General features: G+C 28.4%; 2 protein-coding genes and 1 long non-coding RNA gene across 6 annotated transcripts; all 3 read left to right on the forward strand.

Moving 5' to 3' along the window:
• The first annotated feature begins 2,143 nt into the window (after positions 1-2,143).
• On the forward strand, positions 2,144-72,076 carry LOC101237435 (ribosomal protein S6 kinase delta-1). The gene is made up of 11 exons (XM_065806233.1): positions 2,144-2,586; positions 11,492-11,530; positions 27,940-28,051; positions 37,208-37,323; positions 37,992-38,073; positions 42,978-44,160; positions 44,243-44,370; positions 44,956-45,038; positions 58,077-58,172; positions 59,423-59,453; positions 71,842-72,076. The coding sequence occupies exons 1-11, from the start codon at positions 2,479-2,481 to the stop codon at positions 71,922-71,924; spliced, it is 2,061 nt and encodes a 686-aa protein (XP_065662305.1). The 5' UTR covers positions 2,144-2,478; the 3' UTR covers positions 71,925-72,076.
• A 14,698-nt stretch (positions 72,077-86,774) lies between these two features.
• Positions 86,775-87,340, forward strand: LOC136085146 (uncharacterized). The gene is made up of 2 exons (XR_010641119.1): positions 86,775-87,202; positions 87,272-87,340. It is a non-coding gene; the product is annotated as an uncharacterized LOC136085146 (long non-coding RNA).
• Positions 87,341-101,442: 14,102 nt separating this feature from the next.
• Positions 101,443-118,665, forward strand: LOC100201133 (uncharacterized). Of its 4 annotated transcripts, none has more exons than XM_065806237.1 (10): positions 101,443-101,717; positions 106,440-106,506; positions 113,338-113,474; positions 115,837-115,975; positions 116,094-116,305; positions 116,833-117,190; positions 117,327-117,445; positions 117,564-117,722; positions 117,806-118,129; positions 118,260-118,665. In XM_065806237.1, exons 1-10 carry the CDS (start codon positions 101,553-101,555, stop codon positions 118,299-118,301), a joined length of 1,722 nt encoding a protein of 573 aa, XP_065662309.1. In that variant the 5' UTR covers positions 101,443-101,552; the 3' UTR covers positions 118,302-118,665. The 4 variants fall into 4 exon arrangements, with proteins under 4 accessions (XP_065662309.1, XP_065662308.1, XP_065662311.1 ...); XM_065806236.1 differs by having other exon boundaries at positions 118,368-118,665; XM_065806239.1 differs by lacking the exon at positions 106,440-106,506 and having other exon boundaries at positions 101,467-101,717; positions 118,368-118,665.
• The last annotated feature ends 20,608 nt before the right edge of the window (positions 118,666-139,273 follow it).

The following is a 139,273-nucleotide window of genomic DNA, read 5'->3' on the forward strand; positions in this document are numbered from 1 at the left end:
ATACGAAAGAACCGATAATTAAAAAAATCTCATTGTTTAATTTTTTAGTTGTGCTAAAACAATTCATCAAACATATTTTTTTTATTAAAACGCAAGATTCGTGTATTTTCCAGAACGTGCATTACAACTGCGTTGAGTAACCATTAAACTCATGCTGATAGCTGGAAAGAGACTCTCAGCATTTTTCATAAGGAAGTATAAGAAATTTATATAAATATGTAAACATGTAGCTAAGGGGTCGTAATAAACAACGTCACTCAACTTTTGACCGTTTGTGACCCCTATTCCTTGTTACAACTCCTGTACAAGTCGTCACAAAACCACTGACTCTTTTGCCTCCCTTAAGCATGACGTAATTTATGGACGACCCCTTATGTAAATTTATAATAATAAGTCATTTACATTTTAAAAATTAAATTGATAAAATTCCATTTGTATAGCGTTACGTACAAACGTCTTTTAGCTTAAACGTCAGTAGGTCAAATTTAGTTTGCGGGTCGTATACAGAACGGTTGTGTATAACATTTGTATTAATGTGTGGTATCAACTATACTGTATAAAAATTTATAAAGAAATATTTAAAAAATGCAACACTTTCTCAAAAAAAAAGTGCAGATATAAAAATTGTTAATACTGTTAATAGAGATGTAATATGCAAATGTAAAAAGCAGTATGTATTATTTAAATGTAAAAAAAGTTACTTTTTTAACGTTATATACAAACATCAGTTAGTGTAAACGTCAGTACAACTAACAGCATGTAAATCAGGTTGGCGGAGCGTATATATAAGGATGCAAAGCGAAAACTTTTAAAACTTTTCCAATCGTGAAAAGTCTTTTTGCTTCAACTGTTATGTTCATAATTTTTTTTTTTGGTTACTACATAATCACGTATTTGATAAAATAAAACCCTGACCCTGAAAAGAAATCTATGACGTTTTGATAAGAAAAAGTTAAACTAAAAAAAAACTTACCAAATATCTAAACGCGGCCTATCCCCCTTTAGCGCGTTTACATGATGAATCGCGCATCTAACGCAGTAAAGTTTTCTTTCTTATAGTAGAAAGATCTTAAATTCAAACTTTTTTTCAAAATAAATAAATGGGGCACAGCGTTCGAATAAGATCTTAAAATACGGAAAAAGTGCGCATATTAATTTTTTTGCTATAAAACAGTGTGCAAAGGCTTTAAAAAAAACGTCTTTTGAACTTCAAAAGAAGTCCAAAACGTTCAAATAACGTTCAAAACGTTTAAAAGCAGTCTTTTTTTACGTTCTTTTTTACGCTCTTTCCCCACTGAGAAGAGCAATTTTTAAATGAATTTGTTTATGAGCAATGTTTAAATGAATTGTAATGAGCAATGTTTAAATGAAAAATATTGAAGTGAATAAAGAGTAAGTTTAGAAATGGACGGACTTACTTAGACAAGTACTTTACGTGAAAGCGTGAAGTAAATGATAACAAACTAGCATATAAATAAATGATAACAAACTAGCAACTATTTATTACAATTTTTTAATAATTTACTTCTATAAAAATCATTATCATTAAATCCTGAATATCAAATTTAAATTTTACGCTTTTGATTAAATGAATTAAAATATTTTGAACCGCTGCAGCGGTTCAAAATATTTTAATTCATTTAAATTTGAATTTTAAATTTGAATTTTAATTTATTTAAATTTGATAGTCAGGATTTAATAAAAACTCTGTTTTGATGTCATTCTTGCAGAGTGCAAGAAAGACATCAAAACTGAGTTTTTCCGCGTAAAATAAAAAGGTTTTAGTGACGCAAATACTTCACGTATTAAAACTTAAAACTATTTAAAATATGGCAATATAAATAAATATAAAAAGTGTAAGTAAAATTTTGAACTAAAACACTTCCTTATTTGAATGACTAAATAAGTACACAAATGTAATAAAATGCCTGCCTCCCCCCCTCCCCCGGAGCTAGACGTATACTTTATGGACGGACATAATACAATAAAAAAATTAGGACGGTTAAATTTAAACAAAATATGTTCATCTAAGTTGGCTGAGCTTCTATGCTGATGCTAATTCGACCTATTTTCTTTAATTTAACCATAATCATAACAAATAGATAAATGTATTTCATATGATAATGATTAACCAACTCAATTTAATTCGTGTAGTAATTCTACTCAATCGGTCGGGTTGAATTTAAGACGGTTACGAGTTATAAAAAATAACAGACTGAGTTTTCATTCTACTATTACTACGATTCTACTATTATATTCTAATCTTAGTACTGTTACCTTTTAAGTTTTCATTTTTCTTCAATCAAAATAATTTTTGCTTTTAGTTGAATTTTAAGAATTACATTACGTTTTTCATGGGCAGTTTAAAGTTCAATTAGTAGAATCTACAGCGAATCTTGTATACTACTAATCAAGAGTATGTCAAAAGTAATAGTTAAGATAAATCCGTAGCAACTGAAATAATAAGGTACATGGTTGATGGATTTAATCAACGATGCACTTGAACTTGGTTTGAACGTTTCATTTGACGTAACTTCACCAAGCAAAGCATATGCTGGTCATACAGTTTATAGATTAACTCTTAAGGTTTGTTTACATAAGTATTATTCAAATTTTTGTATTGAAGATTTTTTGAACATTATTTAAAAATCATGTAAAAACAACCAAATTTTTACCAGCTATATGGACGTATATTAATTTCAAAATTAACAAGTTAAAATCTTTTTATTGGGGATCTACTCTAGTATAGCATGGCTAATAAAATGAATACAAATAAGCTAACAAACAAACAAACAAAAAATACACACACACAAACTGATAATATTTATAGGTAATAAAGTAAGAACAGGTGCTAAAGGAGAAACCATAGCACACCATTAATTTGACCTAAAATTTGACTTTTGAATAATAAAAGTGTTAAAGATGTTGGGAAGTTGAAATTTTTTTTATTTTCTTAACTTTAAATTGGCTTTACCATTCAAAATAAAGTTTACACCAATACCTATTATAGTGGATATTTAGTATATGCTTATAAGCATATAAATATAAACTCTGTCATATAATTTCCTTTAAAATGTTTATGAAGGTCAGCTTGGTTTACTTCTTTATCAAAAGTAAAAAAGTCTTTAGGAAAAAACTAAGAAATTGAGATTATAAAGAAAATTTCCAAGAAATATAGCTAACAGATTATTATTGGTACCATTTGAAGGTATGATAAGACTGAAACTAGAATCATTAAAGAAACTTTTATCCGTTTAAAATTTTGAAGTTGTGTTTCCCTGTAAAGTTTTCTTATAAAGCTTTTAGATTCAAGATATAAATTGAAGAAAAAATTTTTTGTAAATAGTTCAGCTTTATCTTTGAGAGAGGTAATAAGGTCAGTTACATGTATGATAAATGGAATTTTAGACTTCACTTTTTAAAGATATTGTTAGAGATTTTTTAATAGTACAGGAATATGGTGAGGAAACTTTGAACTTTGCACTTACAAAATAAGTTCTCTATGACTAATGCATTAGGTCTAATAAATTTTTCAAAAAGTAAGACTCAGTCAATTATTATTATTATTAGACTGTAAACAAACAAACAAAAAAAATACAAACATATATAAATTACTAAGTGCAAATTTTATTTTGTTTTATAGGAAGACAACTGTAAAAGTCTTCCATTAAACAGCACTCGTTTCAGTCATAGTATCGTATTTTTATTTTTTAACCTTTTCATTGTTTGTCATCATATACTTTCCTGTTTTCTCTTAAAATCAATAACACTTTTGGTTGATACAACTGAATTATGGAGTTTGTTCTATTTTGATGCTAATCTATTTGTAAAGAAATTACTTTGCAATTCATAGTTCCTGACAAATTTTTTGTCAATTCCTTATTTATGTCCACAAATACCGGATGCTAGTTCTAATACATTGATCAATTGAGCTTGATTAAGGTTATTAAATGTTACTAAATCTAGTTCACTAACTATTTTAAAACACTGGATAGCATCTGTTCTGCTTCTGTCTTCTTATGTTGTGTTATTGTATTCATTATTTTGAAAACTCGAAATGTGTTGGTAATTGGCACCCATCACTCATCTACTCTAGATGGCCAGAAAAGTTTATTAAAAGGACCATGCGGGTGCATAAACGTTACCATAACATCTTGCTCTATATTATCAATTTCATTGATCATACCAATCCAATCAAACGCATCATATTTACACATAATGAATTCACCCAATTTCAAGGCATCAATGTTAATTTGCTGATCATTTTGAGAACTTTGAATACCAGAAAAAGAAAAAATGCCTGTTATATGAACATCTTCACTTGTTCGTTTATTAAGCTAATAGTATCTATAGATTCTGGTTTAAATTGATGATAGCTCCTAGTTCCAGGAATTGTTCTACTTAGCTCAAAACGTGTTTTCAAAGTGATGCGCAATTCTGTCAGTCTTTCTTTTTCAATCTTGAAAAAAATAATCCCTTTAATATTGTTAGTACAGTAGTCAAACATTTTGTTACAATTCAATATCGGGTCATTTATGGGCCTTTGTAGACATGCATTTGTAGTTAATCGTTTTACAGCGCCACCAATACCATCACATGGTGACTTACCATGACTTGTAACAAAAAATGTCCACTCTGCATCAATGTTAAAATCATTTTTGCGGAGACAGATATTGTAAAGGTTTTTGTGATTTTTATACTGTGCAGCACAACCATCAGAAAAATAAAGAATCTTTGAAATTTTAGGATGATATTCTTTTAAATAGTTAACTATTTGTGTTTGAACTTCATACAAAAAACCAGTGTCATGCTCATAAGTCATCATGATTATCATTAGTCATCATTAGTCATCATGCTCATTAGTCATCAGTGACATGCTCATTCTGACATGAAGCAAAACAATTTTCCTTCAAGTTGGTCATTTTCGTTTAATAAATAGAGGGCAACGGGGTGCAATGTGGATTGACTTTTGCACCAATGGTAACTTTGGATTTCATCTTGAATCACAAAAGTGAAGTTTTCTGCAAAGTCACCTAAGACAATACAGGAGTCTTTTGCTAAATTTTCTTTTTGTTGCTTTAGGTATCTTGCTTGACATTTTGCAATGTAGGAATGGGTTGTTAACTTGTTTATTGCCTCTGATAACATCAATTTGTATTCTTCCATTGTTGTTGTCTGATAGATCAATGTTGTTCTGTCTGTTTTCTGCCACTGATTGAATGACACCTCCTTGTCATTGTCAATTAGTTGTGCATCCAGAAACTTCTTTAAAGAAACTATACCTGGACAGTTTGGACATCGATGAACCATGCACTCGTTACTTGTCACATCACAAACAACTATTGTCATCAGATCTTTGTAAGTACATTTTATTTGTATAGCATTGGTCAAGAGTATTGCATTTTGATGGAGGGTACATACACAAACAGAATGAGTGCCTGATGCTCCAACAGTTATACACCATTTTGGTTTTAAACTGCAAAACTTAGAAAATCCAATAACTTTTTGAGGATATTTAGCTTTAAAAGAAACATCAAGTTCTTTAAGATTACATGTAATAAGGTGCTTTTACATGTGTTGTTTTCTACCAATACTTACGTAATCTTTTTTACCAGGCATTTGTTGACTCTATTTAATGTTATTTCTGAAAATATTTTTCCTTTCTTAGTGCCTAGAACTGAAAAAATCCCACTTATTTTCCTTAGTTTGCGCGCTTCTTTAATTTGGTATATAGCGACATTGAAATATCTTGCAGCAAAATTTCTTGACCGAGACTCGGGTGTAAATGTTAACAACTGAATTTTAGTTTTTTTGGTCAGAAACAATTAACTTATTTTTAATTTCTGCTGTTAGTTTGTCTAGGTCATCGCATTTACTTTTGTCAATAATTTTCGTATGAAGAATTTTATGTTTCAGTTCATCTTCCCTAACATTATCTACTTTTGAAATATGCCCTTCATACTTTGACATTTGTTTTTATAACTTTACTTTTAACAACAGATAACCGTTGATGCTTTGGAATGCCATGAAGTTTTATGGGGGAAGTACCACATGTAATAGATTCTTCAAGTTCACAATTATCTTGTTCATGAAATTTACTGATTAAAGCATCAAAGCAGCTCCAACAAAGTTGATATCCAGGCACAACATTTGGAAAATTAATTCTCAATTGTTTTGCCATGTCTAATGTTATTACATGACTCCCTGAAATGAAAATAGCAATTTGATTTTAGTAATTACCTATCAATATGAAAATTATTTGTACTTATTTCAATATATAATGCATAACCAGATCAGCTTTTTTTCAAACTTTTATAAACTAGTAGATTTTAATTTCATTATTCAAAAAAGATTTTACAATAACTTTTTATCAACAATATTTACCTTTGATTGCTTTTCTTTTTGATTTATGCTTGTCCAATAAATTACAACATTTTGTGTGCTTCTTTTCAAAGTATGTACCAAAAATCTTTGCATGATAAAGGCAGATTGTTAAAATTTTATCATCTGTTATTCCAGATCTCCAAATAAATTCTTCTCTGGCATTTCTATAGTAATCAAATTTCTTTAAATCAATCTTTCTACAATAACTTAGTTTATGAGAAGTATCATTTAACTTTTTTCCAAAATCACATGAATCCATTCTTACTGTAACACTAAAAACAAAAGCTTCAACCGCCACAGTTGGTGTTAAGTCAGGCTGTGTTTCAGCATTGTTCTGTTCGCTATCGCTTCTACTTTTGTCACTTGTGCCATCAGTTTCATTTCCATTTTCGTCTTCTAATAAGTAACAATCGTCCTCAATATAATCCAACAATTCCAAACCCTCGTGGTTTCTCCGAACAACTTTCGGTGGAATCAGGTTCTTGATAACCGACTGCAGGTTTACTGACACAGGTGATTCTGTTAGCTTCTTTCGAAATGTCTGCAAGTCACTGTCGATCAGCGCAAACAGTTTGTCTGAGACCAGGTGATCTTCCGATCCATCCAATGAACTGGTAACAAACAGTTTTTTGAATACCTCAGCAAAGTCATCTGGAACGTCTCTCCAAGCAGACAAAAGCATTTTTACCATATCTTTGCGTTTCGGTGAAGGGACTTTGTTTTTATCCACTTCCAGCATTTTCAACATCAAATCGATTTCTTCGTGTCTGTATAATGCCTTAAGACGGCGATGTAGATCGGTATCATTTGCTTGAATGAAACCAGCGATACCTCCGCCCATCACAATTATAAATGTAGCCGCGTTGATAAAGAGCTTTTCTAACTTCTGGCATTAGGTGGACAACGTAATCATCCAGGACGTAAATTGCAAAATTCTTTTGTGTGAAGGGATTGAAACGATTTGGGAGATTATTTATCGTTTTGATCATGTGCTCTAATCAATAAGATCCACTTGGGGACCACTGGTAATTGACATTATCGACTTCTACCTTTGCTATAACACCTTTACCTTTGAAGACGAATTCAGGCTGCAATTTAATGTTTGAAACGCTTGAAACCTGTGTGAATACAGTAACGCGCTCCCTGGAAAGATTATGATTTTCCTTAACAAATGTCTCTTCACCTTTAAACGACATTGTCTTCTTCTGTGAATTTTAATTTCTGTGGAGGGGCATTTGGTCCCCATTTATAATAGGAGGATCAGCCCCATATTTCTCGATAAAGAACTTTCAAACTGCCCAGACATTTTGGAGATAATCACGAAGTCTTATCAGAAGATCTTCTTTCTTGATTGAATAGCGTTTGTTTGGCTTTCTTAAGCTGACTTCGTATTCATTTTCCTAGGATTTAATCCATTTATTACTAAATTTGAGTTTCTCTTGTTCAGGAACTGAGTTTTGAATGAGCCGTTCGCCATAAGGTTGCTGTGCTTTCAGCTTGAGCAAACGTCATGGCAAACGTCCATTCAACGATACTCTCACGTCTACGAACCAGTGGAATAATGCTACTCTTACTTCTGGGGCCTTCACTTTACGACCAGCACCAGCTCCTCGCAATTTTTTCAGTAGACAAGAGGAAGGATCTTGCAAACGCTCTAGGTCGTTGTATGAACGGGATGCAAGTTTAACTGCTTTTACGAATTCAGGGTCGTCACCTTTTGCATCGACCAAATCAGTATAAAAGAATCGAACAGACTTTGCAACATATCCAGTTGTCGGTTTTATTGGCACGTGTCGTTTTCTTTTTGCATCGTATTTCGTCTTTCCTTTGTTTTTTATCACTTCGGCATCGTACATTTCTTTGAACTTTTCCACAATTTTTCCAAGCTCCATTTTTTCTACGTTACTATATTGGCTATCTTTCTGTCTTTTAAAAAATTCTTTTCGTAGTCGCCATTTCGTTTTTACACTCTGAGATTACAACGTCTACAAGTAAATGAGTACTGTAAATGATATGACGTGACGATAGAAAGAAGAAAATTTCTTTTTTAATGAATAATGACGTAACGATAGAACGAAGAAAATAGAACTTTTTTTCTTTCAAAACAAAGTTTTTTGAATGAATGATATTATGTAACGTAAGTAAGTAGTGAAAAAGAAAATTTTTATAAAAAATTGTCTTGTCTTGGATGGAATTTTTTCTAAAATTTAATAGCCGGGAGGTTGGAATAAGAATGTCCTGGGTGGAAAATTTTTGAAAAATTAATTAGCGGGGGACGGGGGGGGGGACCTATATTAGGCACCAAAGAGTAGTTAAATGCATAAAATTAAACAAATAAATATTATAAAATTATATCAAATAAATTAAGTTAAGACACTGATAATGTCAATTTAAAGAAAACTGATTATATTTATTCAGGGAAAAATTAAAAATATACACTCAAGTTATTGGGATGCAGTGGTGTTATAATATAGAGTATAGGTCTTTAAATTTTTTTGCTGATTGTCTATATATAGAACCTTGCCAGTAAAAAGCTTCATAATTTATTTTACCTATCTACGCTACTTTCTATGCCTACAATAGAGCGGTTCAGCTTCTGTAGACAAAAAATTAAAGTCAACCAATTACAGAGGCACTTTGATTTTTATGTTTTTTTTTGACCTATAAAACAAAACTATGAAATATTATTGTAATCAGAAAATATTTAGAACTGCCTCATGGGACTTAAAGTTTGCAGATTTTTCATTTTCGGGCTTAATTTTAAAAATATTTAAAACAAATGAAATAATGCAAAACATTTTTTATTTACTTACTTATAATTACCAAAGATTAGATTATAGAACTAATGTAAACCAAGTGGTGGTTGGTTGACAGCATGATAACTGAAACAAGATCAAAAATGTACATTTATTTGATTAGGGAACCAGAACTACATTTTAGTGGCAGAGTTTTGCCCACTAGTTTAGAAGTTTTAAGAATATATTTTTTCCATCATAAAAAGAACAGTCAAACTCTATAAGATGCCATAAAAACTGTAGTCCAGCAGTTGTGTGAGATGTGGGCCAAAGCTAGAATTCCAACTGCTAGACATAGAAGTATTGTTCTTAAAAATGAAGCTTTATTGGAAAGATACAGAAATAAGAACAAGAGTCGTGGTGGGCCAGCACAGCAGGTAAAAGAAGAAGATTTTTTAAACTCTCTTAAAATTGCCTTTTTGATATTGCTCACCACGATGCATTGAAACTGATAAAAATAGAAGAAGATCAAATATTTCTTGCAGACCAACGTTCAGAAAGAAAAATATGCCATGGGAGGTGCAGATAGAATTTTGGCAAAAAAAGAAGAAAGTAAAGAATTAAGAATGCAAACTGAAGTTCAAAGTGGTATCAAAGAAGAGGAGAGAAAGCAAAAATCCAAAGAATGTCTGGAAATAGAAAAAGAATTATTGTCATCATCAGATAGTTCAAACGAAGCAGACAATGCTATATCTAGCAATGAAGACTATATGGCTCAATAGCATAACAATTTTGTTGAGGAATGTTGTCAGGAGAAATCTCCATCAACTTCTTAACGTGCAAAGGTATCTGATTTAGATGTTATTCCTTCAGCACTTACATCTGCACTTGATTGTACAAATGTAAGTGATAGAAAAGCAGCATATATCTTATAACAGCAGCCATCCAAACATATGGTGACAGTGATATATCAAAACTACCAATATCTTATAGTAGCATTAGAAGAAGCCAAATGAAGCATCGTTTTCAACATTATGCTAATGTTAAAGCAGCCTTTTGTTTGGAGGGACCTTTGGTTATTCATATTGATGAAAAACTTTTGCCAGCACTTTCAGGGCTCGAATGCACCAAGCATTTTAAAACAATTGCCAACCTCAATTGAACATAGATCATCTTCCAATTCTTTAAGCGTAAAAATTTTCCAAAAGACTGTTTCTATTTATAAAGACGCATTAGAAAAGTCTGGATTTTACTCCAATATCTTTCAAATCTAAGTCCTTCTAATACTAATAAATGAAAAAGAAATGTTATATGGTTTAATCCTCCTTTCGGTAAAAATGTGGTAACAAAAGTCAATTAAGTTTAAGAAAAGGACACCTTTTCTTAAACTTAATTGACTTGCATTTTCCATTACATCATAAGCTCCACAAAATTTTCAACAGAAACACAATAAAAATTAGTTACAGCTGCATGCCAAATATTTGATCAAATATTAATTTACACAACCAACAAATTTTGCGCAACAATCTCACCGCTAATGATATAAATTGCAACTGCATTAAGAAAACTGCATGCCCGTTAAATAACCAATGTCTATCAAAAAATATTATATATAAAGACTTTAGCATCACCTAACCTTAGTCTTACGGAAAAATCTTACATAATTGAACAAAATTGAAATATGTGGAAAAATGTGAAGTGGAACATAATTAAAAGATGCCAATCTTATAATCCATCTACAAAAAAGTGTAACCTTTACATTAATGAGAAATATTTTATTATGACTTTTGATAGTTGATAACTTCTTAACAAAAAAAGTGAATTGGTTTCTGCTTGAAGGCATAGGAAAAGAAATTTATTATCTAACTTTGATTCCGGCGATTAGTAAGTATTGGATCATGTATACTTGACGTCAGATGCCGTTGCAACATAAATTTGTATTTTTTATAACGGTTTTTATTTTATATTTGAATAATATGGCTGATGATTGCCGAATGGCATGAAAACTTCAAGTTCCATTATAAAGTTGTATTTTTTAATTTAAAATATTTTAATATTATTTGATCTATTTTTTTTTAGAAAAAGATATTGATCACTCTTAAACAGACAAGAGTTGTATTTCCAGCATTATACAACATTTATCAATATATATATATATATATATATATATATATATATATATATATATATATATATATATATATATATATATATATATATATATATATATATATATATATATATATATATATATATATATATATATATATATATACTTACATATGTACACATGCATATAAAAATATTTACTAAATTTACTAAATATTTATTTAATTGTTTCTAAATGTATATTACTTATAAATTTTTTTCAGACACAAAGTTCCAATCATGAAGATACAGTGAAAAATGAGGTATAACCTGTTCATGTTTTTAGAACTGATATTACGGTTATATTATGTATCTGTTGCAATTAATTTTATATAATGATTTGTTTTTATTAAATATTTTAATTTATATTTGCATATATCATCTCAATCTAAAAACAAATATTTAGTAAACTTTATTTGTTAAAAAGAATTAACATTAATTGTTGAAAAAATATGGTTGCCGCATAATGATTATCTTAAAGAGACTTATTTGCTTCACAACAAGGAAAAAGTCAAGTTTCAAAATTGAAATTGATTGATTTAAATAGTTCAAATTTTAAATTACAAAAATAAATTATAATGTAAAAAAAAAAAATTGAAATCAATGCACAAACAAAAATCAGTGTTATTTTTGTAACTTTGTATGTTTGTATGTATTTTTGTAACTTTGTACGGTGTAACTTTTTGATCTAATCTTAAATATAGTGTCTCAAAAAATTATCTGACCAAACATTTAAAAAATTTTTTTTCCCAAACAATGTGCTGTATTTTCATAAATTTAGACTTTTTTGGTAAACTCAAAATTAATAAAAATAAAAGAACATGTTTTTAAATAGATTTTATTTATTTTGATGTAAAATATGAATCACAAAGTTTTCAGTTTTAAAATATAGGAACTTAGGTTGTTTTTTTATTGTCAAAAAAATATTCGACCAAACACATTATTTGTTTCATAATAAATTATCATATAACAAAACAATTATTTTAATACTTTGTTGGGCCTCCCTTTGCTTGGATTACAGCTTCTAGACGTCTAGGCATTGATTCGACTAAAGATTGTTTCTTCTGGTTGAATCTTTTCCCAGGCTTCTTCAATTGCCACTTTGAGGTTGTCTTTTTTGGAAAATGACCGATCTGAATTTTTCGGTCTAAAATTTCCCACAAATGTTCAATGGGATTAAGGTCCGGTGATTGTGTGGGCCATTCCAAGACCTCAACATTATTTTCAGCAAACCACTCCTTGGTTTTAGTGGCACTATGCTTGGGATCATTATCTTGCTGAAATGTAAAATCAGATCCTAGCCAAAGTTTTCAAGCAGATGACTTCAAATTTTGCTTTAATATGTTTCTGTATTGCACCTGATCCATTATAGTATCAAAAAATTGGAGTTTTCAGACACCCTTCCAAGCCATTGAACCCCATACCATCACATTTCCACCACCATACTTAACAGTTTTTCTTATGCAGCTTAATTTGTAGGCTTCTCTGGCTTTTCTTCAAACTTTTTGGGCTCCATCAGATGACTTTAAGTTAAATTTCGATTAGTCGCTCCACAGGATCTGTTTCCAGAAACTTAACAGCATGTTTTTGAACTTCTTAGCAAACTCCAATCTTCTTTTCATGTGTTTCTTACTCAAATATGGTTTATTACACACAATTCGTCTTTGAAATCCCTGGTTTCAGATACGATTTCTGATAGTCTGATGAGATAATTTTATTCCATAATTCTCTTCAGCCTGCTCAGCCAGTTTTTGAGCATAAATGAAGTGATTTTTTTTGACTTGTATAATCAAGTTTCTATCAAGATTCTTTTTTTTGTGACCTTGCCCTTCTTTTGTGGCTGTTGTTCCAATCAAGTTATACTTCTTCATTATGTCGGGTACTGTATTATAAGGAATTCCAGTCTCTTGCTGCACCTGACAATAGGTTTTACCCTGATTGACTAGATCGACAGCTAAATTTCTCTGAGAAACAGTCCAGTGACGTTTACTTCCAACCATTTTACTTAAAAAAACATGAAACCTTTTTTTTATACAAAACTTTTTTTACTACAAAAAAACAGTTTTTTGTTATGCAATTTCATTAATTGTATAAAAATTTGCTAAAATATTTCAAAAAATTTTACATAAAATTAATTAAACTTACCTAAATATCGCTTGGTCAGGTAATTTTTTTACAAGCCTATCCAATACTAAGTTCCTTTTAGAACATATAATAAGCCAACTGAAGCATGAATCAAAAAATATGAATGCTAAATGACATACTATTCCCAATAGAATTAAAATGACAAAGTAAGTATCGCTATTTATTGTTTTTAGCATAATTTAGAGCGTAAACATTTTTTTTTGGGAAAAACTTGTTTGGTTGGATAATTTTTTGAGACACTGTAACTTTGTCCAATTAACAAGATCTTTTACAAAGCTTTCAAACCATACTTCAACTTTAGAATCATGGAATTACTGGGAATCAAGTTAGAGACAAGATTATCTTATTTCAATTTTTGGTTATCCTCAGAGTAAACAAAGTTTATGCTATTCTATAAGTTAAGTGAAAGTTTAAAAAGTTAAAGCAAAAAGTTGTAACAATACAAGCATTCATTTAGGACATAAAAAAATATTCCTTTATGTCACAAAGGTTTGATATAAACTACAGAATCATATAAGCAATGTGTAGGTGCAGTCTAAGTTTTGCTGGTATTGATCATTTTAAAGTGTGAATTTATAACTGCCATTCACACTTTTGTTTACTTTTATATCATTTACCATTTACATTAAAGAACTATAGCAAAATTGTTTATTCAAAAGTTCACCACTAAATGGTTTTTTTGATGCATCTGAGTCAGGTGAAAGCACCTGTCAACAAAGGGGTTTTTACCTTAAGGTAAGGTAATGATACAGTTACTTGCTTTTCTATGGACACAGATTCTAATAAAAATTCAAAAAAAAAAAAAAAAATCCTCCTAACTAGCTTTTACTTTTTTAATTTTTATTTTTTATAATTTAACTTTTATTCTTTTTTTACAATATTATATATGGCCGAACTTCAAATTAGTATTGTGTAATTTAGATTTAAGTAATAGTATTATATAATAGATTAATAGAATTTAGAATTGCATAAATAATTTTTAAATATCTTTAATTTTGAAAAATGATTTTTCCGATGTAGACACAGTGACAGGTAGTGTCATAACAACATCAGTTCGGCGATGGCGTCTGCAAAACTTACAGATATTATAGCATATTTAATCACTAATAACTCTGCAAATTCTTTCATGCTTGTAATTTTAATTCTCTAAGCATTGCAGATACTTTTACAGTTTGTAAAAAAAGGAAATGGCTCTTTAATTTCTGTTGATTTAATTTGGTTGATAGCATGAAAGCAATTGAATTTGAAAATTCCTTCATTTAAATCTGTTGTCTATTTAACTTATAACAAAATCTAAAATTTACTGAATACATTGATGCAAAAGATGCTTCATTACCGAAACTATGATTGCTCGAAAGTTTATCAAAATGTTTTTTAACAACTTTTTGTCTTCCACAAAAAAAGTTTGAATAATATCCCATTTGGCACCATTTGAATAGCTGTGTCTTTTGCTGAATAAAACAAATTTCTGCATAATTTTAAATGTTTGCTTGCAGTTCGGAATGGTTTGATCGCAGTCATGAAATCTAAATTTTTTTTTGTAACAAAAAATCTTTTGCTTCAAACAAAAAATTTCATTTCAAAATCTTGCTCATTGTTTTCTGAAGCCTAGACACTTCTGTGTTTCTTTTTCTTACCCCTTAAGTATAGTTCAGCAAGCGATTTCATTATATCTGCAAAGCGAAGTTTAACTGCCAAAAGTGAAGTGCACCTTTCAGCCCAGCCAGTTGGATTCAATCTTTTAAATGTAATCTGAGACAATATGCTATTGCCAAAAAGTGCATAAATACTTTCTTGAATCAAGTTTAACAAATGTTCTCTATACACACTGTAATAGAGAATGAACAAAAAAAAAAGATTAAATTAATTTTTTAAAATTAAATTTAGTAAACAGTCAAACAAATAGACAACAAAATAAAAAACTGCTTCGCTTATCCTCTGAAGAATACTATTAGGAACATTTTTAAAAATATTCAAGTAAATTGATGAATTTTTGGCCGAGTTATGATGTACATCATAACTTGGTAAATAAAAATTCATCAATTTACTTGAAAATTTTAAAAAATATTTATTTTAAAATGATTTTTATGACACTTAAAATTTTCCAATTTTATCACTTCAAACATGTTTTTTCAAGCGTATGTTTTTTCAAACATGTTTTTTCAAATATATGTTTGAAGTAATAAAAAAGAAGGAAAATTCCAAGTGTCATAAAAACCATTTTAAAAATGAGGTATTGTTAAAAAGTTATGTATTCCCTTCTAGTTGAAAGGTAGTCAACCAAGCTAACATCATTTGAGCTTCATTCTAGATAACAGAAGCAGTCATTAAAAAAAAACTTTTTTTAATGATTGCTTCTGTTATCAAGAAACTTTAAGAGTTTAAAGTACATTATTATTCTCAATATAATTGGAAAAACTTGATTGTAACTGAGACGTTGCTAAGGACTCATTATTGTAACCAAGGCGTTGTTAAGACTAAAAACTTAAATATCACAAAAAATATAAAACAAAAGTAAAAACATAACATAAAATTTTCTATTAGATAAGATATTAAAAATTTTTTTATTCACTTTTTTTTGGTAACCACCTTAATGTTTCTTTATCCATAAGCTGTGCTGTTCCATATGTGCTGTGCTTATCCATAATTCATAAGCTGTGCTGTTGTGCACTTCTGTAAAACTCAAAAAAATTTCTCTAATTTCAATTATTTTTGGTTCCTCTTTTTCATTTTTCATTATTTCTACATATCTAAATACTTGACCTAATTGGTCTTTTTTTGCTATGTCTTGTTTGCTACCCATGATAATTGTACAAAAAGGAACAATGCTAATATTGTTTATTAATGTTGTTTTTAATGTGTAGCAAGGCTTAACTATTTGGTAGTTCTATGGGGCATGTTCAAAACTTGTTTCATAGCGTGTCATGTTTTGATGAAAGATGTACTTGGATTAAAAAATTGCCATTGTATCCATCCTCAAATAATTCACAGTGATCATGGAAACCTAAACATTTTTCAGAAAGTACTAACGTTATATTAACAAGTCAATTGTAACACTTGTAGCTAAAATTTTGATTCATATCAAATTTTCTCTTCTAAGCTTTTATCAATTGTTTTATTTTGCTTACACTTTTCATATAATATGATTGCATAGGATGCTGACTTTTTTCATTTCCTTTTAACTTTTTTAAAAGGCCTTGCCAGTCTCTAATTCATGGAGTATATAGTCTCATATCATGGTGTTTTGAAAATAATCTCCAAGGTTTGCAAAATACTGCATCTAGTTTAGGAGAATAACATAGTCACAACCTCTCAACCGTTCCATACTTTGTTGAAGTTTTATAAAATAAGATTCATTTTGAATATTATCTTTGATGTGATTGCTTTGATTTTTCTCTCTTGGGATTCACTTTTTGACATACTTTTACCATCTGATTTCTTTCTAATTTGTTCAAGAAAATTTGGGAATTTCGGAATTTTAGCAATATTCTTCTTGTCATTTAAGCTTCCTTTTTTTCTGTTTACCCTTTTAAAATGTATATAAATTAACAACAGGTACATAATGTTTGAAATTAATAAGTATGTAATAAATAAAATAATGAGTATATCCAATAATATATTATAATAATCAATAATATCCAATAAAGTAGTACAGTATATTTTGCTCTGCTTTTCAAAACTTTGGAGAGGAAAATTTTAGAGAAAAAGAAAAGGAGCAGTTAATAACAGTTTTTGAAATGGAAAAAAGAAAAAATCATAAATAAATTTAAAGAAAAGAAAAGTACACAGAAAGAGAAAATAAATAAGAACAAATTAAAAAGACTTAAAAAAAAGTAAAAAAGTAATAAATAAACAACAACACATTTTCAGCTTTCCATTGCACACAGAACAGAAACAATGACCAAAAACATTTTTTAAAATGGCCTATTTTTGTTGGTTCAAGGCAAAGTTTGAATCATCATATCTTTGAAACCAGTTGGAATTAGATGATAAAATTTTGGGAATGTTTATAACTTATTGAAATCTTTGAGTGGTGTAAAAATCAGCAAAATCTGAGACTTAGTGTTGCATGCCCTTGATGTTTTCACATCGAATTCCTCTATAGCATGTTGCAAAAATTGGCTAAAATGTAAAGAATGAACATAAATATAAAAGCTTCAATGTTTTTCAATGTCACCCATAAAATATGGGTCTAAAAGAACCATATTTTATGGGTGGGCACTAAAAGGCTCTAACTTTCAGATCAATGCATGGTAAAAATGTGTAAACTTTATGGAATTTATGGCATTGATAGAATAAAAACAAAACATCAATTTAAGAACTTTTTAATTATCAATCAATTTATCATTTGCTTGGGATAAAATAATTGAGTTTGTTAACATTTCTGTGATTTTCTTTTTTATTCTAACCTTTAGTAAGAATAAAGCTGTGCCCTTTTTTTGAGTCCATAATAATCTTATATGCTTATGTTACAGACTTAATGTTCAATTGATTGAGAGTTGTTTGGAAGATATGTAAGGGGCAAAACCTCTCCAGATTCTTTTGTGTTGATTATTGATTATTCCCTGATTTTTTTACAGATATCTAAATTTCCTGACTTTTCCCTAATTTCCCTGATCTGGCAGACACCCTGGTATTGTTTATTGAAACTTTGCTCACAAACAAAAAAACCTGTGCTTACAAACAACAACAAAAAAATTAATGTAACGTCACTAGTTTCATGTCTTCATGACAAGGTTTTTACTGATGTAACAAACGCATTTCTACAAATATGTGTCAATATATAAGTTATTAATATACTATATTTGTATAAGTATATATATTACAAATGAATATACTTACATGATATATATATATATATTATAAGTGTGTATATATATATATATATATATATATATATATATATATATATATATATATATATATATATATATATATATATATATATATATATATATATATATATATTATTTTATTTTATTTTGATTCACTCCCAACAAGGCTACAAGCAACCACTCTTGAGTTAGGAGTTATTAGAAAAAAAAGAGTAGAGTTATAGAGCAAGGAAAGGGTTGACAAAAGACTTTAAAAGTTAAAGGTTGTATGAGTCAGGAAAACATGAAGACAGGAGAGAGTTCCAAAGGGTTGAGGTGTGGGGAAAAAAACTAGACAAATAAAAGTTTTTAGAGCATGCAGGAACAGATACAGTAAAAGAATGAGACTTTGCTGAATGATGAGTCAAGAAAGAATGAGTTTTAGTTGATGGAACTAGAGATAATAGCTCCTTTGAGCAGCGTCTATGATAAAATCAACTTTATGACGATGGGAAAGAGGCTTAAGCTTAGCAGATAGAGCAGGTCCAACTACGTTTACAATGCGTTTTTGGACCTTGTCTAGAAGAGAAAGAGCATCATTAAAAGAATCAGCCCAAATATGACAACAGTATTCCATACAGGGACAAATAAGAGATTTGTAGAGGTAGAGAATGAAATCAGGAGAGAGAAAATGGCAAGTATGATAAAGAGAAGCAACCTTAGCAGTTGCTAATTTAGCAATCAATTGTATTTTTGGCTTCCATAAAATGTCAGTCGTAATCGATAATCCAAGAAGATATAAAGAAGAGGATTCATTGAGAGGATTGCCATTTATTAATAAAGGAATGTTGACAGTACTGTTATAGTTGTTAGCTGTAAATAATTGAGTTTTGTTAGAGTCAAAATTTATAAGTGACTGTGAGCCCCAATCTGTTACAGAAATGAAATCAGATTCAAGATGGGCTGTCTGTTCTAAGAGATTGACAAAAGAAGACTTTTTATCAGGAGTATAAAGTTAAGTATTCAGCAAAAAGAGCTGCTTTAGATGTATGATTGTCAGGAAGATCATTAATGTAGGTAAGAAATAAAACAGGATAGAACCTTGAGGTATCCCAGAAGTTACTGGAAATATAGAAGATTTGGTCTTCAAGGATGACTTTAATGAAGTGGTTAGAAACAAAAGATTTGATTATCTCAAAAGCTTTCCCAGATACACCATATGAAACATGAAAGATATGTCAGGAGCAATAACCCTAACTTCTCCGCCTCCAATTAATGCACGATAAAATCTTTCAGTCACAGCGGTTAGCAAATCAGCTGTAGAGCAAGAGGATCAAAAACTGTATTGATTGTCTGACAGTAAGTTATTTAACTCAAGAAGGGATGAGAGAAATTTGTTTGTCAAAGACTCAAAGGCATTGCTAATAAAAGAAAGAAGACTGATGGGATGATAATTGAAGGGGTCAGAGTTTTTGAAAATTGGAACAACAGATGCCATTTTCTATGTGACTAAAGGATAGTACCTATCAAAACTGATATCTGAAGAAGGAATAGCAGAATTTAAATTAGTCTCATTAAGAGCAAGCAAGTCTAGTGAATTTTGTAAGAGGTAAGATTCAACTGATGGAAGGTTGCTTTGCAGGCCATGAATATTCATGGATGGTTTAATATGTTTGATACTTTGGGTTACTTTTGACATGTTTTAAGTTTAAAGAGAAATTGACTCATTCATAGATAGAGCACGACCTCCTAAGTAATGAGCTATGCAATTTTCTTAGTCCTGTTAATTAATCCTAAGTCATAACATAGGCCTTCTTATGTGGCCTCGACAATCCACACCAAAAGCATTAACAGGGATACCATCCATGCGCAACATGGCACTATTATTATTTTGATATTTTGCCCTCATTTTAGAGTTTTACCCTCATTAGGAGATAACAGATAAAGTTGCATAGCCACTATCAAGGAGGCACAAGCAAAAATCCCAGCATTCATTATCCTAGGAAGGAAACAATGTAACATAGGTTTACATCTATGCCAGCCTAATAGATAAAAAAGGGTTCGAGGCTGGTCAACAGAATTATTCTGCTTACCCCTAAAGTCTTTGCCTAGGAGGCCTCCTACAAGACAGTAGTTGGGTGCAGTTAACATCTGCGCAAAATAAGTGTTTTTTTTGAGACACCATCTCTAATCATTACTCAACCAAGAGCCCCAAGGCAGGGAAATTTTAGCTGGATGCAATTAACATCTGCCCAAGATGAGTATTTTTATCGAGACATCATTTCTAGTCTTTACTCAACCAAGAGCCCCAAGGCAGAGGAATTTTTAGGATGATGCAGTTAACATCTACCCAAAATGAGTATTTTTATCGAGAGACCATCTTTAGCCTTTACTTAACCAAGAGCCCCAAGGTAGGGGATTTTTACACAAAAATACTTGAGATAAAGGTGAGCGTAGATTTTATAGTTTAAATGTCTAGTTAGTTAATGAGACCACACTGCATCAAAACAGGTTTAAACATTTAAACAGGACATTCTAGCATTTAAACAGAACACATACATAAAGGAGCTTACAGGTGAATGAACACCGCGCCAGAGGTTCAGACAGAACACAAGCATACATATAAACATAAACAGATAGAACACAAACACACAGATAGCAACTTACAGGTGATCTACACCACGCCAGTGGTTTAGACAGAGGACAAACATAAATATAAAGTAGATTACAGGTCAGCTAAAACAGTAACTAAGGCACCTCCAACTATATAAAAAGCACACAAAAAATTATATAAATAAATATATATGCATATATTACTATAGGCATGGCCGATTTTAAATAATACTGATGACAGGAAGCCAACTCCTTTCAGCCTTTGCTTAGAAAGCGAATCCCTCACAAGGCAGAAGGACATGGAACAGGTTGCACTGGGTTACATGTTACCAGTAGCAGATGGTCATGAAGACCATACACCTGACCTGACATTGGTTAATTATTAACAATAATTTATAATTACAAACTTATATTTATAAATATAAATAATTATACTATTTAAATGTATTATAAAAAATAAAATTAATTTATATAATTTTTTCTTTTTTAAAAGTTTTAATGTCATTCAATGATTATGATTGCTACAATATGGAATGAATAGGATCAAATAATATAAACTAAAAAGTACTGGTTTGTTATATGGCACAAAATACATTTAAATAGAGATGTTACATAAATATATATTTTTTCTGTTATTCACCTCCTCAAGGTCGAGAAGGCCACTACAGATGAGGAGGCTACTTAATAGTGGTTATAACCCTCTCTCAACTCTATTACTCGAAAACAAGAACCTTGGCAAACAAGACTGCTGCGCGGAGAAACAAGTTGAGCGCGGTGCTACCAGGGATGTGGTGGGGATCGAACTCGGAACCTCTTACTTATGAAGCGAGCGCTTTACCACTGCACCACTACCGCATTGTGTTATTGTGTAACTCTATACCTGCTTCTTTCTTTTTTTTTTTTATTTTTTATTTTTTTTATTTGCTAGTTATAGTTTTGAAAACAATTGTTTATTCAATTCCAATAAACAGTTTTCTTAAAATAATTTTATTACTTGATTAGAAAGAAACCAACTTATATAATAATATATATAATTATATAATAATATTATATATTTATCAAGTATATAGTCAAGTATATAAAATATAATTCACTTGATAATAATTTTTGATAATAAACTTGTGCATTCAGTTTAAATTAGAAAACAGTTTACTGTTTTGTCCAAACAATGCATGGAAAGTTATGAAGTCATTACTGCTTACAAAATGTGTTCATTCAAACGAGAATAGAAAATTTAAACTATGAACTTAAAACTTAATATAATTTTGAAAAATCAAAAGTTTTAAACCGCAAGATTTTATAGAAATATTAGACTCCTTTGCTTTATTGTTTTTAATAATAAATAATTTTTTTTTAAATTTTATTTCTAAGATGAATACTTTTTTAAAATAATAATTCAACTGTGAATACTTGATTTGAAATAAGTTTAAATTTTTTGAGAACAGCCATAAAATTAATAATACTATGCCATATTTCATTGTTTTTATTTGATATCAAAGCCGCAGTAACATATTTCTTCCGTTAGGTAGACAAATGCAATGATGAAAAAACCAAAGCTCTTTCATCTGATTTCCGGGACTTCACATGAAAAAAGTTCAAACAAAAAATTGTACGCTGGTATGCTTTTGGGTGAGCCTCTCCCCATACCTGCGTGTGTAGTTTATGGATGACCCAATGGGAGCCAATTTCCAACCCTGAATATCGCTCTCGAAGACTTGATACCGAGCATGCGTAATTGCGCTCATTTGAAATAACAACTCGAAATAATGAAAATAAAATTCCCCCCCCCCTCCCATTTATTACATTTGGATAAAAATTCTCATCCATCTTTTTATTTCCACCCCACATTGTATTAAGCACCTGACAGTATCTTGACAGTAATGAAACTGAAACAGCTTTTTTTGGTGAGTTGAATTATAAAAATTCAGATGTATTGACTTGTTTTTTTTTAAAGTTATCTTGAATAATTTAGTCTCAATGAATTGGATTGTGGTCTTTACTAAAACAAAAATAAAAAACATTGTCTAATTTAATGACAATATTTAGAATCATAATCTGACTTTTTTTATTTAATGTTTCTAAATATTTTATTAAATTTTTATTATCATACTAAACAAGTTTTGACTTACTAAATTAATTTTAATGAATAATAAACATTTGTTTTTTATTGACCAGTGAGGCCAACAATAGGTTGGAATAATTATTGGTAAAAAACATCAAATATTAAGTTTACCATCACTTTCTGCATTTCATTACTTTATCACTTTCAACATTATATTTGACACAACATGTTTTATATGATGGAGCATTTATTATTTAATTTAATTTGACATTTAATAGTTTATAAAATTAAGCCTAAAAAGGTAATTCATAGTCAGAATGTAATAATCATTAGAATATCATAACAGATATAAACAACCTACCTCAGTTTTTTTTTTTACCTAAAAATATTTTAAAGAAAATAGTTCTCACAGCAATAGTCAAGGGACTTCCAGTTAGGAAACATACTGCAATAGTGGTATGTGTTATTGGTAATTCGGGAGGTGATGTTGCTAATTTTGTGCTATCTTTTTCAATTGTTTTTAAAGTTGTGGAAGATATTGTAAATTAAGAAAGAGAAATGATTATAAAACATACTGGTCAATTGCACTCAAAATAAACTTGTTAAACTTGTTCAATCAAAAAATAAATCAAGTTTTTGTCCAGATGGAATAAATGAGTGGAAATAAGAAAGGAAGGGGGAGGGGGAGAAAAGGGGTATTAATAAACAGGAGGGTAGCAATTTTTATTTTTATTTCTATAAGTGAGTTTATATTTTTTAATTTTTAAACCAGTCTCAAAAATTAGCAAATAATAACTATAAAATTATTATTTTTAGTTTTGAGATACAGCTTCTTTGTTCATAACAAGTAAAATAAGAGTTGCAGAGTCGCAAATGGACTCCTGCTTTATATCTCTATTTTTTCCTGTTCTCTAGTATCCAGAGGCTCTAAACATCTTGTTCGACTTATGATCTGCAAAAAGAAAAAATTTCATATGACTTAATGACTTGGAACTTATTCCTTTTAAGTCTGGAGTCTGGAGTCTTTGCCACCATACCGAAGGACTCCGGGTTCAAGTCACAAAAGAAAGTAATCTTTTTGGGACTTTCAAACCGAAGTCCTTTTTGGGACTCCACATCCCTGAGTAAAATTTAATAAACGGGGGAAAGGGGTTTTAATAAGCTTATCAAACATGAACTTCTGTTTATTAAGCACTTAAGAGTACCACCTTTTTTTTCCTTCGATTTTTCATAAGGGTTGTTTTACAAGACCATTCTCCAATTCTTAGTAACAACTCTACCTAAACTATTCAGGGCGGTTTCTAAAAGAAAAAAAAAATCAAGCTACATTAGGATTTTTGTAATTAAAATTGCCCCAGTATAGTTGCAGCAAAGGTCAAAATTACAGGTGTGATTTGTTGGATTCCTTGCTTCAAAATATGCAAGTGACCAAAACCATTTATTAAAATGGTTGATTTTTATTGGTTCAAGGCAAAGTTTAAATAGTCATATCTTTGAAACCATATGGAGTTAGATGATAAAATTTTGGAAATGCTCATAACTTATTAAAATCTTTTAGTGGTGTAAAAATTTTTTTAAAAAATTAGAATATTTTCACATGGTATTACCCTTTTGTAAAGAGTGACTCGCACTCCAGTTCATAAAGTCTGTTTTTAAATGATGAGTGACCTGCATAGCGGTTCATCAACATTTTTGAGTATTCCAAAAAATCCATGACAAATGGGGAAAACTTTAAACATATTTCTGAAATGAAAATCATATCTTAAGTTGATTCTTTAAACTGTTTGTTAATTACATTTATTTTTAGATTGCTCAAAAATCAATTTTGAAAAGTGGCTAATAATTAGGGTTTGGGAGAACCAGGCATTTTTAGACCCAACCAGTCCAAGTCGAGTCTAAGAATATTTATTGGGTTCGGTTGCGGGTCCAATACGTCTTTTTAACTTGCAGTTTTAACTATAGCATGAAAGGATTTTTTGTTCTCACGCCGATTTTTAAAAACGGATTTCGTATACGTTAAGGAAAATAAAACAACTTTTAGCCAGTTCAACGTCTAACGTAGATTAGTATATTATAGTAGATTACTATATTATTCTATACTTTTATTATACCAAATAAACTTGACATTACCTTTTTAAAAATATCCCATTTTATAAAATGCATGTAAATATACTAGCAAAAATAAACTCAACTTAATTAAAATACTTGCAAGTGTTTAATACAAAACAAAGCTATTATCTTTACTTAAAAAATAAAACTTTAAAAAAACTAATGCACTTAATGAATTGTCCGATAATCTAGAACGAATTCTTGTACAGAAGTTGGATGCTACAGAGAATGTTTGTTCGGAATTTGTTGATGTTGGTTTTATCGTCATTAACGCTTGATACAATTTTTCTGAATATGCAGTACTTTTTTCAGTTTTTGAAAATAATAAAAATTATTTTTTAATATCAGCTAATTTATCTCTGCAACTTGGCAAAATTGGACATTTCGCACTTTTTAAAATCTTATGTAGTTCTTCCTCCAATGTTAATGGTAGTGTGTTTCCTGTAGTATTTTCGTTATTTTCAGCTGAATACCCCTGTTTATGTGTGTTTTGCTGTTCTTCATCCTCACCAAATAATCTCTTTAGTAAATCTGTTGTAAATTATCGTATTCTCTTTGAAAGCATAGTACCATTTACAAGAGAATCTAATAGCTCTTCTATTTCTTGGTTTTTATGACTATTTATTCGAGTTTTCATCGCTCTCTACTTAAATTACCATTGGATTCTTTTAATTTTCTTAACATAAAATCAATTGCTAATCGGGCTGTTGCAAGATTAGCATCGTCTCTGCTAAGAGCTTCAACAGTTAATAGGCTTTAGAGTATTTTCCAATTCATTTAATAATTCAATATTAATATTTTCTATTAAATGTACACTTCCAATATCTTGCAGAGCTTCTTTAATGATATAAAATAATTTTAAAAATCTAGATATCATTTCGATCATTGAGTTCCAACGAGTTCTTATGTCTAACACTAGCTGAAGTTCATTACCTAAAACTATTTTGATCTTCTCTTGCAAAATATTATTTCTCACAGAAGAACTTTTAAAAAATTTAACAATTATACGAACACTTTCTATATTTTCTTCTACATTGCCTAAATTTGTTAATTCAACTTGTCCGTACTTTTCAACATCACCGTCGCTCTCGTCAGAATAATAATTTTTATCTTGATCATCATTAATATCATCTTGACCATAGTCATTTCAATCTCCATCAACGTCATCTTAATCTTGCAAGACGGTAATACTTTTCTTTTTATATAGCACATCACAAACAGCTAAGCGTATAGTGTGATTCAAACACAAATTATAGAGACTAGGAGATTCTCGCCCAAATTTTATCATTACACTTGCACCGTCGCTGGTTGAACCAGCTATATGTCTTTTAAAATTAATATTACATGTGTTTAAATGTTGTTCTACTTTTTTCAACTAACTGTACAGCTGTACACGAGTTAAAAATTCTCACTAAACCCAGATTATAAGCTTCAGAGTCAATTCCATGCAAATTGGTATTTAGATATTTCCGAATTTTCATACTCGTCCATTCATCAAGTGTAATGCTAAATTGTCAGCCTTCTTTAATTTTTCTTGTAACAATTCTAATATTTCCAACTTCTTTTTTTCATAAAACTTATGAATTAAATTCATAACATATCTTTGGACTTTAGGAAGATTATAACTTGATTTTACTAAACTTTCACAAATAAAACTAGACTTTGTAATCGCCCTAACTGATATACGTACTAGAAGAATTAACTTATTAACTTCAATCTTTCTAATCAAAAGTTTTTATATTAGCAAATGCTTTTTAAACATTTTCTTATATAGAAACATAATGTATTAGCAAATCCTTTAAAGCATTCGCTTATATATATAGAAACATTTGATTAGAAAAAATTTAAATTATTAAGTTAATTCTTTTAGTGTGTATTTGGACATATATGGAAACATAGATAAACTTGAATTTTAATTAAAATATCTAAAAAGCCGTGGCCAAGTTCAACTTCAAGTTAGATTCACAAACCCTACTATATTTTTCTAGAAAAGGTAGGGATCCAGCTCGACAACGCACCGCTGCCTACGAAACAAGGCAAAACATTCAAATCATGAGACTCGCTGAGCCTTAAACCGGGTATCGGATTCGGGTATTTACCCACAGACTCGCTGAGTCTGAGTTCCCGGAACCGAAAAACCCTATTAATAATAGAAAAACCATATTGATATATTAAGGTTACATAAGGAAATTTATATATTTTTGTTGCTTCAACATGATATAAATTTGATCACATAACCAAGATAATTTTTTTTTGTTTTGATATTCTAAAAGCCAACTCTTTGACAAAAAAAAGCAAAAAAAAAAAAAAAAGCAAGATCTTATTTGTAAAATTCTGACAAGTAATTTTTGTTTTTGTTTTGATTATGCCTTTTGATTATTGCCTTTCATTTGATTTCCAAATTTGTTATTTTGCATGCAATTATATAGCAGTTTTTAACTCGAATGGTTTAAGTTTCAAATGGATTAATTTTACATACAACATAAATAGCAAATAACAAAAATTAAAAGAAAAAACTAAATAAATTCTGAAATATAAATTTAGAATAATAATAATTAATTGTAACATTTGAAAATAAATGATAAAAATCTTGCTCATAATTATTTTTTTAATTTATTGTTACTTAGTTACAAACTTATTTATGTTATATGTTTATTACAAACTTATTACATGTGAGAGTTGTGACTAATTGTTACATCTCTTGCAACCCTATGACTCTGAAACTTACAGGTTGCTGCACTGTGAAGCATGTTGAACAAAGTTCAATTAGGGTTGTGATAGGGTTTAAACTTTGTATTCCTTACTTACAAAGCGCGGGCTACTAAAGCAACTAAAAAAGGTAGATTATTATATAAACAGGTAGTTAGAAATAACAGACTGATTATTATTTTTCAAATTTTACTTTAGTTTTTTTTTATTTATTTTTTAGTTTATTTCATGGAAAAGATTTAGCGAATTCAAAAAACTCCATAAGACATTGAAAGCTGATTTTGAAACAATTTTTTTAAGTTATCCTGAGTTTGCAAAAAGTAAAGTATTTGGTGAGAATATTCAACTTTTTAGTAGGACTAAAGTATTAAGTTTTTGGAAAAAAATGTATTTATATTTATTACATATTATGTATTATAATATACTAGCAAAAGAGGGTCCATAAAATGGGTCGTGGGAACTAGGTATTTTAAATATGTTAACTCTTTCTGTTAGACTTTTCATGTAGCAACTTTTTTATTATTTGCAAAAAAAATAAGCAACATATCTATAGATAAAAAAAGTATTCTACAATAAATTCATTTAAAAAAATTCATATATGTGAAATTCTATATTTGAGTATGATAATAATGGGTTTAGGTTAGTCTCCCCTTTTATTTTTAAATAGTTTGATGTATTTAATTATATGAGTTATGACTATGCAAAAATTATTAAAAGTACTAAAAAAAATACTAACAAGTTGAACTACAACATTGCAACAATATTTACTCTCACCTAATTGTAAGGGAGGAGCCTAAATAGTTTGGGGTAGTAAATATAACAGTTAAAATTGATTGATTGTGGTGTTGTAATTGTTGGGGTGGTTGGAGATACCTTTGAGTTATTGTTGATTGGGAGCATGGTCAAAATATATGGGGAGGGGGAGGTTATATATTTAAATTGATTCAACTCTTACTCATAAGCGCATATTTTATTTTCATTTGTTCATTCTGGCGAATACAAATTTTTCTATTGTGTTAAGTGTTAGGAATCAAAAGTAGCAAATTTGAACATGGTTTTAATACTAAACTTTGTATAAAACTGAATTTTAGTATTGCAATAACAACTGTTGTTTTAGATGGTTTTTTAGCATCAAGTATAACAAATATCTTTAATTTAAATAAATTGCAAGTAAAAATTTTTTATATTTTAGGCATAAAAATAAAATAGTATGCTAACATGAAGTGTAAATATAATTTAGCCGAGCAAAAAGTAATGGTAATTCGTTGAAGTATGAAGCTGACAAAAAAAACCTTTAAATTAACAAAGCAGTTTGGAATACAAACAAAAGGAAGTGGGCAAATCGGCTATATACAAATATTTGTTTGCAAATTTTTTACTGGAATGAAAAATGTAATTGTAAGGAATTCAAATCTGCGACAAAATTTGTTATACACTGTCAAGAAAAACTTGATAAAAGCTAATTTTCAATAGAAGACATGACAGTAAAAGCCAGTTTGAAGCCAGAATGGCAGTAAAAGCCAGTTTAGATTATTGGGAACTGTCCCACTAAAAAGAGCCATTGGAGTAAGATCAGTTTTATTTGATTTTTTTTCAACAACTTCACTTCCAACAAGGCTGCAAGCAACTGCTATAAGAGTTAGAAGTTACTGGAAGAAAAAAATGAAGTTTATAGAACAAGATAACGGTTAGCAGACTTAGGAACAGTCACAGAAAAAGGATGAGACTTAATTGAATGACGAGTAACACGAGAATAAATTTTAGTAGATGGCACAAGAGACGCTAGCTCTTTAGAGCAGTGCCCATTATGGTATTTATAGAAAAGAGAAATAGAAACAACATTATGACGGTGTGATAATGATTGGCTGCAAGGTCTAACTATATTTACAATGCGTTTTTGCACCTTGTCTAAAAGAGAAAGGGTATCATTGGAAGATCTGCCCCAGATATGGCAGGAGTATTCCATACAAGGACAGATTTGAGATTTGTAGAGATAAATAATAGAATCCTGAGTAAGAAAGTGTCGAGCACAATAAAGAGATACAACTTTAGCAGATGGATTTGATATATGGTTTCCAAGAAAGATCGGAAGTAAGAATTAATCCTTGAAAATGAAAGGTAGATGACTCATCTAGTACATTTCCATTTATAAGTATAGGAAGATCTAAATTTTTACGATAACGATTTGCTGAAAAAAATTGAGTTTATCTGAATAAAAGTTCACCAGCCACTGTGAGCCCCATGCTGAAGCAGAAGTGAGATCCTTTTCAAGCTCAAACGCCCTCACTAAGCAATCAGAGAGTGTTGGCTTCTTACCATGACAAGAATAAATGGTAGTATCATCAGCAAACAATACCACTTTAGATGTGAGAATATCTGAAAGATCTTTAATGTAAATTAAAACGAGTACAGGGCCAAAGATAGAACCTTGAGGAACCTCTGAAGTTACAGGATATGAAGAAGAGTGCTGCCCATTGATGACAACTTTTATATTTCAATTGGAAAGGAAGGTTTCAATAATCTTAAAGATGTTACCAGATACAACGTAAGAAGAAATCTTATGGAGAAGACTAGCATGCCAAACTTTATCAAAAGCTTTAGAAATGTGAAAAGCGATGGTGTTAACCTCTTCACCTTTATCTAATGCACGGTAAAACCTATCGGTTATTTCTGTTAGCAAATCAGCTGTAGAACAAGAAGATCGAAATTTATATTGATGATCAAGTAAGTTATTAAATTTGAGTTGAGAGATTAAGTGTTTGTTAATAAAAGATTCAAAAACCTTGCTTATGATAGGAAGAAAACTAATAGAACGGTAGTTAGATGAATCAGATTGCTCTCTAGAATTTAAAAAAAAAGGGATAACAGATGCCCCTTTCCAGCAGGCTGGAAAACAAGACTCTGATAAGCACTTCTTAAATAGTTTTGAAAGTATAGACGATAGTACACTTCTGAGTACACTTCTGCAAGACTATAACAGGTATGTTGTCCGAACCAGAAGCTGTAAAAGAGTCTAAGCAGGAAATCACTTAAGATACAGAAGCTAGAGTAATACAAATGTCAAGCAATGAATCAACCTGTTTGTCAGATATATCAAGTAGAATGCAACTAGTGAATCATATATAATATCATAATCATTATATTGATGAAAAGTTCTTAGCAAACAATTCAGCTTTGTCTTTAGATGAGATGACAAAATCTAAACCATACAAGAGAGGTGGAACAACAGATTTGCCCTTATTATTGATACTGTTAAAGATTCTTCAGAAGTCATGAGAGCCTAACTTTTGAGATGAAATACAAGATTTTGTGACCTGAGAATAGCAGATTTTAGCGTTAGACAAAGCCTTTTTACAATGGTTTCTAGCAGTAATAAACAAACATCTGTTTTCTGTAGAATTGTTTTGCTGATAGATATGAAGGTAATGGTTTTAATTGGAAATTGCAGCAGCACAATATGAGGAAAACCATGGCGAAGAGTGAGGCTTGACTTAAAATTGTCAAGAGGGAATAAAAGATTTTATGCCAGCCTGAATCCAAGAAGTAAATGTAAGAAGCACATTTATCAGCAGGAAGACGAAAGATTTTTACTCAAGGGCTGTCACAAAGAAAATCATAGAAGGAGTCCCAGTCAGCTTTAAGGTAGTTGTAAGAGTTACAATTATAGGGGGATTCAGATTAGGAGATAATAGTTTCAGAGAGATCAAACTGTGATCGGAAGCACCTAAAGATGAATGTGGAGAACCTGAGCACTGACTAGGATCAGAAACAAGACACAAGTCAAGTTAGAAGGTAAATGGTTTGGTGTCTGAAAAGCGAGTTGGAAAGTTGACTATTTGAGTTAGGGATTGAGAAAGTTAAAAGTTGTGGGCTTTAATGTGATGATCATTAAAGTCATCAGTGTGATAAGCATTAAAGTCACAGACAACAACAATATTGGCTGGTTGATAAAGAGAAAGGGCTTGGTCAATATGATCAGAAATAACATCAAAAAGAGTGCAGTCCTGCGATGAAGGAGAGTGTTATAGAACAAAGAGAAAGGTGATAGAGTGAAGTGGTGCTAAGCAAAAACATATAAAAGAATCTTATGATTCTTACGATTGTAAATGCCTAGGCCAAGTATGTGTCTATTAAAATCTTTATGAATTAAAGGAAGATAACCATCAACACTAAGATCACAAGATGAGACAGCTGAACTCAAATTAGTCTCACAAAGAGCAAGTAGGTCTGGTGAACTTTGCAAGAGATAAGACTAACAGTAGAAAAGTTTCTTTGAAGACCACGAATATTAGTGACTGATAAGTTTAGGGAACTTGGTGATGACGATGGTTTTTTGTGTTTTATAGTTTTTGATACTTTATTTATTTTTAAATTTGTTAAAGAACTTGACTCAAAGCATAGACAGTACTCAGTACACTATTTAATAGCCCAAGCAATTGCCTTGTTACTATGAATAAACTCTAAGCCGTAACAAAGGGCTCCAAATGTGGTCTTGGCAATGCACACCAAAAGTACAAACAAGGACACCATTCATGCGCAGCATGGTACTGTTAATACTTTGATATTTTTCAGCTGTTGATGGAATCAGCCTCTCTGAGAGCTACCACAGAGTTCGGGAAACATGACTACCAGCCGGCCTCAGAACCATAAAACTGAGTTTTAGAGCTGTACCCTCATTAGGAGATAATAGAATGAGTTGCCTAGTCATAAAAACAGAAACCCAAGCAAAACTCGTGCATTGAGTGAAGAAGATCCAGCATTCAACAATCTAAACTGCAAACAACTTATTAATAATACATCTGTGCCAGCCTAATAGATGAAGAAGGAGTGCGAGGCTGGTCAACAGATAGAATCTGTTTACCCATTAAGTCTTTGCCTAGGAAGCCTTCTACAAGACAATAGCCGGATACAATTAATCTGGCAAAGATAAGTATTTTTATTGAGACACCATCTCTCACCTTTACTCAACCAAGAGCCCCAAGGCAGGGGGTGTTTTAAGTCAGAGTTGGCATCTTCCAGCCTTTGCTAGGCAAGCAGCAGGATATGAAGCAGATTGTACTGGGTTACATGTTACCAGTAGCTAGATAACCTGACCTGGCAAAATATATATATATATATATATATATATATATATATATATATATATATATATATATATATATATGTATATATATGTATACATATATATATGTATATATATATTTATATATTTATATATATGTATATATATGTATATATATATATACATATATATTTAAATATATATATGTTGTGCAAGATCTTTAATCATCAGGCAAGTCGTTAATTTTTTGTCAAATGTATATCATTCTGGGTCTCAAAAGTAGCGAAATTTTTTTATTTAAAGTATAAATAAAAAAAATATTTTTTCTATAAAATTGTTTTTTTTCAATTTAAAAAAAACAATTTCATAGAAAAAAACAATTTAAAAAAATGTTTTTAAAAAACTTATTTTTTGTTAAAAACAATAGTTTTTAAAGTATAAAATATAAACCAATATTCTATACATTCAATAATTTTTTTACATTTAATAATTTATTTCTAAGAAAACACATAGTTTTCTTAGATGATGATCCAAAGATAGAGAACAGTATTACTTTGTGAAAGAAAATCATTATTTATTATGTAAATGATGCACAGTAATGACTGTTGCATATTTTATAAAAGAACTCTAACCATCTTCATTAGAATTTGTCTTCAAAGGTAAATGGATAAGGATCTTTTTAACCCGCTAGGAAACTAGGAAAAGTTATAGTGGTTTTTTATCATACAATTACAAGGTTTTCATCAACAAATTACCAACTATTCAAGTGGTATTTTTACCTTCAAAGCGAGTTATGTTTCATGACTATTCTGCTTATCTGCCTCCAGAAAATCCAGAAAAGTCTGTATTTTTCAAAAAAGTTTTTTTTATTATATATTAGTGGTGGCATAACTCGGGATGTACAAGAAAATGGTACCGCATATCATAGAAAAAGCAAAGCTGCTTACAGAAAAAAACAAATGTCACTCATGTTGGACCTTCTTACTGAACATCTAGAAAAAATACCATTGCCATCTTGGGATCAGATGATGCAAATGCTCGACTATGCTATGCATGGGATGAAGTTTATAATAAAATTGGTTGATAAGATGGGGCGACTGAATAAGTGCGAATTTCATAACTGCGAATCTGCATAAGTGCGACTGGCATAAGTGCGAACTGGCATAAGTGCGAACTGGCACAAGCGCGAACTGGCATAAGTGCGAATCACTTGCAAAAACTGGCATAAGTGCAAACTAGCACAAGCGCGAACTGGCATAAGTGCGCCAAAAGAATTTGCAAACATTGGCATAAGTGCGAACTGGCATAAGTGCGAACTGGCATAAGTGCGAAACAATTGCAAAAACTGGCATAAGTGCGAACTGGCACAAGCGCGAACTGGCATAAGTGCGCCAAAAGAATTTGCAAACATTGGCATAAGTGCGAACTGGCATAAGTGCAAACTGGCATAAGTGCGAAACAATTGCAAAAACTGGCATAAGTGCGAACTGGCACAAGCGCGAACTGGCATAAGTGCGCCGAAAGAATTTGCAAACATTGGCATAAGTGCAAATTGGCATAAGTGGCGAATTGGCAAGTTCGCACTTATGCCAATTTGCAAGTAACGTTAGAACAGGTGCGCTAAAGCAAAATATTTTTCTTATTTATTTAATTTATTTATTTATTTCGTCGTTAAAAAAAATAATACAACGCTGTGTTATATAAATAGAATCTACATGACCGGGGCTAAAAGAATACAATATTTGCCTTATCACGACGCCCCGACTTGTAGGGTTACTTTAAAAAGGTGCATTGTGTAAACCTAAATATGAGATTCCAGGTCAGGAACTCAGTTTAAGCTGTACTCAGTTTGAACTGCATGTGAATCATTTCAATCAGTCCAAATCTCTGTAGAGATTTTTGCCTACATAATAACACACATACGGGTCTATATAAAACTAAGCATTTGAAGCTTATATAGCATGTGATGCAGTGTAATTATGAATCTGATATAGCATGTGATACAGCATAATGATAAAGCTGATATAGCATGTGATACAGCATAATGATGAAGCTGATAAAGCATTTGATACAGCATAATGATGAAGCTGATAAAGCATGTGATACAGCATAATGATGAAGCTGATAAAGCATGTGATACAGCATAATGATGAAGTTGATATAGCATGTGATACAGCATAATGATGAAGCTGATAAAGCATGTGATACAGCATAATGATGAAGTTGATATAGCATGTGATACAGCATAATGATGAAGCTGATAAAGCATGTTATACAGCATAATGATGAAGCTGATAAAGCATGTTATACAGCATAATGATGAAGCTGATAAAGCATGTTATACAGCATAATGATGAAGTTGATAAAGCATGTGATACAGCATAATGATGAAGTTGATAAAGCATGTGATACAGCATAATGATGAAGTTGATAAAGCATGTGATACAGCATAATGATGAAGTTGATATAGCATGTGATACAGCATAATGATGAAGCTGATAAAGCATGTTATACAGCATAATGATGAAGCTGATAAAGCATGTTATACAGCATAATGATGAAGCTGATAAAGCATGTTATACAGCATAATGATGAAGTTGATAAAGCATGTGATACAGCATAATGATGAAGTTGATAAAGCATGTGATACAGCATAATGATGAAGTTGATAAAGCATGTGATACAGCATAATGATGAAGTTGATAAAGCATGTGATACAGCATAATGATGAAGTTGATATAGCATGTGATACAGCATAATGATGAAGCTGATAAAGCATGTTATACAGCATAATGATGAAGCTGATAAAGCATGTTATACAGCATAATGATGAAGCTGATAAAGCATGTTATACAGCATAATGATGAAGTTGATAAAGCATGTGATACAGCATAATGATGAAGTTGATAAAGCATGTGATACAGCATAATGATGAAGTTGATAAAGCATGTGATACAGCATAATGATGAAGTTGATAAAGCATGTGATACAGCATAATGATGAAGTTGATAAAGCATGTTATACAGCATAATGATGAAGCTGATAAAGCATGTTATACAGCATAATGATGAAGCTGATAAAGCATGTTATACAGCATAATGATGAAGTTGATAAAGCATGTGATACAGCATAATGATGAAGTTGATAAAGCATGTGATACAGCATAATGATGAAGTTGATAAAGCATGTGATACAGCATAATGATGAAGTTGATAAAGCATGTGATACAGCATAATGATGAAGTTGATATAGCATGTGATACAGCATAATGATGAAGTTGATAAAGCATGTGATACAGCATAATGATGAAGTTGATATAGCATGTGATACAGCATAATGATGAAGTTGATATAGCATGTGATACAGCATAATGATGAAGTTGATATAGCATGTGATACAGCATAATGATGAAGTTGATAAAGCATGTGATACAGCATAATGATGAAGTTGATATAGCATGTGATACAGCATAATGATGAAGTTGATATAGCATGTGATACAGCATAATGATGAAGTTGATATAGCATGTGATACAGCATAATGATGAAGTTGATATAGCATGTGATACAGCATAATGATGAAGTTGATAAAGCATGTGATACAGCATAATGATGAAGTTGATAAAGCATGTGATACAGCATAATGATGAAGTTGATAAAGCATGTTATACAGCATAATGATGAAGCTGATAAAGCATGTTATACAGCATAATGATGAAGCTGATAAAGCATGTTATACAGCATAATGATGAAGTTGATAAAGCATGTGATACAGCATAATGATGAAGTTGATAAAGCATGTGATACAGCATAATGATGAAGTTGATAAAGCATGTGATACAGCATAATGATGAAGTTGATAAAGCATGTGATACAGCATAATGATGAAGTTGATATAGCATGTGATACAGCATAATGATGAAGTTGATAAAGCATGTGATACAGCATAATGATGAAGTTGATATAGCATGTGATACAGCATAATGATGAAGTTGATAAAGCATGTGATACAGCATAATGATGAAGTTGATATAGCATGTGATACAGCATAATGATGAAGTTGATATAGCATGTGATACAGCATAATGATGAAGTTGATATAGCATGTGATACAGCATAATGATGAAGTTGATAAAGCATGTGATACAGCATAATGATGAAGTTGATATAGCATGTGATACAGCATAATGATGAAGTTGATAAAGCATGTGATACAGCATAATGATGAAGTTGATAAAGCATGTGATACAGCATAATGATGAAGTTGATATAGCATGATGCAGTATAAAAACAAGCATCCGATGCTAAATTGAAAAACCTTAAACTGATTAAAAAAAAAAATTTTACCTTTTAAAATTAACTATTTAGAAAATGTTTTTGTTGTTGTTGCTATATTTATTTATCAAAATTTAAAAATAATTCAATAGGTCGATTCGATAAAGATGTCATTGAAGAAAGGCGTCTTTCATCAATACAGTTGATGAACTTCATTATCAAGTTTCCTGTAATGGTTCAACATCCTGCTTTTCAAGTGTTTATTAAGGTACTTATTTTTTTTGAATGTTTTTTTGTGGTTTATAATTTAACTTATTTTTCTACTAAGATTTAATTAAAAAACATTTTCATACCAATGACCTGTTTTCTTTATGTTTGAAAATTTTGAAAATCATTTTTCCTCATGTTTAAAAATCAAATTGAAGAAGTAAATTTTGTTTTGCATAAAAATTTACTTCTTCAATTTGATTTTTAAACATGAGGAAAAATGATTTTCAAAATTTTCTAATGATTAGATATTGATCTGAAATTTTCAGTGCTTGCTTTTCTCATATACTTGTGCCAAGTTATACAATACTTTACTGGAGTTGTATGATACTACACTCATTATTTATTCATCCACTTTAAATTTGTCTTAAATTTTTAGTAAAACTATTTTTAAATTCTTTGCATTTTTAGCGGCCATTTAAGAATGGAAAGCGCAAACAAAGTCTGAAATTTTATCAATTATTTCATGAAATAATTTAATTGAACTAACTTTTTTGTCATACTTTAAAATAAAAGAGAATATTTATTTAAATATTAAAAATATTTATTTCTAATAGTTTACGTTAAACTTAATTTTTGATGTTCCATTTAATGTAAGAAAGTTTTTATTTCAATTTCAATATTATTATAATGTCAAATAATTAGTTGTCAATTTTCTTTTATAAAAAGAAAAGACCTTCAACTTCAAAATCAACATCATCAGTTTCTTTACCTCTTACAAACAACCAACAAGTACCTCAACTTCTACCAGGTAATAATTTAGTTGTTTGTATAAATATACACACACATTTACTTTGTTGGGTTTAGACCTGGACTGTCATAGTATGTTTTGCACTGTTGACTTAGTTTGAAATGTTGTTTATTATTGTCTTTTTAAAACAAATTAACTAGCAAAAAGGGTGCAAGCAACCAAAAAGGGTGCAAGCAACCAAAAAGCAAAAAAAGCGAAGAGAATTAAAGAGTGAATGATAAAAGACTTAGAAAATTGTAAATTGTATAAGTCAGGAAAACTTTTAGACTAGAGAAAATTCTAAAGCATTAATGTGCATAGAAATAAAATCTAGATGAATAAAAGTTTTTTTGAGCATAAAGGAACACTTCAATAAAAAGGTGCAGCTTAGCTGAGTGAGTAGTCACATGAGATTGAGTTTTGGTTGATAGAGATGATAGCTTACTTGATCAACAACCAAGATAGTATTAGTAGAAAAGAGAAAGAGGCGCAACCCTATGACAAAGATTTACCGCACAGAGAAAATTTTTAATTATCTCCTTATGGTAATGAATTTTTTTTTTAAATACAAAACTCTCAAATACAAAAAAGGTAAAATATATATAAAGGGAATATATATCAAATTAATCAATCAAGTTTCTCAGGTTTCTTAACATTTTTAACATACTTTATTGGAAAGCAGCTCAGATTTTGTAACTAGAGCAGATCCAACAACATTTACAATGCGTTTTTGGACCTTATCTAAAAATGAAAAAACATCATTAGAAAAATCACCCCAAATATGACAACAATATTTGTATATATGATTTTTATGTAAGATTTATAGTGAGAAATAATCCCATATCATGTTGATTAGAGGACTGTGTAAGTATGTTACCATCAATATAGATTATAAACAATGTTGCAATAATTTTTAACAGTAAACAACTTTTTTTTTTTTTTTTAAACAAAGTTTTGTTTGAGTTGAAATTACCCAACCACTGCAAGTCCCATGCTTTCATCAAAGAGAGATCAGATTCAAGATCAACTGTTTAGTATTCAAATAGTGATGATTCTCTTCTGTGACAGCTTTGGGCTTGCATAGGCTGAAGAAAATTATTCCCAACAAAACTCAGTTGTTTACTGTTTGTACTTTGTTTCACTGTTTGTAGCCATTTCAGTATTATTGATATTCCTGTATTGAAGACATGCAACACTTTTACTGTGTGTTTATTTTACATTTGAAGAAGGACAACACTCTTACGGTGCGTTTATTTTACATTTGTTGTCATATTTGGGGTAGTTTTAATAATACTCTTTCTTTTATAGACAATGTCCAAAAATGGTTGCTGCTTAAGCAAGTTATCACTAGTTCCATCAACCAAAATGCTTGCAGTCTTGTTGGAAATCAATTTTTTAGGAAAAAAATAAATTAACAGTGTACTAGCTAAACGTTTAATAAACATAAGTTAAGTTTAAAAATGATTAAATTCACTATGCTATGGATAATATATGACATCTTAGATCTCTTTTATGGCATCAACATTTTAATTAGTCGAGAAATTACAAAAAGTACCATAACCAACTTTTAAAAATTTGCTTAGAATAGTAAATGGAACGATAAGGATTGCATAAACAAAGAAATAAGTTGTTCAAATAAATAAATAAAGTTTTCAATTTATTTTCTTCCATTTTACTATTTTAATTATGTTTTTTATTATGTTTAAGTTAAATTTATTATTAAATATTAATAAGTTTAAATTTATTTTATTAAATTTAATTTAAGTTTTTAAACTTAAAAATAATTTTTTTTCATCTTGTTAGGAAAGTTCTAATATAGAAGTGCTTAATGCTGTATGTCTATGTAAACAGTATATAAATTTATTGCCAGATAAACCATAATCAAGCCTGAAATTAAAATTAGTTTAGAGAATTTTTTTAGTAAACTTTATATAACAAGTTTAAGAAATTATGATTTTTTTTAGTTTTAAAATTGCCTTTTAACAAAAGCTTTTTAAAATAATTTTTTTTTTAGTAAACTTTTAATAACATATTTAATTTTTTTCAGATTTAAAATTAAATTTTAATTTTAAAATTTTTAACAAAAGTTTTTTATATTAATAATTTTTTAGATTGATCATAATATTAACGTCGATTAGAAATGATTAACTAGTTTATGAGTAGTAGTCAAACGTTTGTTAAAAAATGTTAAAAAAAAATGTTGAAAGTTTTTATTTCTTTTTTGATCGTTAAGAATTTTCACCCATAAACAGTTGTGCCCTCATTTAAAAAAAATTTAATTGTGAGAAAGTAAACATAAGACAATAATGTTGTGTTATGAATGTTTTAAAAAATATATAAGAAATATAAGTTTTTTCAAAAAAAGGTTTTTTTTTCAAACATATGTAGATTTAATTTTTTTTTTTTTTTGATAACAATATTGTTTAGTTTAAAAATATTATGACTTCAAATTAATTTTAATGTGGTTTCAAATTAAATTTAATTGCAATTGGTACTTTAAAATACGTAATTGATGTATAAATTTAATTGCAATTGGTACTTTAAAATACGTAATTGATGTAATTTAACTTTAAACAATGTGAGTATGTGTGTAAAGTATATAAGTATGAGTAAAGTCACATTTGCTTACGTTATGCTTGCGTTATACTTTTCCGTTACGCAATAAAATTTCATAACAAGGCCTAATATCAAGGTTGATAAAAATCGAAATTTTTTTGATTTAAATTGGATTTTTTTGATTTTTATGATTTTTTTGAAAAAAAAAACTTTTAATCACATGTTGTTAGTTTTTCTAAATATTATAAAATCTAAAACTAAATCAATTTGTTGATGATTTGCAAATTTTCAAAGTTTCAATCAATTAAATTCATTGATTCCAATGCTTTTTGATTAAATATTATAAATAGCATTCTCAATTCCAAGTCTACTTCTAATTTTTGAGTGAACAAGACTAAATGATGAAAATGTTTATTCAACTCCTGCAGATCATGCACGATCATTATGAGGTTTCCACCTGGCTTTATAGTTTGAAGCATGTAATGGAAACATAAGCTTTTAAAATGAATTTTGAAATATGTATATATATATATATATATATATATATATGTATGTATATATATATATATATACATATATATATATATGTATATATATATATATATATATATATATATATATATATATATATGTATATATATATATATATATATATATATATATATATATATATATATATATATATACATATACATATATATATATATATATATATATATATATATATACATATTTTGAAATATGTATATATATATATATGTATATATATATGTATACATATACATATATATATATATATATATATATATATATATATATATATATATATATATATATATATATATATATATATATATATATATATATATATATATATATATATATGAAATGGAATTAAGTTTTAAAAATGAGAAAATTTTATGTAAAGTGTAGTAAATAAAAATGTTATTTATGAAATATGCTAGTGTTGAAATTTAACTCATAAAACAGACATCAAATATTTAAGTTTTTTTGTTCATACTGCAAAACTATGTTTTACTTGTTTCTTTATTTTCTTTATTTAAATTATATATTTAGCATTTAAACTCTAAACCTAATCTTTAACAACATTATTTATTAGTAACAATAAACCTTATCTCTAATAACATTTATTATTAACAACAATAAACCTTATCTCTAACAACATTATTTATTAGTAACAATAAACCTTATCTCTAACAACATTTATTATTAACAACAATAAATCTTTTAAAAAATAAAATTAATATATAGTAGTAAAAAATAAAAGTTGTAAAACAGTTGTAAAAGTTTGGTTATTTTTTTGTTAAAATACTTTGCCACTCTCTTGCTTGGAGTTACTTATTCAATAAGTAATTAATAAGTCACAATATTTATGATCTATTGATTATTCTTTTTAATTGATGCCTTGTATGAGACATGAATTACTTTAATTTATAGATATCAATTAATACTCATTCTCTCAATACTAATTTTTTAGTATTTTTTGAAAATTTTTGTTAATTTTTTGATACTAATATCATTCATTTTTCCTGAATACTTGTTAATTCTACTTTTTTATATATGTTGAAAATAATTGATATATTCCACAATTCTTCTTTTTCATAAATATTAAAAATATTAATTATTATTATTATTTTTTAATGTTAACTCACCTCCCCAAGACCGAGAAGGCCACTACAGTCGAGGAGGCTACTATAATTAATAATATAATTGTGGTTACAACCCTCTCTCAATTCTATAACTCCAGAACTCAAACCTTAACGAACAATGCAGCTACACAGAGAAACAAGTTGAGCATGGTACTACCAGGGGTGTGGTGGGGATCGGACTCAGACTTCTTTCTTATGAAACAAGCACTTTCCCACTACACTACTACCACTGATATATTCCATAATTCTTCTTTTTCATATACGTTGAAAATAATCAATATATTCCTTAATTGTTCTAGTAAAGTTAAAAATAGTCTAAAAAATAAGAAGTTTAATATCTATAATTAAATACTTCTTTAGTAATTATATTTTATTTATTAATATATTTCGTTTATATTAGAATCACAATCCAAAAGTCTTAGCATATTTAAAGGTTTTAAATATGTTTTCTAATTCTGTTTAAATATGATATCTATATTGGATCCCAATATTATCTCCAAAACTTTGAAAAATCTTTAGGAAAGTAGTTTATGAGACTGTTTTTAAATCAAATGCTTTAATCTTAAATCTATGTCAACATCAGGCTACAAAACGAAGCTTCAATCAAATATCATGATCATCATTGCTAATACAGTACTGAGTGAATGAGTATTGAGAAATCAAATTTAATGATGTTTATAAGTTTATATATTTTTTTAGGTTTAGGTTCTACTATTGAATCTATTGACATGCCTGAAACTCAAAGCATTGAATCTGGAGATGGATGTGTTAATTCCAATGTTATTTTGGATGCAGATGATTTAGATGATGTTTTTCTTGCTAACTATGATGATAATCCAAGAAGACTATGGTTAAGGGAAGCTCGTTCAATATGTGGAGATGATTTAGAATCTCTGGCAGAAGCACCTTGTGATCTTCCTGATGCAGATCTTTTTGATAGTACATATATACTTTTGGATGAACCATCTAATGACACTGTGTTATTAAGCAATAACTCTATTTTATCTGACTTAACAAGTACCAGCCATAGTTTACAGTTTCAATCAAAGTTTAAATTTCAAGTTAATGATAAAATGTCAAGAATCATTAGCAAAACAATTGCAGAAGATGACTATATTTTTCAAGCAAGTGTATCCATGAGTAATGCTATTGAACAAGAAGAACTTGGAAATTTTGATGATGCTTTTGAAATGTATAAATTTGGGATTGGTTTGTTACTACGAGGTGTTCAGGTTGACGATAATGCTGATAGGCAAGAAGCTGTTAGAAGAAAAACAGCTCAATACTTGTTGCGTGCTGAACAATTGTATAACACAAAGCTCCACCCAAGTGGTAGTATAGAAGAGACCATTGTTTTAGATGATAATAAGTGGAGGTTCAGATTAAGTGATGTAAGAGTATTTGGTGTTATTAATAATGTAATGTTAGTTCAAAAGATATATGTAGATGAAGTGTTTGTTATGAAAGTACTTCACAAGCAAGGTGGTGTTTACAAACATAAAGTTCGACAAAAAAATCAGAGAAATCTTTACAATAGCAACTTTATGGTTAAACTTATCAATTGTGTCGAAACTCAGACAGGAATTTATCTATTATTACAGTATGTTCAAGTTCGTCTTTGGGACTTTTTAAATTTGCCTATTCTTTTTTCTAACTATTTACAGATTAATTCAGTTAATGAGTATTGGAATTGTGAAAATGGGGTGAATACCTGTGAAAATAAGGTGGATAGTTCTGATATTAAGTCTAATAGTATTAGTTGTGATTTTTCAGGGTTTATAAAAAAGCTAAGCCTAAAAAGCTATCAAGATAAGATTAAAATTTGGGCTGCACAAATTGTATTTGGTGTTTCTGAACTTCATTCTAAAGGGATTATATGCAGGTTTTTACTTTTCCTGTTTTTTTTAATAACTTTTTTCTTGAATAAAACAAATTTTAATTCGAAAACAAAAATTTATTTTCAGGGACTTAAATCCTCTTAATATTTTGTTGGATTCAAATGGTGTTGTAAAGCTAACATACTTCTCAAATGTTGAAGGCATTGATTATAACATTAATTTAGATGCTATTCGATATCTGTACACATCACCAGGTTATTTTTTATTTAAGATAAATCTACATATTTCAAATATATTTAATCTTTTTTTATTTATTATTTGGGTTTGGTCTGATCAAAGTTTGGTTTGTGTGTTTATGGTTTGTGACTTTATTGTTACCAACAGGTTGTTGACTTTTTCTTGATCACTTTGTTTCTGTATCACAATTAGTTGAATTATACTCTGGGATAATGAGAAAAGCTTCTTTTTTTATTTTCCAAAATAGTCACCACAATATTAATTCCTTGCAGAGTTCCATATATTTTTTATAATAGTTCTATATATCTTTTAAAATATTTCTTTTAGGTATATCAGCTTTTGAAAAGAATAAAATTTAGTTTTGTTTCTGTTGATTGATCTATATCAACCTTGGAAATATTTAACTGATATATGGGGCCCACAAAAAAGGATCTTGCATTTATTCAACCTTTTTTTCAAAAAAACAAAAATTATAGCTGTATTTTTTTGTATTCATTTGCATTAACATAACAAGAATTTTTTTATTTGTGATACAGAAATATGAGTTTAAGAAAAAACCTCAGTAAACAGAAATTATTATATTTAAAATTAAATTGTCTCAGAGGTCAATGGAGTATTTGATAATGTAACTTCAACCGATTGGTGGAGTGTTGGAGCTCTTTTGTTTGAACTAATCACTGGCAAGGTATTTATACTCTCTTTAACTCTCTCTCTCTCTTTATATATATATATATATATATATATATATATATATATATATATATATATATATGTATATATGTATGTATATATATATATAATATATATAACATATATAACATATATATATATATATATATAATATATATAACCTATATATATAAAAATATATATATATATATATATATATATAATATATATAACATATAACATATATATATATATATATATTTATATATATATATATATATATATATATATATATATATATAATAGTAATAATAATAATATATATATATATATGTATGTATATTAAAAATTAATTTTTGAATAACAAATAATTTTTAGGGGTTGCTCAAGACCCTTAAAAATTATTTAAATATTTTAATAGTTTAAAAATGATCCTAATCACTTTTGTATTTTTTTCTCTGACTGATTTTTGATTGCTAAAAACTTGCGAAAGCTTTTTTTAGCTGTACTAAGTAATATAACATGGAAATATTTGCCATGAATATGTTCGCCACAAGTTTTAAAAAATCAGCTTAAAAGTTTTCTTTTCAATATTTTCAAAGATATTTGTTGAAAAACAGCTAACTTTTTAAAATAGAAAGTAGTAGGAGTTTGGACAAAGATACACCTAGTTTTCTGAAGGATAAAATTATAATATTTAAATAATCAGGGAATAAATGTTATTTGTTACCTTAAATATCTAAAGAAAAACCTTTAAAATTTAAAGAACACAAATGCTGATTAGGTATTTCAGGCTTGGTCTGGAAGTAGGAGCGATTGCTCTCGATTACTGACCACGGAAATAATATTTAGTTGCGAAAATCTGGACGGATTTTTTAATTGTTTTGAGAACATTTCAAAAAACAAAACAAAAAAAGCGCAAAAAAAATTATTTGGACCGATAAGAGACAATTACAAAAAAAATTATAATAATAAACTAGGAAAAGAAAATAACTTTTAACGAGAAAAAACTTTAAGTAAAATAAATTATGTTCAGAACAAATATTTTCCAAACATCGCTCTTTTATAATTTTTTTATAAAATTAAGCAACATTTTTTTTATAAAGTAACATCTTACGATTGCTTAATAAGGAAACAAATGTTCTTTTATTTATTAAAGAGTATAATATAATTTTTATTTATATACTCGTGTCTTATTTTCAGTGCTGATTTAAGGAGGGTTGGGGTTAGAGGGGGCTATAGCCCGGGCCTCGCAATGTTAGATTCCCCGAAATAGTTAAGATGACCTTTTTTTTAGTCATTTTTAGGCTGTGACACATAAAAAAGGCCCCCAAAATAAAGTCTAGAGGCTCCGAAAAGTCCAACAAGATTCTAATAAAACTAACGCTAGTTTTAGTTTTATTTAAGCTAAATTATTTTATAAATAAAAAAGTTAATTTTTTTAATAACTATTTAATGCTTCACACAGGTTGAAAAGTTTAACATATTTGAAACAATTCTTCTTAGTAAGATGAACAAATGAAATAATTAAATCATTGAGTTACTGTAGAAATAAAATTAACTAGATAGAAATCAACTAAAATGGTTAAAAATACTTTATGAAGAGGAAGTGAAACTGCTTCACAATACCGCTGATGATGTTTAATGAGTGGGCTTTTTAATTTTATTTAGTATTTAAAACAGAAAAAAGTATATAAGTAGATAAGGGGTCCGATTTTACACTGAAAGTTTCAATATTTATTAGTTACTAGTATGTTTTTTAATTCTTATGGCCAATTTTCACTTAAATTTTTTTTAGTTTTGAGAAATAATTTTTTTGTTGATAACAAATAAAAATTAATAAACAGGAGGGGGGGGGCTTAATGAGCTTAGTGTGCCTGGGAAAATTTTCTAAAATTTAATTAATAAACATCCGCCCCACCCACTTCTATTAAGTACTCGAGATATATATATATTTATTTGTGTTCTGTTGTGAGCTCAGGAGCGGTGCTTGTTCATCCCTGTGTTACTTTGTATGCATGTCTGTGTTTAGTAACCAGAAACTTCTTGTATGTTTGTTTCATAATTAGTTTTTATTAACTTTGATGATTATTAATAATTTCATTGAAAACGCAATTATTGTTAAAAGTCTTTTTGTTTACAAAATAAATCGTAAAAATTGCTTTAAAAGATTACATTAGAATAAAAAACAGATACACAAAATTACATTTACATAAAAAATACATACTTTTAAAATAAAAAATAACAGTATACTAATAAAATCTATAATATATAATAAACTTTCAAAATTTTAACAATTTTAAGAATATATATATGTAAACATTTATTTTTTTAAACAAATAATAATAGTTTAAAAGATTTACGGCTTTGCAGATGTGGCTTTGAGAATGAGCCATAGTATTAAAGTAATTGTTGGTTTGATAATATATTTACAAAACAATTTATGCTAGAAATTTCAAAACTTAACAAATATACTAAGCAAAATAAAGTTCTAGAGTATTCTATTGAAATATTTTAAAAATTGTATTACTTGAGATTTGTTAGGTTCTGAGATATCTAGCATAAATTGTTTTATAAATATATTATCAAACCAACTATTACTTTAACACTATGGCTCATTCTCGTAGTTTTTCCTAGTTTATTTATTTATTTTTTTGCAAATATCTCTCATTGGTCCAATTAATCTTTTTGCGCTTTTTTTTTTTTTTTTGAAATGTTCTCAAAACGACTAAAAATCTGGCCAGACTTTCGCAACTAAATATTATTTCCGTGGTCAGTAATCAAGAGCGATCGCTCCTGATTCCCAACCAAGCCTGGTATTTTCCAAATTATCTTATCCATGCTATTATAACATTTATACATTAGTATGAAATTTCCTTGTATTCTTCATTGTTTTAAAGATGTTAGTTTCATTTTTTTAAGCCTATCATATGATAAATGATGTAACTCAGGTACAGATTTTGCTACTCATTTTCGAGTATTTTCAAATATGTTAATGTTTTTTTCAAAAGAAGGACAACATACCTGTATTGCAAAATCTAAATGCGGGCATATATAACTACAATAAAGCAATTATTAGTTAATAGTGTATTAGTTTTTTAGTCCAGTGTTGCCCTTGCCTTATTACTGCCCTCGTGCAAAATTTTCCGGGCTGTCTCTGACAATTTTATAAATTTGTCGGTTAATTACCCGGAAAAGAAAACTAATCAAATTTTTGCAATGAAATGTTTATTTTACATATAACATAAAAATGATTTAAATTAATTTTTTTTTTAAGATTTACAATTACAAAATTCAATTAGATGAACTAACAAAATTTTTTGCCCCAATTTACTTGCCACCCTCATACAGCGCACAACCTTGCATCCCTCAAAAGCCCCTGCTGTTACTATAGATGATTTCGCAGTTAAGCGGCTATTATGAACCACGTGGCGAAATGTTATTCTCGGGAGGGCAAAAATGTAAACAAATCTTTTATAAACATAAAAACAAACAAGTAAATAATAAAATGAACTAGGTATAAAATTTAAAAAGTTATATGCATTTACTCACATTAATACAATTTAAATATAAGTTAAGAGAAATTTAGATTTATTATTTAAATAAAATCTTCTCTGTAAATCTTTAAGTAAAATAGAAAAGATGTGAGCATACAATTAAATTGTACTGATTAAGCAGGTGTTTTTGCAATAAGTTTATTTGATTGTTTATTTTCTTGTTGTTTAAATAACAATTTTGTATAATTTAACTTTGGTTACTCTTATGTAGCTCTTAAGTGGGTATTAATTTTTTTTTAATATTTTTTATATGTTGAGTTTATCTTGCATTTAAATGGTGTACATTTTGTATACCTCCAAGTGCTTCTAAAGGAATACAAATGTAAAGAAAAATTTCAAGAAACATCAAACATTGCTAATGTACGCATTTACATAGAGCAGGCAATAAAAAGGATAAAACACTTCCATATTTTAAAAATAAAAAACACTGCCATTATTAATCTACCAATCATGAATAATATACTGTGTGTATGTGCTGCTATATCAAACTTTAGAAAACCTCTAGTTTCTAAATAGTCTTTTATAAAAAAATTTTGTTTGCTAAATATTTTTTTTTTTTATAATATAATATAACGTTTTTATAAAACAATATAATGTTCCTCAATGATTATAAAAAATTTAAATTTTTTTGTTTAAACTACTGTTTACTTACTGTTTAAACTTTAGGTTATTATTATTAAAAATGAATTTATATCAATAAGAGCTGAAAGATATGTAAAAAAAATTAGTAGTTGCTTTTTTTAAAATCATATCTATTTACTTTAAATTGAAAATTTCAACCCAGTTTTTTTTTATTGTAAAATCTTTTAAAAATACAACTTTTTGTCAAAAAAAAAAAAAAGGTTATATTAATTTAATATATGTTTTAGATAAAGGTATTAAATGTAATGACTGATAAGAAAGAATTCAATGTACTGATTGATTTCATATAACACATATAAAGACATACTTTTAAAGTTTAAAACTTAACACAAAGTAGACATGGAGCACATGTAACAAATCCAGTCTTGATCTGCTAATAATTCATAATCATCTTTTTTTAAATTTTGCCAAGAATAGTGGAGCTAAGCGCAACATATTTCACACTGAATACTGCTATATTGTTTAAATTCATTAGCACTGATTTCTGGCTCTTTAAGTATTAACTTTTCCAGAGAATGTTATAGGCTCTAATAGTAATAATGCTGAAGAAACATATGTTTTGAAAAAAATATCTAAATTTTTTTTTACCTTATCCCAGAGCTCTTGATCAAATTTGACTAATTCAACATATAAGTCCTTAAGTGTCCAAACAATAAAATATGCTAACTTGCAATTTGTGATTTGCCATTTGGGAACTGATTTGAGTGTAATATTTATGACTTTTATATAATGCTATTTCATCATTTATTATTGTAAAAAAGTTACAATCACTAGCTCCCTCTTATTAAAAATTATAAAAGGACATTTCACTTCCAAACACACCCCTTTCATGGCATTTGCATACTATAAATCCGTCTAGTGAACAAGCGAGATATGGTCTTTCATAAAAAATAAAGAGAAAAATATTTTTCAACTTTCAAATCAGTGTGTTTTGATACATCCTCTGTAAAGAATTTTTTTTATAGCATCTTGCTTGTGTTCCATTCCCCATTTGATAGAAGGCTTGATCTCTTGTGTTATATTCTATTTTTAATTGTTTTATCTGTCAATACCATTTTTTCTAAAAATATTTTGCATAAAGTTGTTTTATCAGTCACAATGACTTTCAATTCTTGGACCTTCAATGCTTTCATTTGTGTTTTTTCCTTATTATTTATACCATTTGTTTCATTATTTGCTATTCTTTTCTAACTAGGTCAGTTATTAAACATGGTTTGACATCTTTTTGAGAGGATTTATTCCAGGCACATGCTTGTTCAGTACATGTTGGATTACACCAACCTTTGTTGTTAGCATACTCCACTTTATAAAGGGTGGCATATGATATGGTTACAAACTTTGAAAGCTCCAGTCATGCAGGAACACCAAGCATAAAGTCATGTCAGACTTGCTAAAGGCAACCCAAAGTTTTCTTTTTTCCTTGATTTTTTGCAAACCACAAACTTCAGAATATACAAACAAAATATCTTTTTTAAAACTAAAGCGCATAATAGGGCCTACAAAACCACTATCAAAAATTGAAAATGCTTCTTGGTCCTTGTACTTGCCAATATATTCTGAATTAAAGTTTTTTTTTTCAGGATATACGAAAAAATGTTTCCCATAGTTATACTAGGCCACTCAGTGACTGAGTCTTTTCTGTTTTCCGTAGGTACAGAGTTTGGGTCAATTAAATCTGAAGCTTTAAGTTTTTTCTCCTTCTGTCTCAATAACATCTTTATTTAATTCCATTGCAGTAAATGCTCTGGCAACAAACTTGACTTTACGTCCACTTGTACTTAATCCACGAACAGTTAAAAACTAACAACCTGCCTGATAGGTAAATTTAAAGAATCTTCATAATTTTTAAGTGGCATGTTAAAACATAATATATTTTCAAATAAACTATTTGATAAATAAACAATAAACAATCAATCAAGCTTTCTCAAAATGTTTTGTGTACAATTTTGCCCTCCCATTAAAAACATTATACCACGTGATTCATAATTGCCGCTTAATTACGAAAAAGTCTATTTTTACACTTAAATGATTTGCATATAAAACCATTTTTGTAGTTTGCAATAGATGATATAATTTTGTTTTACTGTTTCTATCTTAAATCATTTGAAATTAATACACCAAGACCTTTTTCTATTTTTGTAGGAATCAACTCTTGCTTTACATTTTTGTCATGAAATGTTTATAAATAACATTTTTAATACTGGTATGCATGATTGTATGTTCCACTTTATTGCCCATTTTCCTAATATAACTGTTATTTTGTAAAGCAATTGCATCCGTTTCATTATTAACCTCAGCTATTACTTTACAAAGATTTGCATATAACATTATTTGATCTGTAAGTTGACTTAGAAGATCATTGATGTATATTGAAAAAAAACTTGAACCAAGCACAGATTCTTGTGGTACACCACTTACTATATTCACCCATTATAATACATATCTCCAAGTACAACCCTTTGACCTATCTCTTTCTCTATCTTTCTATCTTTAAAAACAACCTATGGAGTGGAAAGTAGTAAAAATTATTCCAATATAAAAATCAGGAACATCCAATGATCCAAACCACTGCCGGTTGATTTCTATTTTACCTATTTTGTCTAAAATTTTAGCACAATTGGTGTACTCTCAACTAGAGGTATACTTTGAATTTAATTATTTGTTTAAAAATACCCAGTTTGGTTTTTGTGAAAAAAGATCATCTGAATTAGCTGCAACCTTTTTATTAATTCAATCAGGAAAGAAGTTGATTAAAATAAAGTATATCTGTCTTCATTGCATATTGAGCTAAGACAAATGAAACAGTTTCAACTTTACCTATTATAACAATCTGTAAAAATCAATCGATAACTGTCAGATAAGATTTTTTATTAAAATCTGTTTAAATGTATGCACTATTTTAAATCAAAAATTTACTTAAGAATTTGCTTAGTAGGCTGATAGTTAAGAGGCTTTAACCACTTATAACATAACAAACGCCTATAACATCTATAACAAAAAAAAACTACTTGAAGCATTTCTTCTGGAAAACCAATAAATGTTGATTAGACCTGAAACATGTGGTCGAAAGAAAAAAATGTCTAGAAGAGATGATGAAAATTTTGTTCTTTATTCTAAAAGAAATCCTTTTGCAATATCAAAAAAAAAAACTACTCTTGGCCTGTAAATCAACAATTAAAAAAAGATTTACTCAACAACCAAGGTACCAAAGATATGTCCTTTTCATCACCAAATAATATTAAAAATAGGAAAGATTTTGTTAGGGAGCACATGGGCTGGCCATCTTTAAATTGGTGAAATATTCTTTGGACTGATTAGACCAAAATTACCTTGTTTGTGTCACATAACAATAACATACATGAGTTACTTTTGAACAATAGTTAAACTTATAAAGCGGTGGTTCATATTTCAGCATAATGCTTTGTGAAATTGCAATTTATCGCAAAATATTATTTAAACCGTGCAACAAAAAATATTCAAAAACTTGTTTTAAAAAGTTGAATATCTTAAATTATAAATCAAAAATCATTACGTGCACAAATCTAAAATTTTAAAAAATAAATTTTGACAAGGTTTATCTGTGAATTGGTTGCATATTGAAAAAGTGAAATGTGCAGCTTGTTATTAAAGATGCCGCTTAACAAAACCATAAAGTGGATTTGGGAAAAAGATTTTAATAGCAGATTAAATTAACAATCTGTCATCGTTGCATGTGTTACCAGTCTTGTTACATTCATTACCATGTGCAAAACAATTGATAAAAGCAATCATTTCACAACTATAATAGCAAAAGCGTAGTGATTACTAATGTGAAATATGAGTTGTTAAAGAGTTTGGACGTTCATGGTAATAAAAATTTAAATGTTGAGTGAAACACCATATATGTTCAGGTTTTTGAACCAGCAAGTGACGGGGAATCAATTTTTCTAAGAACTTGACTTTTATCGTAAAGCATCACATCAGGTTTAGTTGGCCAAACCCATGAATTCCCAAACAAATGTTTTTCAACTGTGGATACTAAAACTTGATTTGACATTCTTTTACTTGTCCAGGAAATTCTGATGCATTGTAATTAACAACACACCAATCACCCACGGAAAGTGTCAAAACTGAACTGTGACCATTTTCATCTATTTGACGTAGGTAATCTGAAAATAAAATGATGCACTTTATTTCGTCCAAAGCTGTTTCCCGCAGCATGATTTCGCTGCGTTGATTTGCTGTGACACAATGAATTGTTTTTATGCCTTCAACATCTTTTACATTACTCCATGGGTTGAATTCGCTGGTTAGCTTATCAATCTCTTCTTGCTGAACATGAAAAATTATTGTTTTAGGCATTAACATGGTTGCCAATTCAGTATAATCTTTAGATGATTGAACATTGGTGTTAGCTCCCTTTGACATTATTTTTTGACGTACGAGATATTTTGCTTTCCCACCAAATGCGTCAATTACCCCCTTTCCATGGAATGTGGCGAAATACTTCCACTGAAAATTTTTGTGATATCGACAGACCAGAAGTTGCAACAAATGCAACATGTATTTATTTTTAAATTCAGACAATGGTCCATCCGACCAAATGATTTCTTCATCGTAATAATTTGAATCAGGCAATTTCATAATATAATCGTATACTTTGAAAAGAAATGCAAAAATAGTATCCTTGTTTTTCTTCAGAGTATCGGAGCAAATAATAAAACCTTGTTGTGTACCCCTTACAAACTAGCTGCTGTAAAAAGAGTAACGCTAGATCTGCTCCACATAGCTGACTGGATTTCAGATTGATATTCGCATGAATATGACATTGCAAAATCTATTTGCAGGATTCTGGAGGCACATTTTGTTTTGTCTTCAGAAAATTCTCTAGCTTGGATTCTTTTCACCCGCACATGCTTTACAACCTTTTCAAAACCCTCCTGAATGACACCAATAAGTTCTCCAACAGTACCCTGCTGAATCTTGTGCAGTCGCATCTTGGATTCAGCAATGTCATCACGTTTGACGTACTCATTAATCCATTCGTACCAAATTGCTATGTCTTCCACGTTCTTGTTAGATTTAATATTAAAGTCGTTTTTACATAATTTACACTCGTTTTTCCAACAGGACTTGGACATATCGAATGTACTAGAAGAACACAAAATATCATCCCACCAATTATTTTTATACACAATGCCCAATCTGCTCAAACGTAGTATTAAATTTTCATGCATCACACATTTACACTGATCAGCTGGTGTATTTTTTAAAAGCAGTACATTAGGTGGACGGAGAGCACAAAATTTGGAAAAACAAATTTCTAATTGTCTCATGATTCTCAAGAAATAACGTATATGCCTCACGGAGGAACATGGTCAAGTAATACTTCCTTAAAGTTTCCTTTCTTCCATTTTTCCAAACAGCCATTGTATCTGACATGCCTGCCATAGTGTAAACAATGTCTGGTTGAAAGTAAAAGTCTTTTACTAGTAATTCATTATCATTTTCCAAACCTTCCACATTGCGTTTTTTAAACAAACATGCTGCATCAATTTTAAGGCCGACATTTTCAGCAACCTTGTTAAGTACTGCAAATCTTTTATTGGGAAACAGCGGTAAAGCTTTGAAACAACGTTTTACAGCTTTCCCAAGCGTTTAAACGTTTTGCCTATGTTTAGTTAACTGTTTCTTTGTCATTTTAGCAAATTTCACAGCATGAACTTGTGCAATTCTTTTATTTTCTTGAAATTGTGGATCTTCCTTTTTCTTTTTCATTCTAAACTTTTTAATTCTTTCTGAAGAAATCAAGGCCCGCAGTTTCACTGCTTCCATCAAAATTAAAAAAGAAAACAAATTAACATGACAAAATAAGAAACTGAACTGGGTTGAGAATTGCGCTTCCAACTGTAAGTTGAATGATTGTAAATCAGTGAACATACGTCAGTTAAAATAATTGCAAATGCAACTTGAAAGTAAATAAATGCTTGTGTAATTAAGGAATGTCTTTATGAATACATTGCCTACATGCTCGTTTAATTCAAATGCTAAGAAAATTTGCAAATCATGTGAAGTTGCATTTAAATGCACCACTTTAAGGAATCCTATAAATAGATTCATAGTATTTGCACATACTATTTGTACATATTTATTTATAGATATCCATATTTATAGATACGTGGTAGTAATTATTGTTACGTGGATTATCCAATTATATTATCATAAATTTAAAAGGCAATTAAAATCAAAGCCACATGATATCAAGTATAAATGAAGCATCTAGTTGAACTTATTTATAATATTAAGTCATGATATTAAACTTGTTTATAATATTAAGTCATGATATTAAAAACAATGTGCTTGTTGTGCAGCATTAAAAAAACTTGCGCTTTCGTTACATGTGTTACCACTTATTGACTTAGTTGGAATCACGTTAATATTTTAAAGTTGAAACATCGGACCGTCGTCTTATTTTACTTAAATGCTATCACATGTGTGTTGGTAAATATTTCTTGAGAAAATAATCACTCAACATATCTAACACTTTTATTAACACAAGTCGAAAAGATTAGTGTTCATTTAAGTAAAACTTATATTTTCCCACACTTGCAGGTCTTCTGTATTAAAAAAAACATCAGGGAAATCATAATACGTTAGCACCTATATTTTATGACAACTTAGTATGTTTTGTACAAAAAATAAAATAATATATTTCATTTTCTGTGCATTATAAAAAATGTGAATTTGGTTCACCTTTCGTGGAATCAGTCAGTGTTGTTTTGAAATAAAGCTACAATATAAAACTTTCATTTGAAGAAAAATGCTCAATGTTTATGTTAATAAAACTTTATTATTGTTATGTAACTTTCAAAAAAAAGTGATATATTAAAAATGAAAGAAGAAAAAAACTTATATAAAGGAACTTTAAGTTTCATGCCCAATGGCAATCATCAGCCATAAATTACAAAATTAAAAATTAAATTTTAATATTACAATTAGAATTACAGTGACGTGAACTCTAATAAATCCATGGGAACAAAGTTTGATGTAAAATAATCTACGTTTAATTTCCAGTATCGAATGAGGAAAGGAGAAATTTGTTTTTGTGCCTACACTTTAAAATTACTTCGCTCCTTGTATTTAGTAAGTTTTCTCCTTCATATAATAAAATTTGGTACTTCTCGTTCAAACAGAGATTTCAAATTTTAGTATCAAATATCCAGTATCAAATAAAAAAAAGAGTATATATATATACATATATATATATATATATATACATATATATATATATATATATATATATATATATATATATATATATATATATATATATATATATATATATATATATATATATATATATATGTATATACACACACACACACGCACGCACACACAATGTGTTTTTAGATATCATCTCTGATGTAACCATAAAATAGCCTGCTTCTGGGGGCTTCAGTACATACATTGACTATTGTACAGCCTACTACCACAAAGGAGTGCCACTACATCAAATGAGAGTTTGACATGGGGCAGCAATCTTTGCTTTCATTAATCTTTGTTTTGTTCTTCTTTTTCTGAAAATGCTGTATGCTATAAAGGTAAATATATGAATATATATATATATATATATATATATATATATATATATATATATATATATACATATATATATATATATACATATATATATATATATATATATATATATATATATATATATATATATATATACATATATATATACATATATATATATATATATATATATACATATATATATATACATATATATATATACATATATATATATATATATATACATATATATATATATATATATAAATATATATATATATATATATATATATATATACATATACATGTACATATTTATATATAAATTAGGTTTAATGCCCATGGTTTCACTTTTGTGTGTTTTGAATGGTTTTCCTTAGTGCTATTTTTTATTTTTATCTGACATAGTAAAGTTTAAGAAGTTTTTACAGTTGGATTTTTGGTGTTAACCTATTTTGTAGATCAGCAATGAGTATTTTTTGTTGTGATATTACCACTACAAATGCTATTTAAGGTTTACAAGCTACTCCTATCCTTATCTACAATTAAATTTGAGGGTTTGCTATCAGTCTATACGAGTAGTTGACTAGTTAAGATTAGTTATAGAATAATTAATTTAAGAGTCTTTAAGTTATTGAAAGAACATGAGTTTTTATTTTTTTTCGAACTGAAAAATGTTTTTTTATTGTAAAAAGATTTCATTAGAAAAAGGTTGTTGCTTATGGATGATTTATTTGACATACATTTGGCTAAAAAGTATTTATTATCATATATTTAATGGATTTCTTTTATAATTTTCTTAACTAGCATTGGTAGTTATTTTAAATAATTTTTTAAACCCTAAAATTGTTTGTAAGCATTAACATTTTTACAGTTTTTAGAGTTACACAAAAAAAAATAATTAATACATTTATAACAAAATATTTATGATATAAATGGATAAATTTAAATTTATGATTATATTTATGCAAAAAAGTTTTTAGAATTATTAAAGACTGCAATAATAAGAGTTCGTTAAAAAATATGGCTTACAGATTTACGATATAATTAAAAAACAACGCTAGTAAATATTGTATAAAACTGCATACCTTGAATGAATGAAATTGTAAGGCTGGTATTTCTTAAAAAATAGGTGAAGTTCTAAGAGAGACATAAGTGAATCTGAGTAGGAGAGACTAATAAACTTCATTCTTATTTAATTTACTTATACTCATTAATTATTTATGCTTTACTTTTTAAGAAAAATATAATGAATAAAGTAATAAAATTTTAAAATTTGAGATTTTTATTTTTATTAGTCACTATATAGCTGTCATCCAGACGGTATAACTAATCGGTCTGTTATTGTCTTACCAAAGATGATTTCTACTGAAGCTCATTCTTTATTAGCTGGAGTAAGTTTTTTTTAATTTTAAGTATTATATTATGTTTACCATCATCATCATCATCATCATCACCATAACTCTAAGTTTTCCTACTTCCACCTCTTTCAATCTTTTTTTTCCCAAAACTGCTGAAACCCAACATTTTTTATCTTTATACTATTCATGCTCAAACCACCTTAATTTTCTCTGATGCATTTTATCAGATACACTCACCATCCTAATCTCTGTCTAAGATCTTTTTTTCTCATCTTTTCATACTACTCTTGTATTATCATATTCTCTGTTTTTTAATAAAATGTAGTAATTATATAGTGTTTTTACTAAAGTATAGTAATTATATAATGTTTTTACTAAAGTGTAGTAATTATATAGTGTTTTTACTAAATTGTAGTAATTATATAATGTTTTTACTAAAGTATAGTAATTATATAGTGTTTTTACTAAATTATAGTAATTATATAATGTTTTTACTAAAGTGTAGTAATTATATAGTGTTTTTACTAAAGTATAGCAATTATATAGTGTTTTTACTAAATTATAGTAATTATATAATGTTTTTACTAAAGTATAGTAATTATATAGTGTTTTTACTAAATTATAGTAATTATATAATGTTTTTACTAAAGTATAGTAATTATATAGTGTTTTTACTAAATTATAGTAATTATATAATGTTTTTACTAAAGTGTAGTAATTATATAGTGTTTTTACTAAAGTATAGCAATTATATAGTGTTTTTACTAAATTATAGTAATTATATAGTGTTTTTACTAAATTATAGTAATTATATAGTGTTTTTACTAAATTATAGTAATTATATAGTGTTTTTACTAAATTATAGTAATTATATAGTGTTTTTACTAAATTATAGTAATTATATAATGTTTTTACTAAAGTGTAGTAATTATATAGTGTTTTTACTAAAGTATAGCAATTATATAGTGTTTTTACTAAATTATAGTAATTATATAGTGTTTTTACTAAATTATAGTAATTATATAGTGTTTTTACTAAATTATAGTAATTATATAGTGTTTTTACTAAATTATAGTAATTATATAATGTTTTTACTAAAGTGTAGTAATTATATAGTGTTTTTACTAAAGTATAGCAATTATATAGTGTTTTTACTAAATTATAGTAATTATATAATGTTTTTAATAAAGTATAGTAATTATATAGTGTTTTAAGAGTTATAAGATAGTAGCAATTGTTAAAGTAATTTTTGTTTTCTTTTTACTTACTTTTTTTTTTTAAAGCTTTTGAAGTTTTCTCCAGAAGAAAGGCTTGGTAAATTTTTTTAATTTATTTTTTATTAGCTTCTAAAATAGTTTTATAACAATTATGAATTAAAAGTGATAGAATTAGAAAGTATAAAATGTTATTTGAGAAACTTAGAAATATATATATATATATATATATATATATATATATATATATATATATATATATATATATATATATATATATATATATATATAATAAATATAATATTATTTATATTTGTGAATTTATTGTTATAAAAACACCTATAAATAATTTAAAGCAAAAAACCTTTTTTCTTATTTGTAAAAGCAAAAACTTATGCATTTTTTATCTTTTGAGATAGCAAACATTTTTTTGTTTGGTTTTTATGCAAGCTTATAAGTATACTCCAATTTTTTGATATTATGCAGAAGGTTAGGTGAATGGGTGGAGTTAGTGTGTATTATCATTTATTATTGGTTCTACATTAAGATCTAAATGAATTGACAAATTTCAAGTAAGATCTGAGTGAATGACAAAAAATTTAGAGTTAACATAATTAACAATGTTAACGCAGCAATTAATTGAGAAATTGAGATTGCTTTTAAAATATTCTTAAAAATAGCTGCCATTTACAGTAAGATCGGTTAGAGCGCTAGTCTCAGAATTAGGAGGTTCAAGGTTCAATTCCAGCTTTAATTCAAGATTCAATTCCTGTTTAAGTGCTCTTCAGAGGTGCTCTGTAATAAGACTGTAAAACTTCTTGAATCATAGTAATCTCAACAACAACAAAAATCTCTTATATTGAATACTAAACATGTGCAATAGTATTTTTCATCAATGTCACAGAATTTATTTATTCTGAGTATTTTGACATTGGTTTAAGTTTGTTTCTTAATTATCCTTCTTACCTCATGTTTTGCAGAATTTAGTAGGCAAACGGTAAGTTCGTTTAGAAAAATTTAATTTTTGAAAATTATAAAGCAATCAAAAGTCATGTTTATTTTCATTTAAAAATTATGATATTACAAACGTAATAATCAAAGTGTTTACTTTCTACTTGGTCTTTTGGTTTTAGATCTTTAATTTTATAAAATAAAAAAATTACATTTATTAGTAGGTGGTTGTGTTTATCTTAGCATCCATAAACAGGGTGGCCAGCCAACTGCAAATCAGGGAAAAGTCAGGGGAATTGCTTCTGGTTAGGGAAATCAGGGAAAGGTCAGGGATTTTCAGTTTGTTTTTTTTCAAAAGTCAGTGAAAAAAATTTTTTTTAAATTTTTTTTACAAACTCCCACACAACCATTAATCAAATGAAAAATTTATATTCATTTTGCCATACATTTATAAAATCGCATGGAAAAAGAAAATATAATTAGCTAAAGATATCTTTAAAATATAAGTCTATTTAAACATGGTTTTATTTAGCTACGTTAATTTTTTTCAGGTAAATATTAAAGTAGTAATAAAAATGTCCAAAATAACTTACTTTGATAATGATTGGACCAATCTTGAATGTCATCCATCATGGGGTTGGTTTAAGAGAGCTGATGATAAAACAAAGGGTATGTGTAGTGTATGTGGAAAGACATTTTAAGTAATATGGGTATAATGGTAGTTAAAAGTCATGAAAAAAGTGCAAAGCATTTAAAAAATATATCTTTAGAAAGCCAACCAACCGTATTTGATTATTTTACTAATAAGTCCCTGAAAAATCCAGTATCACTTGCAACTTATGCGGTAGTGGTGTAGTGGTAGAGCGCTCCCTTCATAAGCGAGAGGTTCCAAGTTCGATTCCCACCATGTCCCTGGTAGTACCGTGCTCAACTTGTTTCTCCATGCAGCCACCTTGTTCGTTAAGGTTCCTGTTTTGGAGTTATAGAGTTGGGAGAGGGTTATAACCACAAGCAGTCTCCTCATTTGTAGTGGCCTTCTTGGCCTTGGGAAGGTGAATTGCAAAAAAAAAAACTGTTTTATCAACATCAACTTTAATAGCTTCTGAATCATTGCTATTAGCTCTCTGTGTAGCCGAATCTTCTCAACAAATGCTAATCATTTCAACAAATTCTTCCAGGACTATAATACCAGGACTCTTCCAGGACTATAATACCAGGACTCTTCCAGGACCACCTTTTTCTTTATTTATAGCTCAAAATGATATAACACGTTTTGAAATACTTGTGTATACGTTCTGAAATACTTTAGCCACTATATGTTACACAGCAGCATTTCTCTTACTGATCATGTTCGAAAATAGAACAACTGTTTTGGTCTATGTTTCCTGACAGTTTTATAGCTAAAATAATGGCTATTGGGAAAACTTAAGTAGCTTATAACATTGCACATGTTCTTGCCCAATATTTCCATGATCTAGTTTTAAAGGCGGTGTTAAGCTTTACTAGTGTTTTAAATGAAAAGAAAAATTTTAAAAATTTCTATGGATGGGCCATAATGAAGTGGAAGTTTTTTGATATTCTCAATAATAATTTTTGGTAAAAGGTTTGAAACATCTATTTTTAAAATTGGATCATGCGGCCTAGATTTTGTACATAGTGCATTTCAAGCAGGTCATAAAAAAGTGAAATGGAATATTAATGCAGTACTCAGAAGTTTTTATTAACTTTTTCATGATACTCCCGCTCGTAAGGAAAATTATCAAACCTCTAGAATTTTGTTCAACAAGATGGGTTGAAAATGTATCTGTATGAGCTTTATCTATAATAATGTGAAGTTGTATGTCACGCAATCTAAACTACCCAATAATTATACTGTAAACATTTTATACTATTTTACTGTTACTGATGCTGTCAATGATCTTCTGATGCCTGTTAAAATTGTTTGTTTTTTTCAATATTTAGCTTCTATTGCAGAGCCGTTCTTGAAACTTTTTCAGTCTGATTCTTCATTAGCACCATTCTTATATCAAGAGCTTAAAAAGCTAATAAGATCTCTCATGTAAAACTTTATTAAAAAAGATTTAATGGAGGGAGTAAAATCTATTATAAAGCCAATAAAAATTGAACTCGCACAAGTGTCACCAAAAAGAAGAAAAAATTAGTATCGCAACTACTTGGTAAAATGAAAGTAAGTGAATGTCAGAAGTTACAGTTTTGAAGTGATGGTATTCAGTTTTACATTGGAGTTGTTGATAAACTGAGAGAAAGAAGTCCTTTAAAATATAAGCTTTCAAGAGCTTTTGACTCAGGAAAAAACAGAATGACTTATTTACTCACAATTCTTCATGAATCTAAATGGAATAATGCTACAATAGCTGATAAGGTCAATAATCAGTATCAAGGTTTATGTAATCTTGCGAAAGGCAACCATAGATTAGAATTTTCAAATTACAAAGTTTATAAAGATAGGTTAGATGTTTTTTTAACCCCTTTTATAAGCCAGAATTTTAAAGAATTATTTGAAGTAGTATGGTAATGCTCAGTTTAAAAGTAGGTTTTCTATCAATTTTAAAAGTGGGTTTTTTATCAATTGTTTTTCTATCACAGTTTAAAAGTGAATTTTCTATCAATTGCAAATTGTTGAAAATTTGCACGAGAGCTCTGTGGTTGCCCAAATACAAGTATATGTTGGAATTCACTACGCTGGTGGAGTTTACAATGCGGAAATAAAAAAATCAATGATCAACCATGTCTCATTTAAAACTACAAAGGTTCATTAAAATGAAAAAGAGAAAAAAAGTTGCAAGTAGAAAAAGACTATTGATAAAAAATTAGCTTTGCAGAAAATTAAGGGATTAAATGCTAAAAAAGCAAAGCTAAATAAACATTAAGAAGATATACATGATATTGAACTAGAATTAAAAATGCTATCACATAAAATGAAATGAACAGATTTACATTATTTTTTTTTTAAACTATTTAATTAATAATTGAGTTAATTATTTATTTTAAAAGTTATTTATTTAAAGAATTAATTATTTTTAAAATTAGCTGATATCTTTGGTCTTTCGTCATTTTTTAAATTTATTTAAAATTTAAAATTTCCAAATTTTAATACTATTAGGCGAATGGTGCCAAATGTTTTAAGTTTGAATATTGGCATATGCATTAGGGTGGGGCAAATTTTGGTTGCCTCATGCAGACAATAGTAAATTGATGCTCCCCCATCAACTGATCAAGAAAATTGCTGTTTTTAATTTTTAGTACCATGTCTAGGGGTCGCAACTTTGAACGAATATTGTAAAATATTTGCCATAGTACAATATTATGTTTTGTATTATTTGTGATTCTGAATGGCTAATTAATGACTAGTATGTATTGAAACCTGTAGGTAGTAATAATTAATGTTAGTTTAGATATCATTTGTTTTGTAGATGTTGAAAATTTGGATCTAATTTGTGTTGCAACTTGGCAGTAGCAAGTTAGTTATGGCTAGCTGTAGCACAAGAAGTACAAGTCGACACTCAGTTTCGGTTTTCCGAAGGAACTGAAAAAAAATATGCTACCGACATGTGAAGACGTTTTCTGTGCATATTGTTTTCACCAGAAACAGCAGTGCCAATCTGTTAATGACATTGTGAGAACTGTCGCAACAGACTTGATTGAGATCTATAACACAGCTTGCATACTTACAATTGCGTTCGATAGCGTAATCAAAAAGGTGAAACGGCTAATTGACAAAGGGAATGATCTACGAAAATATCCTGATGCAAAGCGAACTTCTGAGACATATCAAAAGATATTGTCAAGTTTCAGCAATTTGTTTGACATTTGTCCATGTAAGTGCATTAGTGCTGGAATTGCAAATAGAGCAGATTGTAAATGTCCAGTCGACAGAAAGATTCCTCTTATTGAGTGGAATTTCTGGGTTGACCAAAACACTATCAGAAAAATGATGATTGGAAATATCGATCCAGTGGTGACAGGTAAACTGCAGAAGTCAGAAGAAAGAAAAAGGAAAGCGGCAATGTTCCTAGAGAAAACGAAATTGGAAACTGTTGAATGCAGTTCTACATTTCAAGATTTTGATAATGTTGATATGGAAAAGAGTTCAGAAAGTCAAGACACTGGTGGTAGCTCCATAGACGATTCATATATAACAGACAAGGAGACCAGTGATAGTGATGGCAGCAGATGTGCACAAAACAGAAATCTTTATCCAGAACTGTGTAAAGCTATTGATCGCTCTAAAAGTAGCAATCGAGATGCCTGTTTAATTGTGAATTCTGCCTTGAAAGACCTCGGATTTCTTTTCCCTGAAAATGCTATACATCCCAGCAAACTACCCCGTCAAAGATCTGCATATCAGAAGAAGTCAGCTGTGAGTCATGCAGAGGAAAATCAAGAAATTGTTTGTCTTGGTTTTGATGGCAAGATTGATGTTACTCTTACACGTGTAGGATCGACTCGACGTAAGTTAAAGAAGAACATTATGCTTTGGTTTCATTCTCAAACCAAAACCAATGTCGAACATGGTGTTCCAGCATCAGGCAGATCTGACAACATCTCAAAAGAAATTTTATCGGTTGTTAGAATTACTAAATCAGAAACAACTTTAAGAGCACCCATTTGCGATGGAACCAATGTTAATGTAGGAAAAAGTAATGGCATAATCAAAAAAATTGAACAATATCTACGAAGACCACTTCAATGGTTAGTTTGTATGCTGCATACAAATGAATTGCCTTTGAGAAAACTGATAGAAGTTATTGATGGGAAATCTACTGGTCCAAGAACTTCCAAAGGACAATTAGCAGGCATGATGAAATTTGATCCTCAACAAAAACCTATAATTGATTTCTCTCCTGTATCAGGTTGCGTTGCTGAGGTTAATGAGACCACCGTAATGAGTGACCTGAGTACAGATCAGGTGTACCTGCTTAAAATATGTCTGTTAATTCAACGTGGTTACAACGCCAGTAACAATTACATTGACTACTTGCAAACTGCTCAACCTGGTGCAGTCAGTCATGCCAGATGGCTAACTAAAGTCAACCGTTTGTTGAGGTTGTATGTTTGCAAACAATGTCCTTCCCATAATCTTCGACGTATTGTTTCATTCATACTGATCTTCTATTCACTGTCATGGTTTCATATCAAATCTCATCCGACATGCCAAGATGGTGCCAAGAATTTCTTCTTCATGTTGTCGCTTTACCAGAAACTTGACAAGCCTGATCAGGAGATTGTTGCGCCACTTTTGCCATCCGGAAAACATCTTGGTGGCAGCTGTTGGTGATGATGATGGAAATATCAGGAAATTCGCTTGTGAAAAAATTCTGCATGCTCGTAGTGAACATTCCAATGATAGAATTTGTTGTTTTGACAAAAGCTTGATCAAAATTAACTTCATGTGCAGGTCATACTTAAACATGATCGACTGGTACAATCTTAGCTTCACCTCCACTTCTGGATGACATCATGTCAGAAACAATTGTTAGTCATTCAAAAGTTATTACACGATTAACGCCATGGTGTTATCATTCAAATGAAGAAATCGAGAATAGACTTGCCTAGTTTAGAAACTAAAGCTGATTTCCTACCATAAGTAAGACACTTGTACTTAACATTTGTATGCTACTCTACTACTAAAATATACTTTATATTTGTAATGCATGCCATGTTGGTTACTTGCTTTATTTTCTTACGAAGATGTGGAATTAGAGGCGTAAACCTATATGCAAGAAAAGCTTGAAAGTGCGATAATTTGCAGACTAAGTTGCTAGAAAATGATGATGTATATTATAAATCAGTTTTTTGTGTAATAATTACTTTCATATAAAGCACTGATTTTCATTTGTCTCAGACCCTAATTTGAAAATTTGTTATCTTTTGCCCCACCCTAATATGCATATTATACTATTGTATAATTAACTGTCTGCTGTTTTATTATTAAACTCTTTGTTGTTATAAGTTTTGAACCTAGTTCAGTATTTTAATTTATTTCCATTTTAAAGTACTAAAAACTTCACTTCACTTCATAGTTATAATTTATTTTAAAATATAAGTTCAGAACTTCACTTCACTTCATAATTTAGATAAGCCTTAAGCTTAAATTGCTGTCATGTAACTTATATAATACAACAATATAGAAAAATAAAAAATATATATGCAATATATTTTACACAACTTGTATTTTTTTCTTCATAATATCTTTGGTACTAAACTGGATTTTTTTCTTCATAATAATTTTTGGTATTAAACTGGATTTTTAACTCTTTTAAAAATTTTAAAATTCACACTTTAAAATACAACTAAGTCAGGGAAAAATATAATAAGTCAGGGAAAAATATAATAAGTCAGGGAATTTAATTGTACAAAGTGGCTGGCCACCCTGATAAAGTAAGTACGCAGTAAAACAGCTTATTTAGGACCCCTTCTTCCCCCTTTTACACAACTGTATGCCTTTAAAGAACCCTCCTTCCCCCTTTCTCCTCAACATATAAATTTTTCAAAACATTAAAAAAAAAAAAAAAACGTTCAGTTGAATCAACATTTTTTACAGAAGATAATATTAATTTTTGAAACTCATTGGTTTCTTTAAAAAAAAACAAAAAAAAAAACCAAAGAATTTTATGTACGTACTTTATGGAAGACTCCATTTTTACTACTAAGTAGTAAACAACCAGGATTGATATTTGACTGGAGCCGGGGCCATGTGTGATCAAATATAACCGGGGCCGGGTTTGTGACTGGGGCTGCATAAACAATTATACATATTAAAGTATATTCTTTTATTCAAAATTCATGTTATATTTTGTATATATATATATGCATATATAAACATCATTATGATCAACATGATCATTGTAATCATCATTACCATCATGATCATGATCATCATTATCATCATCCTCATCATCATCAGGCTTTAGCTTTCCTCTTTTATGCTGTTTCTCTAAAATAAACAATCTAGAGCATTTTCTTTCTTTAACTAAACCTCATTCATACAATATATAAGGTACTCTCTTCAAGTTTTCTTACTTCTACCACTACCATTTTCTCCTGAAGCTTCTACCTCTCTACATGCTAATACCTAAATCACTTTCATCTCTAACAAACGTTGTCCGATATGACGGTTTTTTCAAAGACTATGCCTCCTTTTCTTGTTGTGTTAGAGTCACACCACACATTCATCTGATCATCTTCTATTTTCTCAAAGACTACACCATATAAATACTAAAGTTTATATAAATATGAAAGGATATTGTTTGTCAGTATCTAAATAAATAGCAAAAATATATGTTTATACCCATAATATGTATGCATAAAGCGCATCTTGGAAGCTTTTATTCCTTCTGGAATAAAAGCTCGGAAGCTTCTATTCTTTCTCTTTAATAATAAGTCGTGCTTCATTCTACTTCGCATTTTTTAACATCTTGAGCACTCTACTCTATTAAACAGTAATCATTTTTTTCATCTTTTTTACAAGAACATCTCTCTTATAAACAAATGTCTTTTTATTCCAAGAAGCCAATGTAAAAAGGTCCTGTCTGATGTTTAGCTATATTACTCTAAGTTTACTAAATCTTGTTTCTTATCTCAGATTAGGATCTAGAGACTTTTGGTAAGTCTTCAGCGGTGTCATTAACTAAAGTAAGTCTAACATTTAATTTCTAATTCGCGGGTTTGAGTTTTTACTTTTCCCAAGAATAAGGCAAAGTTTTTTGAAAAAAAATCTTACTCTAATTCAACTCTTGAATCTAATGGCCACACTCTTCCTGCCAGTTAAACAGAATAACCCATTGTTAAACATTAAAATCATTATGGCTTCTAATGCTAAAGTTAACTCTCAATTAAACACTTCTACATTTTTGTGCTCCAGGACAAGATTTTTATCATTGTCATAAAAAACTGTTCTCCAGAATACTCTTCAATTTTTGCTAAACTTTTGAAAAAGTGCTAAATAAGGGGTCCAGTTTTTCAAAACTCTAGAAAACACTTGACCTTTCCAAATCTTCACTCTGTTATTAGTTTCTTTATATCAAGTTTTTGAGATTAATAGGTTATTTCTTTTTAATTAAAGTTATTCGTGAAGGCCGACACTCAATTTTATTTCAAGTAACTTCAAGGGTACCACAAAGTTCTATCTTTGCTCCTATAATGTTTCTCATCTACAACCACAATCTTCATGAAAATTTTACGTCAATAGTACCTTTATAAGCTAAGGACTCAACTTTATACTGTTGTCTTGACAAAAAATCTTCACTTTTTGATTGCTTAGAACAAGCAGCCGCTTTTAAATCTGATCTCTCCTGTAAAAGCCTAAGACTTGCAGTGGCTTGTGGATATAAATTTTTTAAGGCAACAAAACTCATTTATTTACTGCAAAAAAATATTGCAATATTGTTGGCATTCCTATATTGACAAATAACAACTCTCTTACTCTCAGACAAAGTCTAAAAGCACTCTAACTATATTGTAAATGTAGTTAGACTTGCTTTATCTACCAAGCTTGAGCTAATCTCCCTTTTTGTAAGGTTGTATTTCTTTCGTTTTTCTACAAATACTATCATGATCAATGTTCAAACAAGCTATCATTGCTATTACGATAAACCAAAACTCATTCTTACTTGACTTCTTATTCAATAAGTTGCGTCCTTTTACTGTATCTCTTCCTTCATGCTATAACAACTTTTATTCAGTTTTTTCTCCTTGCACATCAAAAAAGCCTTTTAATTCTTCCCCATCTTTGTGTTTTCATTTTTAATACATCTTGCAACTTTTAAAGTCTTCAGTTAACCATTTTCTAGTATTTTAACCTGTCCTCTGTTTTAAAGTAACTTATAACTTAATAGTGGTTGCTTGCAATCTTGTTGAAAGTAAATTAGAGTTTAAAAATGTATAAATATATACCAGTATGTAATAAATAGTAAATGTAAACATAAAATTATAATACAATAAGTATTATAAATTTTTTTTCTAGCTCTGGCTATCAACCCTTGCTAAATCTTATAATTTTGCCGGGGCCGGGTTTGCAAAAAGTCTCATTTTTAGCCGGGGCCCTGGTCACTTACTACTACTAAGACTACCATTTTTGAAAAACATCTTATATATTATCAAGTTTCAACCAGGAGGTGGTAATGTTCCTGATTTCAAGACGATTTCTTTCTCATATATACATATGTATATACAGTGGGTGCTCATATTATTAGAAACACTGTCTTTTTTTTGAAAATTATGTGTTAAAGGTTATTTATTATAGAAATAAAAAGGTTGCAGACTATTTTTTTGTAACTTTTGAGTGTTGCGGTCTATATTTATTACAAAAAACATACTTATTTATATTTTTTTTAAATAATTCCACTATTGTACAAGCAAAAGATTACATATTGGTGATTTATTTTAGTATTTTGTTATCCCTCCCTTGGCACTTATTACCGCTTCTACACGTCTTGGCATACTTTCTATGCATTTTATTGCATTATTTTGAATATCTATGTTATGGTGCCAGACTTTGATCATCTTTTCAATTAATTGTATTTTGTTGGTGATCATTTCAGAAGCAATTTCCCTTTTCATGATCTCCCACAGATTTTCAATAGGGTTTAAATCTGGTGAGTTTCCAGGCCATGGTAGCACTGGAATTTTCTTTGCTTTTTGGTACTCTGTAAACTTCTTTGCTTTATGGCATGGGGCAGAATCATGCATAAATGTAAATTTTTGGTTCTTTGGGAACCATTCCTTCAACTGTGGTACCAATCTTGTGTCAAGAACTTTTATGTATTGGTCCTGGCGCATAGTTCCCTCAACGATATATAAGCGCCCTGTTCCATGTCCACTAATGACAGACCATACCATTATACTTAGAGGATGCTTTACACGTTCTAAGATGCAGTCTTTGTGGAATTTTTCTCCAGCTCGTCTACGCACAAACTGTGATTTGTTCATCAATATCTGGATTGTCGATTCATCCGAGAAACATACCTAAACAACATCAAAAAAACTTATAAGTCAAAGTTTTAATGTAGGCAAATCTCTAAATGGAATGTGTACAATTATAAATGAAGTACTTACATTTTTCCAGTCATCGACGGTCAAATGCCGATGACTTTTAGCCCAAGCAAGGCGTTTTTGTTGCATTGCTAGAGTGAGCTTAGGCTTTTTAGCAGGTCGACAGCATCTAAATCCTTGTTCTTTGAGTCGGCGACGAACTGTCATTGGAGATACTGGTATTCCAGCATCTTGTATTAAAGTGGTTAGTATTCGCCTAGGCTTATTCCTATTTTCTAGGCAAATATCTCGTATTTTTCTATTGTCTCTTGGCGTTGTTAGCCGTTTTCTACCACAATGTCCTGTTCGTTGAGGAGTATAATCAGCATTTTTGTACAGATTTTTTTTTATTCGGTTGACTGTTGCCACTGAAACCTTTGTCATTGATGCTATACACCTTTGAGAATAAGAAGTATTCTTCAATAATGCACCAACTTTTCTTTTTTTTGAGGGTGAAACATCTTTTGTCTTTCCCATATTGAACAAAACACGCGATTCTAGTAAACCGTTATAGAAGTCAAATTTTATGTAAAAATATTGATTTAATCATGTTTAACTGTAAAAAATAGACACATAAATAGAACTCAACAACAAACAATAAAAAAATCTTTGAAAACTTTAAAAAGAGAGCAATACACAAACAGCACTTCACGCGACAACAACACAGGTATAACTGCCAAAATTGTCAAAATTCGGGAAAAACCCTATAACTTCATAATGAGATGAAATGCAATGTTGCCAAACTCCCAGATTAAAGTAAAAGGTCCATACATACTATTTGTAAAATAAAAAAAATTATTTTGTTAAAATGTTTTGTTAATTTTGAACTTTATTCACAAAGTTTTTAAAATTTGGTCGTGTTTCTAATAATATGAGCACCCACTGTATATATATATATATATATATATATATATATATATATATATATATATATATATATATATATATATATATATATATATATATATATATATATATATATATATATATGTATATATATATATATATATATATATGTATATATATATATATATATATATATATATTTATATGTATATATATTTATTTATATATATATATATATTATATATATATATATATATATATTATATTTATATATATATATATTATATATATATTATATTTATATATATATATTATATATATATTATATTTATATATATATATTATATTTATATATATATATTATATTTATATATATATATTATATTTATATATATATATATTATATTTATATATATATATATTATATTTATATATATATATATATATATTTAGATATATTTCTCATATATTTCTCATATATGATGACGATGATGATGATGATGATGATGATGATGATGATGATGATGATGATGATGATGATGATGATGATGATGATGATGATGATGATGATGATGATGATGATGATGATGATTTTGACAACATGCTAGTGTTACTTTGTTTATTATATTTTTAATTAGGTGGCGGGCGTACAGGGTGTGAAGAAATCAAATCACATGTTTATTTTTCTGGAATTGATTGGGAAGCCAAAAAAATAATTTAATGTTTATAACGTTGTGGCTTTTATGTATATATATAATTTTTTTTAATTTTTTTTTAACTTTTTAATTTGTACAATTTTCATTTAAAAAGTATTTTTTGTTACAAATGGTAAAAGATTTTATTGCAGATTTATTTATAAATTTATAAAGAAAATTATTTTTTGTCTAGTTATTTAAGGAGCTAATTAAATAAATATAAAAGTCTCATCAAAAGCGACAATTTTAAACATTTTGGTTTATATGGCAATTAAGGCACATGGTTGAGATATGCCTTAATTGTCTGAGTGAGATTTAAAAAAAAAAATTAATGCAACTATATTTTGATTGACAAAAATTTGCCAAAAACAATAATTAAATTTTATGATTACAAACAACTTAATAAAAGGCCTAAAAGAAATTCAAAATAGAGATGGGAATTGAACTCTTTTTTAAAGTTCGGGTCCGGTTCGGTTATATCTAATGTTCGAGTTCGGTTCAGTTCGGTCTTAAGCACAGTTCGGGTTCGGTTCGGTATCAACACAACTATTTTTTTTATTAGTTACAAAGCTTTTCATCCATAATGATAAAACACAAATAAATTAAAGTAATATTAAGTAGTTAAAGCATTGCAAATAACTTGAAATAATTTGCAATGCTTTTATACTGCAACTTCAAAAGTTCAAAAAACAATGCAGTTGTTAATAGCTGCAGTTAAAGTGCACAAAACATTAAAACAGTAACTTTCCAAACACACATAGCGGTAGTTTAAGTAGCATACTGTCAGTCTAATAATCAGGGCTGCATGTTGTATTTGAGAAATATCAGCATTTCCAATGTTTCTGGGTTTAGGCGAGCCCTGCGCTCACTTATCGTCACCCCACACTGAAAACACTCTTTCACTGGCAGTACTTGTAGCAGGAATAGCCAACAACTTTCTACCAATCAATGCCGTCGTCGGAAGCCTATGTTCACGGTTATTTTTTTTCAGAATTGCAATGCATTACACGCTGTCACGGGCAGTGCCAAGTATTTGTCAAGTTTATGTCTTGTGTCATTACTGTCGGCGTTAGATAATGGAGTGGCAGCTGTTTTTAAGTCTGCCAGCAAATTATACAATTCAGGGTCAACTTTATTCTTCTTTGAAGGGGGCAGCTGATCTGAATGACTGCATTCACTAAAGCTGTCTGCATTGCCTGAGTCTTTTCGTATCACCTGATTTGGTGAAGAAGAAATAATTTTGTCCACCATACTACGCATTTCTGAATAAACAAAATTGGGATCTTCTGTGTTGACAAAAAACAAGAATTTGTAAGAAGGAACAATAAGTGTTAATAGCTTGTGCAAGGGATGAATAATATACTTTTCATTCAAGCTGGACAGAAAAGCTGCCTTCGAATCACGCATACTGTCGCTGTCTGAACCATTGATCTTACAGACTGACCGAAGAAAAAATAGCATTGGCCATACATCAGGGGACGTCGGCACATTGTCATGTGACAATTGTACAGTAGCCTTGTGAAAGGGATGCAAAAATTCTACGACGTCATGCAACAATTTTTGATTAATGTTGTTCAGTTGCTCAAGTTTGTCAAACTGCTTTGAATCACCAAGAATTGACTTGACATAATCTAACTGGGCGTGACAATGATTGCAAAAGAAAAAATTGACTGTTCCAATGAGTCGCAACATCCTGTTTGAGAGTGTGATTTAGTTCTTGGTTTTTCCCACTATGTTTAAAGTAGCCCACCATTTTCTTTGAAGTCTTGATCATTTCATGAACTAAATTAGCAACAGGGGATTTCAAAGCCTTTTCAACTGCTAAATTCAGATTATGAGCTGCACAGCTAAGTCTAACATCGTTGCGATAAGCCAACTTCATATTACTCCCATTATCAGTCACAAATACCAAATTGTCACTTTTTATAGTCTGAGGGATAAGTTTTTTAAGTATTTCAGTTGTCTTTGCTTTTACGGCAATGCCAGTCTTAGACTCACTAAACTAAAACAATCCAATACACTTACTTATAAGGCAATAACTGCTGTTAATGTAATATGCTGTAAAAGTCTGATAAGAGTATTTTAGAATGTCATCGGTCCAGTGATCAGTTGTTATTGCGATATGTGTAACTCCAGCAAGTTCTTCTTTCAGGTTTCGAACACATTCGTTGTATAACTTTGGTAGTAGTGTATTAGACAGCGCTGTTTGATCACACATATTATCCTCAAGTTACACTGCTCCATACTTTGATCCAATATCAATCATTGTTTGAGCAAAGTGACGGAATCCATCATCCTGAACACACGAGAACGGCTGAATGTCTTTTGCAATCATGTACAGGGCTGGACGTTGAGCATTTTCACAGATGTGTTTAGGAACCTTTAAAGTATAAAGCAATAAACAATAGACATTAAATACATAGCAATACATAATGGCCTTTTCTTTGTACTACAAAAAAGATTGTATTTCTAAAATATTGCTAACAACTTGTAACAAATATATTTTGCTATCAACGGCAGCATGTAACAAGTGAAAAGTTAAAACGGTAAATAGAAATAAGCAAGATCCACTAACTATATTTACTAAACTCTGTCTTTTTAGGTAAAAAGCTTGTCATTTTTAATTGTCCAGGTTCTGAATTGATCTTATTGATGTATGATGTATTATGTCTTTGTAAAGTTGTAGTATGATCAATTAGTACTAACAACCATAATCCATACTACTTACAAACGGCAAACTCCTTGACAACCTGTTGATCATAACATAATTACTCACAATTATTCAAAAATAAAATAAAATGTATTGTAACTAAGGTCAATTGACTCTATTTAGCATTTGATATTCAATTATCAAACCTAAATGCTGCTCAGTTTGGCATTGTGTGCAATATACAATGCCTGAGAGATGCAGGTGATTATTGATTTATTAAAATATCTATAAAACTAAATAATTATATGTGCAGTAAGTCTAGCGACAGACCTCATTCCCAACTTCAACGCAACGGAAGCGTATCCAGCATTCACTCTTTGTCCATGATGCAGATCTAAAGTGAGCCGCTCCGTCTGTTATCAATTTCTCCAACACTTTTTCAGTCCATTTAATCCGAGTTAATTTACGGTTACTCATTATTACTAAAATATTATGTAATTATTGCAATCATTAATTACTAAGATATGAATAAGAACTCAGAACATTAACAACACTCAATATTTCAAATGTTTAGAAACAACATTTCCGTTTTGGTTAGTAATGTTATGAATTGTAGACTTATCGCGAGGTTAGAATTATTTTGTTCTATTTCCCATTTTAAAAGTTGGGAGAAAAATTTTTAATTTTTTTCTAAAAGTAAAAATTACTTAAAATTTTAGCTTAGTTTTTAAAGAAATAATAACTTATGCCTTAAATAATTTTGATTTAAACAAATTGTTTAAAAAAAAATTAAAAACATTATTACTTACTAAAATAACTAACTCATTTTCTTCCGACACTTAAAATTAGAGATAGAACAAAATAATTCTAAACTCGTGGTATGTTATGCATTAGGTTATCCATTGTGTTATGTATCATGTTATGTATTGTAGTGATGTGCGAATTACAAAATTTTCACTTTTTCAAGCCTCTATTTGGCTTGGTTAGGGTAAGGACAGTTGGTTTGATTTGGTTCGTTCCCAACAGTTTTAAACTTCGGGTTCGGTTCGGTTTGGTAACAACTAAAGTTTTTTGTTTGAACCTTATGTGAAGTTAGCCTATTCATAAATACTCAAAATCTTAAACTATTATACTCTAGCCTTATTCATAGCTACATTAGTTATGGCTAGCACAAAACTTGCTAAACTTAAAAAGATATTTAGTGTTCAAAAACATGCTAGCAGAATTATATATCGAAAAAATAGATTTGAGCATGCAAATCCAATTATGAGGGAAATGAAAATGTTGAATGTATATGAGATAAACAGATTTCAACTCATGATCTTTATGTATAATCATTTTAAAATCTTACACTTTGAAAAAAAGTTTAAAATAAATCAAAGCAATAGCTATTATCTAAGATTTAATGAAAAGTTCACATATACACTGCCTCGCAAACTAACTAAATATAAAGAGTACAGCATAACATACCAAGGGCCTAAGATATGGAACAGGTTTAAAAACAGCCATTTCAATATGGCGAAATCAGTAAAATCATTTAAGTTGCATATAATAATAAGAATTTTGAAAACAAATAAAAGCTTTAAAATTTAATATAAAAACCTCTTTGATAAATTTTTTTGATGAAAAGTTTCTTATTTTATTTTCATTCATATTTATAGGAGTTCATTCTATTTATTGTCTTTTACTCTAAATATAGAACGGTGATGCTTATTTTTTCATATTTTAACGGAGTTTTATATAATTTTTTTTAACAATTTTGTTTAACTTTAAACTTGTTAAAAGCTCAAATAGGTGTTCTATGAAAAGATTGCGATAGCTTTGGTCATCCATATCTTCTTTGAGTCCCTGTTTGTTTATATAAATCTTTTTTTATTATTATTATTTAATGAAAACTTTGTATTTGAAAATTTTTCTTTGCATTTTTATTTTTTAATTATATGAACAGCAAAAACATATGTTAAAAAAAAAAAAAGTTTTACACTAATATAATATTAGAAGCATAAACTAAAACATATATCTCATCATTGTCTTATAATAATAATTGTAGTACTATTTATGATAAAATCATAATATCGTGAAAACTTGACAATTTACAAGGCAAAAATGTTTGTATCAGTTATTACCGATAGCGGAATATTAATTTAGCAGCATTCTTTGCAGAAGATGGCTCTATTTGTTATTGTCATGGTCTATTCACAGAATTATCTTAGGCGTATGCGGCATCTGACGTCGTCTCTTAATTGATTTGTTGCAGAGAAGCCTAAAAGCAGTACTTTTGCATAGTGGAAATGCCAAGCCATTCATGTATTGCCCATTCTGTGCATCTAAAATAAACATTACAATAGAGAATATTGGTTGAACACGATGAAATTCAGCACCTTTAAATCGTTAATTACTCAAAAACTACTTGACAAATTTTTTTAATTTTTTTGCACTTGGAAGCTAATGTGTTGTTGTTTGATTGTAATGGTAATAAATATTGGTTATTATTGCTATCGGATTAAAATGAGGAGACAAATATTAAATCGAAAAAAAGTTTCAGATTTTTTTTTCAAAATCCTTCATTGTCATTAGTTGACATTTCAAAATTGACCGGTGTTTCTCGGTCATCAGTTGGATTTATTTTGTTGCGATATAAACAGACTCAATCTTTTAAAAGAGAAGTTGGAAGTGGAAAAAAGAAAGGATTTAAAGATAAATATAAAGCAAAATCAATCATTCGATTCATAAAGGCAAATAAATGTAAGTCGCAGTAAGATCTTGCGAGGAAATTTAAATGCAGCCCAGCTTTGATAGGAAAAGTACTTAGAACTCAAGAATATAAAGTATATCATAAAAATAAAACTCCAAAGCGAATGATGGAGAAATTAAAGAAACTCGTCGCTCAAAAAAGCTATACAAACTTTTAAACCGAGAAAACTTGTGCATAATTGAAGACGATGAAACCTATTGCAAAAAGGACTTTTCACAATTGCCAGGGCAGCAATATATTTATCAGTCAAAAGTTAGATATGTTGCCAAAAAATTCAAGAATATTCAAACTAAAAAATTTGCTCATAAGTTCCTTATATGTCAGGCAATCTACTCCTGTGGTTTGAAAAGTACACCGTACATTACTCGTAAAACTTTGAACTCAAATTTATATATAAAAGAATGCTTAAAGAAACGCCTTTTGCCATTTATTAAAAAACATGAAATTCCCACAATATTTCGGCCTGATTTGGCTACAACTCACTACTCCAAGAAGTCTCTAGAATGGTATGAACAAAATGGCGTCGAATTTGTGTCTAAGGAAGCAAATCCTCCTAATTGTCCTGAGCAGCGAGTTATTGAAAATTATTGGTCAATTATTAAAGGAATCTTTTTAAAAAGCAAGAAGTTAGCTACATATAAAAAAGATTTTAGAAAAAAATGGATAGCCGCCTCAAAAAAAGTAATTTAAAGCAAGATCCACCAGATGTATTAAGTACTCGCAAAGATATTCAATTTCTAAGCGTCCAATAAAAAATGCAAAAAATTATTGAAATAAATAATTCAATTAGCTTCATTGTGTCAAATAATTACAAAAATCTGTTAAGTAGTTTTCGCGTAATTAACAATTTCATCGTGTTCAACCGATACTACTTAAGGCAATCAAATAGGACATCAATAGCACATCTGCAGATAGGACATCTGCAGGCATCTATCAATATCTCATCTGCAGACATCCATTAATAGCACATCTGCAGACATCTATTAATAGCACATCTGCAGAGATCTTAAAACTATAGTTATGTTAGTGGGTATGCAAACAAGATTTACAAAATAAAATTGTTTCATTTGCCTGTGGCACAGTCGTGTCACAACAAAACACTACAGCAAACGTGAATGGGCACTAAAGTCTACAAATGTCCCAAGAACAAGCAGTGTCCAGCTTGTCTCTTTATTTGATTCGTTAAAGGTCTTCCTACCACCTCCCCACATTAAACTTAGTTAGATGAAGAATATTAATTTATTATGTGGTATTTAAGGTGCTCGAAGAACTCCTTATGGTCTTACCACAGAGCACCACGGATGAGCAAATAACTAGGAAATTCACGCATCCTTCCATACTAATGTTGGTTATCTTCATCAAGAATTAAAGCTATGAATGTTTGTTACCAAGGGTTTCGAAAATAAAACATGATGGCTAACCAATATTGGATGTTGTACCATGAAATTCCAGAAATTCAAAAGTTTAAATCGAGTTCTCAACGCTTTTAATAACTTGTAATGTGAATACTCTTATTTTAATATAATTTTAAAAGCTCTCTTTTATGTAAGTTAGTTACTTGCAGATTATCGCGTAGTACTAAATTAGAATATGATATTTATTAGAGTGGGCCGACAAACGTTCGATTTCCAACCAAACCCTTTTTGAAAACAAGCTATTTTGGATAACTTTAGAAACATATTTACAAATGAAATAATTTTTTTTTTATAAAAAGTAAAACCTTACAAGAACTTGTCTCTTTTTCATCTTAATATAAAAAAGTGCTAAAGCAGTTTTTGAAAACTTTGAAGTATTTTCAGAAGAAAGTAATTTTATTTTTAATTTAAGCAAAACATGGCTGATGACAAAACATGGGTAGCTGATGACAAAATTAGCAAAACATGGCTGATGACAAAACATAGGTAGCTGATGACAAAATTTGCAAAATATGGCTGATGACAAAATTTGCAAAAAGTATGCGTTTGCATATTTAGATGCCTTCGTTATTGAATAAAAATTTTTAAATAATTATTAAAAAATTCATAAAAATTATTAGTTTTAAAAAACGTTTTACAAAACGTTTTTCTTATTAATTTTTTTCAAATTCGCAAAATCATATTTGAATCGGTAAATGTTAAAAGGGCGGAAGTCCATCCATGTAAATTTTTGGGAAAAAAACTGCACTAATTCTTTAGTAAATTTTTGTTAATGGTTTAATAACTTTTTTTGAAAATATATGTTAGCTTTTAAGGTGACAAACAATATCTGTCACCTTAAAAGCTAACATATATTTTTTTATTTTCATTTTTAAAGAACTTTTAAGCTAATTAACACTGTGGACTTTAGCCTTTTTAACATTTAACAAATGATTAATGCTTATTTTAACATGATTTTAATTTTGGGCTATAGAAAACGATGTCATAAACTGCAATAAATTTTTATAAAGTGTATATTTATGAACTTTTATTACATTTGTGTATAATATAAAAAGTGTATAATTATGAATATTTATTATGAAATTTTTTACAAATTTTAACAAAAAATATAAGGAAAAAAGGTCTATTACAGCAATTTTATCAGCTACTCTTTGGTGCCTAATAGACGTCCGCCCCCCTTCCCCCGCTAATTAATTTTTTAAAAATTTTCCACCCAGGACATTCTTATTCCAACCCTCCCCCCCGGCTATTAAAATTTAGAAAAAATTCCATCCAAGACAAGACAATTTTTTATAAAAATTTTCTTTTTCACTACTTACTAACGTTACGTAATATCATTCAAAAAACTTTGTTTTAAAAAAAAAAAAGTTCTATTTTCTTCTTTCTATCGTTACGTCATTATTCATTAAAAAAGAAATTTTCTTCTTTCTATCGTCACGTCATATCATTTACAGTACTTATTTACTTGTATACGTTGTAATATGGCGACTACGAAAAGAATTTTTAAAAGGACAGAAAGAAACCAATAAAGTAACGTAGAAAAAATGGAGCTTGGAAAAATTGTGGAAAAGTTCAAAAAAGAGTACGAAGCCGAAGTGATAAAAAACAAAGGAAAGACGAAATACGATGCAAAAAGAAAACGACACGTGCCAATAAAACCGACAACTGGATATGTTGCAAAGTCTGTTTGATTCTTTTATACTGATTTGGTCGATGCAAAAGGTGACGACCCTGAATTCGTAAAAGCAGTTAAACTTGCATCCCGTTCATACAACGACCTAGAGCGTTTGCAAGATCCTTCCTCTTGTCTACTGAAAAAATCGCGAGGAGCTGGTGCTGGTCGTAAAGTGAAGGCCCCAGAAGTAAGAGTAGCATTATTCCACTGGTTCGTAGACGTGAGAGAATCGTTGAAGGGATGTTTGCCGCGACGTTTGTTCAAGCTGAAAGCACAGCAACCTTATGGCGAACGGCTCATTCAAAACTCAGTTCCTGAACAAGAGAAACTCAAATTTAGTAATAAATGGATTAAATCCTCGGAAAATGAATACGGAGTCAGCTTAAGAAAGCTAAACAAACGCTATTCAATCAAGAAAGAAGATCTTCTGATAAGACTTCGTGATTATCTCCAAAATGTCTGGGCAGTTCGAAAGTTCTTTATCGAGAAATATGGGGCTGATCCTCCTATTATAAATGGGGACCAAATGCCCCTCCACAGAAATTAAAATTCACAGAAGAAGACAATGTCGTTTAAAGGTGAAGAGACATTTGTTAAGGAAAATCATAATCTTTCCAGGGAGCGCGTTACTGTATTCACACAGGTTTCAAGCGTTTCAAACATTAAATTGCAGCCTGAATTCGTCTTCAAAGGTAAAGGTGTTATAGCAAAGGTAGAAGTCGATAATGTCAATTACCAGTGGTCCCCAAGTGGATCTTATTGATTAGAGCACATGATCAAAACGATAAATAATCTCCCAAATCGTTTCAATCCCTTCACACAAAAGAATTTTGCAATTTACGTCCTGGATGATTACGTTGTCCACCTAATGCCAGAAGTTAGAAAAGCTCTTTATCAACGCGGCTACATTTATAATTGTGATGGGCGGAGGTATCGCTGGTTTCATTCAAGCAAATGATACCGATCTACATCGCCGTCTTAAGGCATTATACAGACACGAAGAAATCGATTTGATGTTGAAAATGCTGGAAGTGGATAAAAACAAAGTCCCTTCACCGAAACGCGAAGATATGGTAAAAATGCTTTTGTCTGCTTGGAGAGACGTTCCAGATGACTTTGCTGAGGTATTCAAAAAACTGTTCGTTACCAATGCATTGGATGGATCGGAAGATCACCTGGTATCAGACAAACTGTTTGCGCTGATCGGCAGTGACTTGCAGACATTTCGAAAGAAGCTAACAGAATCACCTGTGTCAGTAAACCTGCAGTCGGTTATCAAGAACCTGATTCCACCGAAAGGTATTCGGAGAAACCACGAGGGTTTGGAATTGTTGGATTATATTGAGGACGATTGTTACTTATTAGAAGACGAAAATGGAAATGAAACTGATGGCACAAGTGACGAAAGTGGAAGTGATAGCGAACAGAACAATGCTGAAACACAGCCTGATTTAACACCAACTGTGGCGGTTGAAGCTACAGCCAATCCTTCCAATACCATTTCATCACTGACAAATGTTTCAGATGATCCATTGATTAATAAGGATGCAACGTTTTTAGATGCACTGCAGAAGGTGTTTGAGGAAAATGAAACTAGTATTATTTTCAAGCCACATTTAAAAAAAAATGAAATCAGCTTTTTACGAGGCTCGAAAAAGCGTCAAGAAACGAATAAAAGAGGCTCATGATAATACCGAAGTTGAGCAAGAGGACGTCATTCATTTTAACAGATTTTATTGGAACTGTTCCGTTTAAGTAAATAAGCTGTTCTGACAGGTTCACACTTTCTTAGGTATTTTTTCTCATCTTAAAAGATGAGAAAAAATACCATTGTTTGAACAATACAACTGATAGTTTCACTGGCTTTACATTGACCTATAAGGTCACAATCAAATTGATAATGGTGAAATTTGATTTTTGCAAACTGAGTTTGTTGGTTTCTGGGTCTGCTTATTGTTTCAACAGAGGTAACTTTTTTTTATCTTGTCCATCAACTTTTATTCAGAGAAAATCTCTACATCAATCACTAAAAACTTTCTTTGAATACTACTTTTTAATAAAATTTCTTTTAATTTTTGAATGCTGTACACTCTGTCATGCCTTCTTAACTAACTTTTTACAATCGAGAAAGCAGCAAGTTGCGTTTGGAAACTTTCTAGCCTGCTCCTCGTGGTAAAGGTAGAGTGCCGCAACATTTCTCTTTACATCATGAATGATGCAAAGAGAAATGTTGAATAATACACTATTCTTTAAAATGAGAATAAATACACTAATTGTTAACTGCCTTACGTGAAACAGCTCTTGCACAGGTATTTAAAGCAACGAGATGTTTTTTTACTTTTTAAAAAAAGTTATAGGCTAGGCGTCTAGTCTAGCAAACAAAATGGTGTGTAAGTTAATATACGATAAGTGGTTGTAGGTCACCCTAAAAATTTCATTCTATTACCTAAAAATATTTACAACCTGAGCAAGCAATCGTCAACCTAGGTCTATAGGCGAACTATAGAATGAGCTTTGTTTTATTGAATTTTTATTTTAAAAATTAAAGTGTTTTTCTTAATGAGTGTCTAAAAGGGCTCTATGAAAAGATTGTGTTGATTAATGCATCATCCTTTTCTTTTCTTTTTTGTTTTTTTTGTTCATTTAACAATATTCTCTGGTAAAAGTGTCGTTGGTACATAATATATGAAGAACACGGACACTCGAAGAGGATCATAAGATCCTGTCACCGAGAACCTTTTAACAATACAAATATTATAAACCAATTATTTCAAAAAAATATAAAATAAAAAGTAAATACCGTAAAAGAAACCCTTTATACAAATAAAATAACCTCAATTACAAAACACCGTTTAACAAAACAATAAAAAATAAAATCAAATATTTTAAATTAGTAAATACCGCTTTTATGAAAACCTTCATACAAATAAAATACCGATTAAAAAAACAATAAAAAATAAAAACAAATATTTTAAATTACATTTAGAAACACTTATAAAAGAGAAACGAGATCAGAAGAACTCGAAAATATTTTCTATTGAGAAAATAACTTTGTTTTTGAAAGAAGAAAAATTCCAACTTTGGGAAAAATCAAAATTTTTTAAAACTATTTGGTTCCGCAAATAAGCTCTGCGATAAGATATAAGAGACCTTCCAAAATTTGTATGCGAATAATGTTGATAAATAAAATTGTCATTTCTTAGATCATATTTGTTTTTGGGCTTTATTGCATATAAATTTTGAAAAGGTATTGGAGCTAAGTTTATCTTACATTTAAATATAAAGCAAAGAGTGTTAAAAACATTTAGTTGGTATATATTAAGAATACTCATTTTAAATAAAAGTGGTTTTGCATAAGTAAAACGATCTCTAAAATTTATTAGTCGTGCTAGATGCTTCTGTTGCCGATAAAGAGGATCTATGTGACTTTTCTAAACACTGCCCCATGCGATATTTGAATATTTTAGATGGCATTGAATAAGTGAGTAATAAAGTTGAATTAATGCGTGTCTATTTACAAAACTTCTCGCTTTATATAATACTCCAATATTTTTTGAAACTTTGTTGCGCAAGGTTTCAATATGATTTTTCCACGTAAGGTTTTCATCAATAAAAACACCAAGAAAAAGTATAACTTTTGATTGTTTTATTTAAATATTATCTATATATATTTGAGGCATATCATTTGGCAAAAGATTTTTTTTGGATTTTGGATGAAATAGAGTCCATTTAGTTTTTTCTATGTTAATTGATAACTTATTAGACTTTAACCATTTTAAAATTTTAATTAGCTCTATGTTCATGTCATTAAATAGTGTTATGATATTATCATCCTTACCTTCTTTGATTCCCTGACTGATTATAACAACATTTCAATTCATTACTTTTGTTTTTGCTGTAATACTTTAGGTTTGACAACTTCGTTTCCCCGGATTCCATATCGAAAGCGAAAATCGTTTTTCAAAAAATTATTTAATTCATTCCGTTTAGTTCGCAGTTGAGAATCTAATAAATTCTGCCTCCGTTTGATCGGGACTGATGAACACGTTTCAAAATTTAAAGCTTCCTTTTAAATTTTTTACTGCAGCTAATATTGGATTTCGATCAGCCTTATCTAGTAGTTCTACGATAATTGGACCTGGTTTATCTGTTCGAGATTTCCACCTTTTAACGTGAATAGGTTTAATTTCTTCCTTATTTATAGTATAAAGAATTTCAGTAATTTGCTGAATGTCATCATTTGCTTTGTCAATTATAGCTGTTTTACTTGATTCCGCAACTCCAAAAATGATTATATTTTTTTCCCTCTTCTTTTGTCCCAGTGAAAAATAAAACCGCGTCCCACATGGGTTACGCGTGGGTTCCGAGTGGGATTGATGGGATTTAAGTGGGACGGTTTTTCCCATGTGGTATCCGTATGGAAATTTGTCACCTTAAACCCATGTGGGTAATCCCACATGGGTTACATGTGGGAACCATATGGTATTTACACACATGGGAAATCCCACGTGGGTTTCCTGTGGGATTTGCATGGGAATTAATTTGAAAGCTGGAAACAAAACAAAAAAAAATTTTTAATCGGCATTGCATTGCATTACGTTTATACTGCGTAAAAATATTTTATATTAATAGAGAGAATGGCAAGCAAGTATGTAAGTACCACGAATAATGTTTATCTTTCTTTATAGAAAAAAGATTAAGATATGTGCAAATAGACGTATTATTAGGATAATATAATAGTTATTTGAATTTTGATTTTGAGTTAGTTATTTGCAAACAATTAACGAGTTGAAATGTTGTCAAAAACCAATCTTGCATGCATGGGACACTGCAGTGTCCCACAAAGAAATGCAGGTTTGAAAGTCGAAGAGTTCCCAATTTTCTTTATTAAAAAAAAAAAAGTAGGATGGAGATGGGTTTCTGTAACTTTTTTTATGCTCCAAAACTTTTAACTTTAGATAAAATAAGGTCCTTAAGACTTAAGGGACTTACGAACTGCATTGAGGAACAAAACAGAATATTTACAGAAACTTTTCAATTTTTAGTTTGGAGTACCACAGTGTTATTGGGAATAAAGCCTCTGGCCCCAGTTTTCAAAGTAATATGATCTAAAGTAATGTTTAAATAAAATAATATGCTTTAAAATGCAAATAGTTATGCATATAACTCCTGATAGTTAACTATATGTATAACTAGATATACATATAATTTGTTATAAAAACTTATTTCTTAAGGTTATGCTTGAACAAATTAGTACCAATTAATTCAAATTTAAGATTTAGTTAAAGTTCAAGTTAAAGTTCTTATTTATTCATTGTTTTTGTTAATTTTATATTTATTTGTTCAAATTTATCAGTTAGTACTATTTTTTACTACAGTAAGAATGTTTATCATTGTTGAACGTGATTTTATTAGAAACTTAATTTTATTTTCAATATATTTTGACAACACCCTTTATATTTTAAATGATGACAGCTTTATTTTTCTATTGATGTTAAATTTATTACGTTTCAATAACTCAGATTGAATCTTAACTGAATTATTGTAAGCTTTGAAGGGGTTTGTTGTATATCAAATCGTGTTGTAAATAAAGTAAAAATAATATATATATATATATATATATATATAAATATATATATATATATTTGTATGTATATATATATATATATATATATATATATATATATATATATATATACATATATATACATATATACATATGTATATATATATATATATACATACATATATATACATATATACATATGTATATATATATATATATATATATATACATATATATACATATATACATATGTATATATATATATATATATTTATATATATATATATATATATATATATATGTATATATATATATATATATATATATATATATATATATATATATATATATATATATATACAAATATATATATATATTTATATATTTATATATATATATATATATATATATATATATATATACAAATATATATATATATATATATATTTATATATTTATATATATATATATATATATATATATATATATATATATATATATATATATATATATATATATATATATATATATATACAAATATATATATATATATATAATTCATTTTATAAAATAGAGACTGACAACTGATAATTAATGGATGTAAATACAAATTATAAAAATCATGTAAACTTCATTTATTATTTCTAAATACTATATTAATGCTATTAACTTTATTATGCTATTTACTTGTTATGTTTTTTATTTTCTCATTAGCCTATGTCTCTCAATATGTTTGGATTTGTAAATATTTACCCTGTTGAGATATATTGATAAAACTTTTTTTTTGCTTGAATCGACTTTTGTTGGTGTTTTTATTGTTGGTAATTTTTATTGTTACCATTTTTAGCAAAAAAAATTAAAAATACAGTTATCTTTCTAATATATAGATATATACTTTGTTATAGTTCTGCTTGTTATTGATACTATTTAATATTACATAAATTTTCTTAATGAAATTTGAAATACGAAAAATATGATTATCTTTTAACAATTTTTTAGTTTTCTTTTTATATTTCCGTCTTTACTAGAGATTATTATTAGAAAACATAGACTGCCATTTCACCCAACCTAATATAAAAATATATCATATAAGTAAAAGTGAAAGTTTAATCGGCCTTCAGTTTTTACGGCATTTTGCGCGATGTCAAGGCCTGTTATTATAGAAGGCCGTGTGTATGACGAAAAAGTAAAGATATTTTTGCATCCACTGGCTATTGCACCCAAGGTCTACATCATTGAAAAAGTAGGTTTTTACATTTTTGTTTTTGTTTTTTTGTTTAACTACTTATCCTAATTGATCACTTTTTTTCAGGATTCTCCTCATGGGTTCAAGCTCATTACGCATAATATGTGTTCAATTACCCATAATACGTTAGTCATTGTAAGTAATAAATTAGAAAATAATTATTTGTGAAAATTTGTAGTCATTAATGACTTCAACCTGGCTAATAAATATAATTGCTCGACTAATAAGGTTCCTTATTAAAATTGTTCTCTCTCTCTCTCTCTCTCTCTCTCTCTCTCTCTCTCTCTCTATATATATATATATATATATATATATATATATATATATATATATATATATATATATATATATATATATATATATATATATATATATATATATATATATATATATATATGTATATATATATATATATATATATATATATATATATATATATATATATATTTGTATTTATTTATTTTTTTTTATAAAATGTTTGAAGAAAGTTAGAAGATATTAAAAACCTTGGTATTATGCAAGCCGAAGCGATTTAATTAATTCAATCGATAAAAAACGACGTGTAAATCGCAAAAGAAAAAATAATATTTTTAATATTCATTTTGGATGTATTAATTAATAGCATTTATTTTGAAATAAATTCATTTTGCAACACGTTTTTTAATTTTATAAAATTTTGTCATAATAGTTTAAGGTAAATCGCACAGGTTATAGGTGGAAAACATCACATGCAAAAGATCAAAAATGCTACACATTTTGAATACCAAATGGGATAAAGTAGCAAATACCAGATTAAGTTAAACCTCTCTGAAAGCTTCGATGATTAATTTTTAAATTACTATTTAAGTAATTTTTAAATTAAAAGAATTTTAAAAATTATCATAGAAGCATTCGGACTTTCATTTGTCTAGTATTGACTACTTTTATACCATTTGGATTAAAATATGTGGCATTTAAGATCTATAACATGTAGTATTTTCCACCTATATCCCATGTAGGATTTACCACATAAAACCCATGTGGGATTTACCATATGAAACCCACACGGGACAAAATAATAATCCCATATGGGTTACATTTGGTAAAAACCCACGCGTATCCCATATGGGATTTACCATATGGAATCCATGTGGAATTTACCATATGAAACCCACATGGGACAAAATAATAATCCCCACATGGGTTACATATGGAAAAAATCCACGCGTATCCCATGTGTGCTTTTTCACTGGGTATATATATATATATATATATATATATATATATATATATATATATATATATATATATATATAGTCAAAAATTAGTAAAATTATGTAGTAAGATAATAAAATGCATGTCCAATTATCAAAAAATAAGGGCAACATATTCACATTAGAAAAACATCAACTCACTGGATACAATGTCAGCAACTAGCTGGAATTTTTTTATATAATAATCAACAGCTTCAGAATCATTTTCTTTTCTAGTCCAGTAAGAAATAGTAATAGCCTTTCTGTATTTTTTTAAGTTTTTCTACTCTGCTATTGTGCAAGACTGTCATTGCTGTATCGGAATCATAGCATTCATAATTATTATTGATATAGTATGTATTAAATGTATATTATATTATAGTATATACTTAATATATTCTATAATATAGTATATGTTATAGTATATATTAAATATATAATATACTACAAATATAATATACTATAAATAGTATATTAAATTTAATATACTATAAATATATTATATATGTCTATATATTTTTAGACAAGTATTAGTATATTACTAATATATGATATATTCTAAATATATAAAAAAAGCAATATATTATAATATTATATGATATAAAGCTTTAAAAAAATGTAATAATATGATTGGACAGAGCAAAAAACATGTATTATTGATTTTATATATAATATATATTATTTTTACATTGATACTTTATAAATGTAATATTAGTACTTATATCACAAAATCATTGTATAGAAAAATCACATAAAATTTTTAATAATAATTAAGATTTTTTCGAAATTATAATTAAAAAAAATAAACTTTTTTCATTTTTAGTTTAAAAGGTCATTTTTTCTGCAATAAACTATAAAATAACAATTTTTTTTTTAAATAATTGTTATTTTTGAAATTTTTATAAAATTTTGCTTCTTTTGAGACCTAACATGACATACTTTTGAAAAACTTTTTTTTACATAATATTAGGGACCCATTAAAATTTTAGAGGTCTTGAGGAACCTCAAGATAATTTCCTAGAGCATTAATATTTTTCCAGAGTATTTCTGAAATGAATAGATAACTTTTGCACAGCCAAGCTAAACGAATTGTAAAAAAAACTAAAGTTCACTCCACCCTACTGAATATCCTTCAGCGTCACCCCCCCCCTTTCTCCCTCAAACAGAAGTCGGAAAAACAAAATTTTGGTACCAAAAGTAAGGGTAAAAATAGGGTATCGGCTAGTTAAAATAAATTCTTGAAATTTGGCATGTGCATAGAAAACGTATAAACGTATAAAAAAAAGAATAGAATAGATAAAAAAAAGATCTTATCTTCAACATTTACTGAGCACAAGAAGTACAACACAGTTTTTGATATCAATAAATAACACTTTAACTTTCGTCAATATATAAAAAAAAAATACTCTTTAAAAAAGTTTGACTATTTTACTTTTAAAAAAACTTCTAAGTTAATATAAAGTTCTTTAAAAATATGCTACAAAACACCATCCTACAATACTGCCTATACCCGAAGTTCTATAAAACGTGGAACAGATTTTTAGCACAAAAATCGGTTCCGTTAAACGCGGGATTTGACATATCTATATACCTATATACCTATACACCTATATATATATATATATATATATATATATATATATATATATATATATATATATATATATATATATATATATATATATATATATATATATATATATATATTGGAGTGTATTAGAAGTGATTTTGAAATCTTTTGTCATCGTCCGTGGAAGAAAAATCCAATCAAATTTTCTATTATTACTGCTCTAAATAATGACTTTAAATTTCATAGAAGTCTCCATTTAAAAAAATTTGACATTTATTTATTCATTCTGTGTATCAAAACACTCTATTTGCAACAAAATATTGACAAACAAAAACATAACCATTATAATTTCTTTAGGAAATAAAGCAATAAATTGATTTTTAGCAATGAAAGTCTGACTTTCATCAAAAACTTTAATATTTTTTCTGAATGACCTAAATAACTACCTTAATTCAACAAAGATCTAGATTTATATATAGATTCTGACATATAGCACACATAAGAAAATATAATTTTCTCTCTTTCTCCTTCAAGTTACTTGTCATTATAATGACATCAAAATGAATGTTTGCTGTTGTAATCAATCAAACAGCTAAAAAGATTCTTTGGGTAGTCTAGATGGTTGCTAGGCCTTTTGAAACGTTGTCAATGATTTAATTTTTATGTATAAAATCAATAACGATACATGCCAAATATTCTTAAAGCGCTATTTAAAAAAATACAGCACAAATATCTTACTAGATATGCAAACAATAATTATTCAAGCTAAAACTCACTTTGAAGCCACTAAGTTTTCTATCACAGCTAGAGGCCCCCAACTATGGAGTATAGTAATTAGAAATGACATCAAACTGTCCTCTATGAAATGTCTGTTGTTGAATGCTCATCATCTTTGGCCGCTTTGTTGTATTTTGCCACAAAAAACAGAGATTCTTGAAGAGGTGGTTAACAATGCCAAGTAGAATGCTTAAAATAAGCCTTAAAATAAACTTTTTACTAGCTTTGGCTTCACGAAAATTGCCACCTGCAGCTTAGAAGCCTGTGTAGTCGTTCTGAATAGATCCAAAAGTTCGGAGCTCAGCACTCTGATGAAGATTCTTAGACTCAATGTCACACCAAGTACAAGGATGTGCACTGGAGTAAGACTGTAAACCACAGATGATGTCAGCAAATTTCATGTCACATAACAACACAAAAGATATCCTTTCAAGGCATAATTTGTCAAGAATTTGTTTCACATTACCATACTTTTCAGGTAGATTTACTGAAACAGCTACCAATAATTGGCGTTTCACACCTGAATCATTGAAAAGAGACTTTTTGGATGGTGGGAAGACATTCTGTGCTACTGAGGCAACTATTACTAAAGAAACTTTCAAGAAACCTCCTCCTTCATCTATTTCAATCTTTATAAGTTCATTTGACTGTGGACCTCGAATTCGGATGACAGTGTTTCTCAGAGCAATAAGATCTTTGCAGTGCACAAGTAGTCTCTTGGAATCAGTTGTGTCCATAATGTCTCAGGTGACAAACAAATCAGAAAGATGCGTTCCAAGTGTTTAAAACTTTTCTCTAAAGTTTTCCTCAACTTGGCGATGTGGAGTAACATGGTTGAGAGTTGAAACAAGCTTGTTCATTCCTCTGTTAGATAAGCAAGTCTGATTTTGAGCTTGTAAGAGCTGTTGAGTAGTCAAAGTGGATGTTGGTAGAAAAAGTTTTCTTTGCTTTGAAGATCCTAAAATTAAAATTATTTCTTTCATCAACATTCATTTAAAAAATGCTAAAAGATTGACTTTTAGTTAGAGTATTTATACCTGGAGTCACTGGAAAATTTCTTCCCAATCCTTGGCTAAGGCAAACTGTGCCATGAGGAGATGGTGTCTTGTTGGCAATCACTGTATTAGCCACCCTCTGAGCAGCTTTTATATCTTTAGTTGCAACTTCAAGTAAGTTTTGTTTAAGCATTCTTTTGGTTCAGACATGGGGAATACCTCTTCCAATCAGTGAAAAGCATGCAGACCAAACAACTTTGATGACCAAAGAGTTCCAGTTTTTCAACAGCTGGCAGTTCTTTTGGTGGATTGGTTGGGTTAGTTGGCTTGACTGGTTCTGGGCTTTTGAACCTTGCTTTCCCAACACAACAGATCAAGCAATCACAAACTGAAACTGATTCTCTTATTGTTGACCGAACTTTAATTGTTTGATAATCAGGTAAAGAAGGAAGTTGGACATCTTGACCTGCCTCTCTTCTTTTTTCTGCTCAACATTTTACACAAACTCCAACTGGAACTCTTTGGTCCTCAAAGTTGATTGGTCGTGGGGCAGCATTTGGGGCAGCTTTCAATCATAGCAGCAGTGAGTTGTCTTGAAGATTTAATTAAACAAAGAAAACATTCAGTTTTCCTGTTTTCATCATGACACTTTGCTTGATTAGGCATTTTAGAAATGTTGATTGCACTTTTGCTCTTCCTAAAATTTTCTAAACAAATGCTTTAGCATAACAATGCATATAACTCATGTAAAAATGTAAACAATACCTTTATTTGCAACCTTTATGACGGAATATAACAAAATCTTGCCTTAAAATATGCTTTTTACTTGCTTTGGCTTCACAAAAATCTTCGAAAAATGCTTAAACTTCAAACCATTTTTTCTTTCACGGACGATGACATAAGATTTCAAAATCACTTCTAACACACTCCTATATATCCCCACTATCATACCCCAAAAAGTTTTTCTAAGGTCACGAGGTTCATATTAGAAGTCATTTCGTGACAAAGTGAACAGTTTTTTGATAACTTTAGAGCCAACATTTTAGGGTTGTTATTACCATATTTTAAGTTTTTTTAGAAAGTTTCCCATTAATTCTGAGCTTATTGAGCCTGTTTATTAAATTTTTTTATTTAAAAAAATTATTAAATTAAATAATCTGTCTGTTCAATAAATTTTACTTGTTATCAACAAGGAAATTATATCTTAAAACTAAAAAAAACTTATTTTGGTAAACAAACCTTAAAAATTATAAAATATAAATGCGCTAATAAAAATAAATAACTCCCATCCACCCGTTTGTTAAGTCCCCATACCCAGTTAGAAATTAATAAACAAGGGCATTTATTTAGCACCTCAGATAATTTTTGATCAATATATATATATTTTTGAGAGTATATAAAATAAGTAAGTATCAGGGAGAGTTAAGGTTTAGCTTTCTCAAAAATTTTAGGTTTTGTTTGCTTTTTTTTAATTTATATTTATTAACTTAAAATTTAACTACAAATAGCATATTTAAAACCCAAAATCTTCATGAATTAAAATGTTGAAAAAATTAGATTGTAAAATATTTTACATGAGTATTGAACTTTCCTAAAAATTAATTCCATGGTTAAGCATGCAAATCTTTTTCATCATTTTTTGAGCCACGTTTTTTGCAAACTCCAAAAATTTGTTTATACTTATGTCAAATATTTGCAATTTGCAAAATATTGCGATGATCGGAGCATGAGTACAAAAAATTCCCAAAATTTTTGCCTCTCTGCCCCAATCATAAGAGCAACAAGTTGGCGAAATATTTTATGTACTATTTTTAACTAGATTTATATTCATCGATAAATTTTCAATTTCGCAGTAAAATATTTTAGCGTTTAAAAATTAACACCTTATAGAGTTTGAACCTCCCTCAATTTAAGGGGGTTACAAATTTTATATGGTCATAATTTTTCAACATAAAGAGATCAAACTATAAAACTTAAAAATTATTGATGAATATAAGTCTAGTTGAGAGTAGTACAAAAAATATACTATCAACTTCTTGCCCTCATGTTTGGGACAGGGGGAAGAAAACTTTGGAGCATTTTTTGTTCCCCGGCACCAATCATTGCTATTTTTTGAAAAGCATCCTTATTTGACATAAGTATAAACATTTAAATGTTTGGAATTTGCTTTATGTCTGGAAGTTAGCTATTTCAAAGACCAAAAAATGCTAGAACCCGATTGAACGAGTTTTTCAGCAGTTTATATTTTATGAAAGCAGTAAACAAAATTCAATGTTTGCTATCAAAATAATACTTAACAAGGGATCATTTTTTACACAAATGTTTTGTATTGACTAAAGATTTTAAGCAACTATATAAATAAAACTGTGGCTGTCATCTCTTAAAATTTTTTTACTTTGTTAATAATTATGCTTTGAATATTTAATAAATATAATAGTTAACTATTTTTAATAGTTAATAATATTGAAACTTTAGCCTTAAATTGTCTAATACACCAGACCCTAATACTGTCAATCTATTCAAGCAAGAAAAGAAAAGAAATTTTACATAGTTACAACCTAGTATAATGTTACCTAAATGTATTAATCTTTTGTTGATCAAACAAATCAATATTGGGTCATAAAGTATCTGTTCACTTAGCCAATAATGTGTTTTAACAATTTGTGGCTATGAAAATAGCCGCTTGAATAGGTGTATTATAAAGAAGTTTTTATTCACTTTCTGTATGATACTGGTTCTTCATTAATCTCAAAGTGAATATCTTCTTAGGAATTGCCATCTTTTATAGGTCTGAAGACTTTTTTATTTCGAATGGTATTATGATTATAACTAAAATCACAGACAGATGGAATATTCTTGCGAAAACCAATTTGGCGTTGATGTCCATAATAATTTTCTTGTGAATCTTGACAGAATCTCTCCGTTAATACATAAGATAAAATCTCTCTGTTAATACATAAGACAAAATCTCTCTGTTAATACATAATTCCTTCATATGTTTACCACAATATAAACATTTTACATATATCATTTAGAGTATTAAAATTACCTTGACGGTTATTGATGAAATTTAACCACTTTTCAAAATATGTTTTAAGCCAGTTTAAACAATAGTCATCAACAGAAAAAAGTGGAACTGAGAATGGCTTTGACTTTTGAATTTATTCCATATGATTACTAATATTCATAATATCAAAAAAACTGTCAATCGTCGAACCTAATTTTGTTTTAGCAAAAGCATCTGAAGATTTATAGTTTAGAAGGACTTTACTGACAGTAGTGGTGAGAACTTGAGCTGCCAATTTAACGTTCATAATAGAATAAGATAATAACTTATTGTGTTCATATGACAATTTTAGAAGTAGATGTAAGCCAAATGTTTAGTCTTCTTTAAAAATGTCTGCTATGTGACTCAGTTTCTTGTTGTTTTTAGAAAATGCGGGGGTAAGATAGAAAGTAAAAATAACTTTCAGGACAATGTAGATTAATAGTTTTATATGTGACATCTGCATCCTTTTTATCATTAGAATTAGATAATTCTGAATGCGTTTAAAAATTTTCGGAAAGGAGCAGCACCATCGCAAGTTGTTGTTAACTTGCATTCCAGTTCACATATATCAATAGCTTTCTAAAATATGGAAAAATTTGGGCTGTATAGACTTACATACACTTAAATATGTGAACACTTAGCTTACTTCTATTAACTTTGTGTTCTTCAAAATGTCTCTCGCATACATGTAAAGATTCACTAGCGATTTTTTTTCTTAAAGCCGAATCAATCAAACGATCTTTTGTGACAATCTCTACAAATTTTCTTATATATTGAACATTATAGTCGGTAACTCTGACCTTTAGGAAGACAGTATATAGCTATACCATGCGAATAACTAGAAGTAGTACAACCATATATTGAAGAATTTGCGGCCGGCATTGATTTTTTTTACACTTTTATTTAAGCTCTTTATAAAAAATTGTTTGTTTTGCACCCTAAAGTAGGCTGGGTACAAGAACCTAACATTAACGCAAAAACTATTGTACCCAGGCCGTGTTTCCAGACTGTTCATTCTTATGACCATGATGAAAAATAGTGCAAAGTGAACAAAGCTTCCAAGTTAAGGAGTTCTGTTTGCTCTGCGCTATTTTAAGAACAAAGGTTCTTATATTTTGATACATGTGTTACAAGGTGGCTGGGAAAATATTTTGTTTCATCATTCGTTTTTGATAATATTTTACAAAGTCATTTTAAAGATTCGATATGGCAATTACAATGAATATGCCGAATGGTCGCATGAGTGGACGGCTGAAAACAAACGTCAAGTACTTTTTAAAAGCGTTTGGGAGTTTTGATTTTATTATATCACTAGTTACACTACAGCGAACTATGTGGTTTCCTCGTGAGCATATAGTTAAGTTGCAGGAAAAATCGAGTGACATTATATATGTCTTTAAGTTTGTTTAAGCATAAAAGTTTTGTACCTTCTATTATCGACTTTATGAAGCAACTTTCTGAGTTGGTTTTGATGCACATCCACAATGATTATAACTTTGATTTAGATGTGGCCGTTAAAATGTTTGCAAAATTACATCCGAGAAGATTAGAATGTGTGTGTGTGTGTGTGTGTGTGTGTGTTTATACTTTTTTTTTTAGTAGTTTTAAAATTTATACTTTTTTTTTAGTGTATATATATATATATATATATATATATATATATATATACACACTAAAAAAAAAAGTATAAATTTCTATTCAAGGTAGGATATGTGATATACCCTTAGTAAGGTGTAGTTTTCTACATTTTTGAGGTAGAAAATTATACCTTTAAGGTGGTGAAAGAAATATATTAAAATCTGAATGGAACTAGAGCACATTTTCATTTTTACAACATAAATACATAATTTAAAATTATTTTCAAAAATGCTATCAAACTTGAAATTCTTTGCCTCAATTACCCTTAAAAATTTAAAATAACCAAATTTTTGTGAAGTAATTACTCAAAATCTACAAGTCATTTTAGCATGAAATTTGGAACATTATTTGCTCATTGTAACATAATTCATTTGAGAGAAAATAAATAAAAACAAATAAATATTTTAGAAATTATAAATGAAACACTAAAAAGTAAGCGAGCTAAACAACACTAATATATAACAAAATTTAAAGATCTAAAATTCATTGAAAAAAATCTTTTCTCAAATGAATTTTAATAATATGAATAACAATCTGTGAAATATTCAGCGCTTTTGCATAATTATTTTTGCATAAAAAGTTATCATTTCGCAAAATTTGAAAACTAGTAAAAAAGTATATTTTGAGATTTTGCAATATAAAAATTAAAATTACTCAAAAAGGATAAAAAAATATATAATTTCTGGAATAAATATAATAAGTTAAAAACCACCAGGTTCATATGATATTTTTTCAGTTTTTTTTAACTTTATTTGAATATCCTTTCTTAAAGATTTTTAACTGTTTACATCTCTTTATTCCTTGGGGGATTGATTTTTTTATTGATAATCGTAAGTGAGTAAAACTTTTTTGTTTTGCTATGGTTGACGTTACATAACCAAAAAGACTAAACCCTGATAATACAGACAAAACACCACTTGGACCATCATTAAAATTTAATATAGCAGAATTTACTATTGATAATGATATATGTTCTTTGTATGTGGTTGTACCATAAAACTTATCATAGTGATATTTGCACCTACTATTTTCATCTCGCGGACACATTCTATGTTGGTATTCTTTATCATCAAATTTAGTGCAGTGAAAAAGTACTGCCTAAACTGCTTTCTTCATAGCATATAAACTATCAACATTGTTTCTAATTGCTAAACCATAATAGTTTTGGAGAGAGTTTATTACTGATTCTGTAAGTTTACCCTTACCCTTTAGACAGGTCTGTCTTTTTATTTATTTTAACCAGATTCCTGAGGCAAGTGCTATGATGTTTTTGCACATGGAGCGCTTAAATATTGAGATAGCACCAGCTGATTCCATTGAACCAGAAGAGTCTTAATGGTTGATATTGCATATATGGTTAACACGCCATTTGTCTTACTCAGGGCTATTAGTTTTATTTTTGCAATATTGACAAGCACTACAATATTTAAAAAAAACTTCATAGTCTATTAAGAGACGAATACCCACGCTTTTGCCATGCGCCATCAATTGTAATACAATAATAGTAGAGACCTTCCGGATCATTTGTTATTCATTCTTGGGCTGCCTTGTTCATACTTTTAGTTTCAGTATTCTTATAAGCAGTATATACAAGACCATTTTTTTGTGTTTAAATTATCAAAAACATTTTCAGAAATATTATATGTATTCATACTCATTGCAAAAGTTTCAATAGCCTGAAAGCCTAATCCAATCTCGCGGAATACAACAACTGAACGTAAATTCACTTCATATGGCTCTCTGTCTACATTATTTACAGTAGAAATAGTTTTTGAGCTAAAAAACTGGTTAGTTTTTTGACAATTCTTACAATATAACTCAATTTTCAGTGATGAGTTGCATAATTTACATACAACATTTTCAAACATTTTCTTCAAAATAATCATATCAATCAAAATTAAGTAGCTTTCAGTATCTTCAAGATTATTCTTTTCGAAAGAAAATTGTTGTTGGAGGGTACTCTGCTTTTGTGGTTGTTGATGTTGTGTTGAATGAGTTTGTTTGCTGATAACAATTTTTACGACGATTGAGAAAATGAATATAAGTTCTTTTCTTTTTTAAAACAAAATTCTGCATGTTACCTTAAGGCATTATGTTTTTAAAATAGTACAAACAGTAAATAGTATAACTTGCAAAATTCCAAAATAATAGAAATACTGCTTTAAACAACCATTGAAACAACTTGAATATATTAAGTATGCGAATGATCATTCAACTAATGACCAAAAAAATAAACAAGGTAGGCTATAATACTTAAATATTTTTTAATATTTAAAAAATAAAATTTTTGCAGATATACATTGGAAATATTTTTGTTTATATATAGGTTGCTATGGCGTTTTTATGGACATTTCAAACTACTTGATTGATATAAACCAAAATTATTATTATTCAAAGTTAAAATTTTGCATTAAAAGTTTTTGTATTCTGTGAACAAAAGATTAATGAACTAAATTTCAATTTTTTTTTTCTTTCAAAATTGACTTAGATTTCTTGGAGTATAACCCTGACGGGTTATACCCCAAGAAGTACTAAATGTTTTATTAAATAAATAAACAAAATAAGGAATAAAAAAAAAAAAAAAAATAAAACTCTTTTATATTTAAATATAATTAATAAATAACAAATACAATTGTATTTGTATATACTTTTGGATATTACACTGATATATAGCGTAATATATGTCTTGTAATTTAACGAAGTTATGTTGTTTTTGTGTTTTTATTATAGAAATTGTTATTTTAAGGGACTTGGCGTTAAGACCGAATTCGACTTTTTCATGCCCCACTCATGAATTTATATTTAATAAAAATGAATTAGAAAAAAGGCGAAATGCATAATAAATAAAAAAAATAAAAAAATATATTATATTGAATTATGATCAACACTTGAGCTTTTTCAATTTTTTTGAGTTCTATTTTTAATAGCCGCTCCTATTTTATAATACATAAGTATAAATTTTTTTTTCGGTGCCCTATTGCAAACTCGCCCCCCCCCTCCTTTTATCTTGTGCATATTTTAAGTGTTGCTTCATTCTTGTTGCTATTTTTATTTTTGTATGGCCGGTTTTTGTTTACACTTGTATTTTATTAGGTATACACCTGGTTAACTATGTTACTGTACTTATGTTCTATTGTGTGAGGTTAACAAAGATTTAAGGTTTATGCTTAATGACAACTTTTGACAAGTTTTGGTGATAATGTTGGGATCCTCGATAGTAATGTTGACATTGCTTTATTATTAGATAAGAGTATTTTATTATTTGAGTGTACCAAGTGTTGTTTTGGCTTGAGATTTTTTTTTTTTAATTTTTTTTTTAATTAAATATTTTTTAAATTTTTAAATTTTTAAAAATTTAAAAAAATATTTCTTTATTAAATATTTTAATTAAATACAAAAAATAATTTAATTTTTTGTTTTAGGTGCCCCAAAAAGACCTAACGGTCTTGTCACAGAGCACCAAGAAAGAGTGTTTAACTAGAAAGTTCACGCCTCACCCATGAAACGCAATTCCAAACGAAGTTATCTGTGCTATCAGTATTGACCGCTTCAAAGAAAAACTCGATAATTACTACAGCGCATCATCATCCGTGCAATTTCGCACGAGCTAGCATGGGTAGCTGTTGATGGTTTTACGGAACACGCCCGTTCAGTGTAATTTAACTATTTAACTTATATAAAAAATTTTCAGAGCAAATGAAGAAGGTTCTACGGATTAGTTAAATTCATAAACAACATGAATTTCATTGTGTTGCCGTAACTGATCAATTGAACTTGTCAACGCGGAGAATTAGTCATCAACTTCATCTAATACACATTTCTTAAATTTTGCTTTGGATAAACACTCAGTAATGATGGTTTCTGAAGCTTTCGTAGAACGATAATGTTTTTTATAGTTATACTTATTAATTTTTTTGTTGTTGAAAATTAAATTTTTGTTGTTGTTGTTGTCAATAGTAATTATCCTCTTGATTAAACGAGTCCTCTTGATTAAATGAATGAAATTGCAATTCAACAATCAAAACACTCTTTAATCTTATTTTGAAATAAAAATTGGATGTTATTGATATAAGATTCTCAATATATGGATGGTGTTGTAACTATCAACATCAAAAGGTTATCATACGGTTATCTAATGCAAAGAGTTTGTCATGTTCTCTGACCTTCTCCTCAAATTACTTAGAGAATTTCCTATCTTTAGTGCTAAAATACTATTCGTTTTATCTTTAATGCTAAAATACTATTCATTTTATTTATTTTGAGCTCGATATTGTAACAGAGTACTTTTAACCAGGAAAGTGTTAAAGAAGGGAGGGGCGTTGAGGGGTATTATACCCCCTTAGGAAAAAATTTATCAAAAATTAGTCGGTAAATTTAGATACTGGAGTCGAAAAATTTGGATTTTTAGCTTGCGGTTGGCAAATATCAGCCAAAAGGACCGTTTTTTTAAAGTCTGGTTTTGCAAATAAATATGTTTGCCCATAATCGGCAAAAGACCTTTTTTTCACACACACTCCACTTTAAAACCCCCCTCCGCTTTAAAATTGCTACGGCCCTGCTTCTAACTACGCTAAAGCAATTGAATTTGCTACACATTAAGCAACCAAGGAATGGTTGCTTAATGTGTAGCATTTTGACCCTCACTCAAGCTAAAGAATAAAAAGCAATTTTTAAAAGGACAGCATCTTTATTCCTTTTATTTAACGGTTTTATTTGCAATGGAAAATAGCAATTCCATGTAAAAAAAAAATGGTATTAACTACTCATGTTACTAATAAGAAACGAGTAATTAACATTGTTTTATAGTAAATTATTACGTAGAAAGTGTAACTGAAACTTATTTAAAATAAGTATTTTTGCGTCTACATCTTACGCTTTTTAGTATAAACCGGGACTTCGGTCACGTTACTAAATAAACACACAATGTTGGATTCCATACCTCTTTATTTACCAGGCTCTTTAAGAATAATTAATATAACGTCAAACAAATTTTGGGCCGAATAAACGCGGACCCCATAATCACGTGATTAAAACTCCTTTTGAAGAGTGCTTCTTTTGCTCAAACGAACAACGATTTCAGAAAGAAATGGATAGAGGTTTTGCTCGTATTCCGCCTTCAAACCACCGAGATGATCGCTTGTATGATAGTTACTACTCTGATAGACGATTGTCTGGAAATTCTTTTCGAAATGTAGCTAGAGGTGGATCGCAAAATAAAGGTGGCAGAGATCAAGCCTTTGGAGGGCAGTGGGTAAAAATGTTTCACTTTCTCTGTAAATTTGCTCTATAAAATAAAATTTAGTTTTTCCAGTTTTTATTTAGTTTAACAAATAACCTTTTCTAAAGTATCTTTTGTTTGTGTGTTTGTGTTGATTTTTCTGTATTATTTTGTTTTTTGTTTATGTAATAATATTTTAAGTGCTTATTTTTAATAGATAAAAATTATTCTTAAGTAACATGAAACTGTTTTCAAGAGCACTTTTAAGAATTTTTGATGCTTTTAGATTAATACTGATAAGTATTGCTGGACTGTTCTATTTAATTAAATTACTGAAAACCAGGGATGCGGAGTCCCAAAAAGGACTCCAGCTTTATTTCTCTACTTTTTCCAGTCTGTGGTGTCCAGAAGCTCTTAACATGTTTGTTGACTTATGATATGCTATAGGAAAAAAGTTCATAAGATTTAATGACTTGAAACTTGTTGTTTTTAAGCCCAGAGTCCTGGAGTCCTTGCCGCCATTATACTTGAGGACTTCGGGCTCAAGAAATGATTGTTCCTCTAACCTAAAAGTTTTTTTCCTATTAGTAGTCCATAAACTTATTAATATTTTTAGAGCTCCTTGATACCAAAAACTAGTATAAAGTAATCTTTTTGTGACTTTCAAATCCGGAGTCCTTTTTGGGACTCCGCATCCCTGCTGAAAACTGTTAGAATGTGCAACCATTATGTGATATATTTTTCATTTAACTCTGAAATTTATTCATTTAAAAAATTTCCTATTTTTAGTGCTAAAATACTATAGGCATTATTTGTATGCGCGTAAAACTAATTTTTTATTTGTGCACATATTTATTATTAATTATTCTGGCTGTTTTACCCAAAAATCTAGTGTAATTTAATTTAAAAATAGTATTTATTTTTATATATTAATTAAAATAGCTTATAAACCTTATTTAATCAAATATTAAATTTTTGATTAAAAGTGCCTGTCAAAACCTAAACCCTCAGTTGATGTATGTACACTCCACTATGCCTATCCCTGTTTGAGTCAGTCAATGTTGTACGCTCAGAAGAATTAGGGGTTGTCCCATGAAGTATGTATGCCAAAAATTTTGAAATTTGGCTCCCCCTGTTACCATGCGTACTTTTTTCCAAAACCCCTAACTTTTATTTTTCGAAAAAAGTTTATTGAAAAAAAAATGGCTGAGGTACTTTCGATACTACATATGACCCCAAAGCCCTTTTTGTTTGTGGCACAGGATCCCAATTAAAGAAACATCTTCAAGTATATATACAAATATCAATTTTATTACAGTTAAATTCCTTGCTAACAATGTGTAATAGCAAGGAATTTAACTGTAATAAAATTGCCTTGCTAACAATGGCAGAGAGATTAAAGATATAAGCTGCTACTGCGGAGACCAGAGTTTGAGTCTCACTTGAGTCTTATTGTACTTTTTTTGTTTTAATGACAGATCAAATATAAATAAGCTCTACTTTTTTTCAGACACCCCTTTTCAGTAAGTCTGTAAAAAATAAGTCTTCTGCAAGATCAGTAATATTGAAAACAAAACCTAAGACCCAGTGCCGAGGGTAAGCTACCCATACCCTTTTCTTGAAGGGGGGAGAAGAATTAAGTTTTGTGCCTTTTTGCTAATTTAAGGAGATTTTTATTTTAGCAAAACCTTAGCAGTAAAATTTAGAAGATTTTGAGACCCTAATGACATGTTTTTTTAATGGGGCCTCTGTCCCATTAGCCACAGCACTGCTAAAACCTGTTTTTTGTCAACTCAAAAATAGGTTGCCTGAAATACTCAGGGCCAATATATAAGGGATGGCATGGGTGCCAGCAGGATTTTTTGATGTCCCAGAAAGGACACTTTTACACATTTATATTTAGTTTTAGATAGTAAAAATAAAAATTTTACTACATCAGTGGCCTCATGTTTGGGCAGGGGGCTAGCGATTTAGGGCTTTTTTTGTTCCCTGGCTTCTGCCATCCCAATTTTGTGCAAGGCCTCCTTGTTTGGCATAGGTATAAAGATAATTGAGTTAGGTATAAAGATAATTATTATAATAAAGGTATAAAGATAATTATTCCCTTAATGCGCACACATGCATGGCGCCCATGCATGCGTGAGCGTTAGGGGGAAACTATACCCTCTACCCCCTATACCATACATCTTTTTATTTTGGCAAACTAGGATCTTTAGTGAGAACGTTAACTTTTCTATAGCTGGTAAAGTGTGATAAATTAAAAAATTGAAGTATGTACTTTTAAATTAAACCCTCCTCCTCATACACTTTTGTACCCTTTTTGAAGATCTCCCTCTATGAGCGTACGTACTTTATGGATGACCCCTTAGAAAAAATGTAAACAGCACTAAATTCCCGATATTAAAACTGTTAGAGGTTGGCAAAAAAAATTTGATACAAAAGTTTTGCCATAAAACATACAAACAAGTTTAGCAATTTTTTGCTTATCTCAAATATGTTGAGGTTGGCAGTTAATTCGGCATCGCCGAATGCTGACCCTAAAGGGCTGCACTCTACTGCGGCTATCCTTATCTTTGTCAATTTAAGTACAAATTATGCATTTATTCTATCAAACTTTATTTCAAAACTTCTATCAAAAAATAAAAATATGGGATGTAGTGGTAGAGCGCTCGCTTCATAAGCGGGAGGTTCCAAGTTTGATTCCCATCATGTCCCTGGTAGTATCGCGCTCAACTTGTTTCTCAGCGCAGCGTCCTTGTTCGTCAAGGTTCATATTTCGGAGTTATAGAGTTGGGAGAGGGTTATAACCACAAGTAGCCTCCTCATCTGTAGTGGCCTTCTTGGCCTTGAGGGAGGTGAATAACAAAAAATAAAATAAAAAAATAGTTAAAAACATAAAACAATTTTGAAATAAAACTTTTTTAAAAAGATGATAAAATTAATAAAGTTCCCCGTTGAGGGTTGGAATCACTGTTACTTAAAAAATAAAGTATTTAAATATAAATGAAAAATTGAATTGTTTAATGTTTTTTGCGTATAAGTAATGTTTCTATTATGTATATATGTGCACATTATGCGAATAAAAATGAATTTCTTTTCAAACACATGAGACATTGTTAATTACACACAATGTGTTTTTATTTCCGAATATTTCTTTAAAATGTTTTCTGCATATTTCCTAGATATTTTGCGGGAAAATTTTTCCAGATTTTTAAAGTATGACCTAGATAAACACTGAAAAAAATTATTATTATTTTTTTATATTAGTTTATAGCGATTTCTTAAGGAATTAAGTAGTTTCTTAAGACTGACTAGTTTTATAACAACAATTTATAGGTAACAAACATTTGAGATAATTACAAAAAATAAATTAGAAAAGTAATAAAAATTTAAAAATAATGTAATTGCATCAATATAAAGTTATATTTTCAATTCTATTTTTTAAATGTTTTCTTATGAAACAAAAAAGTGACGGTTTGAATTTATCCTATAGTTTTTAAGTATTTAATGAAAATTTGAGTTATCTTGACTTGTATACTTTTTTTTCTTTTCTTTTTTAATTTTTATAAATAAATTTTATTGAGCAAAAGTTTTCTTGTAGAGTTAGCACAGTTAGTCTAAAGTATATTTGATTGTTTCATAAATGATTTTTATTTCAATAGTCAATTTTACTGAAATAATCTTTAAAATTCTACATTTCTAAATCTTCCAAATTGATTATTTTTAATATAGTAAAAACTTAACTGCATAGTTTATCTTAAAACCAAGTGAAATGCTTTAATTTTTTTAATTTATTTAAAATAATTTTTTAATATTCAGTGTTTTAAATAATAGTTAAACTTGCTTTCTTTACTCTTCCACTCTATAATATCATGCATGGCAAGGTTACAGTGATTGCAACAATGTTGCATGATTTAATATTGCATTCATTTTTCTCTTAGTTATTTAGCATATTCCTTTCAGAGTATAAAACATTATAAAACAGTTAATTTCTTAGTTTACTATTCAAGCTTGAGCTGTTAGTAATTTTGTTACATTAACAGAAAAACAACTTTAAGTTGATAGATTCGCATTTAAGCAAGTTTAAATTTATTCAAAGATTTTAAGCTTTTAACTGCATAATGGTTTATTAGGTGATGTTTGCACATGATCTGCTTTTTAATCAATTATTCTATGATTTTGCTGGTATATTGAAATCATTTGAATATATAATTTTTAAATAGTAGGTTAAGTACATTGTAGCAAGTAAAAAATCTTTATGAATTTGTAAACAATATATTGTTGATTTAATGAAAACTAGGAAACATTGTAAATAAAATATTCGTCTATGAATGTCGAGTTTATAAATGATAAATAATAATATACTTATACAATTTTTAAGCAGTTTTGTATTGCTGCTACAAGATAACATGAATTCTGACTATTTCCGGAAGTCATTATGATTGTTTAATAAATATAACTGTTTCAATGGAATATAAGGTGGATTTATATATTTATTGACATTCATCTAATAATGTTGAATTAGTTTGTACTTGCTAAATACTTTTATGTACTTAACCATTATACAATATTATTTTTTGAGATTTTTTTATTTTAAATCAAGATGTGGCTAATAAAAGAAGCATTGCTTGCTACTACAATTTAGTCACCAACATGGTTGAACTGCAGAGATCTCTGCATATGCCTTATTATTCCTGCTTGTGGAAAAGGCTTTTTTATTATTACTTATAATATTCTTCTTGCGGTTTCTGTTAGGGAGGAGCAAATCGCGACCGTGGATTCTTTGGTCAAGGAGGTCAGAACAGTACAGGTCGGGACCGTGGTATGAAAAGAAAAATGTTCTATTCTTATTAACTCATCAATTTATCAATATCTTTTCATGTGGACATATAAACATTTTTCATTTTTTGAGCCATTAATTTTCTTTATATCCTATTGCTTAAATCTTTTCAATCAGTTTAACACTTAAATCTTTGTCAACTGTAATCTTTTAGTAATATACACTTTAAAGGCATAGATGAGTTACTCTATATTTTATATTAGTCTTTATTTATATTTTCAAGAGGAGCAGTTAAATCCAGATAATTTGGGTGAAAAGTAACACTTCAAAACTATGTTTTGTATTTTTTAACATGTTGTAATAAACTGATAAATTACAGTTATTTGCAAACAAACGTAATCAGCAATTACAGGGGGAAAAAGAAGTTACAAAAAGAAGTTTTTTAAAGCGATTTTTAGAAAGAAAAAAGTTTTTAAAAAAATTTAAAAAAAGCCAACTGCTAATTATATGTACATTAGTTTGCATCTATCTTTATGTATTGACCCTATGCATGTACTCTTATTTATGCTTATCTTTTTGTAGCTATTGATATGTGCACAATTACTGTATTATAAAATTACATTTAATTGGCAAATAAAGCAATCTTGATTTCTGAAAATCTGGAGATATTTTCAGGCTTTGAATTATCTTTTTCAAAGCATTAAACTCTGTTTTTATGCAAAGTGTGAATCAGCTTGTCTGCCAGGATGTAAAAAATTGTTTAAGAAAAAACTTAAAATTTATGGCAAACTAAAGCAATATATTTATATTTTATGTATATATACTATATATACTATATATAAATATATATATATATATATATACATATATACATATATACATATACATATACATATATATATATATATATATATATATATATATATATATATATATATATATATACATATACATATATACATATATACATATATACATATATATACATATATACACATATATACACATATATACATATATACATATATATACATATATACATATATATACATATATATACATATATACATATACATACATACAGGCCTTGTTTTGAATTTAAAAAAATGCCTAACGCAATAGCTTAATGTGAGTTTGACATAAAATTCTCTTAATTTTTATATTTTTAAATTGCTAACTTTTTTAAATTACTGCAACAATATTAATTACCGCAAAACAATTTGAATGTTGTTTAATTTCTTTTTTATTATTAATCTTTTTCTTTTCTTTTTTTAAGAACAAATTAAATTTAAATATTGAACATATTTAGTTATATTTTTAAACCCAAGCGTTATTTTTAATAAACTTAAATATGTTTTTTAAATCTAAATTAAATTATACATATATATTTTATCAGAATAAAGTTATATTTTTATTAAATTAGTTTTAATTCTTTTATCAGAAAAAACTTTTATCAGAATTTTTTTTTATATATATATCAGAATAAAATTATATTTTTATTAGTTTTAAATTAAATATATTTTTTCATCAGAATTAAGTATTGTGATCTCTGCTTCAAGCCTAAAGTATTAGTGTTTTTCAAGCGAAAAAATAACAATAAAATGAAAATAAATTTTTAATTTTATTTGAGTTTTTTTTTTATTAGTAATTAGTAATAGTAAAATCAAACTTAGTAATAGTAAAATCAAACTTTTAAAAAATATATTTTTACATAAACGTCATTTAAAAGTTAATGTGATTTTTTAAAAAAAATTTTAAATTTTTAAATTACTTCTTTTACCTTACCACTTAAAGAATAATTTAAAAGTTAAAAAATAATAAAAAGTTGCTTAATCAAAATTGCTTACTGCTTCTGTAAAATCGCTCTATATGTAACGCTTTAGAACAAGGCCTGTATACATATATTTTATATATATATATTGTGTATTTAGGTAAGCAATATGATGTCATACTGAAATAGGCAGCTGTGAGAGCTTCAGTTCTGTTTTCTTCCAAAAAAGCGGCAAAAATACCAAATATTTTCATACACTAGAGTATATATACAACACATACTCTGTATCTTAGGACACAATTTCCTGATACATTTTGTGCGCTTTAGTTTTTTAATGAGCATTTTAAATTTTCAGAAAAAGGAAAAAATAAAGAATATTAAATTTGTTGGTTTCCCAACATTAACGCTTGTTGATGTAGTGACATTTATTTGCATGTTCTACTTAAATAGCCAATGCTTGTTCTGAAGTTTCCACTAATTATTTCAATGTGATGTCATCAATGTGTACCTAATACTGTATTCATTTATTTATATATATGTATGTCTATATACATATAGTCATGTGTCTATGTGTATATATACAAGCCTTCCCAGGAGATGTATGCAGTTTCGTCTAGTATGTCAACAAATGATTATTTTATTTTAAACAACTTGGTCATGGCTGCTTGTAAGTTTTATTTATGTTAAGCTTTGCAGAAAAAATAAAGAAAACAAAACTAACATAGGAAATTAAAATAAATTTAAATTATAAAAATTAATAATTTAAATAAGTTTTGTACTTTTTTTTTTTTTTTTTTTTGTCTTTAGTGTGGTTGTTATTTTCAGCAAGGAAATTGGATAAAGCAAAGCAAAAATAGTTATAAAGTACAATATAAAAAGAATGATTTTCCTATATTTTATTTGTTTGTTTTTTAAAAAGGAAAGCAAAAATATAAATTGCTATCTGTTTGTAAAATATATTTTTATAATCTTAATATAACTAGTGTATATCGTCCCAACATGAATATATCTTTGTAATGCATGCCTATACAGGGTGCGACACACGAATATGCAAAAGTTTTTTAAAAAAGGACAGATAAACAAACATGTTTCTTTACTTTTACTTAAGCAAATGTTGGCATGCGCTCAAAAAATTTTTAAATGATCACATAAGTTCAATTTTTTTTTCCAAATAATTAGGCAATTGATAGTTTTTTATTTATAATACAAAAACGATTAGTTGCTAAAATTTAAAAGCCTTTAAAATAAACCAAGCTAAAACAAGATTACTTTTTTTACTTATTATTACTTAATAGCATTACTTTAAAGTTAAATAACAAGTATGTTATTAAAGGGAAAAAAAATTTTTAGCATGGTTTTTACATGCATTTACAAAAGCCTGCAAAATTTTACTTAAAGTGAATGCATTTGTTGTTACTTCAAAAGAAACCTTGCTAAAATATTGCTTTATGTAACAGCGTGCCTTTTATTAAATTTTTTTATTACCATTTAAGTGAAGAAATTGCTCGTTTCAAAATGCATGATGAAAAAATTCGCTTCATGCAAATTTTTGCGTCTTGTAGAACATAGGTTTTGATTATATTTAATTTGCGCACACACTAAGCGAATGCATGTAATATTATATTAAAATAATAAAAATAAATTCAATAAGCATGTTTGATATATCTAATAATTCATTAACTAGAATAAAAATTATTTGAAAATCTCCATTAAAAATAAATAAAAGATTATTTAAATAAAATAAATTATTTGAAAATAAAGCTACTTTATTTGACACATACCTCTTAAGTTAGACATTTGTCAATAAATAAAGAACGAATGTCAATTATTATTTAAAAAGAAATGATTTGTTGCGCCCTGCTATAATTTTATGTATAACTTTTTTGTTATATAGTTATATTTATTTGTTTGTTAATATGCGCAGGTTTAGCTTATTTGAATAAGATGTTTACTTCCAACATGGTATGTCCATGGTGTGAATCTCACCACTATCCAGGTTTTTATTGTTTTCTTTTAAATACTGCTGGTCATATAATTGCTTTGTAACCATTTATCTTTTTTTTTTTTGTGTGTGTGTGTGTATAAAAATCTTTGTTTTATGTTTTTGAATGATTCACATCTCTTCACTTTGAATGATTCACATTTCTTCATTCAGATTTCTTATACTATTTAAGCCTCTCGGTGTACTTTCTAAGTAAAGACTGCGCACATATATACATAGTTTTTAAGCTTCGATTAGGCCATGCCATCCACACATTATTCACATAGCCTTAATTGTTTCATATTACCTTTTTAATCCTGTCATATTACCTTTTTAATCCTTAATCTTTTAGCACTTTTTAATTTTGGATACCTGTCACTTTTAAACATTCAGCTTAATGCAATTATTTCTATCAGTTCCCTTCATTTTGGTCTACTATGTTATTAGTGAAATATAAGAAAACAATTATTAATAATTGTTATGCAGTTGTTAATAATAATTACTAATAATCGTTTACGTATATTTCACCAATGATCTGGTAGACCAAAAAGTGACGGGTAGAAAAGCAAAAAAAATTTGGGAATTGGTAGAATTTAAACTACTGACATTTCATGTAAGAAGTAAACGCCTTATCCAATTAAGCTAAATGTTAGTTTACTGGTGAACAAATAAATATAATTATAATTTTAAAAGTTATACATGAAAATATGTCTGCATTAACAATTTATATTCTCGCTTCCTCTTGGGAAGAAGGAGAAAAAAAATAAAGTATAGGAAAATAATTCTTTTTTATGTCAACTTAAAACTTTTTTGTTTATTAATTTGCCTTATCCAATTTTGTTGCTGAAAATATTAGCCACCAAAAAGAAACAAAAATCAAAACAGTACAAAAATTAAATTAATTTTTTTTTGTTTATATAAATTTCCTATTTTATTAGTTTTGCTTTCTTTGTTTTTGAAACTGTTTTTGTTTTTTCCGCCAAGTTTAATATAAATAAAACTTGCAAACGGCCATGATCGAGTGTCTGAAATAAAATACTCATGTGTGGACATGCAAAACAAAAAAACTGCACACATCTCCTGGGAATGCCTTATGTGTAAGTGTTGACCAAAAAGACCACTAGGTTTTATGTTGTATCTCTCAAATGTTTTTTTTTTAAGAGTATTGGCATTATAACAATAGAAAAGAGTTTGGCTTATAACATTAGAAAAATCTGAATAAAATGGTAAGAGTCATTAATGGGGCAAAGAGTAAAGAATAGTCACTTTTTTTAATCTATTTAAGCATTTTAGATGTTTTTAACAAATTTTTTTATTACTATTCAGGAGTATTTGTTCTCTGAAAATAGAAAAAAACCATCTATCAAATCCAAAAAAAATGTTAATAGTGACTAATAAAGTAAAGGTAAATTGTGGGACCATTTAATGGATTTTGTATGGCCATTACAAAAATAAATTAAATTTCAAATAATTTAAACAAAATATAAAACGAAAATATTTTTAATTATTTATTGTGTTTATAACAAAAATTAAGAGCAGTGTGTAAAAACTAATGCTAAATTAAACAATTTTTTCATTTGGTATAACTATATAGTTGCTCTTTATGTTTACTCTTTTACATCTTTTAATTTATTCCATGTTAGTTTAAATTTAGAAAGAAGTCTTTACATTATTTAGCTGTCTTGGGTAGATCAGTATAAGACTACTAATGTGCACCTTTACATTTCAGTTTTCTTAACTCAAGCCTACAATTCAGTATATAAAAGACTTATAGATTATAGAGTAAAATTCTTTATTTCTTGTTTATTCTCTATTTTTGTTTTTGTCGAGCTCTTGCGTATAAGTTGGCATTTGCTAAATTAAAAAACTTGTTCCTATCAACCAAGTTTTTGGAACAGATTACAGTCTAGATTACAGTTTGTTACAGTCAGATTACAGTTTGCTAAACAGTGTGAAGAATTTAAACTCAAATGAAATAGATTTAAACATAAAGGTATATAATATAGAGTGAATTTGTAATTACTTCTTATGGAAGCAAAATTTAGCATTAACTTTTACTAACTGATGCTCTAAAGCAGGTAGATTTATTTGATGTCTGATTATGTTATATAAATATTAATGTTAATGTTTTTGTTTAAATTCTTTTTTCTTTTTCTTTTTTCTTTTTCTTTTTTTAATGAACATCTGAAATGCTTAAATGAGCTGAGGCCCTCTCTATTTTACCCTTAGCTCCATTAGTGACTGGGTTTTTTTTCCAATTTTATAGAACCAATACTTCTGAATAAATGCTATGTAACATGCGTTTAAAAACCCTCAATTTTACCTTTTTGCCCCATTTATGACTCTTAGTACTTTGTTTGGATTTAAAAAATTCTTTTCTAATGTTACAAGACAAATATTCTTGAATAAAAAAGGTTTCATTTGAGTGATACAACAAAAATAATGGTGATATATTTAGCATGTTTGAAACTTAAATGTATAGCTGATTTTCTTTATTAAATTTTTAATCCAAGTAGTATAGATTATGTTCCAAAAAGTATTAGAGTTAGTTTTAAAATCAGCCTATAAAATTATACTAAAGTTTAAACTATGTGTATTGTAAACAACACAGTAATAATTTTTTCTGTGTGTCTACAGTTTTTATGTGTTAAAACACCTTTTTTACAACTTTAAATTACATTGTTAAGGATGATTTCGATTTTAAAAGAGATTTCCTAAGACTAAATGGTGACTTTTCTATGAATCAATCTTGAGTTTAAAGCAGGCTTTTATGTTATAATTTTGTTATTAAAGCATAAATATTTTATCATTGCATAGTTATTGGATTTTTTGATTTTAAAAAATTCTTAATCTAAAAATTTGAAGACTAGAATAAAAGTTCTTGTGCGTGTAAAACACTTATTAAAAACAAGCAAGTATAAATTAGTTATCAAGTTAAAACAAATTATCTGCCAAATAAGTAAATATGTTGGCTAACTGTGATTTATTGGTTCAAAAACTTTATTGAAACACAAAAATTGGTTTTGAAATGTTACTTTGTCATCCATCCTAGGATTAAACCGCTTTTATTTTTAAGCTTAAATTTATATTAAAAGAGTTTTTTGATTTTTAAAACATGTAGGTGGTCAAGGTGGCTTTTTAAATGGTCAAATGTTAGAAACTTTAAAACAACAACAAAGTTTATTAAGCGCTTTTATGACAACACAGTCACAACATGGATTAATGAATCAGAGAAATTTAGGAAGATTTGGTAACCAGGTAAATATTATTTACAAAATTTTTGTTTGCATTATATGATACTAGCAAAATCCTAATAAAAATGATCTTAACTTTAAGTTGTTGAACTATTTCCATATAACATTTTTAATATTTTTTTATTTTCTTGATGCTGCATGGGGCCGCTGCAGTTATTAGGCTTTTTTGATGTTGTTGTTATTTTTTGGTGTCCAGCAGCGCTAAAAAAGTCTTAAATCTTATTTTAACCGGAAGTGTTTAAAACAGATATTTTAAAATTTTTATTTTTCCAGACATCTAAATAGATTTCTGGAAATAGTTAAAAATATTTTTTTGTTATCCAGACAAGTAATGACAGTAAAGGTATCATTCATCAATTGAGCCGCTTATTTTGAAAGAAGTATGAGTCACCTTTTCAAAAAATTATAAAAAAGTTGTTGGTAACAATAGTTACAGCGTAACAGTAACATTTATGAAATAACTTAAGCCAATTGTTTTAAAAATTATTGAGATATTTTGGAAAGAACTGTTAGTTAACAATTTAACAAACATTTTTAAACACAAAGCTTTAAAAATCTCTGTTTAAAAACAAATTGACTAATGCCAACTTTCAAAATAAACAGCTCAATTAATCTACGCTATATTTAGTTAAGTTGCACATTTGTATGCAGGTACAACTAATTTTCTTATTTGTACGCATGTAATTATTAATTATTTTGACTATTTTACCTAAAAATCTAGTTTAATTTAATAATGTCTTTATATTAATTAAAAACCTCATTTAAATATATATATATATTATATATATATATATATATATATATATATTAAATATATATATATATATATATATATATATATATATATATATATATATATATATATATATATATATATATATATATATATATGAATATGAATATATAAGATTTCCTGCCAAAACTTAAACCTTCAGTAGATGTATGTACATTCCACTGCACCTATCCCTATTTAAGTCAGTGTGTGTACACTCCACTGTGACTATGGTTTTAACATTTGATTTATGTACGTATTGATGCGCATATTCTATGAAACTTTAAGAAAAAAATAGTGTAAACAACTATAGTTAAAATATAAAACTACTTCAAAATTAAACTTTAAAAAAAAAAATTAAATAACCAATATTCTATAGAGGATTCGAAACTGCTTTACAACAAACATTTTACAACATAAGATAATGACTTTAGTCATTAGCAAGTTGGGAAATATTAGTGGTATTAACTTATACTGTAATTAATTCATTTACCGCATTACATTTGAAAGTCTTAAGTTCTAGTTATAGAAAATAGTTTGTTCTAAAAGATTTAATGGAGGGGTCTCAATTAAGTAGATGTCTAAAAAGTTTTTAAAAGTTCTAATCTGGATATCTCTCTTTTCCCAAAGCATTTCAAATTTAATTGAGTAATGTTAAATAAAATCAAAAGTATCTACATTAAGTCTATCCTAGTTGATTTTTAAACCTGATTTCAATTTTATTTTATCAAACAGTTTTTTATAATTTGGTTAAGTTTAAACAAGTGTTTTTCAGGTATGGATTTAGTAAAACTCAGCGTTTAAAGAGCCTTTCACATTTTTGTGGGTGAAAATGTTTAAATTTAGCCAATATGTTTTTGAATATTGGATTAGCTAAATAATTTTTTTTTAGCTTTTTCATATGGATTTGCCACCATTGTACATTTACTATTTGCAAAAGCTCAAAAGTTCACTTTTGTAAATAGTTTTATTATGAACATATTTAATTCGTAGATTGTATACCAAATTTTGTTAGTCGTTTTATTAAGAACTGTAAAGAAGCATTAAAAATATAAAAAAGCTGTTAAGAACATAATAAGGCTGTTGAAGCATTGTAAGTTATGTAAACAATGATAATCTTTTTCTGGATATTTCTGGAATTCCAGAATCCAATATCCAATCATTTCCCATACATACAAGTTTAGGTATATATTTTTGTAATATATTTGTTTTCTTAACTCATCACTCATACAAAAATTAAGAAAAGAAAATTCACTCATCACTTATACAAAAATTAAGAAAAGTTTGAAAAAGAAAAATACCAACAACTCTGCTAAAAGCAAAACTAAGAGGAAAGTGTGTTCCAGATTTTTTCTGGATATTTTGCCCAAACAATGTTCCAGATTTTTATAATATACCCTGTATGATCTATGCGTGAAAGCATCACATGTGTCAAAAGGATAATGGTCATGCTAAACTAATTAATATACTAAGAATAATACTAATATGCAATATTTTTTTAAATAATTGCATGCAATATTTTTTTAAATAATTTTTTAAAAAGGTTATAAGAATTTTAATTATGTTGTATTTTATCTGTTTGAATTGATAATAGAGCAATCAAAATAGAGGTCAATATAATAATCGTGGTTCGAGGGGCTCAAATCGTCCCGGTGATAAAAGAAAAAGTGATGGAGGAAACAATTCATCTATGAGTAAAAAATCTAAGAAACCTGCGACTACTGTTAAGAAAGGTACATTAAAATAGTTTTGATTAAAGGATTTTTATATTAACATCTCAAAAAATGAGTCTCTACTTACTCATTAGAATTGCAGTTTTATATTTAAAAAGTTTTTAATTTGTTTTTTAAGAAGCTGAAGCTAATAAAGTTGAGTTAGATATCCCAGATAGCGAAGTAGTAATACCTGATTCTCTGATGGATGCAATAGAAGAACTACGACAGCGTAAAGATAACATAGAAAGAAATGTAGCAGATGAAGATGTTGGAAAGCTTACGGTTTTTTCTTTTACCGGAAAGGGTTACTCCTGTAAAACATGTGGTTCTATTCTTAATAATAAGCAGGTATGTTTTATAAAAACTTCATGCTAATTAATTTAATGTAAATCAATAAAAATTCCTAAATGGGAACTCCATTGTTTATTTCTTATTTTTATTTTAACATTTTATTAAAATCATACATTTTATTTTAAATAAAAATTTAAATAATTTTTATACTGTTAGTGTGACTAAAAATAATTAATTTAAAAAAAAAACAATGACAATGATCAATAGAATGATTTAAATATTTCTATATTTTTCTCTTAAAACATTTAGTTTATTTATTAGCTTAGTAAATACAGCAAATCACTTTAATGTTGTTAAATTGTTGTTTTTAAAATAAGATTATTGCAAGTATTAAAAAAATACTACATTTTTATTTAATATTTAAGGTACTGTTGACAAATCTTTCAAATGTTGCAGACAATTTTTTTAGATGTCATTAAATAATTTAAAACGTTTTTTTTTTTTTTTTTTAAAAAAAAAGGAAAATTGTAATGAAAACTATTATTGTGCATTGATTTGATAGAAAAAATATAATCTGCTTATAGACTTTTTCAAGCCATGTCATGGGGAAATCACATGTCATGAAAGTAATAGAAGCTCGAACTGCCAAGACTTATCAAGAAACCAGAGATTTACTTGATATTGACTTAGCTCCTGATGACTGGTATGAGAAATCTGAAAAAGTTAGAAGTATTTTATTAATGCAAGCTAAATTAATCATGAAGCAAAACTTAGAAAAAGAGCAGCAAGAAAGGCTTAACTACAATAGTAATCCAGCTAACTTCTTTACTGTAAGCATGGAGACAAGAAAGACAGCAGTAAAGAATGAGAATGTTGTAACCATAACATCTCTTGTTGAATCAAGAATGGAAATTAAAGATTTTGTCGGTGATAAATTTTTTGGTAAGTCGTTTTATTTTTTCATTTTGTAGATATAACCATTTTATCTTTTTACAAATTATTATCCGCTCGATACATTTTTCAATATTGAAGCTTTTGTGTAAACACTTTATTTATTTATTTATTTTTTCCTCCACAGGCTGTGAGTTTGTAAAAGCTGTTTCTGGCTTTCATTGTCGCCTGTGTGATTCTTACATAAAAGATGCTGCAAAAGTTGTTCCTCACATTAATGATAAACAACATAGGAACAACTATCAGGTTAAAATTTTAATATTTTATGTTTTAAAGTTTAATATAGATTTTCTAAGAATAATAATTAACATAAGTTGACATGAATAATAATAAAAAATAAAGTTTAGGTGTGAATATATTTTAGGCTCACATACGTAAAAATGCAAATTATGAAAAACAACAGAAAGACCAGAATGCTGATCTTGCTGCAATATTGGCTGAACAAGAAAATAAAAATGTCTTACTTTCACAAACCCCTGGTGTTTCATCAAGTCCTTTCTTATTAGCATTGGAACCTAGTTGTGTATGATTTAATGTTTAAAATAGTTTTTTTGTAATTTTCTTTCTATCTACATTTTCATTTTTTATTTTTTATTGTTCATTTAGATTCAAGTTCCAAAACTGATGAATCCTAAAGTTGAAGAAAAAGAAAAAACTGTTAAGCCAAACGAAGATGAAAAGGGAGAAGAAATAAAAGAAGTGCCAGAGAAAGAAACAGAAAAGGAAGAGTCTGTTGTTGAAGAAACAACCATTGAGAGCGCCAGTACCGATGATAAAGAAAGTGCTCAATTAAAAGATTCCGTAGATGATAGTCAGCTTGCGAGTGAGTCAAACACTTTGGTTGTTGAGGAAGTAAAGGTAGTAGAAGAAATAAAGCCTAAGGAAGAAGTAAAAGTTGAAGAAGAAAGTCCTCTGAAATCTATTTTGAAGGTAAGTTACTTTTTATAACAGTAAAAGTGAAACAAGGAAATCCGATTGTATTTTAAAATTACTTTTATGTCGAAACTTTAGTTATAAAAATGTTATTTGATATATCCGGATTTCCTTTTTCCGCTTTTAGGTTTCGAAACAAAAAGATCCTCTTTGGGTAGACGATTACTGATCGATGCTTGCGGTATTTATTTTTCTACTTTGTCTTTAAGGTTTACATAATAATTTTGTCATTCAGAACACTTCTACTCCAAAAGGAGGTGCTACAACACGGAGGGGAGGTCGTGGACGTGGTCGAGGCTCCCCTCGTGCAAGAGGGAGACGTGGTGCGAAAGATGAAATCGATTTCACCAAGGACGATGATGATTTACTTCCTAATCCTGATGGCAGTTTTCAATTAGTTGACGAGGCTGCAGATGTGTTGTAATGTTATATTGAAAAGCTAAAATTCTTTGTCAAAATCGTTCGTAGCACAACAAGTTATTTTTATGAAGTGACTTAATTATTTATCCGCATTATAGATTTGTATAACCATATGATGCTTGTTTTTAATTTTTTTTTAATTTTTGTTATATTTTGGATATTTGTTACCCCAAAAAAAGATTACTATGAATGCTTATGCATAGATAAACCTTTTACAATGTTTTAATACATTCTTTAAATATGTGCAACACTATTATTGTTACTTATCTGGCCTGGCGTATATGTGTATGGCTTAAGCGTTCATTATTTTATATAAATAACTTGAATCTTTAGAATCGCGTATGTCGCTGAAATGTTCTAGCAAGTCAGCTTCGAAGTCTATTTCGAAATCCACTCCAGAACTCGCATGCAATACGGAACCAAAATGAACTTAATTTACAAATTGAAATTGAAGGCGCGATTATGTTGGCATGTATGAATTTAAATAAAGTTTGCGTCAAAAAGCTAAATTTTGCTTGAAAATATACATTAAGCATTTTATAAAAAATTGGCGACGTAAACTACCTTTAACTTTTATGTTTAAGAGTTTTTTCTGACGTTTCTGAACTAAACTTTTTAATGTGAATATATATATGTTACGTCGTATTAGCTTTTTTATAAAATGAGCTTTTTAAAACCACATTTCGAAATGGGGCGGCTAACATTTTTAGTTTCCTATAGAATGATACAAACTCTCTTTAAAAAAAGAATCAGTTTCGCGAAGGAAGTCTAAGGTAAAAAAAGTCCTAGCACTACAAAAATCTGTTTTAACTCGTTACAATTGCATTTTTTACAACGTATAAATACGTATTTCGAATATTTTCATAATTTAAGATCAAGTTATCTATTATCTTTGTATATATGGAAAAATATCGAAAGGTTTTGTATTGAGGGAGTAAATCAAGATTTAAAAATGATTTTAAAAAAAGTTTTCGTTCACTTTAAACATAAACGTTTAAATCTTTTATTTATTTCAGTATTATTTTTTTATACCGTTAAAATCATATGAAACGGTAGAAAACAGCTAATAACATTTAAATTGCGCTACTCAAAAAACTGTATTTTGGCAAAATTTTAAATCTAAATTAAAATCTAAATCGCTGTAGGGTGGAAAAGTTTATGACGTCACGTATAATTTAGTCGAGTTCTTTAAGTTTTTAGTGCATTAAAATTAAGCTAAGCTTCAATATACAACTTTATTAACAATGCTGGATACAATAATTTGCGAATTTTTAATTTCAATTTTGTTTTTAATAAATTAAAAAGAAAAAATAAATAAACGGATAATTAGTAACCCTATAAAGTAAAAAAATAATTAAAAATTTTTCATAATGACTGATTTTTGAACGCTACATAAAATATATTTTGCACTAATTTGTAATTAAAAATTTAATTACCATTATTTAGATATAATACTAGTTTCTTGTGTGTTCTTTATTAATGTTAATAAACTAATTTCTAATTAATTTAACTAAAATTTTTGTCTCATTTAACTTGAATTAGATTATTTAATTATTTAGAATTATTTAGTAAAGAACATACAAGAAAGTAGTATTATACCTAGAACCTAGTAGTTAACTACTAGGTTCCACTAATAGGTTATAACTAGTTATAACCTATTAGTAGAAGTAAGAAGTAGAACTAAAAAACAAATAAGAATCTAATAGTTATCCAATTTAACAATTTCAAAACAACGTTCAAAGAATTATTTAAAATGTGAAAAACTGAAATAATTTTAAATTTATATTTCATTTATTTAATTTCTTTTAATTTTAGTTTAACTATAAATTAATTTTTTAATATTGTTTTTTATACAATTTATGCAACTTTTAGTTCTTAACTACCCAATGCTGTGTGCTAGAAGGTTAATAACACAACATGGTAGGCAGCTGAATATCTTTTTAAGATAAACCATTATGAAATTAGTTTTTCAAAAAGATATCACAAATTTACAAATGCTTCATGAACTATTAGCTGAGCTCTGTGAGTACATTCAGCTCAAGGGTTCCTTCTAGAACTTTTTATACATAATTATTTGTACTTTATTTTTTATGTACTTTACTAAAATCACTAAACATATGTTTAGTAATTTTATTAAAGTATATATATATATATATATATATATATATATATATATATATATATATATATATATATATATATATATATATATATATATATATATATATATATATATATATATATTATAAGTCATTAATAAAAAAGCATTGTTGATTTTTAAATAAAACATGTTTTATCAATTGCTTCCTAAGCTTTTTTTCCAGGTTGTATTTATCCAAGATTATAAAGGCGTATTTTTGCTTAGTTTTCTGAAACGAGCTAAACCGAGTAAAATAAATGGTTATCTCTTAGAGTCAAATATAGGAGGAGCTAATTCAGTGAAAACTATAGAGAAATCCACTGATCTTAAAACGGCACTTGCAATTGTATTTTAAATTCCTATTTCAATTTGAAGGTGGTCATCCATTTCGATCTGCTAAAAAATGGTTGAGACAAAAAATCTTTTTTCGATTTGTTTTAGAAAATATAGTCTAAAGTTTATTAGGGTGCTCAACCTACCCCAGTGGGGTAAGTTGAGCAATAAAAAAATGAATGCATTTCTGTGACAATTATAACTCAGTTATAAAAACAAAACATAGCTTCCTTATAAATTAAATATATACTTTCAATTTTAACAAGTTATTTAAGATATACATATAAAAACTAATAATTTTGAGACTAAAATAAAAACAAAACTTTTTAATCTTAAAACTAAGCACAACTTTTTTGACACATTTTTAAACAAAACTTGTTAATATTATGATAAAATAATAACTAAACCCTTAATGTTAGTCTTTAATTTCCATTTTGCAGTTAATACAAATATAATTTTGATCAGAATGTGAATCACATTTTGAATAAGACCATTTGCAACCTTGACACTGGATCCAATTTTCTTCTGGTAGACTTTCAGAATAAGTTTCCTAGCTTATCAAAAAACACTTTTACATTTGCAGTGTTAAATGATGTTGCCCGACCACGGCTAGTTGCTTCAGGTTTCCTTATAGATAATTGAGGATTTCTTTTTAAAGAAATCCTCAATTATCTATAAGGAAACCTTATTTACATATTTCTTTTTAGGATTTCTTTTTAACTAGTCATCCAATTTTTACCAGCCATCTTATTTATTGTTCAAGAATCTGGTATTTTAATTTTGTATTGAAGAGCACACTCTTAGGCAAAAGAACATACATCTTTAGGAGTATAGCCGTAAAATATAGGCGCCATTTGCAATAAATAATTTTTTAAGGCGCTTTCTTGCTCTTGGGAAAAAAATAATCTAGTTTTTGAATAACCCATGGGTGGGCAAACAGTTTGTTTAGTTTTAAAATGTATCTTGTCAATGTCATTCTCTTGAAGTTCATTTCTTTAGCAGCTGCACTAACACTTGCATCACTAAGCTGCTGGCTTGTGAAAGCACCATTTTAAGTTTTTCTTTTATAATTACGCATCCTATAATATATATATATATATATATATCTTTTAAAATTATATATATATATATATATATATATATATATATATATATATATATATATATATATATATATATATATATATATATATACAGGGATGCTTTCCCAAAACTTATCAACCGGTTCGCAGTGATATTTTCTTACAAATTTTTTTATTTTTTTAATATTAATATTTCCATCAAAATATTATGGTTGTCAGAGTGGCAGACTAAGTCAAGAATATTTAATATTCTTTGCAACAATAATGTAATAGGATAAAAGAGAATAAAAAAATAATTCAACGAGGTGAAAATCACTTTTATTTTATTCATTTCAAGAGATACAAAATTTACATAAAAAGAAACTGAACATAACAAAAAATTGTGAAATTTCATATATTAGTAAATATTATTGTTATTAAGTAATTATATTATTTAAAATATTTCCAAATAGCTAATTGATTTTCAGTATATTCGTTCGGTTTAGATTTTTTAACCCTTGTATCATCTGCCGAGTTATAGTTCCTTAACCAAGTTTTTACATAGGGAACTGCGTTCCAATTTTCCAATGGACGACCAACTAAGTTTAATGTCATCAAATTTGATACTGTCTGCACTGTTAATCTGGCTCTTATATCAGTAATTATGATGTTCATCAATGAAAATCCTCGTTCTGCTTCAGCACTGCTAACGGCAACCGTATTAACCATATTTTTCGCATTTTGAATGTTTTCTGCAATTTTACTAATTTGTTGATGGCCATTGTTTATTACATTTGATCACGGAAATCATTCTTATCGATATCAAAATTAAAAAAGTTTGGAAATTTATCAAAATTATTTTTGGCCTCTATCCACGGAACTACAATATCTTCAATTTTTCATGTGCTCGGCTCTAGCAAATTGGCTAGTTCATAAATAATGCTATTATCAATATTTTTTTTGTTACCATTTGATCCGAGATGAGAACAATCCATCAATCTTAATTTCATATTTTTTATGATGCTGTCAATAAGGGAATCTCTGGGAGATTCCCTTATTGACAGCATCATAAAAAATTCCATAAATTCTGTTTTCGACGAAGATAATGTTTTTGAATGCTTCAGAGTTTATAACTTTATCCACTTTTTTTTTCGTAATGACCGCGACGATCTTTGAGCATTTGAAAAGCGTTAATTGTTCTTCTAATCAGTTGATCTCCCCTGGTAACATTTATATTTCTAGCTTGAAGGGCATTAGATAGTAGAGAGCACTCCTGTAGGATGTCAATCATTAGAGATAAATCTACTAGAAAACATTTTTGTAGTCGTTTTGCCATTCAAGATATTTTTTGGTTAGAAGAGAACAAGGTATACAAAGCAGGGTAGCTCCGCCATACAGCAAGTGCAGATCTTAGGCTGCACGCAGCCCATCTTGGTCCTAATACTCTTCCAATCTTAATTATATCCAAACTAAGCTCCTGGGAAATATCATTCAGTTCTTTTTGGTTTTTATTAGATTGATGAAAAATACAATATATTTTGCCCATGAAAACTTTAAAATGATTGATATTTTTTATGGAATCATCTAAAACAAGTTGAAGGCGGTGATTGAGACAGTGCCAAATAACATTTGGAAATGTTATTATTTGGCACTGTCTCACCCAAAGTTTGTTGGGTGAGTAATACACCCAACAAACTTTGAAAAATAGTATTCGCATCTTGTGCGTCAAGTCCACAATATTTACGAACATTATTGGGGATATTTCAGAAGATGCTACTGTAGAAGATTCTACTTTGATGAAAACTATAAGCGTTGATTTACTGGAAATGGTGGAAGCTTCATCAATAACAGTACAAATTTTTAAATTATTCTTAATAATTGATATAAACAATTCTTTTTTAGTTTCTTGTGCGATATGCTCTACTATCTTGCACTATGTCGAGAAAAATGGATAAATTTTTTGTTCATCTTATCGATGCATACTGTAAAAGTTTGTTTTTTAAGTATCTTGGCATGTTCAACAGCTAGTTTGTGTGCTTTTGATACAAAATGTTTACTAATTTTTTTTCTTAAAGATGCTTGTTGCACTATTTTGTCTTTCCATGATGTCGTAACGTTACACTTTTTCCATTCCTGAGATATTAGTTTTGATTCCATTTTTAAACAATACTCACATCCCAATTTCTGATTACTGACAAATAGCCCATCATATTTAATTTTAAACTCCTTCAAATGTTTTGCATTCCAACAGCATGGTAAATTATTATTGTCCTCATTTTGGTAACTAGGAATCTCTAGTATTTCTTCCTGTAAAGTTCTTGAAACTGCTTCTACCTCTGTTATAGTCGACCTGCTATCATTACTTACTGATGTTTCCTCTCTTATTTTTTTCGAGAAATATGTGGTTAACATATTTTGTCTCTTCATCTACAAAAAATAAAATAGGTATTTGAAAATTCATAAAAAGGTTAATATCAGACCAAAGTAATAACACTACAGTGTTGTTACTTTTATAACACTCTTTTAAGTTACATTTATAGTTTGTTACATTTATAATTTATTGTTTGATTAACAAATAATCAAGCTATTATAAATAAAAATAATTTGGTTAAGTAATTCCAAATTTTAATTAAAGTAGTAATGCATTTAGAAAAAATAAAATGGTTATTTAAACAGTGTTAAAAACCTCAGCAACTGTTACGAATACATATTTTTGACGCTACACGTGCATGTTAATGTTAGCATTTCTAAACTGTTACTAACGGTCCGGAAAAAACGCGCGTTAACTTTAAAATCAACCAATGATCAACCAAATCAATCCACTGGTAATTTACATATTAGGAGAAATCTAAATAAAAAGGGGAGGGGAGGACTAATTAACTGAAAGATTTCTATAAAGTAAAAAATTAGAATCGCAATGAAAACTAGATAAAATATTCAAATTGTTTATATAAAATTGCACCAAATGGTAAATAAATTTTATTTAGATAATTTTTTTTGCCAAAGTAAAAAAATTTTATTTTCGCTTATTTTAATAGCCGGTTCGCACGAACCATAGAATTTACATCTAACGGTTCGCACGAACCGGTAGGAAAGCATCCCTGTATATATATATATATATATATATATATATATATATATATATATATATATATATATATATATATATATATATATATATATATATATATATATATATATAATGATATATATATATAATGATATATATATATAATGATATATATATATATATATATATATATATATATATATATATATATATATATATATATATATATATATATATATATATATATATATATATATATATATATATATATATATATATATATATATATATATATAGTGATGGGCACAAACTTTTTTATTATAGTTTAACTAAACTACTACCTAAAACTAAAAAAAAGTAGTTAAACTTTTAATTACAAACTTTTTATAAAAAGTAGTTAACTTAAACTAATTAGAAATAGTTAACTAAAATTCAACTTTTTTGTGCACGAACCAATTTATTTCAAAAATTAAAAAAAGTTCAGTCACTAGTGATCAAACGCGAATTTATGTTTCCGCTAACCGTTTTATTGATACAGTATCGACAACTAGCCCTAAAATTTTTTTCATCAGGTTTATCACTTTTTAGTTTAACATTTTTGTAGCACATGTTCACAAGTAAGCTGTTCATGTTATCAATAACAATAACAGATTATTAGATTAACAGTTTGAATTTATGATATTAGCAGACCAAGCGGAAATGATGTTGAAAAGTCCAGTTCATGCACTAAATAAATAAATACATAAAAATAGTAATAACAGAATCCTTGGAGTCCTTGGTCAGGTGAGTGGTGCATAGAAATAGAACGATTTATTTGGCGATATATAAAAGATTTAGTTAATAAAAATTTAGTTAAACTTTTTCAACTAAACTAGGAAAAAAGTTAGTTAAACTAAAAGTTTAACTTAAATAAAAAAATTTAGTTTAATTATTGCATTTAACTAAAAAAAAGTAGTTTAACTAAAAGTTAACTAAAAAATTAGTTAACTATGCCCATCACTGTATATATATATATATACATATATATATAATATATATATATATATATATACATATATAATATATATATATATACACGTATGCGCGCGCGCGTGTGTGTGTGTGTGTGTTATATACCTGTATTTAAAGTTTTCTATTTAAATATTGTAATATTAAATAATATATATAAATTATTTATATATAGTATAAATAATCAAAATATAAAAGAAATATCATATTTTATATACGTTTTGATTATATATACTTTAAATTGGTTGTATGCTCTTTTTAGATATGCACACTATCATGATACTACTTTAATAAACATAGTAAACAAGATTAATTAAAAAATCTATTCAAGAACTTTTCAACTTAAAGATTTTATTGACCATGTAATATTGAAGTAAAAATATTTTAAAAATATTAAAAAATAAAATAATTTTAATCCATAATAACATATTTAAAAAAAAAAGTTCAAGATTTTACCTTGTAATTTTTATGAGTATTTTATAATGATTAATTTTAAAAAGTGAATGGACCTTAAAATGTTTACCAAACGAAATTTCATCTTCGCGTCTGATAAAGCCGTTTTATTAATCGTTGTCAAATCTGCTCAACTTACCCCAACTAGACAAGGCGACACATCAGTTAGGTTATAAAAAGAACTATAAGACTTGGGAAAAAAAAGATAATTGTAATCAATAACTAAATAAATGGGTAAAATATAAACACTTAAATGATTCCAGATAAGTTTTTTTTTTTAAGTATCTGAAAGAAAAATAGCAAAAATATTTTTTTTTCACTTTTTTGGTCCAAAACCGCCGTCCAACAACCATTTGATTCACATTTTATTACCATTCTAAATACCTATCTTTTATCTGTTAGATGTTTTGCCATGTTATGCGTAGTTTTTGAGATATTTTAGTTGCCCAACTTGTCCTTATGCTCAACTAGCCCCGCTCTAACCTATGCAACACTGCTTCAATTTTTTAAAATCATTAAAATTACAACTGGATACCCTTTCCACCAAACCCCACCTTTGGGCAAGTTTTGCGACATTGGATAGGAAGGAGGCATGAACTTCTAATTAAATGCTCATCCGCAATGGTCTGTAATAAGACCGTAAGAACTTCTTGGGGCACCTAACTTCTTGAATCCCCCAAAATTAAAAAAAGCTATAAAAACTAATTTTCTTTTCTTGAGTGTTAAATGTAAAAAATTATGCCACTTTTATTATTATTATTATTATTATTATTATTATTATTATTATTATTATTATTATATATATATATATATATATATATATATATATATTTAAACAATTTTAAAATGTATTTTACAAAATAGAGTGCTCAATGTTCTAAAAAGAACAGAGCAATTATAAAGAAGTAGAACACCACTTAACAAAAATTTTTTTCATTTAACACTGTGTTTCATCAATAAAGACTCATCAGAAATTAATGATCAAGTTAATAAAACTCCAATTTATACCAAAAATTAATTTACAGGAAGTCTCAAATGTCTTAACTACTGTAAATTTTCACAAAGTCTCAAATGTCATAACTACGAAGTCTCAAATGTTTTAACTACTATAAATTTTCACACATTTGTGGAATATGCTGACACTTTTATAAAAAAGAATTCTTTAGAATTAATTACTTTTGCTTTTTCAAAAAAATATTTTTTATAAAGATTTAATGTAATTATTATTTGAGCTCATTTATTTTTATAGTTTTTTAGGAGAAACTTATTTTCGTGCCTGCATTTAGAAATCAATTCCGATTTTTTTTTTAATAAACATTCTTGGTTTGCATGTGTAATAATTTTAAACTTTTCTTGTTGGCATAGTATGCATTTTTTGGAAATATTGTTATCTGCAGTTACTGTTTTAAGTTCAATTTAACCAATTAACCAATTCAGTTCAGTTCAATTCAATTCAATTTCAATTTTCAATTCAATAATTTCAATAATAATTTCAATAATAATTTCAATAATAAATTCAATAATTAATTTCAATTCAATAATTTCAATAATTCAATTCAATTCAATTTAACCAATTAACCAATTCAGTATAAAATCATCAATATTTTTATCTTTTAATTCCCATATATATTTTGACAGGATGGTGTCTTTTGAGTACTTATTATTTTTAAAGGATTGTTTATGATTGGCAAAACGTTTTTTCCATTCACCCTCTGTTATGCCAATATATTGTTTATCAGGTATATTCTTAGCGGAAACAAGACATTTATATACCACATTTTTGGATAAACAACTTCTACTCATTGGACAACTGTTTTTTTGTTTGCAATTACAATTTTCTGTAGATATTCATTTAAGATTTCTTTTTTGTTTAACAAAGCATTATTGTGACCTTTTAACGTTTAAAATTTTGCATCAATTAAATTACAAAAATATATATAACATTTTGGTAATAAAATGGTAAGTCAAAGTTAACAATTATTTATAAATTGAATCAACACACGTGTCCCTCTCCCTAATTTCTGTAGACAAATTTTTAGTTTTTCTCTAAAAATAAACTACTATTTAACATTTATCTATTTATCAGGTCTATGGAAAGATGTAAGTGCAGAGTTTGTAAAATTGCTAGCTTGAATAGTCTTTAGTGTAAATTATTATTCAAAAGATAAGTATAAACTAAGATTGGAAAAATTAGCCAACATTACAAACCTAATTGATCCCAAACTGGCTGAACAGATCAGCTATAAAACTATAAAATCAAAGAAAAGAACTGGCAATTTAGTCATATCCGTTACGTCTCTTAATGGTGGAAAACCTTTGATGGCATTGTCGGTGGAAAACAACGAAACAAAAGTTGAGGAATTTCTGACTGCAGAGAATGTCTCTATAATACCACAAGAAGCTAGACTGGCTGATCGTCAAGTTATTTCAGTTCTGAAGAACTTGAGACTTAAATGGGGATAGAAATGTATTGTTCCTCGCATAAAGGAGGCTATGAGGGATCAGAAAGGTATCTTTAGAAAGTTGTTTGCTCAGGAATTAACTACATTTCAAAACTCTAATGAGAAAGAAATCCGACTCTTTATCTTCTGTTCCAATATCTTAAAATTTGTAGAAAAACTAGCATATCTTAGGTAATCATAAAAATTTTGATTGTTTTTTTGTTTGTTTTTTTAAGATTTCAAATTCATTATTTTAATCTAAATGATAAATATTTATACTATATATTAAATTGTAGAAAACAGCCTTTCTTAAAGATGGCTTCAAAGTTTGGCCTTGATATTGGAAAAGGATATCTGAAGCTAATTTACAAATCTTACATGGAAAAGTCAAATTAAAAACTTATCAAGTAAAATTTCAAAAAGTATAGGAATATTGTACAAAGCAAGAAATGTTTTAAATAAACGTACAATTATATCACTCATTTATTCATTGTCACATAAACTATGCAAACATTGCTTGGGGTAGTGAATTGCTTGGGGTAGTGAAGAAAATTAAACTTAAACTTCTTTATTGTCAGCAGAAGCATGTAGCACGTCTCATATATTTTAAAGACCGTTGTACTCATGCCAAGCCTCTATTATTTGAAATGATTTGTTTATTTGAAATGATGTTTTTAATATATATGAGCTGAACATTTTTAATACTCTTTATTTTATGTTTAAGTGTAAAACCAATTCGTCCCCTATTTCTTTCCATAATTTGTATTCATCGAAAGATAAAAATAAATACATTTTGCGGAATGATAATTTTTATTAAGCAGCCCATTTTTCAAACAAATCTTTTTAAATTTTGTATTGATTATCGCGGACCATTCTTATGGAATAAAATAGTTTTAAAAAATTTTACTAAGGGTTTTATTCATCAAAGTAACTACTTTTTTTTTTAAACGAAAGCTTAAAGAACTCATTTTTACAATCGAAGATGTAACAATATACTTTTGATATTTTTTTTTTTTAGTGATCTTCCTTTTTACCCCCTATTTAACTATTGATTTATAAAATTTATATATGCATCATTAACAACTGTAATATATAATAATGTATCTTGTATTTGTAACGGAATATTTTAAGTTTCTTACTTCGTTAAGTTATTTTTTATCTTGTAAATATCTTATAAATTTTAACACGATCATTTTTTAGCGGTACTCGACGACAAAACCGTAGGTCTTCTACGAGTTCCCGCGTTTTTTTATTATTTAATAACGATTATTATTATTATATATATATATATATATATATATATATATATATATATATATATATATATATATATATATATATATATATATATATATATATATATATATTAGGGTGGCTCTTAAAACAACATTTTTGAAAAAAACCTGTTCTGACCCCTTGACTTTGTTCTATATAATACTAAAACACTAGGTTTAAAATTTTTTTTAACAAAAAATTATTTTAGGGGTAGCTCAAGACCCTTAAAAATTTGACTGGTCCCTAAAATTTTGAAAATAAAAGTTCTTTTAAAGTATGTCAACCTGGTACTCAAAAGAAGCGAAATTATATAAAAACTTTAAAAATAATAATCAATTTACAAAAAAATAACTTTTTTCTTAAATAAATGCATGAAAACTATTGTTTTTAAGCTGAAAATAAAAAAAGTCATTATTTTCAAGTTTTAAAAAAACAGTTTTTTTAAACATGCTTTTTTTGTAAAGTGATTACTGTTTTGAAGTTTTTATATAATTTCGCTTCTTTTGAGTACCAGGTTGACATACTTTAAAAGAACTTTTATTTTCAAAATTTTAGGGACCAGTCAAATTTTTAAGGGTCTTGAGCTACCCCTAAAATAATTTTTTGTTCAAAAAAATTTTAAACCTAGTGTTTTAGTATTATATAGAACAAAGTCAAGGGGTCAGAACAGGTTTTTTTCAAAAATGTTGTTTTAAGAGCCACCCTAATATATATATATATATATATATATATATATATATATATATATATATATATATATATATATATATATATATATATATTATTTTATGTTTTTATTATTATATATTTGTATTTTAAATATTGTAACGAAATCCTTATTTATAATGTAATAAAAAGAACAAAAAAAAAAAAAAAAAAAATTTTATACATTTTGTTATCTAGATGATTTAACATTCATTAAACCTTCTTGTAAAGTAACCAGGAAAAAAGGTATCGGTTCAGGTAAAAATATCTATAATACTTCTATGCTACTGCTTTTAACTTATTGCTTATTTGTATAAAGTGTTCAATAAAAATTTATTTAGGAAATCATTACAAAGACACAGGAAGGAGAAAGATTCAAATCATTGCATCAGCTCCAAAAGTTCCAGAGACTTATTATAACTGCGAGATATTCATAGAGAAGATTCAAATAAATCTTCTATTGTTCAACTTTACTGGTGACCTTAAACTTTTAAACATTGTGTCTGGAATAATGTCATGTGCATCAATATTTATGCTTATACTGCGAGTCTCGAAATAGCAAAAGAAGTGAAGCCTGGGAGACAGATGCTACACTAAGAACATTTGGGAATATTAAAAACCATAAAAAAGGATTGGCTAACCTTTGGAGGTAAAAAGATTGATTAAAAAGAGTATACTAACTGTATGCAACTCCTTTTCTCTTTCATGAAGATGATCCTGATGATAGCTTAGTAATTCTTAAGAGTCCACCACCAGCTCTTCATCTAAAGTTGTCCCTAAAGCATTTCGTTAAGGAGCTACAAAATATTTGCCCTGGACTTTAGGACCAGTAAGCACAACATTCTATTCTCTTTGAACCATATCATGGTCTTTACAGGAAGAGTTTGGAGTATCTGAAATCCCTAAGCTTCATGTAGTACTTACACATATTAAGAAGTTCATTAACATGACAGGAAGGAGACTTGGTCAGTTTTCAGAGCAAGAATTAGAAAACTCGCATTCAGCATTCTTGGAGGTTTGGGAGCAATGCTTAATAAAAAATTAAAGACATTTCTTCACCTAGATATATGGACAACTATTCTAAGGCTATCCTAAACTTTATTATAGTATTTAACAATATTTAAATATAATAATATTTAATTACATAGTCTGCAATTCTATGTTTTTTAAATTGTTATATCCATTTAAGTTGAAATTAATTGTAGATTATATTTTTCATTTCTTTGAAAAAAAGATTTTATAGCTTCTTTTTTTTGCGTGTTTTTTTTTTCATTTCTCAAAATTTTTCCAACAAATTTTTTTATTTAAAAAATTTTTAAAACTAATATATATGAGAGGCTCAGCGGAAAAGTGGTCTGAGCCACAATTACTTCATTTTTATTAAACTGGAAAAAACTTTAAGGATCTTTTTTAAAAGAACAAGAAAAGGTATTACTATCAGAAGGATAATATTTATTATAAAGACAGGTGAAAAAATACACTGGTATATACTAAAAAAATAGGACACTATATTACTTTGTTCTGCAGTAACAAAAAGATTAAACAACTTTGCCTCTTCAAATTTTTGAAAATATTGTTAATAGAGTTGGTTAGGCTAAACGGATGTTTTGTCGATGACTTGTTAATGATTCTTTTATATATGTACGATGCACTATTTTATGTCTTCGTCAGCAGAATTATCAGTTAAACCTAAATCAGTTGCCTCCTTGTCACCTTTAAGAGCAAGATAATAGGGATGATGGAAAGGTGGTATAAATTGTATTAACTCAAAAAGATCACTTATTTTTTCTTTTGTAAGTTTTTTACCATTGGGGTACAGGGGCTCAAGTTCAACACTGATAGTGCCAGATGGCCGTCCACAATTTTGCATCGTTACGTCCAAATCTTTCTAAATGTGTTTGCTTCATTTGAAATAAGAGTGGAAATCTATTATCCAATTTTATGCAGCATGTCTTTAGCCATGAAACTTTTTCGCCGTTTATTAATTTTTTTCTATTGGCTACCTTACTCTCCAAAGATTACTTACTGAGAATTTCTTGGGTCTTCATTTTTTTTACAAAAAATTTTAGGGCCTTCTTCTTTGCATTTTTTATAAGATCTATCCAATGATCTGGAACAAATATTTGGTTCTTCGTTTTTTGGCTTTTTCAATCACAGCAAAGTCCGGGTCACAGGTAGAAAAACTATGCCATGATACAAAAAATTTCTGTTCAATAGTTTTTAGATATGAAGATTTGTGCAAAACATTTTGTAACATAAGAGACATTTTTATATTAAAACTTAGCCCACCACAACTATTGCTTTACAATATTAAATGTTTCACAGTTTCTGGTATGTGTCAAAAAACATGCTCGAGGATACACAAACCTATCTCTTTTATCGAGCGATTAGTTATTTACAAAATGGAAGTTATGATGAAAAATATAGAAAAACTAATAAGCACCAAACTTGATGAGCAAAAAAAAGGCATTTTAACTGAAACTGCTATACTTTTAAAAAATCAGGAAAAGATATTTACCGATATTTTAAGTGCGAACTTAAAAATAATAACCGATCGACTTGACAAACTTAAAAACGAGTTTAATAAAAACAAATCGAAACTTGTAACTGTTGAAAAAGACATCAGTGATTTAAAGGAAAGTATTAACTTTCAGGAAGAAAACTTTTTAAATAAAATATTACAAACAAACAGTTTGTTAGACATCGAAATTGGCAATTTAAAAAACAAATTTAATTACTTGGAAAAACGTTCACGACAGAATAACCTAAGAATTGATGGATTAACTGAGCTGCCCACTGAAACTTGGAATGATCGTGCAAATGAGCTAAAAAATATATATGTAAACAAGCTGGGAATCTCCGAGGAAATAATAGTTGAAAGAGCTTATCGTATCAGGAAAATAAAAGAAGATAAATCTCCACGAACCATGATTATTAAATTATTAGACTTTCAAAATAAAAATAAAATATTAACATCAGCAAAAAAACTCAAGGGAACGGGTATTTTCATTAACGAAGACTTCTCGAATGAAACAATGGTGATTAGGAAAAACCTTTGGGAAGAAGTCAAACGGCTACGCAAAGAAGGTAAATACGCTATTATCAAATATGATAAAATATTTGTCAGAGAATTTCGTAAATAGAGAAATAGAGTGTTTGCAAAATAATAAAATAAAAAAAAATAAAAAACCGCAATCTTTGTAATTAAATTATGTTAACCGACAAAATGACAATCGAAACAATAGAGTTTGAAACCCATTACTCCGATTATTTTAAAACCGCAAATAATATTTTACCTAACGATTTTTATCACGCAGATAAAAAACTATTTAACGAAAAATGTTGTAATACAGAATATTTTGAAATTGATACTTTTAAATCCCAATTCAAACAAGGTAATGAAGATTTTACAGTTATTCACATACCCAAGGTAATGAAGATTTTACAGTTATTCACATAAACGTAAGAAGTATTAACTCAAATATCGACAAATTGAAAATTTTCCTTTTAGAATGTAATTATTCATTCAGCATGATTTGTATTACAGAAACGTGGTGTACTGACGAATTTTCTCAAGCAAATTCAAACCTTCAAATTACTAACTACCACATGATTTCTTTTGAAAGGAAAATACCCAAAAGAGGAGGAGGAATTTTAGTTTATATTAGGAATGATCTTGAAAAAATAATTAGAAACGACCTCTCGTTCTCCGATGCCGACAATGAGGCCTTCACCATAGAAATAATCAATAAAAATAAAAAAAACATTCTAGTAACTGCTTGTTACAGGCCACCTGATGGCAATATTATCAAATTTTCTAACTATCTGAACCAAATCTTTATAAAACTCAACAATGAAAAAAAAAATATATTTTGCATAGGAGACATGAACATAGATCGTTTAAAATACAATGAAAACAATAACATTAAAATTTTCTTTGATAATTTGTTTCAGCTCGGTATATTCTCATTAATTTATAAACCCACCAGAGTCACTTCAACCTCAATTACAGCCATAGATAATATACAGACCAACTCATATTTAGACATATCTTTAAAAACAGGAATATTTAAAATTGATATATCAGACCACTTTCCAATATTCTTCTCACTTACACAAAACTCTTCCTCATTAAATAATTCAAAAATTAAAACATATAAAAGAAAAATTAACAAATCTTCGATTCACAAATTTAAAGAAACTTTATCAAAAACAAATTGGTCAAATGTTTATCAACAATGCAACCGAGGACTTACAAATACTGCTTATAATATATTTATTGATATTTTTCTTGAGCACTACAATAAACACTTTCCAATTATTGAAAAAGAAATAAAAGTTAAATATTTGAAATGTCCATGGATAACTAACGGAATAAAGAAATCGTCAAAGAAAAAACAAAAACTATACATTAAATATTTAAAAAATAGAAACGAAAAAAATCTTACTGTCTATAAACAATACAAAAACCTTTTTGAAAAAATTAAAAATAAATCAAAAAAAATCTATTATTCTAAACAATTACAAAAACACAATGGTAGCATTAAAAAAACATGGGAAATTACGAACGATATTATCAGAAAAACCAAAACTAAATCCGAAATGTTACCCTCCAGAATTGCGGAAAATGGAATTGAGTATACAGATAAAGAAACCTCCGACAAATTTAATAACTTTTTTGTAAATATTGGTCCTAACCTGGCATCCAAGATAAACAACTCGAACAATTCATTTAATAACTATTTTACTGACCATACTAGTTCATTTTCTGAGAGTGACCTAAAATTGGAGGAATTTGAAGAAGCAAAAAAATCAATCAGAAAAAACAAAGCTCCGGGCATCGATGACATTTCCAGCAATGTAGTATATGATATTTTATCCATTGTAGCAGATCCTTTATTTAATGTTTTCAAGTCATCAATTAGAACTGGAGTTGTTCCGAACAAATTAAAAATTGCGAAGATTTTACCTGTATTTAAAACTGGAGACACGGCATTGCTAACCAATTATAGACCTATCTCAATTCTTCCAGTGTTTTCCAAACTCCTGGAAAGAATAATGTACAACCGATTTTATAAATATTTAGCAGACAATAAAATTCTAAGTGAATGTCAATACGGCTTTCAAACTAATCATTCTACGGAACATGCAACCTTAGACCTAATGGACAACATTAGCTCGTCATTTGATAAAGGAAAATTTGTATTGGGAGTTTTTATCGATCTTACAAAAGCTTTCGATACTGTCAACCATAAAATTCTGCTCGAAAAAATGAGAAAATACGCTATAAAAAATCAAACTAATAAATGGTTCACTAATTATTTAAATAACAGGCAACAATGTGTTATTATAGACGGTATCACTAACACGGAGTTATTAAAAATCAAATGCGGTGTCCTCCAGGGATCTATTCTTGCACCTTTATCATTCCTTATCTACATTAACGATCTTCCTAAAGCCTCTACAAATCTCGATTGTATAATGTTTGCAGATGATACCAATCTGTTCTATTCATCTACCTCTATCAATGACCTCTTTGATAAAGTCAACTTTGAACTTCAAAATCTTAAAACATGGTTCAGTGCTAACAAGTTATCATTAAACGCGCAAAAAACTAAATATATTTTATTTCACTCAAAGAAACAGAAGAACAAACTACTATCAATTCTACCGACACTAAGTATTGACTACAAAAAAATTGAAAGAACCCAAACAATTAAATTTCTTGGTGTGATTATTGACGAAAATGTTTTATGGACAGCTCATATAAATGCCATCAACACTAAAATATCTAAAAGTATTGGTATACTTTTTAAAGCTAGACCATTTTTATCGCAAAAAAACCTAAAACTTCTTTACTTTTCCTTTATACATAGTTATCTCACATATGCCAACATAGCCTGGGGAAGCACACACAAGACAAAATTAATATCTCTTTATCGACGACAAAAACATGCTTCTAGAATAATACATCATAAAAACAAATTGACCCACGCTAAACCCCTATTAAAAGAAATGAAAGCACTGAACATTTACCAAATTAATATCTACGCTAACATTTTGTTCATGCTTAAATACAAACTAGGATTAGTTCCAAACCGATTCACAGGAAACTTCTTTCAATCTAATATCAACAAATTTAACACAAGAGCAACTGGTAACTTTATTGTACCCCTGAAAAAAAAAAAAAGTTCTCAATTTTCTATTTCTTATCGTGGCCCATATTTATTCAACAAATTAATTCCGAATTATACCTCGGTTTCTCTCCCAGGCAATATAACTTCTTTAAAGTCGAAACTCAAAAATCATGTTCTTAATATGGATAATTACCTAGAAATGTTCTAGTTCTGATGGTAAATCAAAATTTACGCTCAAATTAAAATAATCAGCAATCAAATACATATGGAAAATGTAAATTTTTGTTTAACAAATAAAGCTAGTATTATTATTATAAACCTCAACACTAACACAAAACATAGTTCAAAAAGAAAAGAAAAAAAAGTTTGCAATAATAACATGTAAAACATTTCTTTAATGAGAATCACATTGTTTATATGTGTGCTTTACGCAATACCTCAAGGTTCTCGATGATAAGACTAATCTCAGTCTTCTACGAGTTCCCTACAACAACAAAGCCCTTCTTATCAAGTCATAGCATACCTAATTATTGCTTCCTATACTTAACGGTATTTTGTAAAATGTATTTTTTTTTTGTTTAGGAAGTAGTTGTAGTTGTGAAAATTTAAAGGAAAAAAAAAAAAAAATCTCTTGAGTACCTCTAGATGCTTGTTTCTCACTCAATGCATACATAAATCCCTCCTAACAGTGTTCTTTTCTTCACCCTCTGAAAGACACTTTATTTTATTGTTAAATCGATCACATTTTTGACATGTATCTGATTGCGGATGGTGAAAATGAATTTTGTATTGAATATGTGTTGAAATACAAAAATTGAAAGTGGGGTGCAATCATTTTCATTGCAATTGCAAATATATTTCTCGTACATCGTCGACATCTGTTCTGGTTGTCCTTTCGGCTATAGTGGGATTGGTACGCTGGAAATAAACGAATAAATCTTTGAAGATGTTTGGTGTTTTTATCAGTACTTTTATTTTATGGGACTGGTTTACCCCTGCGGACTTCGATAGGTGTAGCATCTGTTTTTTTCCTTGCTAAAATATTTGTTATTGTCTTATCAAGGTTCTGTAAAGTGTCTTTAAAGTAAGTTTTGCAAATCTTTTTAACATTTCCACATGTATCAGTTAGTTTATAAGTATGAGTATTTCCTCCAGGGGAGTTATCTGATGCAGTATACGTTCTTTGTTTATCTTTTACATCAACAGAACCCATACAAAGGCGTTTTTTAAATCTAAGTTATATAAAAGTTAGAAAAAGTTTAATTACGGCGAGCAACTGTTATTTTACTGCTGCACTCTAGATTGCAACCACAATCTCTGTTAATAAATTACTTTGCTCTTTGTTGTAACATATCCTTCCCCTGCTGACTTTTTATGTTTCAGAACATTTCTTTTGTGTAGTTCTGGATGGTCAACTCGCTTACAACTATGTCTGTCTGTCTGTTTTCTTTTTTCTATTCAAAAGATACTGGGTTTCTTCTCGTATTGCCTGGGAGAAGCACTTGTCCTCTTCTACTTCTCCAACAAGATTAACATTTGAATCTGCAAGGAAAATGTTGGGCAAAAATTATTTTATAATAAGAAAAGAATTCCTAACAAAACAAATTAAATTAGCCTTGCTAATCTAATGCTAGGCCTAACACCAATGTAAACAATCGATCCTAGGCCATAACAATAGGGACTAAAAGATTCCTTGTATAAGCCTATTTATTTTTAGACAATTGGTACATACCATCAAGTCCTGTTAATATAGTTATAAGTCTTGCGTTTTCTTCAACATATTGATCCCCAATACTTTTATCTGCAATAAAATAGTAAATGTCAGTTTTAAAAAAACTAGAGAAGGAAAACCTGCCTAAGCAACATTGAGGCTAAAAACTATATTATTGTATGATGAACTCAATGAAAGTTATATCCACAACAAACTACATACTCAATGTATTGTTGGAGTGATTATCTGGAAAATATCAAAAATGTGGGTTGGACCACTTTTCCGCTGAGCTCTCATATATGTAAAAGAATGTCATTATACATTTTTTTGGGTGTTTTCATAGAGATTCAGTTTCATCCAGGCTCACCGTGTTTCCAAAAGTGATAC

Source organism: Hydra vulgaris, chromosome 09 (genome assembly GCF_038396675.1).
Source record: "Hydra vulgaris chromosome 09, alternate assembly HydraT2T_AEP".
In the NCBI taxonomy this organism is placed as follows: domain Eukaryota; kingdom Metazoa; phylum Cnidaria; class Hydrozoa; order Anthoathecata; family Hydridae; genus Hydra; species Hydra vulgaris.

Bases quoted from the DNA above. Each gene is read 5' to 3' on its own strand.
- LOC101237435 (XM_065806233.1), top strand. From the start codon at position 2,479: ATGGATTTAATCAACGATGCACTTGAACTTGGTTTGAACGTTTCATTT. The intron at 38,074-42,977 runs GTAATAATTTAG...ATATTTTTTTAG, and splicing joins AGTACCTCAACTTCTACCAG to GTTTAGGTTCTACTATTGAA. The intron at 44,161-44,242 runs GTTTTTACTTTT...ATTTATTTTCAG, and splicing joins TCTAAAGGGATTATATGCAG to GGACTTAAATCCTCTTAATA.
- LOC100201133 (XM_065806236.1), top strand. From the start codon at position 101,553: ATGGATAGAGGTTTTGCTCGTATTCCGCCTTCAAACCACCGAGATGAT. The intron at 115,976-116,093 runs GTACATTAAAAT...TTGTTTTTTAAG, and splicing joins TGCGACTACTGTTAAGAAAG to AAGCTGAAGCTAATAAAGTT. The intron at 117,723-117,805 runs GTATGATTTAAT...TTGTTCATTTAG, and splicing joins TAGCATTGGAACCTAGTTGT to ATTCAAGTTCCAAAACTGAT.